The sequence below is a fragment of the Schistocerca americana genome, chromosome 9, assembly GCF_021461395.2.
Source record: "Schistocerca americana isolate TAMUIC-IGC-003095 chromosome 9, iqSchAmer2.1, whole genome shotgun sequence".
In the NCBI taxonomy this organism is placed as follows: Eukaryota; Metazoa; Arthropoda; class Insecta; order Orthoptera; family Acrididae; genus Schistocerca; species Schistocerca americana.
The window spans coordinates 59,904,451-60,036,180 of NC_060127.1; the positions used below are offsets into that span (position 1 = coordinate 59,904,451).

The 131,730-nt window shown below is 40.9% G+C and overlaps 1 protein-coding gene and 1 long non-coding RNA gene across 4 annotated transcripts; both read right to left on the reverse strand.

Annotated features, from left to right (window-relative positions):
* Positions 1–894: 894 nt before the first annotated feature.
* Positions 895–85,044, reverse strand: LOC124551135 (speckle-type POZ protein-like). 2 transcript variants are annotated; one of them, XM_047126097.1, is made up of 4 exons: positions 84,755–85,044; positions 43,102–43,410; positions 30,903–31,360; positions 895–3,306 (listed from the first exon to the last, which is right to left on the reverse strand). In XM_047126097.1, the coding sequence occupies exons 1-4, from the start codon at positions 84,788–84,790 to the stop codon at positions 3,036–3,038; spliced, it is 1,074 nt and encodes a 357-aa protein (XP_046982053.1). In that variant the 5' UTR covers positions 84,791–85,044; the 3' UTR covers positions 895–3,035. The 2 variants fall into 2 exon arrangements, with proteins under 2 accessions (XP_046982053.1, XP_046982054.1); XM_047126098.1 differs by lacking the exon at positions 84,755–85,044 and adding an exon at positions 84,462–84,606.
* Positions 77,720–79,754, reverse strand: LOC124551136. 2 transcript variants are annotated; one of them, XR_006967779.1, is made up of 3 exons: positions 79,527–79,754; positions 79,218–79,364; positions 77,720–79,084 (listed from the first exon to the last, which is right to left on the reverse strand). It is a non-coding gene; the product is annotated as an uncharacterized LOC124551136 (long non-coding RNA). The 2 variants fall into 2 exon arrangements; XR_006967780.1 differs by having other exon boundaries at positions 79,238–79,364; positions 79,527–79,752.
* Positions 85,045–131,730: the final 46,686 nt, after the last annotated feature.

Genomic DNA, 131,730 nt, shown 5'->3' on the forward strand with positions numbered 1-131,730 from the left:
TTCCAATCGGTCATTTTGTTTCATAACATGGGTAATTTGTGCAGTAACCAAATTCAGTTTTCATGGGAACTGTGTAGTTAAAATTTGCCTACGTGAATGCTATTGACTTTTAACTCAGTCATTTTGATGGGTAGCTTGCTCTCATTTTCCACTCATGTTAAGATGTTACGATTGTGCTCTACAGATTTCTTGAACAGAATTAATGTTCATAACAAACATTTGACCACAACTAATTTCAATTTGTAAAAATTATTACAATTTTCTCAATATGGTGAAAATATCTTCTACTGAACTCCTTTCTCACATGTAGCAAGTGTTCATAAGAGTATCTGTGTCCTATCCTTCTGATGACACAATCCTCTGCTGAGAGAATTATGTTGAGAGGGTATGCTAATAAACCGACACCTGTGAGGAACTGTGTTATTAAGATAATTGTTGCTTTATTCATTAATTGATAATTCATCATGTCAATGAATTTCCTTGTCACCAAGTATAGTTTGTTGGTCTTTTTGTGCACATGTATTCCATCAGTCCTTTCCACGCCCTATGATTGTTGAGAATAGCTGACATGGTTGAGAAATGTCTTTTTTATATTATTAATATTATTCATTCCCTGTTGTGTTGAAGTTGGTTAGTCAGATTTCACTGCACATTATGGATAAATTGTGGACCAAATGCCATTAAATTCTCTTACTGACTTCAGGCAACACTGCACTCGGACAGGCATTGCCTTCTCTTGATATAAAGTACAGCAGCTTCACAAAACCTAAGTTATATTACAAAAGATGTATACTGTATTTAAATACAAAAAAAGCTAAGAATTAAACATAATCAGATAATAGGTAGCATAAATATGTTATGTAACATAACTTTAATTGAAAGAACAATAGGCATCTTTTTACTACAAATAATAGATGATGAAATAAATACATGGAGCACAATTATCATAATAAGGAATAGACAGAGTGACATGTAGTACAGGATTTGAGAATATACTATGCACAGACCTATAGTGTGCAGAAGAAAATTTTTTTGGGTATATGTAGATTAGAATAAGAAAAAAAAGTTGTCTTCAGAAGTTGCACACAATGTATTATGCTGTGGCACTTATTCCACCACCCAATTTGATTGTACCAGAGTACAGTACTAATTTGCAAAATAATTTTTATTTTATGAAAACATTTAATTACATATAATGTTAAATCAACTTTTATGAATGTTCCTTTGGAGGAAGTCAAATACAATTATTTGTTTGATTAAGTATAAAAGAAACATTGAAGAAATTGGTTACAGATTTCAGTTATAATCAAAGATTACAAAGTGTATTATAGACAATGAACCAAACACTACATTTACCTTGAAAACCAAAAGGCAATGCATCTGCAGTCTACAGTACAGAATGAATGAAATTAAAACAGTAACTCTAAAAAGGAATTTAATGGCATCATGGTACAAAATGTACCTATTGCTGAGCGTTTACTCAATGATTGCAATCTGACTTCAGTCTGACTGCCAAGCCTGTCGATTGACAGGACGCAAAAATTTCAGTACATTTCCGATTCCATTATTTGATGCAGCAAAATTTGTCGTGCTTTTAAATATGAAATCACATGTATTGACACACGATCAGTCTTTACTGAGTTCTGAGCAACACGTTTCTCTCAAACAGCCATAAAAATGGCTGGAATTCTGAAAAATGGCACAGTTCATGCAGCTGTCAGTCAAAGTATTAAAATTTCAGTTGATTAAATGAACAAAAAATAAATTTGTCAGAAAATTCCCTTTATGTATATATCTCAGATAAATGTACCTCCAAACAGATTAAAAAAAAAAAAAAAAAATACCACATGTAAAAAAATTAACTAACTGTAATGTCACATTACATTTACACTGTGTTTCTTGGATTATGGAGGTAAAACAGAATAGAAAAATTTCAGAGCAGAATTATTGCACAGGGCAGTACCAATTTCCAGTTTATTAATTTATTCAAATTGTGAACTGGTTTCCTGTTCATGTAGTACTACTTTGGAGCCCTGCTTGTATTTAATGAAGCAGAAAAATTACAAGTAATAACATGGTCAACAGACATTAATATTTTCTCAGGGTCTTCACTGACAGAGTGAGAACAGCATACCAAAAATGTATTCATACATTTCTGGAAAAAAGAAATCAACAAAATTCTTTATTTTAGAAATAAGAAAAGAAATGGAAAAAATAATGAATTACAGCTGTCAGAAACACTTTTAAGTAACGAGGAATTACATTGATGGAAGAAAGTGGCAACTTGGATAGAAGGGACATAAATACTTGAAATATAGATACTGACACAGCAACACAAGCAAATAAAGTTGTTAAGTAATGTTGAGAAAATACGACAAATGTGAAAAGTGTGTAGATGATGATAAATTCAACATCTGAAATTGGATTATAACATTTTCATGAATTTGCAGATGTAATGGCCCAAGGTCATAAATACTCTATGAGGACTATTATCAATAACATGACATCAATCTTCAATGATATAGGTTACTAGCTACTCTTAAGTTCTATCACAGTTTTTCAGATCAGACAATGTGAGATTATAAGACATACAGGAAACCACCACAGAGTGCACAACAGACCTGTCTCCACACCTTAGCACAAATCCCCCGTCCCCCTCTCCTGGATTGTTTCACAGGGCAAAAACAATTTCCAAACATTTATTTATTTGTTCAAAATGGGTGCCAATTTCCTGTTCATGTAGCAGTATTTTGAAGCCCTGCTTCTGCTTAAGGAGAGCCAATTATTTGGCAAGAAATATTTTATTTCCTCACCAATTAGTGACTAGCTGCAGTAGAGCACCGTCACTGAAATCAAAGTTCAATTTGATTCTGCCCCCCATTGGTAACATCAGAAATGATCCAGCAGATAGTAGATGCTGCTCCGGGATCGGTGCAGGTTAGTGTCGCCCAGCCAGGAGAACTGAGTATTCGGAGAGCAGGATTTTATTTTCTTACCGGCCAGTGACTATCGACAGTGAAATGCAGCTGGTGAAATCAGAGTCTTATTCTGTACTCCCCCCTGGCAGCATCAGAGATGAACTGGCTGACAGTAGCCATGGCTTCAGGGTCGGTGCGGACGGCAACAGCCCAGCCAGGAGTGCCCATCACTTCGGCATACCTCTGCTCGATGAATGGCACTGTCATCTGCAGCAGCGTCAGGCAGGAGTGTTTCACGCCTAGCACTGCGGTCCGTGCAGCGTTGCCTACCGTCAGCCTCTGACACAGCTCCAGTTCACAGCGCCTCTTCAGGCCCATCAGATCATACCTGTAACCCAATGGGCAGTCCAAGTTTCTTGATATGTTCAAGCCATGCATCAACAAAAGAAATATAATAATCACTTCTAATTTATGTTGGTCTGTCACACTAATTGCACGTTATGTTGATAATTGTCCCATTAGGTGCATCTATGTGCAACTGAATGAAGCAAGTATTATGATACCATATGCACTTCACTTATATTGAAAGTAGTCTGAAATATACACACACAAATATTCAGATATAGGAGGCCACTAGTAATGCCTTTAAAAAAATTAAAGTGAAATGTGTGTGCCACGATAAAATTGGTTTTATTCAGTTGCACACACATGGACCTTATGTGACATTATCAGCATAATACTAATGACCACCTCGAAAAATTAATAGTTAAGTAATTAATTTTTTGATTATTTGTATGTTCCTGTCTGAAGCACAGGTAGATTGCACACACAGTAACTTGCCCTTTAACTGCATAGTTGGCACAGTTGAAAAGGGGTCACTACTGATAGTGGTGGGGGTTCAATTGTGAATGAAACCGTTCAGTAGAGGAGTGCAGTTCGATAGCTGTAGCCTACGCACAAATGTATTTTTTGCATGACTCTCAAGCTGCAGTCAGATTGTCACCAAATGACTATATTAACAGCATTACTACATTAACTGCACTACCCACACCTTTCACTAGCCAACATATTTTAATGTATAACAATTTTTTGAGGTTCTTTATTGAGATTGTTAATTCGCTTGTACTTTTAGCACCGGTTTTGTAATAACCTCTGTCAACTGGTGGTCAGGTTACATAACTGACAGTCATAATAGGCCTTTAACAAAATCCATGCACACTACATGTTAAGCGTTCGGTTATGATAATTTATATGTTTTCCCAATACACAAGAAATTTAAATCTTCATCACTTTCATGTGATTATTTCATGTTGCTAGTTTCACTATATTTTAATTGCTTTAGCAAGTAGTTGCAGAAAAATGTGTGTAATCTGGCTCTAATTTGTCTACAGTACGATGTATATTTGGGAATTATTTGTACTGTTACCTTTCCTAAGTTATGAAGTTTCCTCTGGATGTACGATGTATATTGCTACTTATCCACATCTTGCATTTTAGATTAATTGTCATCACCTACTTTGGATATATGGGTATTTTCAAAATCAGTTTTTATGTTATAAGGGGTCCCACTGCTGCTATAAGACATGTAATAAAATTATCTCCTTCTTATGAGTATCCAAAACAGTTAGCTTGACAGTTTCCATTTCTGTTGTATCAACTGTAAATGTATGAATGATGGATTCTGACCCAGTGCTTGTACAAAAGTGTATAATCAGAGTGTGATGTATTTTTAAGGGACAAAGCTTTTATACTTTAAAGAGAACACTGTTTCCTTATACCCAAGTTCTGTTTGTATCATATGAAGAAATTTTTTCTATAAATAATAGGTGTGATAGTGGAGGTTTCTACTAGGCTAGCGTATTTCGGCACTTGTGTCTCTAGCCAACATATCACTAATTCTTTGCAATTTGTAACAGTAGTTCTTACTCATGAGTGCCCAAATGATCTCTGCATGCACAATGCGCTTTTAAATCATTCTGCTTTTCATAATTACGATGATTTTTGTAATTAAGCCTCAGCTATAGTTATAATTTGTTAACATGTCCTAACAGGGTGAAGTAGATGTGTGTATCACGTTGTTAAATACGATAAAAAATTGTTAGTCTGCACCTAACCAAAAAAAAAAAAAAAAAAAAAAAAAAAAAAATGTGTTTCATGACATTTTGACCTGTTAAATTGTGACATTTATTGAACAATTACCACTATTTATGTATCTGACGTCTTGGTTTCAACGTAATATTTTACGTAAATTAAGAACTTTGTACCTCTGACTTCCCACGCCAGATGGTGGTTACTGCGCTATAAGAAATTCTGTTATATTTGATGTCAAGTTATTTGTATTTTTTTTTTTTTTACTAGTCCTGTAATCTGACACTTTATAATTTTACCTTTTGATTTTATTCTTACATGTTTTTTTAAGATGTTTTGAAAATAACAGACCAGTGTATGTTGGCAAGATGTGCATTTCCCCCTTCCTTTTTGCTATGCAGTTTTAACGTATAATTTTAAATTTGAAACATTCAATTAATGATTTGAAAGTGCGCATTTCGTATTTTGTGGTAATTTCTTGCCAAATAAAGTAATGTTAAGTCTTCACGTGACATGCCACACAGAAGGTGTTCCAACCCCCATCACACCGAGGTGTGCTGTATAGGTGAATGTAAACAGCAGCTTCAGTTATTGTTATTGTTTCATAGCTTCAGTTACTGCTAATAACTACACATGAGTGCCTACAAGCTTTAATTTGTATGCCTAAGGTATGTTCTTGCCAACAGTTGGTTTATACTCAAGTGTATTTGTGGTCTTTCTTCTTACTCACTTATCACTATGTGAAATTTTTAACTTCCAGCACTGAAGATGATCATTATGTGATCGAAAATCGATTTTACTGTTAATAAATCATCAAAATTACGCCCAACTCTGACCTTCCTTCTAATTGTACTTATCTACAGAAGACTAATAATTCTATAAACAAGGATGTTCAAAGCCAATGGCTTCCCATTACAGTACCAAATAAATAGTCACATTAACAAAGGATCAACAAAAGTGAACCAAGGTCAACCACCTGCAACCTGAAAGAAATCTCATAAAATGAAAAAGGCATAAAAAACTTGGCATAGGGGGCAACACACTAACTACGATATTGAAAATGTAAATACAGAACAGGGGTCACTTGGAAACAGCCTCTGACAATGTGTTTGGCAACATCCCCCCCCCCCCCCCCAAAATAAATGTTTCTTCTCCATTTTCTATATGATTCTGAAGTATTGACATGTTGGGAAGCACTTGTAGCTATGTTTCCCCTTCTTCATTCTCTTGAGTGGAATAGCTAGTGGTTCCTGCAATCCTCTCAGGCACATAACTGTTGTTGAGATTTTTTGCTTCCTCATCTACCTCTTCTGACAAAAACTGAATGGCACTGCATACAATCAAACACACCTGATTACGAAGAATTTTCCCTGCATTTATGATGCATGAAGACTGTGACACTATGCTATGTAGTGAAGATATAAAAAGAACACCTGAACCACTCAGGTTGACAGGTGACAATCATAATGAGGCAACTACGCCTTTGGAACAATGGGATGGAGTCTCCTAGTGTTGACAACAGCCTGCGCTGTTACCACCTCACTTGGCACAAGCTTCACACATCGATGTTCCAGCGCTGCAATACTGGGAAACACCACTGGGGAAATGGAGACAAAATGGTGTAAGCTATTCACGAAATGAAGTATCATGTGGTAATTCATCTCTGACATTTGAAGGGGTACAACACTGCAACAATGTATGATTAGCTGATGAAAGACTACAGCAATAGTCCACCATCATATGACATAGTGGTTAGGTGGTGCAGACATTTCCACTCCCAATAAGGAAGAACAAAGTGACAGGTAATCTCTCTGTGAAGAGCCAGGAATTGGAAGAGGAAGTCCTGCTGCTTGAAGAGGCAATAGTGGAAAACTGAAAATATGTCACAGATCAGATTTCTACATTTTGCACAACATTCTGAAGCTGACATAGGTCACTGCCTGCTGAGTAACGCAACTCCTCATGGCCATTCATAAAGCCTAGTAAACTGAAGTTGCAGCAAAAATGCTGCAGCAGTTGTGTCAGATCAAGCCAGATGTCTTTAGCCAGCCATCGACAAGAGGTAATTGTGTCACTACGACACCAGGACAAAAGAAAAATGCAATCACTGTTAAACACGTTGATTCAACACCACAGTAAAAGCCAGAGATCCAATAGTCATTACACAACGTGATGTCGAATACATTGTGGGACCGTCATTATGCTCTTAAGGCGCAAACTGTCACAGAAGCACACTGCTGAAACCTCCTGACATGGAGGAGGAGGGGCTGTGAAGATGAATTTTTGGGAGAAAATGTCCAAGGTGTTGTTTATACTCTTTGACAAAACCACGGTTCATTCTCCACAGGACAGAGTCAAACCAGTTGTTTCATTAGCCTCATCCTCATATTTTCCTGCCAAGAAAACCTGTGTCTTCTTCCCCTTTCTCCAGACGAAGAAATGATAGTGGGGTCAACATTTCGAAAAAGGCATAATATTTTTCAATAGGACATTTCCTGCACAAGCAAAATGCTAATTTCTACAACCAATGAGTCCAATAAGTCATCCATTGTTGAGAAAAATGTGTCGCAAGAATTAACACACAGAAAAACTATTACCATCATCAAGTTTCAGTGTCGGACGTTGAAATATCAAGGTGACAATCAAAATACTGAAAACATTATGACTTCCTTCACTTCATATATCAAACATGCACAGACATGTGCACGTGCAAGAGGAAACACGTGAGAATGTAGTGTACCCATGACATACCATAACACCATCACAGTTTCCTCAATAACTACCATCGAGTTCCCCAATAATAACACCATCACAGTTTCCTCAATAACTACCATCGAGTTCCCCAAATCATGACACCAGGAATAAGACTGCAGTGCTCCTCCAAAACATTCCAAGAATAGGTCCTCTCCCCAGGTCACAGTCATACACGATTATAGTTGTCCGTGTTAGTGCAGAAACACGATTAATTGCTGAATACACCACTTATCAGCAACCAATGCATCCTGGTCATGGCAATAACCCATAGCAGCCATTTGCCTTGTGGAGTTAACAGCCCCCCCCCCCCCCCCCCCATGAGCCATGGACCTTGCCATTGGTGGGGAGGCTTGCGTGCCTTAGTGATACAGATGGCCATACCGTAGGTGCAACCACGATGGAGGGGTATCTGTTGAGAGGCCAGACAAACACGTGGTTCCTAAGAGGGGCAGCAGCCTTTTCAGTAGTTATAGGGGCAACAGTCTGGATGATTGACTGATCTGGCCATTTAACACTAACCAAAACGGCCTTGCTGTGTTGGTACTGTGAACGGCTGAAAGCAAGGGGAAACTACAGCCGTAATTTTTCCCGAGGGCATGCAGCTTTACTGTATGGATAAATGATGATGGCGTCCTCTTTGGTAAAATATTCCGGAGGTAAAATAGTCCCCCATTCGGATCTCCGGGCGGGGACTACACAAGAGGACGTCGTTATCAGGAGAAAGAAAACTGGCGTTCTCCGGATCGGAGCATGGAATGTCAGATGCCTTAATCGGGCAGGTAGGTTAGAAAATTTAAAAAGGGAAACGGATAGGTTAAAGTTAGATATAGTGGGAATTAGTGAAGTTCGGTGGCAGGAGGAACAAGACTTATGGTCAGGTGAATACAGGGTCATAAATACAAAATCAGATAGAGGAAATGCAGGAGTAGGTTTAATAATGAATAAAAAAATAGGAGTGCGGGTAAGCTACTACAAACAGCATAGTGAACACATTATTGTGGCCAAGATAGACACGAAGCCCATGCCTACTACAGTAGTACAAGTTTATATGCCAACTAGCTCTGCAGAGGATGAAGAAATTGATGAAATGTATGATGAGATAAAAGAAATTATTCAGGTAGTGAAGGGAGACGAAAATTTAATAGTCATGGGTGACTGGAATTTGAGAGTAGGAAAAGGGAGAGAAGGAAACATAGTAGGTGAATATGGATTGGGGTTAAGAAATGAAAGAGGAAGCCGTCTGGTAGAATTTTGCACAGAGCATAACTTAATCATAGCTAACACTTGGTTCAAGAATCATAAAATAAGATTGTATACATGGAAGAATCCTGGAGATACTAGTAGGTATCAGATAGATTGTATAATGGTAAGACAGAGATTTAGGAACCTGGTTTTAAATTGTAAGACATTTCCAGGGGCAGATGTGGACCACAATCTATTGGTTATGAACTGTAGATTAAAACTGAAGAAACTGCAAAAAGGTGGGAATTTAAGGAGATGGGACCTGGATAAACCGACTAAACCAGCGGTTGTACAGAGTTTCAGGGAGACCATAAGGGAACAATTGACAGGCATGGGGGAAAGAAATACAGTAGAAGAGCAATGGGTAGCTCTGAGGGATGAAGTAGTGAAGGCAGCAGAGGATCTAGTAGGTAAAAAGACGAGGGCTAGTAGAAATCCTTGGGTAACGGAAGAAATATTGAATTTAATCGATGAAAGGAGAAAATATAAAAATGCTCTAAATGAAACAGGCAAAAAGGAATACAAACGTCTCAAAAATGACATCGACAGGAAGTGCAAAATGGCCAAGCAGGGATGGCTAGAGGACAAATGCAAGGGTGTAGAGGCTTATCTCACTAGGGGCAAGATAGATACTGCCTACAGGAAAATTAAAGAGACCTTTGGAGAAAAGAGAGCCACTTGTATGAATATCAAGAGCTCAGATGGAAACCCAGTTCTAAGCAAAGAAGAGAAAGCAGAAAGGTGGAAGGAGTATATGGAGGGTCTATACAAGGGCGATGTACTTGAGGACAATATTATGGAAATGGAAGAGGATGTAGATGAAGATGAAATGGGAGATAAGATATTGCGTGAAGAGTTTGACAGAGCACTGAAAGACCTGAGTCGAAACAAGGCCCCGGGAGTAGACAACATTCCATTAAAACTACTGACGGCCTTGGGAGAGCCAGTCCTGACAAAACTCTACCATCTGGTGAGCAAGATGTACGAGACAGGTGAAATACCCTCAGACTTCAAGAAGAATATAATAATTCCAATCCCAAAGAAAGCAGGTGTTGACAGATGTGAAAATTACTGAACTATCAGTTTAATAAGTCACAGCTGCAAAATACTAACGCGAATTCTTTACAGACGAATGGAAAAACTGGTAGTAGCCGACCTCGGGGGTGATCAGTTTGGATTCTGTAGAAATGTTGGAACACGTGAGGCAATACTGACCCTACGACTTATCTTAGAACATAGATTAAGGAAAGGCAAACCTACATTTCTAGCATTTGTAGACTTGGAGAAAGCTTTTGACAATGCTGACTGGAATACTCTCTTTCAAATTCTGAAGGTGGCAGGGGTAAAATACAGGGAGCGAAAGGCTATTAACAATTTGTACAGAAACCAGATGGCAGTTATACGAGTCGAGGGACATGAAAGGGAAGCAGTGGTTGGGAAGGGAGTGAGACAGGGTTGTAGCCTCGCCCCGACGTTATTCAATCTGTATGTTGAGCAAGCAGTAAAGGAAACAAAAGAAAAATTTGGTGCAGTTATTAAAATTCATGGACAAGAAATAAAAACTTTGAGGTTTGCCGATGACATTGTAATTCTGTCAGAGACAGCAAAGGACTTGGAAGAGCAGTTGAACGGAATGTACAGTGTCTTGAAAGGAGGGTATAAGATGAACATCAACAAAAGCAAAACGAGGATAATGGAATGTAGTCGAATTAAGTCTGATGCTGCTGAGGGAATTAGATTAGGAAATGAGACACTTAAAGTAGTAAAGGAGTTTTGCTATTTGGGGAGCAAAATAACTGATGATGGTCGAAATAGAGAGGATATAAAATGTAGACTGGCAATGGCAAGGAAAGCGTTTCTGAAGAAGATAAATTTGTGAACATCAAGTACAGATTTAAGTGTCAGGAAGTCATTTCTGAAAGTATTTGTATGGAGTGTAGCGATGTATGGAAGTGAAACATGGACAATAAATATTTTGGACAAGAAGAGAATAGAAGCTTTTGAAATGTGGTGCTACAGAAGAATGCTGAAGATTAGATGGGTAGATCACATAACTAATGAGGAGGTATTGAATAGAATTGGGGAGAAGAGGAGTTTGTGGCACAGCTTGGGAAGAAGAAGGGACCGGTTGGTAGGACATGTTCTGAGGCATCAGGGGATCACAAATTTAGCATTGGATGGCAGTGTGGGGGTAGAAATCGTAGAGGGAGACCAAGAGATGAATACACCAAGCAGATTCAGAAGGATGCAGGTTGCAGTAAGTACTGGAAGATGAAGAAGCTTGCACAGGATAGTGTAGCATGGGGAGCTGCATCAAAGCAGTCTCAGGACTGAAGACCACAACAACAACAACACATACATATGGCATTAACTTCCTAATCTGGCTGTGGCTAATCTATGATCAATTCTATGGGATGACATAGAATGCTTCAGGGACTGTGTATACAGGGTGTATCATAATTAAAGGCATAAACACACACAGTAGAAAGTAGACGATACTAGAAGCAAAAAAGTCTCAGTGAACACAGGGTCGAAAATGCATACTTTAAGAGCTACGAGAAATTTTTCATCTTCGATCCTGTGAAACACATCTCTTCTACTGCAGGCTCTTTGCTTTCCATATTTTGGGAAGTGATAATAAGGAGCAAGATGAGAAAAAAAGGTCCAGTAAACATGTACTCTTAAAATGCATCCCTTCAGAGCTATGAGCACTTTTTCCATCTTCAGTACTTTGGAACACAATTCTTCTAATGAAGTGTTCATAACTTTTAAGGTATGCAGTTTAGAGCACATGTTTAATGGACATTTTTTCTTGTTGTTTGGTGTCCATATTAACACTTCCCAAAATATGGAAAGCAAAGAGCTTGCAGTAGAAGAGATTTGCTTCACAGTATCAAAGATGCAAAATTGCTCATATCTCTTAAGGTATGCATTTTCGTCCCTATATTTACCAAGATTTTTTTGGTTCTGGTATCGCGTACTATCAACTGTGTGTGTTTAAGCCATTAATTATGATTCACCCTATATAATTATGGATTGCTACTTATTGTAAAGAAATCATATTATGTTGCAGATGGGCACAATTTAAAGAAAGTTAAATAAAGCTTTCAGCCACACCCTTCATCAGTAGAACATTGACTGTTGATTGGTTAATTGAGAGGGTTTATGGGACCAAACAGCGAGGTGATCAGTCCCATGATTCGGAAGTTACTCACAGAAGAAAGAGGGTCCAGACTGATCCAGTGAGGGGAGTCAAATCATAAAATAATGAAGTTAAAACACACACAGTGAAAGGCACAAAAGGTGAAACCAAATGTAAAAACTGGAAAAAAGGGCAGTCTTTCCATGGAGGAGTGGTCATAGTGTCCCAGACTGAGAAGACATGAAGAGAGATCAGAGAGATCCCAACCACAATCACCCTGCCCCTGCTCCAGGAGTAAAGCAAAATCTTACATCTGGAATAGAAAACCCTTTCACAGAGGAAACTCAGGACCAGTTCAACCTCCCACGAATCATCTGCTAGCATTAAATTTAAGAAATCTGGAAGACTGTACTTTGCATGAAGGGCCAATTGAAGAGGACATTCCACCAAGATGTGGGGTAGTGTCAGACTGACTCAACACCCACATTGTGGGGTGGTTCGTTACACAGGAGGAAACAGTAGGTGAGCCTGGTACAACCAATACATAGACGGCATAAAACAGTGGACTCCTTTATGAGGAGCAGAAGCAAGAGTTCCAAACTATAGTAGACTCCTCGACTGTGCGAAGTTTATTACTGTGAGCACCAGATGTCATTCCATTTTTGGGCAAATTGATGGTTAACGTAAATCCGCACTTGGAAACATGAAAGGGAATGTGGCTAAGTATCTGCTATCTGTTTCTCGAGCACTGGTTGGGCAGTTCATTCCCTGGGATGATATGACTTGGGACCCAGAGAAAGACAACTGAGCAGGTGGTATGGCCAAGGGCAGAGACAAGGTCACAGATAGCAGAGACCAAAAGGTGACAAGAGTAGCATCAGTCAATAGCCTGCAGGCTGCTCACCGAGTTGGAACAAATTAAAATGCTGTGGAGGGAGATCTGAGAAACAAAATGGAGGTCACTGTGAATGGGTAGAAGCTCTGCTGTGAGCACACTAAATGGTGTTCTAAGCCAGTAGGAGATGTGAAAGTGTATCCACCTTATCGACTGTCTTAGAACCATCAATGTAGAGGGCGGTGGCACCATGGAACTCTGCAGCGATGGCACGTACAAGACGCTGGAAAACCACAGGGGCAACAGAGACTTTAGGATCCTGAAATAGGTTGGTCCTAATCCATGGTCTAGGGGGGAAGGGGGGGGGGGAGGGGGAAGAGAAAATCCAAGGGGTGCCTTCCGGTGAAGGGATATGGAGATCCCGACGGAAGGAAGTGGTTTGCATGCCAAATGGCAGGCCCTCCTATGGTCAATTATCAAGAGGGAGATATCCCTTGTTTGCAAAGAGGACAGGGTACATGGGCAATTGCGTAAGAAACTGAAGATGGCCCTGTTGTATTTGTAGAGGGGAATCCCTGCTTCTGTGACGAGACTGTCAATGGGACTAGTGTGGAAGGCACCAATAGCCAGACGCACCCCACAATGGTGAACAGGGTCAAGTAGTTGCAGAGAGGAAGGAGCTGCTGCACCATAAACCTGACTACTGTAATCTAGTCTGTACATGACCACAGCACGGTAAAGATGGAGAAGAAAGGTCCCATCAGCAAAAGAAAAACACATGTCATTCTTACACACAAGTAAGCACACCTCATGCACACATAATCCCCACCTCCAGCTGCTTGACTGGAATGCAACTATCATGTGGGATGCAAGAAACAATTTGAAGATGGCAGGGAAGGGGTAGAAATAGTAGTGTATGGGTTGGGAGAAAGAGGAATGCTGTCTGGTGGAGTGCGCACAGCCTAGAATGCCAACATGCACAGTGTCAGGAGGTTGTGGAGCAGGGAGATGACAGGTAGGACAGAGGGGTTGGAAACAGTTGAATGGAGGGTGTAGGGACAGTATGTTACCGTAGCTTGAGGCTAGGATAATTAACAGGTGCAGAGAATGTGTTTTAAGGATAACTCCCATTTGCACAATCCAGAAAGCTGGTCATGGAGGGGAGGATCCAGATGGCCCGGGCAGTGAAGCAACCATTAAAATCAAGCATGTAATGTTCAGCTGCATGTTGTGTCACATGGTGATCTATTCTGTACTTGTCCACAGTTTGGTGGTGGCTGTTCATCATAGTGGACAGCCGGTTGGTAGTCATACCAATATAAGAACTTGAGCAATGATTACAGCAGAGCTGGTAAATGACGAATATGATCCTTGTGGCAAGGGGTTGGGAATGGGAGCGGTATAGTGGTGATCTAAGATGTTATGGAGGTTTGGGTGGGTGAGGAGATACATCCCACCCCTCCTATAAGTGGTTTCCATTGCCCACCCAACCTCCATACAATCTTAGTCCATTCCTATGCCACTCCTGATCCCAACCACTTGCCACAACAATCATATCCCTGTGGAAGATCCAGGAGCAAGAAGACCTGCCGAATCCACCCACCCAGCACTTCCTATTCCAGTGCTGTCACACCTTTATCCTAACCCACCAGGAGCCGGGTCACCTGTGAAAGCGGCCATGCCATTAACAGGGTGTATACGCAGACAAGGAAAAAAAAAATTCCCAGATTTCTTGGTTAAAAATACACTTTCTCCTGGATGAAAACACACTTTTTCTGTGTTATTAAGAGACAGTATATTTTCCGTTGGAACTGTAAAACTTATCAATCCTTTGAATGGTTATGTTTTTATACAAGGGCGTAGAATTTACCGACACTTTAGAAAACGAAACTCAGGAAAGAAAAATCCTTTTGGAAAGATTTTTGATGTACAGCAACATGTACTCTGCATATTTTCGTATTACAAAAGGATAAATTCGAATTCCACCAAACACCACATGTTACTTTCCGAACCATTGTAATCGAGATTTCGATGCGCTTTTGTAAGCCAGTCGTAGCTCATGTCATGTGATCCCGCCAGCTGATGACAGTGAATATTCAGACCACAGGACACATGAAGTAGTCAGCTAATAGCGACATCACTGTTAAGTAGCGCAGATACACAAAAAGGAAAAGTTAATGTTTTAAATTAATATACATAGTGTTATTACAAGAAAGCTAAGCTTTTACATATAATATTGGTCTCTAATGTGAATAAGCTGAAAGAGAAGCTAAACTTTTACATATAATGTTGATATATTGCGCGTGTTACACTTTAAGATATATCACACAAATGTGCCATTAAAGCTTTTAGCCTAGTCTGGTGACTTGTCCTCAAAGTTTTCCACAAATAAATTAACTACCGCAGAGGACAGAGAGCTCGTTGTAGCACTACATCAATTTGCTCGTAAGAACTACATGAATGTCTGATCTTCTGGGCTCGAAATACTTCTAAATGGCTCGTCAAACGCTCTGTGATTTAAGAAATTCATAGTACATTCTCGCACATAGTACAACTTGCGTGAAAGGAAATTTACTTTCAAGATTAACGCTTTCCAAACCACCATTCATAATATTTTCCCGCGACCTATTATAAACAGGTTCATTCAGTATTCGTCAGAGAGCGCCAGATAACAGGCATCACCGCGCTTTGGCAGCTGCAATGACAAAGGAAGCCCATATGTTCGTACGTGTAAAACATTAAAAGATCTTACATTATGTCATAAAAAAGACACCAGAGGATACTCCAAGAGCATCGTAATTTTGTGAACCATACTAAACTGGCACATTTGAAGCGCATATTTATAAAGAGCACATTCGTATGTCCAGATTCTCAATGAAGTGGGCTTCGACGTAAATATTCTTGGAGTACCAGTACTGTATTGACTCATTTTTGATTCTTTATTATGGCATAATACCATAAGTGCTAGAAGATGAAAATGTACACTTGAAATTAGCCAATAGTGTGGAACTAAACACTATGTTTCAAACACATGGGCTGCCTCAGTGTAAAAGATTAATAAATACCAAATTTCTTTAGCAAACCGACAAAAATAACTTCATTGTTCTACAAGGTAATTAATGCATGGCTGCCAGAAAAATGAAAATAAAACAAAATCTGAAACTAATAACGTATATTAGCCTTCCGTAATTATGTGAATGTATTTTAATTCACTTGATACCTCCCGGCCACAGAAATCCATTTTGTTTTCATTTAACATGAGAGCAGTAAACAAAGTGGAAACAGCAAAATCACTAAATGTTAACACGGGTCACGTGAGAACTACACTCTTCCCCACTATAACTCAGACTGTTCTGCGCGTCAGGCTCGGATCTACAATATTTCCGAACTGAGGAAATACTAAGATAGTGGGGCCCCTCCTCCCTCCCATCCCCCCCTCCCTCAAGCATTTGAGATATGACAAAAATTTTAAAAAAATCGAATTTTCAAAAATATGTTCATTTTGTAGCGCACATCTTTCTGCGGAGTCTCATACATAAAACATATATGTTCAAGGAAATGTAAGGCATGTTATTTGGTCTTAAGTGTGCCAGAGTGCAGTGCCATCCCACTTCACACAGCATTCTCCTATTGTACATCACTGTATTTCACTCGGTGGAATTGAAATGTGTATATTTTGTACTGGATGTCATCAAACTATATTCAGGCCAGTGGAAATTAAAATGTCCTGTGGTGCCTCTCCTGCTCCCAGTTGCCTGGTTTGGCATCCTGCCCCACTTTAAAAAAATCTCGCAATTAATACTGGATGGGATTATTTGTAATCGGGAGAGCAAGAACTCCTCAGAAAGTTTGCACTCTTTATTGCTTGTTAGATAATAACTTTCTGTTTTGGGTGACATAAAATTAAATATACGATACATAAAACCAGTAAAGACAAGATACAAGCAATACAGTACACATTTCTTCAATCCTTAGCTCCTAGCATTGTTTTCTCTCTAATCTTGTTACAGCTTTACATGGCGTGCTTTCCTGTCTGCAAAGGAGTCTACTACCTCATCAAATTTCGTCAAACGTTTTGCTACATGAAAAATCGAAATATTGTTGTCTAATACTGCGTAAGCTGTTAATACAAATACAAATAGTACCCAAGACTGGTGTGGTTTCTAAATCTGATTACGTCTATTTTGTCACTGTCTGCTACATAAAACAAAATAGGCCTTTCTAACACTGCATAAATTGTAACACACACCAAATAAACGAGACTGTTTTGGCAAAAATGGTCATTTTTATAACACGACAGAATATAATTCATGAAGACCAACATAAAATGCCTATTAGGACTAATACAAGAAAAAAGCTTTATGTTAGAAAATAGTTTCACATTTCATTCATCTGCTCCAGTTTCTCGAGCATGAGATCGAAAAATAGTAGTACGAGATTTTTATATAAATTTGGAATCCCTAATTTGTGTGATGTCCCCATTTCTTCTCCTTCCTCGTTCTAACAAATGATCTTGTCATGGCTAATTATGGAACTATTCCTGCCTTTGTCAAAACTTATTCGCCGATTAACTTCACAAATCCTGCCAAAACCACCGGTTCAGTTATCCCTGATTATTCTCCGGTTAGGCATAGTTATGTTTGTACAAACCATTTTCTGCGCTACTTCCAGAATAGAACTTAAGCGGCTGCTAGATGGGGACTGTACAACTTGTCCTTACTTGTGTAACAATCTCGCCAAAAATCTTCTGACAAAATTTCATTTTCCTGCATACACTGAGAAGCTAATACTTAATTTTTCTTGCCTGTTATTCCTGATAGTCGTTTATTTCCACTCTTGTAGTCTGAATCTATGGATTTTCCTAGTAATTATAACAACGCTGATTATGTGCAAATCCAAACAACAACATAATCAGACAGCGATTGGCATTCACTTGTTCGGCTTTACTCCGCTCAGCTTGTATAGCCTGGTCCCCCTTTTGCCTGCAGGAAAGTTAATTTCTAGATGTGACAAATATTCCCCCAACAGAGACATCAAGCACACTATGCACGCATTCAAAAATCAACTTATAACCTTTTTTTTTGTCCCTAGGCTTACACACTACTCAATCTAACTTACGCTAAGGACAACACATTACCCATACCTGAGGGAGGATTTGAACCTCCAACGAGGGAAGCCGCACGAACCATGACAAGTCGCCTCAGACCGCACGGCTACCCCGCGCAGCTTACAATTCATTCAGAAATCAACTTACAGAGTGCGTTCATAAAATCAAAAGGGATGCGCATCAAAATTGTATGAGTAATCGATAGACCAACTTGCGCTGGATACTAGGCACTTTGTGAAACAAGGTTTTTTCTCCTCAAGAATATGAATTGGGCGCCCCTACCCATGACTTCACACCCACGCACCCTCTACTATGTCATTACTGAGACATCAAATGTGGATCACTGATATTGACCATATGACATTACAATCAGTGCAGAGTTTTAATGGCCATTAAAATGAAATTGTCAATCAGTAAGTAGCCAGCATCTTAGATTGTGGCATCAAGCAGTCAATGAACAGCACGTGTTGTCATGATGACGTCATAGTAAAGGGAATGTGGCTCCTGGTATCATGGGTAGCGTATCAAGTGGCACACATGATGTAATGAATGTCAGTGTTATACTTGTTGGAACAACTGTTGATTTGCTGGCATTGACTAGTCTTTAACTTACTGACTAATCACATTTGCTTGCTGGAACAACTTTTGACTTTATTGAGCATGAGTCAACTTTTTTTAGTCTCTGACACATGGAATTTGTAACAATTCTGCTTAAATATATGGGGCAATTTATTATAATTTTGCTGTAACAGAAGCAATTTGTTATTTACAATTTTGATGTACAATAGCAATGTATGAGTAACTGAATCTAATTTTTCTATAACAAGATCAATTTTTTACATTTCTGATGTAAGTGTGGTAATGTGTAGGGCATTTTGTTACAATTTTACTGTAACATGATGATGTATGAGACAGTTATTGGCAATTTTGTTGTAACATGTCTATGCATGGAATACTTCCTTACAATTTTACTGTAATGAGGGTAATTTGATATAATTTTGCTCTAACTTGGTGATGTATGGTACAACTTTATAATTTTTCCTGTAACATGCCGATGCACGGGACAACTTGCCTCAATTTCTGCTATTACAGGGGCAAGTCGTTACACTGTTATGTAACACTGAAATTATTGCAATTGCAGTGACAGTAATCACAATGATTGGAATGATGGCAGTCACATTGTGAACTGACAATCAGTGCCCCAAAACAGTGTCCAGGTTAACTGTAGTCACAATGTCAACTACTCATCATTACCCCACAATAGTATCTGAGGTAACGGCAGCCATCATTTGTTAACTGGCCATCACTGCCCTACAACAGTATCCAAAGTTGTGGTAGTCAGCCAACAAACCGACCACAATTGCCCCAACAGTATCCACATTGTGTTCATGACATATGATGAAATGTGATAAAAATTTGTGTAACAATGTTTACGTATGGGGTAACCTGTTACAATTCTGTATCATATGGGACAACTACTTCGAATTTTGCTGTAACATGATGATTTATGGGGTAATTTGTTACAATTTTGCTACAACAGGGGTAATTTGTTACAATACTGTGACTACACTAGGGCCAACATGTCGAAGTCTCCACTGTGTGGTAGCATGCTTTAGGATTACCAGCTGAAGATAACGAACATTTTGTACTATAAGATAAAGTTAATACTAATGTTGAGTCCCTATAATATTTGTTCGATTTTGAAATTAGTTGAATGTGGATACTTGAAAGGATAAAAACCTACATCTCCTTACCTATGTGAATTTGTATTACAACTGCTGAAAATGCTATTTTACAGAGTTTAATGCAGTCTCCGTTATGTGAGGTTACATGCTAGCATTATCAGCAGAAGATCGCAAACATTTTGCACGATAGGATACAAGTCACTGTTGTGTTGTCTGTCCTTGATATCAGTGTTACTCCAACTAAGACCAGTTTTTAACAAATAAAACAGACAATTTCAACAAGAGAATAACATTGTTTGCTTTGGTATAAAGAACGAACTATTATTATACTTTAAGCTGTAAGTTAATCACATTAATGGCATGTGTGTTTTATAAAGTTATACAGCAAATTTTTACATATTTTGATAAATAATGCAGGCGATTTAGGTTACTTTAAAGACTAATACAACTACTGAAGCTAAGCTCATCAATAAGTGCTTCTTGAACCCTAAGTTAGATTAGTAATGCTATTAATGTGAGCCACGTGTAACTTTTATTTTTTTTAAATTTACAGTACAATTAAGTTACATTTGTAGTACCACCATGTGATTTGCACTCTAAATTTGATGTAGTCTGAGTAATAAATTTAAGATTTTGAACTTTGGTTTCTTTTTGGAAGGTTGTTTACTCATGTTTTGTTATGTTTACATCTTATATTTTGTACATTGTGAAGTTCTCATTGCATATTAAGAAAATATGTAGTTTAATTAATACAACACATACCCGTATTTACTCGAATCTAAGCTGCACTCGAATCTAAGCCACACTTGAAAATGAGACTCAAAATCAAGGAAAAAAAATTTTCCCCAATCAAAGGTGCACCTGAAATTTGAGACTCGAAATTCAAAGGGAGAGAAAAGTTTTAGGCCATACCTCCAAATCAAAACGAAGTTGGCCCATTGTAATATGAGACACAATTTAGGTTGAATGAATGACAATACAGTTACAGTAGTTTGGTTCAAGTCGTAAGCTTTACCAGGTAGCCATTGCTATGCATCAGGCGCTCTGTCCATATTTATACAGGTATCCTTCCTTTTTCACGTGCTTCGTCTGGTTTGAATTGATTGCTTAATTTTCTTTGATCTGCCGTTCTCTATGTTATAGGTGTTTACGTCACTCTAAGCTGAAAATGCATTATTGTACTGTGTCATGCATGTTATTGTACTGTGTCATGCATTGCATAAAAGAAGAAGAAGAAGAAGAAGAAGAAGAAGAAGAGGAAGAGGAGGAGGTGGAGGAGGAATCGCCTCATTAGCGAAACAATGGCAAGAGACTGCTATTTGTTGTCACTTACACTGTTGCTTTCTTTGATAACAATCAACAAGAACCAAATGATAGACTGTGTATGATAGAAGATGTTAAGCGTAAAATTTTTCTCCATTTGAAAATCTTTGCAGACGCTTCTTTAGTACATTACATTCTGCACAGAAATTAGAGTCATCGTACATTTAAAAATCTATTCAATTGCTGTGCTTCAGTTCTGACTGTATCACTATTAGGCATAAGAATAATACGAATATAAACATGACATGAAATGATACGTATATTCTTCTGTGTTTGCTGTTGTCTCACTCTAGTTTTGTAGTTTATTAGGCAGACAGGATTTAAATGAGATAGCAGCAAACATGAAAGAATACATGGCAAAATGCTTATATTCATATTATTCTTATGGTGAAGAGAATACTGCATTTGATTCACAATTCATAGAAGTTCCTATTAGCAACCATCTCTTCTCACAGGTAGGAAAAAATTCAGAACGTAGAGTTGGCCATATTTACAAACATCCCAAACAGTCTTGCCAGTCGGATTTTCGTAGTACATTGAAATGCTGCTACATTAGAAGATGGACAATACATAATTCGTACTTACTTCGTTGGATAATGTATGAAAAAGCAGTGGTCGAAACTCGGGGCAGAGAAAAAAGCTCGTCTTCCACCTTTTTTTTAAATTTATTGACTGACGCAGAGGTTTTGGCGCCAGTATTTAACATGCCTGTGTAGCGCTGCATCTATTCGACGGCAGAAGTTAGTTGTGGCGGCACCTACCATCATTTTTCAGAACTTCCGCTTACTTTGCACTCGATTCTAAGCCGCAGGCGGTTTTTTGGATTACAAAAAACTCGGAAAAAAAGTGCGGCTTACATTCGAGTAAATACGGTAAATGATCTCATCAAACTGCAACAACTTAGTAGCACTTATTGTCCAAAGTTTTTTGAAAATGTAATGCTGGGACACAACCATGGCACCACAGGGTATGATCAAACGTAACAGAAGTCTTTATTAGTTAGTCAATAACAATGATTGTATTTTTCTAGTCTAGTGTATTGTCTTCCTTGCCTCAAAAATGGTGCTTGGTGAGTTAAAGCATTACTACAAAGTAGTTGATAATAGCTTGATTTTCGTACCACAAGTAACATAGCCTCGAATCGAAATACCAATACCTATACATTTGTGAGTTTTCTGGGTGTAGCGACTGACCGCGCACAGAAAACTCCAACCAATTACGATCAGGCACTTTTATTAAGTCAGAGTAATTACATAAAACACAAGAAAAACACTACAGAAATTCACAACATGCACATTGCAACCAAAGTCCACCAGACCAAACCAAAGAACCATGAGACCCCAAAGACTGTTTAGTCTGCACTTCGTAGGTGGCAGTTACTTGAGGTTGAGGGTCCCCCCCCCCCCCTCCCCCACAGGACTGTGGAGCACTGGGGGAAGGACATGGGCGTCTTCCTGTGTATTGGTGTTGTGGGATGCACACTGTTTGGTAGAGGCGTGTGCGAAGAGTCCATGCTGTCTGTGCAGGGTGGACTAGCATTGGTATAGTCCACCATCCAGTGGGGGGGACGGATTGGTCGACCTGCACACGTGAAATGGACTGGCATGGAAAATGTCGGTGTCACAGTACAGGCGGAGAGGGGGATGCGAATCTTGAGCATCCCATCGGTGCTGAATGTTGCAGCTATGCCAGCCGTATCCACCCAGTTTGGGATGGGGACTGTGCGCAGGATAGTGATATGTGACATGGGGGTGGACCCGCATGAAGTGTCCCCTATATGGAGGACGAAGATGGATCCCTCGTGGAGCTGCAAGGAAAGCTCATAGCGTGGGCACTCAGAGGTGTTGATTGAGATGCAGATTTCGTCGACAGTGGACAGGGGGCACTAGCAGAGGTGGTGGAGAAAAATAATGTAGTTCAGGAGAAACACTGGAACACTATGTGGGGGCATTGGCTGCCGACACTTGTGATGGGCTAATGTCACGTGCAACATGTGACTGGGCCTGAGGTTGTGGATTGTCACGTGCAGTGCCTGAGTGAAACAAGGCTAGAGTATCGTCACACGCAACTGAGCTGCCCATGGGTGTAGGCTCGGAGCACATATAATCACTGTGGGGTACAGGGGAGTGGGCAGTCTGTATGAGCTCGGAGTCATCACCTGACAGAGGAACACTCGACTTGAGAGAGTGCGGTACAGATTCCTCCATCATCCAAGCTGGTTTCACAAGTTGAAGGGAAACTGTTTGCCGACAGCCACTACTTGATGCAGGCCAGAGTAAGGTGGCTGTAATACCGGTTTGACTGTGTCATCCCGTAACATAACGAACTAGCAAGAGTCCAGTGCCGAATGCAGAAAGACCTGAGGACGGGTGTGCAGTCATGGAGGAGACGTGTGGATTGCAGCTATGTGTGTCCGGACAAGCTCAACTAGGGTGGGGAGGTCGGACAGGTCGACAATTGCTTTGTCGTTGACAAACTCTGCAGGGAGAACTAAGGTCTCACCATACAGGACCCCCGCAAGTGAAGCCTGGAGGTCTGTCTTGTAAGCCGTGCATATTCCTAACATAACCCAGGGAAGGGCGTCGGACCACTCACCACTTTGGCACATGAGGGCCGCTTTCAGAGTCCTGTGCCACCGCTCGACCAGTCCGTTGCTCTGTGGGTGGTAAGCCGTAGTGCGGAATCTATCCACCCCACAGAGTACACGGAGTTTGTTAAACAGCACGGATTCAAGCTGCCTTCCCTGGTCTGTGGTGATGGATGTAGGGCAGCTGAATCGAGCTATCCGGGATGATACGAATGCGCGTCCTACCTGTAATGTCCTGCAGGGGTTTTCCTCCACCCAACGTGTAACGCGGCCAGTGACAGACAGGATATACCTGAAACCATCAAACAAGGGTAACGGTCCTATGAGGTCCAGATACACATGTCGGAAACTGCCTTTCGGGATGCTGAATCTACCTAGACGGGGTTGTGTGTGTCTGCCGACTTTGCTGCACTGGCACCGTACACAAGCAAGAGCCCAAGAATGACAATCCCTCTTCACACCCGGCCACATAAAGCATCCTGTAACAATGCGCATAGTAGCCTTAGCACCAGGATGTTCGAGGTTATGAGCTATAGCGAATACTTGGTGACGCAATGTGTGATAGGCCGGGCAGTGCCAAAGGACGTATCGCACCACAGTGGCCTGACCGAGCCCGGTAGGTTGTGGGAAACGATCTGGAGGGAAGTATCTGGGTCCTGTCGGAGGTTGTGCAATTCAGTATCATTGTCCTGTAAGTGGGCCATTCATCAAAATTAATGGGGGACGAAACTGCAGTGACACGTGATAGGTAGTCAACCACCACGTTTTCTGAACCTTGGATGTAATGGATGTCTGTCACGTATTCGCAAATTAAGCCCATCTGCCGAAACCTACATGGGGGACGGTCAACAGCAGGGTTACGGAGGGGGCGATGGTCTGTGAAAATTGTTATGTTTCTTCCTTCAATGTCTGCAGAAATATTTTACAGTTTCATAAACCGCAAGCAATTCTCTGTCAAATGCTGACCATTTATGTTGAGCCCTAGGCAGTTTTGTGTCACCAACGTGCTGTTCGAGGATTGCACCGATTGCAAAATCACTTGCATCTGCTGTAATAGAGATGCAGGCCACTGACAAATAGTGAGCGAGAGTGACACCAAGTGCTAACGCTTACTTAAGGTCTTCGAAAGCTCTCACCATGTTGACAGACTACTGTACTCTGTGATTGCCCGAGGTTTGTTTCCCAGCCAATGCGTCAGTCAAAGGGACTCGAATAGCTGCCACCATCGGCAGGTTACGTTGGTAGAAATTGATAGATCCTAAAAACCGGCAAAATTCACGAAACAACACTGGGAGAGGTAGGTAGTGAATGCAGTCAACCCACTCCTGATGGGTGCATATACTTTCAGAGGAGACTGTGTAGCCCAGAAAAGTGACACCAGTGCAGCGGAGTTGTAACTTGTAATTACTGATCTAGACTCCGTTACGTTTCAGTAAGTCCTGTATCGTGGCCAGGTGCAGTTAGTGTTCTCTGTCAGAGGAGGAAAAAAAGAGTATGTCGTCAATGTATGCATAACAATACGTGCAGTTAAATGAAGTGTGTCTATAAAACATTCCCAAGTTTGGGCCGTGTTTTTGAGACCATAAGGCATGTAACAAAATTCGTAGAGGCCAAAAGGTTTTTTGGGAACTAAATGTACGGGCAAAGACCAGTTACTGTCTGATGGACGAACCATATGTGGCGGCAGTTGGCATGCTATATGATGCACTGTTGCGACATTTGTGTGTCGTGCCATTTGTGATAGTGTTCAGCTGGGCTGGCAAATTCACTCGGGGGCATCGTGAATGGGAGTCGGTAGCACGCGAGAGTCACTAACCTGATGTGCTGGAGGAGCTGTCCACGTCGGTGGCGACAAAGTTCCATGAGGTGCGTCTCTGGTGTCTGGGGGCGGTGGCGTTGACAGGTGTCGCACGAGGCATCGTGCCTCGACTGCAGAGCACTCGGACTGAAGCTGGGCAATGAAAGTTGCGAGGCTGTCTGCCAGTGAAGAGCACTCTACGAGAGCAGTGTCAAAATCATTGGGGAGCTAAGGGGGAGGGGGGCCGAGGAGGCGACTGAACAAACAATGCGTGGACAAGGTATGGTGCGATGAAACAGCCGAATGGAGATCTGGAGACAGCCCGAAATGAAAAAGGAAGTCAGTGCCTAATACTGGATCTTCTACATCAGCCACGTAGAAGGACCAAGTGAACTGTTTGCCAGGTATGAGTTCAATAGGTAACTCAGCCAAACCATCAATACAAAGTGGCAATTTATTTGCTGCTTGAAGGAACAGTTTGGCTGGTGTCGTGTCCTTTACTGTAAATGTGGGAGGTACGACACTAACGTCTGCTCTGGCATAGATGAGAAAATACCAGCGCAAACCTAAAACCAAGGCATACAGACGTCCTCTTGAGGCGCAATGTCTGTGGCCGCTGTTGCATGCATCCACAAGTTGTGGCGCGTACTGCAGATCATGTGCAGCATTTGGGAAAGCGCAGGACAGGTGGCAGTTGCAAGTGGCATCCTTGTAAGTGGGGTGGAACCAGCATATGTGTGAGTCAACTGTACTCATCCCGCCAGCCAAAGCTTCAGGCAAGGGGAAGACACTAGCCCGGTTGGGATGTGAAGAGGCTGGTGCCGGCCTGCCGCAGTGCCCGATCTTCGCCACTAGATGGCTGTTGTTTTGTGTGCTGTCCGCAATATGCATGTGCCCAGCCTCTAACACCCAACAGTGGAAGTATACTCACAGGATTGCGAACCTCGGCAGTATTAGGCACTGTGCTGTGCGGAGAGGCGTGGCAGTGCCGAATAATGGTGTATGCCTGCTCTTACATACATAGTATATCTTCGAGTGTTGTTGTCGTATGTGGGAGAAAATGTAACTAGTTCTTGCGGCAGTTTCACCAAGCACAATGCCCAGAGCGCTAAGTTCGGCAAGATCTCGGTACTGACCTGTGCATGGAAGCGTCGCCACAGCTGTAAAGGGGTTCTGTCACCTAATGTCTTGTCATAAATAATGTTGTGAATCTTATCTGCCAGCAGACGAGAAAGACGTTCGATGAGTAGTGCACCAGCAGAGGCATATTTGTTGCTCTCGGGTGGATTCAGCAACAAGTCACTGATCAGATGAGGGTGGTCATGCAGGTGCTTCATTGAACACACAAAGCGAGTGCTGTCATCCGCAATACCGTGTATGTCCAACATGTTGCCCACCAAGGTAAACCACATCAGTGGGTTGTCCGGTTGTAATGGCAGCAGCTTCGGAAAATGACCGGGGACTAGTGCTTGCAGGGGTGTAGGAAAGGCACAAAGCATACTGGGATTCTGCACTGTGTTCTCTAGAAGGATCAGCGGCCGATGCACACGAAATCTCGAACAGAGCCACAAAATTGTGATTGAGCGCTGAGTGATAGGGCGGATAGGAGTGATAGGGCAGATGCGTCACCCAATGTGTGCGTATGACAGCAGGCCGTGTAGGCGTACACATGGCCAGGCTCGGTTGATGCACGTGTCCCTTTGATCATCACGGAGAGGGAGACATTAAATGGCGGACCATTCTGAGGAGTGGGTCGTCAGTGTTGTGCAGTAGAAATGCGGGTGAGGGGTTTCCGGGACCTTGTGCTGGAGGAGCATTCTGTCGAGCTTAGACTGCCGTAGAAGGTGTCTGCGCTGATGTGTATAGAGCCCGGTGTGGTGTGCCAGCAAAGGTTAGAGTCATCTGGCTGGTCGAAGCCAACATGGGAGATACAAACATTCCCGGTGTATTAGTAGCACAAGGAGTAAATCGTTGCGCTTCACAGTCGAATGTCCATTCTGCGGTTGCAGTGTCCTGCAGTGCTGGAAAAACTGGAGGTTGCGACATTGTCTGTTGGTGCGAAACCAGTGGTACACAACAAGCGAATCCAACATCTTTTCACAACTTGGGGTCACCAATGTGGGTTTTCTGGCTGTAGTGACTGACCGTGCACAGAAAACTCCAATTATGATCAGGCACTTTTATTAACTTCGAGTTATTACACAAAACACAAGAGAAACACTACAGAAATTCATAACATGCACATTGTAACCGAAGTCCACCAGACTGAACCAAAGAACCACGAGACCCCAAAGACTGTTCCCTCTGCACTTCGAAGGTGGCAGTTACTCGAGGTCAATGGTCGCCCCACATATTTAGAGACAATTTAGACATGAAAATAGCATTATGGAACTTATTTTGAGAGATCACAGTCACGTTTTAGTTGTTAGGTGAGACATGCTAATAACATTGCTACACTTGACATATAATTTTGTGTGTGTGTGTGTGTGTGTGTGTGTGTGTGTTTGGGGGGGGGGGGGGGGGGGGGCTGGCATGTGCTTATGTATATTTTGGATATGGGACTAGTAAATTTTAGGGTACATTGTGCCTTACACTAAATGCCGTTCAGTAATTGAAGTACAATGGTAGTCAAATGGTGCTTAACCAGTGAGTTTTATCACTAGTGCTGAGTTATGCCAGTACTGTTAATATCTTTAATTATGTTTGACAAATAACCAATTCTTTTGAATGTGGATCAAAATTCGATTTGTTTGCATACATTCGAACATTGTCATCGTGGACTGTGGTATCAAAGACATTTCATTGCATAACTGGGTTAGATTCACTATTTTGAATTGTTTAAATTTTTACAAAAACATCATTTTTTTTCACCACTGCCAACTTGCCTATTTTAAATTTGTCTCCATGGCTGTATAACATATTTAACTTAACTACCAGCACAGTCTTGCATTTTTAAATTTCCCGCCAACACCACCTTGCATTTCAGTGCCTGTAGCACAATTATGAATTTGGATTTTCGAATTTTCCTCCACAAACATCTGGGTTTTTTCAGCAACTGCTGTGCCAACTAGTAGTAGATGCTTGGACTGTGTTTCAAAGTTGTTGTAGCCATTCCCTGTGTTTCATTGAAATATTGCAGTAAAAATACAGGAAGGTTATGGTTCAGCGCTCCACCAAGGAGGAAATTATTATAAGGCACACATCCCAATAGGAGGAAGATGAAGAAGGAAACAGAATATGTCAACTTCAAAGGTATTGTTTAAGAAAACTACAAAAACATAGATTTGAGAGACCACACAAAAATGTGATGTCTGCCACTGCAGAATGTGAGTCCAGTTGAAAGTAGGCCAAGTTTATTGGATGCACATATTTTTATCACTCTCACTTTCATCAATTATTTAGAAATAAAGGTGACAACTCACCAGGGGACAAAAGGGCTGCATCATTGATAGGTACACAAATAAAAGGTACAGAGCCTAGCTAGTTTTCGGAATGAAATTTCTTATAGGAGAAACACATGTGGACATGCGCTCGCGCGCGCGTGCGCGCCCACACACACACACACACACACACACACACACACACACACACACACGTCTGCCTACACTGTGCTCAGTCGACTGCTCTTTCCTAGCATATGGCCCATGGTTGCTAGTATAACTTCAGCCTTCAGCAGATTGAATTCCTGTTGAAGCTAAGATACCTTGCCAGTATCAGTGTACCTGAGATAGAAAAGTCTTTGGGTCTGGACAAGGCATGCATTACTTTGCTCTGGTGAAGTTGGCCACGGAATATGAATATGACCTCAGCTTCCATTTACAGAGATTACAGGTAACAATTCTAGGGTGGTGAGAAGATTTATGCTTGATGAGTTAGGCTGTATGGGCTAGCTTTTGAGTTTTTTAAGGAAAGCCTTCATTGTTTTTACTCATTTTTCAAAAGGGCTTCTGCCTACTTCTTATTTAATAGATTTAATAATTTAATGCTGAGCTTTTTGGACAATATGACCTTACTATCAGCACAGATTTGTTACAAGCCTCTTTATGGCAAATACATGTGACTATGCACTGGAACTACATGTTTCATGGAGCCAGATTCTTCTTAATCCAACATACATACTGTGTGTTAATTGTGCCAAAATTAAATCCACAATTTGGTGGTATTATGTTCATGTAATTTCTATTAGTTGGTTTTCATATGTCTTACACTAGAACCTTAATGTGTATCCCAGATACATGTAAGTTTAGCTGGTCACTATCAGTGGACCACAGGCTACACGCATTCTCATAATCATGGGTAGCATGAGGCACTAATTTTCTGGCCATAGAGATTTAGGTTTTCTGTGATTTCTCTCAATTGCTTACTGTGAATAATAGCATATTTCTATTGAAATTGGATGGCCAATTTCCTTCTTTCCTCGATATGAGTGTGCTCCAGTTCTAAAGAACTTAACATCATTAGGGCACTGAACCATCCTGTTCCTTCCTTTCTATCACAGCTCGGTAAAACACAGGCTCGCCCACTTAAATGTTTCAGTGCTATTATCTCCAGAACGAAAAGAGACACTGAAAAATGATTTTCCGTGGTATGTATGTTAGACAAGGACTCATGAAAATAAATACTATGAGAGGTTCTGAAATGTAAGCAAATATTACTTTCAACAGAAACTTTTCTTTAATGGACAACACACATTATTTCTTTCCCAATGAATAACATGAAAAATCACAAAAAGAATGGTCTCAGTTGAATCACAATATGTCAATAACAGCCTGATAAATTGCAAAGCAAGGTGGATGCTCAAAATAAATGAAATGTATTGCTACTGCACACCTCGAGATGCAAGCGTGAACCACCTGTTGCTCATAATTGTGATGCGATTGACATATGCAATCTTACTTTCACTGTTATTATGAGGGCTAAGAGTAATAATGGGGTTTCCTGCCAAAAACATTGATCAGTGGGGATACAATTTCATTATGTGGGACAGCACAACTTCATTTTGCAATTTCTTGGGATGTAACTGATGTATTATGAGGAAACCAATGCCATTATTTCTGAGAATTTTCACATTATTGATTGCATAAGAAATAATATGGGGTGTCCTCAAATAAATAAAAAAAATAAAATAAAATAAAAAAAACAACCTAAGTCTGTGTTGGAACATCTGCTTACGTTTTAGAAAGTCTCATAGTACTTACTTTTATGAGTCCCTGTGTTACATTCATAACTGTGGAAGTCATTTTTCAGTATCTATTGTTGTCCAGAGATATTTGCACAGTAACATTTAAGTGGGTCACCCTGTATATGGCATAAATTCATTTACTCTATCTGATGTAATGTTCAGGAGTCACAGCAACAATAAAGTATCATAAAATTGAACGTGTGACACAACCTTCTGTATTTATGGTGTTCAGAGATCAAACCTGTTGGCGAGGGCAAGCAACTCCTCCGGCATCTCAGAGATTGACGGAGTCTGGTCAGTGTAGATGTAGCAAAGAAGCTCCTTGACCACACGTGGCTCCACTTCCCGCATGTGAAACATGTAGCCTGACTTAGTGGCAACCTCAGGTGACTGCAACATGGAGGCGAAGACTCTGCTGCGTGCGCGTAGGAGCGTCGAGTGTGCCATCAGCGACACTTTACTGGAACCGGCCAACAGCGTGACATCGGCATCTTCCTTCAGCTTTAGCAGTGTTGCCAAGTCATCCTTGAGAGTGTTGGTGGTCCCAGGAGCTGACTCCACAACACTGCACACCACTGACACCTCACTTTCCAGCAGCAGCTTGTCTGACTGTGCATCCTTAGGTAGGGTGAAGCCTTGCAGGATCTGCTTCCTCATCACCTCACCCACTTTGAACAGTTCAGACTCTATGGCGGGCAGCTGTTGACACAAAAATTACATTTATTAATTCTGAGTCCTGATGACAAGCAGTTCAGCTTCATCAAGGCTAAAGGCACCAGAAAGTGACTTTTGGTGCTGCATTTGGTAATGGAGGCCACACTTAGGATAAATCAAGATACCGTCATAGAAGTCATCTACACAGGAGTGTGTTGAGTTATAGTGTGTTGCAGGTAAATTGCTTGTCTTTGGTATATTATGAATCTTGTGATAAACATTACTTATGACTACTGCTCCATCCCTCTGATTCCTGTAAATAACAAATACGAACAAGATCACAGCAGTCATTTGAGCTGTGGAATGTGTGAATATGAGGCAAATAAAATAGACCAGACTTTTCACATTTTTATCACACAGAAAATAAGAACATTGCATTTACTACTGATTAAATATTTTCTGTATATGTTATTAAAACCTGCAATTCACTGCATCGTTGTATGAATTTTCCTTCAAATGGTGTGATGTAAATGGTGAAGTGGGTGCTTCACTGAGTAGGTGGGAAAGAAGACAAAGAAAACCAGGGGTTGGGAGCATACACCAGAGTCATCAGAGGTATCGGATATTTCCAACATTTGTGATGATGACCATGATAATTGTTACAACAATCAGTCTAGAGAATTCACACCTACACATAGTAAAGGGCATAATGCATTATGTTACCTTTGGAATTGTGCTGCAGTTACTGGAGAATACACCTCAAGGCTATATTTGTGATGGCCATTTATCCAAGAAATGAGCATTCTATAAATTACTGAAATGTGAAAATGAATATGATTACAGGTTCCACATTTCTGTTTAAATGCATTTCTGCAATCCAATTTTGCAATAAAAATTTGCAGACAATTCAAGTGGCTACTATTTTCAATTATGTATACATTAACCTTCCCTTCTCAAGTGCACCATTTCCCAGCGACTGCAAATAATTACCCCCATGAGGTGAGGAATCACATTTTTCAGTATACCGTGTATTGGAATGCTTGCTTATATAAACGATGTAGCTAGCAGATCTGTAGTGCACCGACATGGTACAGGGATCTAATCATGTCTACATTCTCCTTGGCATATTCTGCTAGATTGTTTATTTACAACATGCTCCATTACAAGGGTTTGTAATACTACATGTATGTCCTGTATGGAGTGTAATGTAACGTTTGTATTAGGTAAAAATAATGATGATGATGATGACGCATAGACCACCATCAATAGTGTCATGTGCTCTCACTTCATGAGATACTGTGGAGAGGTTTAGTATTTAAACCAGGACATTGGCACAAATCTGGGAATCTGAAACTTTACGCCATCAACTCTCCTCCCCTTGACAGCCAAATACTAACAGTGAATTTTTTTTCCACCACTAGGATTTGAACCGGCTTACCGCGGGGTTGAACACCATCGTACAAGTGTGTGTTAGTGAACTCAGCCACATAGGCAGGTTCCTTGCCATATAGCGGACCATCTCAGGAGCTATACTTTGAAACGTTTCAACACTTTTCAGCAATTCTTCATTTTTCCTGTACAAACATGGGGCCACATGGAATTCGATTGTTCCCTATGATGTGTTTTCTGGTATGTTAAGATCTGGGCTTTGTGCAGGTCTTTCAATGGAGCTGAGGATTTGCTGAACCACACCATATCCTGTGGCCTCAAAATGCCTGAACAGGTAAAATATGCTGGATCTCCATCCTTGCCTTTGAGCAGAGGTATTTATGACATCTGCAATATATCCAAACAAGAATTTCCATTCATGTACCCTACAAATAAACACAGTCTGCACAGTTATCGTGATGGCACCCCCCCCCCCCCCCCCCCACCCCCCGCCCACATAACAACATGTGCTGCATCCCTTTCCAACTCTTGCACACAATGGAGATATTCCTCAGACCAGAAACCACATTCCTCCTATGTGCTCTGCACAATACATCACACAACACAGGAAATCTCTTGGGTGAGAAGTGGCATCTGGCAACAGTGCCAACAAAACATGGCAGGCTGCAACCCAGTGCTCCATGTCATTATCCGGTAATTTATTCACAGACTTCATTCAGCCTTAATACTTTCATTTTCAATTCTTTTTTATGTGGTTCACAATTTCTCAAATTTCTCATCTCAGCACTTTAACTTATGCTGCTAATTTCAGATTTCCCAAACAGTACAGTCAATAGGAATAAAGGAACTTATTGGGACACCTTGTACAATATATACAAATACCAAAGGGGGGGGGTCAATGTGAAGGATAACTAACAGAGAAATGCTCCGATTGAAAAACATATCAGGCAGGGATGCAGTCCTCTCCTGCTAGTCAGCCTGAATGTAGATAAAAACCACAGAAATAAAAGAAACTTTGACATGTGGGATTATAATTCTGAATGGAACTACAGTAGATCAGTGATAAGTTTTGCTGATGATATTGCTGTCCCCAAAGAAAGTGAGGCAGGATTACAGGACCTGTTGAATGAACTCAACAAAATATAGACTGAAAATACACCAAAGACAGACAAAAGAAATGAAGATCAGTAAAAATGAGACTAGCAAAAAACTCATCAAAACTGGAGATTGTGCAGTAGACAAAAAGGAAGGAAATATTCTACCTCAGAAACACGAAGGAAATAAAAAGAAAAACAGAAAATAAATGCGGAGAGGTGTAATGTCCCATATTAAGACTGCCTATTTTGCAATGTTTATCACAGATAAAATGTTCACGTAAAAATCCAGAGGCACTATGTGTGTGTGAGAACTTAGACAGTCTGCATTGCTTTACTATTGTACTTGGTGGTGTGAAGAAGTTTTGCCTCTATTCTTCACCTTGACTTACAACTATGAGATGGTACTGATATTGTATTCTGCTTATGGCAATAAATGAGACACTTCTGAAATATACAGGATTGTATTCAAAATTAAATTGGACTCTTTTGTCATGACTATGCACCTGCAATGTTTAAGTAATATTTTCATTATTCATAGAGATTTCAGAAAATATAGAATACTATAGTGTGTGATACATTTAAGAGTCTATTTGACAAGCTTAGTAATTGAGAAGGTATACACTCACTTTTCTTATGGTGTAAATTTGAGTCCGCAACTTTGATAATTTGCACAGAAATTAAATTCATTTTTTACTTACAATTAAGTTAAATGGCTTCACGCCATATACCAACAGACAGAGTAAGCAAATATGTTACCATTTATTCTGCTTGCTGCATGCATTACACATTGTAATTGTCAATGTGTGACAGGACTAATTGTGAGCAATTAACAATTTTGTGACTGAAGTTTATACAATATTTTCTGCTTCATAAACATATACTTTCTAAACCTGATTGCAGAAAACAAATCACTGAAAGTAAAAAGTACAGCAAACAGAGAGGAGACATGAACAAGGGATAAAGTGTTTTAAGTGGCTGCTCTAACAAGGAAGAAAGTTTAGAGGTTTCTATTAAATTCAGGTCATGGTAAAAACAAGAGCATAAATGTTAAAAATGGGCCCTACCATAACAGGTAATGTGGTCAAACTCAATCCTGAAGTGGAAGGAACTACCACTTACAGGGATCAATCAACATATCCATTAGTAGTACTATTTAAAATATTAGAACTGATGTCTTCCATGATGCCTCTTTTACTGAATCATTGAGGTGAGTTTTCACTGAACAGAATATGATATGGCTAAAATCCAGGCATCTGTTGTGATTGCTGAACTTTCGACAAAGCGTGATGCTTGCTGAAAGAATTATCCAAAGATATATCAGATTTAAAATTGGCAAATACCTGTATGCCTAAGGCTGTGCAAAAGTTAAAGGATGAAGTAGCTGAGGCTACACAATTACAGTCCTAGCTGTCTGCAACTATTTAGCAGCTTCCCAATAACAAACTCCTTGTCAAGGACATGAAAGCCAAAGGGACTTCTACTGGGCACTGTGTCATTTTCTGCCTTGCAGCTTCATGCAGATACATTAAAAAACCCGCCTCGATTGCAAAAAAAGCACCTAGTGTTAACCTAGGTTTCGGCATAGATAACTACACCTTCTTCAGAACAATAAAACCCACAAGTGCCTAAGAAGACCTTTGTCAGTGATTAAAAGAACACCATAGCTATACATTTATAAATGAAAAAAAGGAAAACACAAACATATGTACAAAGTCAAAGCCACTACTTAACTTAATGCTGTAAGTAGTGGCTTTGACTTTGTACATATGTACTGTTTGCATTGAATGTCTGTATAAGGGGGATGAAATGCAAAGCGAAATTAAGGTTGAAGAGGAGCAATGTGTGCTGGAAGATGGAAAGGGATTTACCATCTTGGAAGCAGAAGTAGAAAAGGCGCTGAAGGAGATGAAGAATAGGAAGGCATGTGGAATAGATGATTTGCCAGCAGAACGTTGAAGAGTCTGGGAAACAAGGCAAGAATAGAAATAGTCTACCTCTGTAACGAGATATATGACAAAGGGGAATGGCCTGAGGACTTCGCTGCAACAGTTATGATACCAATAGAGAAAAAGAGAAATACTAAAAAATGTGAAGAGCACCGAACCATCAGTCTAATTTCTCATGCAGCTAAAGTCTTGCTGAGAGTGTTGAATAGAAGGTTATATGGCAAGCTGGATAGAGGGATTGCAGAGGGGCAGTTCGGATTTAGAAGAGGAAAAGGAACAAGAGATGCTATTGGACTGCTAAGAACTATAGGAGAAAGATATATGGAAAAGGGTAGAGAAATCTTTGCTGTTTTTATAGATTTAGAAAAGGCTTTTGACAGAGTTCAGTGGAACAAGCTGATGGATATCTTGAAGAGGAAAGGAGTAGATTGGAAAGAGAGATGACTGATACAGAATCTATATTTACACCAGAAAGTAAGGATAAGGATTGGAAATGAAATGTCAGAAGGAAGCAGCATTGGACGAGGTGTTAGACAAGGTTGTTGCCTTTCCCCACTGTTGTTTAACGTATACCTTGAAGAGATTATTGCGAAAAGCTTAGATGGTAAAAGAGGAATATGTATTGGTGGAAAGAGAATAGAATGTATAAGATTTGCTGATGACATGGTATTAGTGCCAGAAAGTGAGCGGACAGTGAATAACATGCTCAAAGATCTGAATGAAGCTTGTGTGGAATATGGGATGTAAACAAACACAGCAAAAACAAAGAGTATGGTCATCAGTACAAGACACAGACTGTCCAATATTAAAATAGGACAATCTACCATTAGCCAAGTAAGTGAATTTCAGTATCTCGGAAGCACAATAACTGGAGACTTGAGATGTCACCAGGAGGTGAAAACTCGAACTGCAGTAGTAGCAAATAAAGTAAGGGAATCTTCATATTTAGGCAGTAGACAATGTGCAGACTTAAACAGTATGTTGTTAAGTTATTCAAAGGTGTTGGAGGAGAGACAAAGTTTAATACAGGAACACTATTCCATGTGAGACCTTTTGCCACACATCCTACTCCATTCCTTGGGTCAAAAGGCCAGCTATCACAAGGGAGATCAGAAAGATGCTAAGATATATTTATTAATATATTCTGGGACAAATGAAATGAATGATTTTTACCTCATGAAAACCTAAAGAAATACTTCTAGTAATATAAATGGGTAATTTAGATGTTTTGTAGAACAAATATCTGCCAGAAAGTGTTTCACCAATTGGGTGTAAAAGATAAAGTACGTCTGTAATTGTCAAACAAGGAATATACAGATTATATTAACTGAGTTTTCCTATTGGTGAAGGAACACTAATTGATAAGTAATTAGTGCTATCAAGGAATTAGTCTTAGTCTGGGTACACCAATGGACTGTGTCTCATAACAAACATAAGCGGTAGGCAACTGAAGATAAAAAATTATACTTTGATATGGAGATGAGCAATTTTGAGTCATGCAGGGTGTGGTACAATAGGTCTAGAGTTCTGTGCAGAGTTGATCTGCTGTTTATTATTTCTCTGTTTCACTCAGTTTTGCTGCCACTTGCATGCCTCGCTGAACTTGATGCCAGTGAGTCCAGTACGAAAATGTATAAGTAGTGACACACAACACACACTGCACTGTCTCCATCTGTGCACAAAATCAGGAAACACCAGGGAAAAGGTGTACAAGGAACAGCGAGGAGCAGAGGTGATGACAGTGTTTTTCCGATTAACAATGATCAGTTCGTGTCGGGTACATTAACTTCATTTAATCACAGAATAGTCTGCAATCAAACGGGACTGGGACAGAAGACTTAGATGTTCAACTGTGAGGATGCAAGGTGAATCGAGCAGATTTATGTATGCACAATGACAATATCAACTTTAACATGTTAGCTTGTGACATCACTGGTAAGTGAACTAATCTTATAGAGCAAATAAAGAATGACTAAATGTAGCTGTGCGTACACGAGAAAAGTACAAGTGACATGTACCTTTTTGGTAGCATCCTTGCTTCAAGTGATGCCGTCAATCATGAACAAAAATTAACACGTGACAATGCAGAAACTATACGCATTCCTCCCATCACTGAAGCAACAATTAGGCTTGCCTGCCAGCATTGCTCATTACAGACAGTATGCAGCAGCCAACATAAAGAGTGTAACACCCTAAACACGTTGCAAGTAAATACCTACGAAGACATTAAGCAAGTGCTTGGAGATGTTACAGACAGTACTTTGGCACCATAGATACAAACTGTGTTACACGTTAGCAAATAATAAAAATCAGAAGACAGCCTGTGTGCACTGCTATTAGATAAAATTCAGGTGAACTGCTACTCCAAATTCCCATGAATTCAGTGATGTCCTGTCAGGACAAATAGGTATAATTTTTCAAGAGAGAGCATACCTCTGCCTCCCCTTCAACAATTAGTTATTATCTGGTTTTCTTTTCCGGGAAGCTAGACTATTGCTGTGTGTGTTTGAACGCTCTTGTTTCATATGTTGCTGCCATCTGATGGAGTGTGGCAAGTCTGCAAGCAGTGTCTTCTGCCTTCCTGAGGGCTGTAAGGTACATTAACTCACTATGCCCTTGCCTGGAACGATGAGCGAGTGCACCATTTGACAACTATAGATGTCATCCAAATGAGTAAATCTGAAGCCATAACATTTCATAAGCAGGAGAAATTTCTGTGAATTACATTTATAAAGATAACTTGTCACAAAATAAATGATAAAATGAAGAACTTCCATTAAAATTTTCCTTAAAAGAACTATCAACAAGAAAAATGTTTCTCCACTCAAAGTAAACCAAGAAATGAAATAAAAATTATTGCAATCCACGCATACAGTAAAACTGATATGAATGCTCTTCAAACATTTGAAAATTGGAATATCAAACAATGGAACATGCAGATAGGAATACCAACAATGTAGGCCGTAAAGAAGCCATATCAAGTTGCAGAAAGGCGAGCGTGCGCGCGCACACACTCACACACAAAAACACACACACACACACACACACACACTGCAACCACAACTCACGCACACATCACACACACATCTCGGCCCGAGATGCTGGTGTTTGTAGTCGCGTGTACGTGAGGTGTGCTTGCTTGTGAGTGTGAATGGTGTGTGTGTCATTTTCTGATGAAGACTGTGGCCAAAAGCTTTGTAAGTGTCTTTTGGTTGCACATGTCTGCAACTTGACATGTCTTCTTTATTGTAAGCAGCAATCTGTCTTTTCCCAGATTGTTAAAATTGTGAATAGTATGTCGAAGAACTATTGCACAGTGAAAAAAAAAGTTGATTTGCTAAAGAACATTTTCACATGTAAACTGTCAACTGACGTTTAAGAAAGCTAAGTAATGAAAACTATTGAACATAATTCAGTATGCAACTGAGGTCAGGTTTTTTAAATGGTTTTACCTTGTTTCCAGTGAAACTTAACCAAATAGCGAGGCAAGATTAATAAATATATTGAGGACAGATACAATAAATCCAACTTCACAAGCAGCAAAGTAACAGCAACAACCCCAATGTTACTTATTACTCAAAATGTAACCACATGGCAACAGAATAATATAATGATAATCTGCATGTTACTCTGTACAAAATTGAAGCTTTATTATCAGTGTCAAGGTAAAAAAAAAAATTTCATGGCAACACTCATTGTTTATGTAACATATGTAATACAATGTGGTGAAAGAAAAATCAATCTCCTGACCTTCCTATACCAAACAAAGATAAAATCCAACCCAATCTCAAAGAAAATCCAACTTAACCAGTAAAAGAAAACATATGATTGACTGTAATGGTTAGCAGAACCAGAATGGTGCCAAACTTGCTGCTCTGCTAATAAAGGTTGTCATCATTAGGAGCACTGTAATGTATCAATTTGGTAACATATTTTGTTATGCTTCTATCTCAGATGATGTGCACACAGAAGTCCCAAGGCTCATTTTGTACAGGGACTTTTGGAAGTCTGTGCTACTGTTCTATTCTACTCGCTGATGTGAAGAAATAATAAAAATGGTGAACCACCATTTCAGAATCCCATTTTGTCTATCCCTCGTCTTGACTGATTAACTATGAGAAGGTACTGCTGTTGTATACTCCTTAAACCAATAAATGAGATATTTAGTGAAATATATAGGTCTGTGTGTATAATTAAAATTGAGCCTATTGCCATTAATATTCACATGCAATATTTAAGCAATAATTTTCATTTTTCAGCATGATGCATTTGAGTCTCTCTCTGGCAGGTTCAGTAATTGAGACCGTATACACTGGCTTTTATTACAGCATGAATTCGAGCCTGCAATTTGTGATTATTTTATTCAATTTTTGCTCACAACTGAATTAAACTGTTTTACACAACAAACCACTGGCATGGATGGTGACATTCTTTGCAGAGCAATCAGAACTGTAGAAAGTTCTAAGGCCTACAGAGGATCAACATTTGGCATTGGGAGTGGAAACAAATAAATAGAACTATTGCACATAAACAGATGGAAACACCAGTAACTGTAATGATAAATGACTACCAAACATGCACTGGCAGCAGTTACAGGCTAGGCATATTCAGATACATCTGGTGTGAAGTTCGGATGTCAATGGCGGCAACATTGTAGCTTATGTTATCTTTCAGTTCCTGTATTGTGTGTGGATTTGTTTGACACGCCTTGCTCCTCAAGTGCCCCCACAGCAAAAAAATCATGTCAGATCCGGCAAACGTGTGGTGGCCATAAACGTTTTCTGACAATTTGTTCCTCAGTTGAAGGCATCATGGACTGTTGCTAGTGTTACCTCAGACATATGGCATGTTGCCCCATTTTGGTGGAAGAAGCAATATCGTCATTCATATTCAACAAGTTGAGCATAAAATGTACAAAAAATTTCCATACATGCAACCATGTTGGCAGTAGTGTCAAAAAACACTGGTCTAATGACGCGCGTCCGTATTTCACAGCACCAAATGCTGGTTTATTTGTCACAGAGTGGTTGCTGACACACAATGTTACGGTCTCCGTTGAACAGTACCTCATGTTCTTTGAATTCATGTGACCAGAAAGATCCATAATTGATGTTATTCAGAAGCCACATGCAGTAACCTACAAGTTTCCAACTGTCATCCTCTCGTCATTGTTGCACAACTGTCACACAATGTGGCTTCAGACTAAGATGTTTCAATATCTGCTAGCAACAACACCTACGTAAATGCATCTGTTGGGTCAATTTATGTGTAGACTTCTTTGGGCTCTGAATAATTCTTTGGCAAATGTCTGCAATAACTTCCAGTGTGCAAACTGAAGAAATTCTTTGTTACACTTTGCACAGGTCCATAGGTGCGCCAGTTTTTATATAGACTCTGCACTGCTCTCTTTGCTCGTAGTCCTCTATCCACATACTTGACCCTGAAAATTTCGCAAGTTTCCTTAATCGAACCTGTTTTCAAATACGCTTCCACAATTTCAGTTCTTTTTTCTAAAGAGAAAGTCATTTTGCAGACCGCAAAGAGAAATGTGAAATAAACTGAAACATGAGAGAAGAATGCTAACAACTGATTATTGTATAAAACTGTCTATTACTGCAGCTAGTTACTCTGTTTCAGAAGTCGAAATATTGCATTCATATTCAAAGAGGAGGTGGGCTGATTTTTAACTGCGCCATACTGTATTGCACTCGCATATCTCACAAAAACTCAATTAAGGTACAGTTAGAGATATGCGAGCTCTCACAGAAGCTGGCCAGCAATCTTTCTTCCCATGCACCATTCACAACTAGAACAGGAAAGAGGAGAGGAGAGAGTGTTAAGTCCTGTAATACTTCATGGACCAAAGCTCCGGACAAAAGGGCTAAAATTAATCTGTGCCTTGTTACTATGAGATTTTTCTCAAATCCGTAGAAGATGAACAAGAATGGTTCACAGGCATTTTTCTTTGTTCTGGATGGGGTGGCCCAATTAAAGACGGTATTAAGTTTCGAAGGATCTCACAAACATGAGTGGGGACATTAAAGGCTTTCCTGTTACAAAGAAGCAGAATTGCCATTAAGTTACAGCCTCCGTGGTCATTCACGAATGCAAGTTCATTCACAGAGGTTCCCATAGAAAATCCAGCAGTTATGTCGGCTGCTAGGAAACTTACAGTGGGCAGTGGCTAGCTCCACAACTGGAGTTATGGAGAGACCACCATGGAAATGCAGTGGAGTTTGCACACATTGCCGTGCCATTGCCCGGCCACCTACAAAGGAGAATTTGAGGATTTTTTTGAGGGGGAATTGTAAAGTTTGGTGCCCCATTATGAAGACTGGCAGGGTGAAGTAGCCGAGCATTGATCTATCACTGAAAGGCACTGCAAACAAAGCTCACGAGTTTCAATATGATACTATGGGAAATTCAGTGCTCTGAAAGACAAAGAGTGTGGGAGGGAGACCAAAACTGCTGTGGAGGAGCATTCAGGAGGGCATTCAATTACTGTAGGTCATACTATGACATTCAGATAACAGAACATGTTATGATGAGCTATTCTGGTACAGAGTCAGAATCTGGAACCGATTTTAGTTCTCATGTTGCTTTTAAATTATGACATTTCATGTCATTCCTGAATCTGTATCTTATGTCCATATCCCAGTTCTGATTTTGCATTATGGCGAAAGTCTGTCTCTCTGCAACCGATGTTTGTATTTGCCCTTGGGTATGATGTCATTTTGTGACATCCTCAGTTTCCACTCAACTTTATTTTTGCTGTCTGACCTCAGCCTCTATTATAACATGGTGACCTCCCTTACAATCTAGTTACAACAGACAAAAGATGCTCCATGGGCATTGGGTGACTGAACGGCCATTGCAGCAGGGACAACAGAGACTGCCAGTCACCGGCAACCTAGAGAATGATGAAGCAGGAACCAGTGGACACAGCACAGGTTAGTCTGCTCTGAGCAACACCTGTAAAGCCACTAGTATGTGGAGATAAAATCCATCAGCTATGAATCAGCAGCACCAACCCACCTCAGTATCAACACACTGTATCGTCACCACACCAGTCACTCTGATTCCCACAATCACATAAAATGTTTTATCCTCCTGTACATGCCCAATTACCAAGTCATGTACATGGCCAATAAATCTGGCACCGAAAGATTTGTATTACTGCCATGTGTAAACAAACAAATGTAGCTATTGTTACACTGTATCCATGTTTTTAATTTTTAATACAGTATCCTAATCAACAAATCATAATGTGGCTTGATGTCTTCCTTATGCTGATACACGAGTCATGAAAATTACTTACTGTCAACAAAAGAACTAGGTACAGATGTTGGCATACCTCTTTTATTTGACTGGCTTTGGATTTGGCCTTTGTCTTTATGCTGGCTCTCACAGGTGCTCCCTTCTCAGAAGAGACCAGTATGAAACCAAGATGGACGGATTCGTGGCTGTCTTTGGACAGGTGCATGCTCCACATACTCGCACTGGGGTGGACAAACGGCGGTGATGAGGCTTCAAAAGTGCCTTTCGGCCAATTCCTCAGCTGATGCACATTCCATGTAAACGTAGCCTTGGTTGTCACAAAGTTTGTTACGGCTACTTCACGTACACAGCCAGGACTCTGCTGTGCCCCAAATTCAAATGTCACCTGCAAAAGAAGAAGTGTACTTGTTACCATTTTGTAAGGCTATATACACAATTGGAAAGAAACCTTCAGCACAGTGCTATATCTACTATATAGAAACCATCAGATGATTACATTCCAAGAAGTGGAAACTGTGTGACATTTCACATGAAATGCGTGGTCTGGTGGCAGTGTGGTGGCAGCAGCACATGCAGGCCCGTCAAAATGGTTTGCACCTAGACGTCGGGTATGACGCACTTGAGAAACTCCTGACCACAAAGAAGGTGGATGGATCATGCTCCTACTGACTGTGCTGTTATCTTCAGGTCTTAAAACGTTTTGTTGTAAAACACGTTTAAGACCAGAAGACTACAGCATAGTCTGTTGAAACCGGCCATTTTAAGTAAAAAATATTTTATGTGATCTTGGCTGTTGAATGGTTTTCAACAATTCATTGAATGATGATGATATGCGCAAATCATTATAAACATATCAATCCAGTAAGTAAGTATTACAGCTACGATAAAGACTTCAGCTTAGGCAGTATCGTGGCATACAGACACCTATGTCAGTAATTAGATCATTCATCTAGAAATGTTAATTAGATGCAAACACAGTATAAAACTGATTTAATCAAAATACACTGCCTGACAAAACATTTGAAGCACACAGAATACATGGCCAGATGTCAATTTAACTTCATACACATACACAACGTCTGTTCAAAAAAATTCTGGAACTTTGTCCACAGAAATTTACTACACTTACCTTTTACTTATTCTGCATGGTCTCCTCTGAAATACTCTCCTCCACAATTGATACACCACTCCCAATGCATTTCCACTTCTGGAAGCAGTCTTGGTATGCGTCTTGCTGGATCGTGGGAAGTGCTATCTTTTATCCCACGCGTCCTTGCAAATATTTGTCCTTTCGACGGGGTTTTCAACTTTAGAAATAAAAAAACGTCTGTGGTGGCCAGGTTGGGTGAGTACGGAGGATAAGACAGCTCAGTGATTTAATTCTTTGTGCTACAGTCACGCACCACCAGGGATGAACATGCACACACGTTATTGTGAAGGAAGAGCCATGAATTGTCTCACCACATTTAAGGCCGTTTCCTTCTCAGATTTTCTCCCAGGTGCCACAACATGTCCCGATAGCACCATCGACGAATATGATGAATTGAGAAGACTGAACCTCTGTCTCAACATCATAACCACAGATCCACGTCTCATCACCAGTTATGACTCTCTTGAGGAACACCTCATTCTCAATTGCACCAATTTCATGACATGATCGAACTGAAATGTTGCATCCTTCTACCACCTCTCGGACACTCAGTCTTCAATTGGCACACACAATTTTGTTGACATTCCTACATGAGCCTCGTCTGTAGACATTAAAGGCCATCCTGAACAAGGATCATTTTTAACTTCCGTTCGGCCATTTTTAAAGTACATGTGAACCATTTGTAACACGAAGTATAGCTTACGCACTCATTACCATAGGCTTCCTTGTCATTTGGTGGGTCTCTGTAAAGGTTTTCTACAGTTTACCGCACAATTTAATGCAGACACTTTGCTCCGCAATCTCTGCCATCTCGAAATTCGCAATCTGTATGCCACGACGTTCTACTAAATACAGCACTGAACAATAACTAACAGACATACAAAAATGAAATTTCCGGCAGTTACACATTAAACATAGGTGTGTGCAGGGATACCAACTGCATTTCACTCCAAGAAACCACTACTGCAAAATTACACATGTTCCAGAATTTTTTGAACAGGCCTTGTACACCTTGGGTCGATATGAAAATGACTACTGTTGCAAATCTCTGTTAACAGGTAGAACAGCTACCAGAGTGCATTAGTGTTGTTCGTGTTTGGTATTGTTACCATGCTTGGTAGGGTTTGTGAAGGGCATGAGCGGGATCAGATGTTGAATGATCCCTGTGAAGGCCACACAGATGCTATGTACCCGACTCCATTGCGATAACTGGCTGAATCTTGCTATTTCCAGGATTGTGAAACATTCGGACACTCTGATGTCCGAGTGCACAGTCACTTGAGTGAAGACATACTCGGTGTCAAAGTTCCTGTCTAGTATGTCTGACGATCACAAGGAAGGAGCATGAAGTTGTGGATCTAGCACACTGTAATCCCTTCGGATCTGTACCTACTACCTGAGGACAAGTAATGGATTCCCTGCAACATTGTGTCATTCCACAGCACTGGTCAGGGACTGTAAGTAGATGGACTAAAGGATTACAATCCCAGGCAAGGGCTACCATTAACACAAAAACACAAATGGCTGCACTTAAAATGGTGACCAGAAATACCTCCTGGATCATCTCACGTTTCCTCCCGTGCAACAATACCGTGGTGGAATTTTTGAACAGAACAAATCTTATTCACCCATAGTATGTGTACCTGTGAACTGTCCGAGTCATGTTGCAGTACTTCCATGGCCAGCGAGATCCCCAACTCTGTCCCCAATAGCAGGCCTACATGTGTGGGAAAAGTTTGGATATCAATTCAGTCCGGTACCAATGTCCAGAATTTAGAAGACCAGTTACAAAGTTGTGGGTCAGCTTCCCTCAGGAGAGGATACAATGGCACGACATCCTAACAGCACAAGTGCATGCATCCACGGCAGAGGGAGTGCTTGTCACACTGATAATAGGGCTTGAATTTGTAATCACCAAAATAGAATTCCATGACCTCGCAACCAACGAATTTTCATCTTGTTTAGTCCTCTCCTTGTGACTGCTTCACTATTTTTGTCAGACAGTATATAAGAGAGCAACGCGATACGTGCCGCAATACATATAATATATATTTTTTGTTATTTATTAAGTAAATTTGTAACACATCCATCATTGTTAACTATGCAATTTTTTGTTGCAAAGTAGTTCACAGTTACTCCTATTTTGATTTAGCTGGTTTTACCAAGTGATAAGTTGTCACAAAGCTGTCTTTTTACTATGGTTGTGACTATTGTTTGACAGCAGGACTCCATCTTATCTTTTGCAATGACATTATAAAGCTATACGCTGTGCCCACTTTGTGTAAGGATTCCTCCGGGAGGCAGGAATCAACTAAGTGGAATGGCCTTCACTATCTGCCGACATGAGCTCAATCGAGCACTAGGACCAGTTGAAGTTTCAGGAAGCCACAACGGGTGGCCCCAAGAGGGTCACTGTCGAAAGGTCTGACAGCAACATCTCTATCATATAGTGGACAGCGTGCCAAAGAGGATCCAAATGTGTTATAAGCTACATGGTGAAGTGGCTTGATATTGACTGTTACCCAGTAGTAAGTTTTTTATTTTAAATATTTGAAAAATGTGTATTTTCGAATGGAGCACTTTTATACAAGATACTGTTTAGTTTTTATTTCATGTTGACGTTACTGGTTTGGTCCACAAACATTCACCTATAGTCAAGTAGTGGATACCCTTTTTGTAGTATCTGTTATGCAGAGGAGACAGTTGTCACTACAGTGTGGTCAGAGTCATTGGACTGGCTGTGATGGCATATAATGTGGATGAAGTAACAGAAATAGTGGGTCAATCATCATCTGTATGCTGGGTCAGATTCGATGTTGGAGCATGTAACTGTACTATGTAAGCTCACTCTTAGCCAACTATTGTGCTGCAGCACAACTATTATGAGTCTGGACATTAGCTGGGAATGGAACACTGTAGGTTTGGAGTGCACAGCACACAGTCTCATTGGATGAGGAGTCCAAGTGATTTTGAAGAGTCCTGTCACTGTACGTGATATGCAATTACAAGATTCAAGTTCTGCAAATTACTGTGCATGCATAGGGTGTTTAAAATTGTGTAGTCAGAACAATTAATCACTGCACTGTTATTGGAGGAATGAATACATTGTCTAATTTATATTCATTGACACTAGATGTCAGTTGTTTTCTTTTTGCTTGGTTACTGTAATGTGTTGTGAACTGACAACACCACAGCAGCAATCACTTTATGTTCTCAAGTTTGTGCAATGTGCAAATGGTATCAACAGTTTGTAGACACAGAATGTGTATGCAAAGGAAAGAGTTTTGGCCATCTTCATGTTTCCACTGAAAATGTCGCACGAATTCAACCTGCTTTCCAACATAGTCCTACAAAATCAACTTTTCTTGCCCTTCAGAAGTACAACTACCTATAACAATATTTTGGTGTGTTTCCAGAAATTGGTTGGTTATAAGACGTACAAGTTACAGCTGTTACAGGCTCTACATAATCACAACAAATGCAAACATGTGGCATTTTCTGACTCAATTCAGAATGCTATTTACAATGGTAACACTTTTGCACAACACATTGTGTGAAGTTCAAGAACCAAATCCATACTGCCATACTGTCATGGATAACAGCCACACTTACTAAAGTGTGGGAGGAATTCAAATATCATTGAGACATTGTTTGTGTCACTGGTGGAGGACATACTGAACATCAGCAATCTACACTTGATAAATTTGTAAATATGTGCCCAAGTGTCATAGTTTTATGTCTTTCAGTTTAATGAGTATAGGCACTCAAAATACGTTTATTCTTTCTGAAAAACCTTTCATCAAGTTTCAGGGGATTTAACTGCAATTTCTCATTTATTGCCCACACTTAACGGCCGTACAATGATTGTCAAGCAAATTTAAAAGTCTTGTAAGGTTCTACAATATTGAGTGAACCAGTGTCCTTTTCATATTTTAAACTGTCCATTTCCACTCAATTCGCAATAAGATTATTTTAGCATGACTCTACATGAAAACCCACAGCACATTGGATGTAACTAAAAAATAAGATACTTTGGTCGCAATCAGCGCACTTAATCTTTTATAATAATGATAACAGTGAAAAATGAAGCAGAATTTATTCAGATTCATTTGTCATTCGTTGAGGATTCTTTTTCTTTTTTCTCCATTGTTAGGTCTAGCAACACTGTTTTTCCAACGCTATTCCTAACAATACTAGAAATTTCATTTGTGTCCGTATGTTTTTCTCATATGGTACATTTTCATTGACACTTTCAGTTTTGTCACTGACACTCATTTTCTTTGCTTTTCACAGTTTTTTTTCCTCCATCTCTTCTTCATCACCTCACTATGATATACTGAGTATTTCTTATGCTGATGCATGTTTGATAGTATTAGTTACTGGTGTTTCATTATATCTAAGACTGTGTAAAAGAGTGATGAAGTAGTGCATCTAAACATTCACCCTCATACATAGAAAGAACATTCCTCTCTCCGCTGTGCCCGCACGGGCGGGTCATCAGCCATCCGTACAGCTGGCCGCGCAGAATGAAAGAGGGTCTCTTCTGGCTGCCAGGTGTCATGCTGTCATCAATTGCCAGCCTTCAACTGACCGCAAGACCGTATGTACGTATCATGATATGAATGAAGTTATGTAAAGTAACGAGACTGTGTTCGAATGTTGATCACCTGCTCGCCCTAAAAACCTAATACCCCACCGCCACGATCCTGAACCAGAAACCTTTATAAATATTTACTTTCCCCTCCCAAATTGAGTCCACCACAAATGAAAATCTGTGTCTGGAAATTGCAAAATAAAATGTAAATTATAGGTGCACTTATTTATTTAGGTTTATTTCGGATGTACATATAGATTAAGCACATACACACACATGATTACAAGTGTATGTACAGAGTAATCATCACATATAAGGACACACGTTGGGCTCAAAACTTTTTGTGAATGTGATCTGTGATAACCAACTCCACATATGGGTCTGAAAAAATTACTGACATTTTCAAAACTCAAAAGTGATTAACAAAACTGTTTAACAAATTGGATTTACCAACTGAATTCAGCATGCCAAGGAATGTTATGAAACAAATTTTCAGCAACCTGTGATTTTTTTATGACTGAGTTGGTGGGTAAGCCTGGTATGACCAATGCGCAGACTGCATAAAACAGTGGGAGCAGATGGAAGAGTGCCAAACTGCAGTAGACACCTTGATTGTGCAAAGTTTATTACTATGAGCACCAGATGTCATTCCATTTTTGGCCAAAGAGAGATTTGACGTAGATCCGCAGCTGGAATCACGAAAGGGAATGGGGGAGTTCGTATCTGCTTCTCTAGCCAAACAGTCAGCCAGTTCATTCCCTGGGATGCCCACATGACTTAGCAGGGGGCATGGCCAAGGGCAGAGAGAAAGTCGTGGATAGCAGAGACCAATGCGTGACAAGAGTAGCATCGATTGATAGCCTGTAAGCTGCTCATTGAGTCTGAACAAATTAAAACACTGTGGAGGGAGGCCTGAGAAACAAAACTGAGGGCTCTGCGAATGGTTAAAAGCTCTGGCTATAAATGATGTTCTAAGCCAGTAGGACATGTGAAAGCATATCACACATTACTGATTGTCTTAGAACCATCAATGTAGAAGATGGTGGCACCATGGAACTCTGCAACAATGGCATGTACAAGACACCGGAAAACCATAGGAGTGACAGAAATGTTAGGAGCCTGGAATAGGCCAGTCCTAATCCATGGTCTAGGCACCATCCAAGGGGAGGTATGGGAGGAAATACACAGAGTGCATTCCAGGGTGTAATGATGGAGATCCCGACAGCGGGAACAGGGAGGCATGCAAACTGGCAAACCCACTCGCGGGCAGTTGTCAGGAGGGAGACATCCGTCGTTGGCAAAGAGGGCTAAGTAGACGGGATGGTCAGGGAATTGGTGAAAGGAACTAGGAGTTGGCTCCGTCATATTTGTAGAGGGGGAATCCCCACTTCTGTGAGGAGACAGAACAGTACTAGAGAGAAGGACCCCAATAGCCAGATGCACCCCACAACAGTGAACAGGGTCAAGTAGTTGCAGAGTGGAAGGAGCCACTGAGCCATAAACCTGACTACCATAATCTAGTCTGGACAAGACCATAGCAAAGTAAAAATGGAGAAGAGTGGTACGGTCTGCACCCCAAGATGTGTGTGGAGAGCATTAAGCTTCAGCATGCATGTAGTCTTTAGGTGACGAATTGTGGCAGCCATGACAGCTTTTTTTCAAAAATAAGGCCCAAGAAATGGGACTGTGCTATAGCATTCAGGAGATGCAAAAATACATAACCCACGTTTTGGAGGGAGAAAACGAAGCCATGGGAGATAACCCATGCAGAGGTCTGTCAGATGGCATGTTGGAGGCAGTGCTCAGCAGATGTTCCGAGTGAGAGCTACACCAGATGCAAAAATCGTCGATGTACAATGCTGGGGTAACCACAGGCCCAACAGGTGTTACGAGCCCATTGATGGCAATGAGGAACAGTGTGACAGCACAGAACCCTGTGGGATACTGTTCTCCTGAAACCGAGGGCACTGAGTGAAGTCCCATCTTGAATCTGGAAGAGCTGGCGAGATAAAGTGTCGCGGATAAAAATCAGAAGGAGGCCACGGAAGCCGCAATCATGGAGTGTAACTACAATGTGATGCCACCAAGCCATGAGGTATACCTGCAACAAGGTGCTGGTAGTTAGTAAAGGTCTGTCTTATTCCTGATTCCAATGTGAGTAAATGGTCAGTTGGAGATCGTCCTGCCCAGAAGCCACACTGACACAGGGACAAAAGGCCGCGAGATTGAAGTACCCTACATAATCTGAAGCTAACCATTCTCTCTAACAGTTTAAGAAGTACATTTGTCGGGCTAATCGGGCAGTAGCTGCCAAGGTACATTGGGTTCTTCCCGGGCTTAAGGACAGGGATAACTATAATGTCTCGCCATTGTCACAGGAAAGCACACATGAGCCAAATGCAGTTGAAGACTCTAAGGAAATGTTGCCTTAGGGGAATGTCCAAGTTTTGGATCACCTAGTTGTGGATGGAATACGGGCCTGGGGCCACATGTCTTGAGGTAAGAGCCTGCAAGAATTCCCATTCAGTGAAGAATTCATTATAGAGCTCAGCATGATGCATGTTTAAACAGAGAGGAGTCTGTTTAACTCAGCATTGCTGCCAAAGAAAGGTAGCAAGATACGAAGAGGATGCCAGTGCCGTCACGAGATGTTCTGAGAGGACCAGTGGATCAGCACACAGAGCGCCTTGGAGGTTAAGACTGGACAGTTGACTGTCGCTGGCGACCCAGAAGGATACGGAGCTTGGACCAATCCCGCGATGAAGAGACATATGGCCCCAGGAAGGTAACACAGAACTCCCAGCATTCCTTTTTACTCTGCTTAATAAGGTAACGATTAGAATGGAGGTGCCTATAAGTAAGGAGGTCGGTCTGAAGGATGTTGTTGAAATCATTGCAGCACCGAGCAGCGGTTCTGGACAGCGACTGCTACATCCTTAGTCCACCACGGTACCAGTTGCTGATTAGGGGGACCTGTGGATAGGGGGACAGCAGTGATAGAAGCATGAAGAATAGTGACAGAGACGTCTTGCACGACCACATCAATGCATTTCAAGAGGGAGGTGTTTAAGTGCACAACAGGTGTATATAAAGCCCAACTGGCCCTGCAGAATGCCCAATGTGGGAGCCTGTCTGCCTGGTGGCAGCAGGGGAACAATAGAATCACCAGAACATGCTCACTGTCACAAGGTCATCATGGGATGATCAATGTAGGGAAGCCACGAGAGCAGAGGAGGAAATGATTAGATCGATAGCAGTAAAGGTGCCACGGGTGGCACTGATGTGAGTATGGAAATCATCACTGAGGAGACGCAAATAAACATCTGTAATATGTTGATTAATTTAGAATAACCCAACCAATCGAAGTGGCATGCCTCTGTAGGAGGTGGTGTGCATTGAAGACCCCAAGGAGGAGATACAGAGGCAGGAGTTGCTATATTAAGGTAGACAGTTCAACGTAAGGTTGTGGCCTACCTGGAGGGAGATAGACATTGCAAACAGTGATTGCTGGAGTCGTCTGCACTCTAACCACTATTGCTTCCAGGTTGGTACATAGGGTATCCAGTCGCCAATGACATCGGACTGAACCAAAGTGCAGACCCCACCAAATGCCACCCCAGGGCTGGCATAGTTCCGACAGAAAGCCCATAACCACGAAATGTTGGAGAGTGGTGAAAATGGAAGAGTGTTTCTTGAAGAGTAAGACAGAAAGCAGAATAAGAGGAGACAAGACGTTATATTTCCGGCAGGCGACAGTATTATCGGTCGCAATTCCACTGTGGCGAGAGCCCGGGTTAGACAAAGAAGCTGAGGAGCAGGTCATGTCACTCTGTCAGTGGCTGTCACCGACAAGGATGGGGTGACATCCATAAATAAGATGTCCGATTCAAGTTACAATGGGGGAAGACTGCTCCTCTGGGGGCACTGGGGGGGGGGGGGGCCTTGTCTTGTGACATATTTCTTCTTCTCCTCCTCCTCCTCTTTCAGAGGTGTGTCTTGTGGCCGACTTGTGGTAGGAGGCTTCCGGTCTGAGGGATGCTGGGGAGAGGTATCCCAGGGGGAAGTCTATGACTGGCAGGTGCCGAAGAAGGGGGCCACTTCTTCGGCCGGGGAGGGGGAGTGGCTCCTGGATGGGAGGTCATAGGAACTGCACGAGAGGGCGAGGGGAGAGGGGGATGTGGCTGGGGTAAGGAAGAGGCAGGAGGGGGGTAAAGATTTAACAGAAGCAAAAGTTGAAGATAGTGACACTGGATGGAGTTTCTCATATTTTTGGCGAGCCTCAGCGTAACACAGATGATGCAGGGACTTGTACTGTTGGATCTTCTTTTCTCTCTTGTAAGCTGGGCAATCTGATGAGCAAGGGAAGTGGCGGTCATGACAATTGACATACACAGGTGGTGGAACAAAGGGGCTTCTCCTCATGGAGTGGATGTCCGCACCATACAACAGCTCCGCTATACAGTAGGAAGACATATGCCCAAAACACAAGCTCCAAAAGCACCTCATGGTTGGTGGGACGTGTAGCTTCACATCACATCTGTAGCACATAATCTTTACCTTCTCTGGGAGAGTATCCCCCTCAAAACTAGAATGAAGGCGCTGGTGTAGGTGTGGTTGTCTTTGCGACCTTTCTGCACATGTCGAACAAAATGAACACCGTATCATTCCAGATTAGCCCGCAGTTCCTCCTCAGTTTGCAGGATGAGGTCCCTATGAAAATCTACTCTCTGGACCATATTCAGAGATTGGTGGGGAGTAACAGACACTGGGACATTGCTAAAATTATCACGAGCACAAAGAGCTGCAGATTGGGAAACAAAGCAGCTTTGATGAACAGGGAGCCCGACCCCATGTTACTGCACTTCACAAACTTGTCCTGTATATTCCCCACAAAAAAACAATGGTTTTGTGGCGGTGAATGTCCTCCCACCCCTCAATCTGTCCTAGGCAGTGGCGAAAGTTTTTCATTCCAAGACAGAGAGCCTGGCCCTCCTCCCGTGGTGTAGCCAGGAAATGGAAGGCTGCCGGGTCATACGAAGCAGTATTCAATGATCCTTCACCATTCGAAGAGATGGCCATATTTTTGCAGTTTGATATGCTTCATGCACCAAGCACCCGGCCTGATACCAACCTCTCTGATCAAGGGCTCTCCCCTTGGGCACCACCCAGCCACAGAAAGGGCCGCCTGGTGCAGTGGCAATTGCCGGGACTTCCAATGCTCCAAGAAGACAAGCAACCACTCCTTGGCCAGGCGGGGACATAACACCCCCATCATGCAGACTGGCTACACATGCTGGTGACCTAGCAGGGTGGAAGGGGGTTGCAGAAGGGAAGGGAGAGGGGAAGGAACACGGGAGAGGAATCCACACTGTAGGCACAAGGGAGGGAGTTCTTCCCCAAATGGCTAATACCAAATTTAGATGTGGAGGTCAAATATTAAGCAGGGACCTCAATGCCAGAAATGATGACAGAACAGGCAGAAGGAACAAAATTGCAAGCAATGAAGGGAACCAGGTGAATATAAATCAGAACACAGAGGGGAAGGAGGAGGCAATGGGGAAAGAGTGAGGACAGGGAGGGAGTGCAGGGTGATGGAAATGCAGCCAGGGAAAGAAGAATGGGCTGTAATAGCTCGGGGCCCCATGTGTGGCATGTGGGTACTCCTGAAAGAACTGAGCCCCCTGGGGGAAACCCATATTAGTTATTGGGTGCAGCAGTTGGTAGGAACCATCTGTTTATGGGATGCGCTTGCTTGTGTGAATGTGTGTGCATGCATTTTCTTTGTTGACTAAGGGTTAGGCCAAAAGCTATAATGTGTAACACTCCATCTGTTGTGCCTTTCTGCAACTTTTTACAGTGATTTGCAATCTCATGCTTTTCCTAATATTGTTAATATTCCTGGGGTTTCCATTGTTTGTTTTCATTATTTAATGTTAAGTGTGTGCAAATTACCACACTCTGGTTGCTTAAATTTATTATAGTGGAAATTCGGTGAAACAATTATTGTGATAATTAGTCATATTTTGTACTTTGTGTACATCCTCATATCTGAAAAATTTGCATGTAACTGTCTTCTGCAATTTGTTATGTACCAAATTCAGGCATCTAAAATAGAGTATTTTAATTCCCTGCATTACCAAGGAAATGTTTTGGTAATAGATGAGGATTAATTCCTTAAGCAAGCATGGTGGTACTTCTAGTGGTTACAGAAAATTAAGCAACAGAGTAACACATACCAGGAACTATTGCTTTTCATTTCTTGCCCCTACAATGATGGCTTACTTTGTCCATTGCACGAATTTTTAATAGATTTTAAGTGATGTAATCAAAATGTGGAATATATTCAGAAACATATATAGACACAGGAGCATGTTTGCTCTGACAGTATGTACTCTTAGGACATTAAGTCTATGGAAATTTATGTGCAAAACTTTATTGAAAGTATATGAATTCAAAATACAAAGTTATTCTTTCTATTTCAAATGTAAAGACATCTTTTTTAAATAAAAGTCTTTAAATACAGAGTGCAAAATATGTATTTCCAAAATATCTTTATTCAAATAAAACACCTCTAGTTAGTGAATATTTTACATGTCAATTGTTTCTCTGATTTTTAACACCAATAATAATTAAGTTATTTCATCTTTCATATTCCACTTATGTGGCCTCATTATTATTATTATTATTATTATTATTATTATAGTGAAGGAAGAGTAGTCACTTAACTGGTGCAGACCTAGGTAAACAAGTATTATCTTTAATTAAATAAAAGTTTTACAGTTGGAAACCTGTTCAAGGAATGAAAACTATTGTCCCTATCTTTTCAATACTACAGTGTTTTCAGATCTATTGCAGTGTTGGCAGTATCACTGGCAACAAAAGAATCAGAACCCTCAACAAACATAAGATTCACTTTTTTAATCAGAATGTTACAAGTTCTTCCCATATTTTTCCTGTTTCATCTTCCACACTTTTGATATAAATAGGTCTTTAATGTATTCTCTGCTAGCCTTCAGCTGATGCTAATATGCCATCCATTGCTTTTGGTCCCTCCAATTTATGGTGTCTCTCGTAACACTTATGAAGACTTTCTTTAATAACTTCTATCAGCACACCGCAGTACATAGGTTTACCCATTTGCAAGCTGCTTAGTATTCTTTGCATTCTCATTAGTTCTGGAACAAGACGCCCACAGTAGGTACCCTTCTAAATTTCTGATGCCATCAGCAATACAGTTTCAACTGTTTATGTATTCATTAGTATTTCAATTTCTTTAAAAGCTGCTAATCAGAGCTTCCTCAACCCTGCTGTGGTTGCATGGGATATTGTTTCATTGTAGGTCCCATGGCATCCCACAGATGCCATAAGCATTATTGCGCTAACAATGTACACTTAGTTCAATCTGTTCGAAGTTTATATTTGTGAAAGCACTAATCAAGTACTATAAAAGAGATGAGTACATAATGACCAATGGAAATAATTTATTTTTCTTACTAAAAAGTATAAATGTGCTTCACAAAACTGTTGACTGTTACATTACATAATTTTTAATGCCTTTAATCACAAAGGCGAAAAACTATCTCACACTTTTAAAAAATTTGCATTACAGTCCTTGTATGGAAACAGTGATAGTTAATTGCGTTGTTCAAATTATAACAGAAATATCACACTCAGCGAGCACTACCCTCAGCAGTTAGCACATACTTGCTGTGCATGTTGTAAACACAAAAATTTCTTACAGCTGTGGCATTTGTACTTGGTGTACCAGTTTTTTGAAAGACCACATTCACAGCACCTCTGTCCTTTTGAGCTTTGGTCCTCTTCTGTAGGCTAGACAGTGGCTGCATCTGGAAAAAGATTCTGTTTTGAATATCTTGCCTGAGATTTCTTGGCAACGACAAGAATGGGAACGCTGACACAAGTAACCGTCAGCTAGATAATGTGCCAGAAGTTTCAGAAACTCACTACGCCTGGTGCGAGCACTGCTGCTATTTTCATGGTATATTATTTGTGCATTTATATCTGCAATGTTGATCATGACATAAAGAAAAATCACCATTGGGCATCTGCTGGTTTTTCTTGATATACTGTAGGTGCTGCATAGCTGATCGACAGTATCAACTCCTGATTTGGTTGCATTATAAACTGTTATTTCTGGCTTTTGGCTTTTTCTTATCACCAGAAGTGGCATCAATTGCGTTATCGTGATGCATTGTGAATAGTACCAGAACTGTCCTGTTTTTCTTGGTGACATATGACATCAGAGTTGAGTTTTTCTGAAACCCAAACAGTGTTGTTCTTATTTCCCTGTTTCTTGTTAGCGTAAATTCTGTTGGAATCTCATGTTCATTCTTCCTCATAGTTCCAACCAGAGTAAGATTCTTCTGACGCAAGTAATCAGCTAATTCTAATTACGTGAACCAATTGTCTGCAGTTACATTATGTCCAATTCCTGAGATCTCATTAGTGAGACATTTCACATCTGTTGGTTTGTTGCTAACTGCAAATGGCTCTGTAGGCTGCTTATCAGCGTAAATTTCCAGGTTGGTTGTGCAATACATCCTAGCATCCACCAAAGCAAATAGTTTCAGCCCATACTTTTCCGGTTTGCTAGGGATATACTGTCTCATAAATAATACAGTACTCCCCAACAGAATAAGCATTTTTACAATGTTCCACAAAAAAAGAAAACACCTCACGTATGGGAGCTATATTATTCACCTTCTTCCTTTCCTCTTGGGTATCCTTGTTGTCGAACCTCAAGAAATACAACAGGAACCTACATCGTTTTTCAGCCATTATCAGACGACATAACTGAATTCCCATTTTATTGGCTGCCCATGTATCTCGGGTGCTAGTATGGTTGTCTTTTCTTGCAGCAGATCAATACAATATTCCTAACAGAGCTTTTACTTCAGAGATGTCTGACAGTTGTGCATCCCTTTCTCTGGAATAATTTTTCTGTACTACAAAAATCTTTTTATTTTTGTGATCAGCAATACTAGAAAGTAATTCACCATCGAAAAGTAGTTCCCAACATTCCATCGGTGTTCTGACATTCTTAGCAGCTCCTATCACTCCTGGTAAATGAATAACAATGTTTTGTCGTCTAGTACGAATGTTTTTGGGGACACACTTTTGACCATTTTGTGGATTTGTTTCTTCCTAGAAAACATTTGTCACCATGACCATTGCTGTCAGTCTCACTGGAGTCCCCATCTTGATCAGTGTTCAAATCTTCTTGTCTTGTTTCCACACTGTCTTCTTCCACATCTCTCTAAATATCAAACTCATCATCCAATTCATCATTTTCCTCAAACAACAGTCTGAGTACAATTTCCCTATCACGTTTATTTTCCAAGTAGCAGGTCTTCTGCAAACTCATGTCGGATCTGAAGGGGGGGGGGGGGGGTGGGGGGGGGGGGAATACCTGTTAGCAACAGCTGTTACTAAGAAGTATTAAAAACTGCTACCTTAAATAAAAGAATTTAATATATACCTTCCGCAATATCAAAGGTCGCGCGGCGTCTGGTCAACTCCAACGATGCAGCTCCCGGAAACAATCTCTTCCCTCCAACACTGCACGGCGGCTAAAGCAATATTGATGAGCTGAATACATCTGTATTTGGTTAACTGAAAGGTAGATGGCCCCATATGTCCACCAGTGTATCGGTTGAACAATAGTGAATGAAGTGAAGCTGGCATCTGTCAGACACCGCTCCACCACTCCAGGGTTAATGTTTCACTTAGAGTATACTTGACTGTGGGCAGATCCTTAATAGGATTATAGTATGAATACCATCGTGTTGGACACGGATAAGTAGGGGATTTTACAGTTGGTTCTTAATAGGTTTCGAAAGCTTTAGGAGACCTTTAACGCAGATTAAAAAGTGCTTGACATTTTTACATGGCTGCATCGTAAACTTTTATATCTATCTTGAAGCTATTAAATGCAAGGTGTGTTACATCGCTCCCTCCTTTATTCAATGCCTTTGGAGTTACCTGACAATTTCGGTACATTTTGCATTAAACAAACAATAGTGGTAAACATGTGTACAAGTCTTATTAACATTTCTAATAATTAGGGTCATTGTCATATTCAGTTTACAGGTATACCTTTGGCACTTACTGCGCCATCTGTATCCATCATGAAACTACTTTGTTTAAACAAATGGCTCATCAAATGAATAAAAGCTATGAAGTATGAAATAAATAAATTCAAGAGAAGAATTTGGCATTTTACAAACACAGAATACCTATATTTTACATATTTCAAATAAAATAGAAAATGATTTTTGAAAGAAAGTATTTCAAATGCAAAATAAAAGTAGGTACGCTGCATTTTGTATTTCAAGTACATGTATTTCACATCATCTTGTTTTTCAAAGGCTTATGTATTGTCGCGATAAGAGCATTTCGGATTAGACTTATTTTGTTTGCACAGTCAAGTGCTGTTTAACTACACTTTCGACAGAATCAAACAGCACTCTCTTCAGGACTAGCTCATTCTCTTGTATGCTGTACATTTTGCTTTAGCTGTTCTCCAAAACAAACTAAATTTAGGCATCTGGGTGGCAGCAAGTGATATATACAAATAATAATAATAATAATAATAATAATCATGTATAATTCAGGTTTTAGGTTATCTAATAGTTTAAACCCCCCATGAACCATGGACCTTGCCGTTGGTGGGGAGGCTTGCGTGCCTCAGCGATACAGATGGCCGTACCGTAGGTGCAACCACAACGAAGGGGTATCTGTTGAGAGGCCAGACAAACATGTGGTTCCTGAAGAGGGGCAGCAGCCTTTTCAGTAGTTGCAGGGGCAACAGTCTGGATGATTGACTGATCTGGCCTTGTAACATTAGCCAAAACGGTCTTGCTGTGCTGGTACTGCAAACGGCTGAAACCAAGGGGAAACAACAGCCGTAATTTTTCCCGAGGACATGCAGCTTTACTGTATGATTAAATGATGATGGCGTCCTCTTGGGTAAAATATTCCGGAGGTAAAATAGTCCCCCATTCGGATCTCCGGGTGGGGACTACTCAAGAGGACGTCGTTATCAGGAGAAAGTAAACTGGCGTTCTACGGATCGGAGCGTGGAATGTCAGATCCCTTAATTGGGCAGGTAGGTTAGAAAATTTAAAAAGGGAAATGGATAGGTTAAAGTTAGATATAGTGGGAATTAGTGAAGTTCGGTGGCAGGAGGAACAAAACTTTTGGTCAGGTGATTACAGGGTTATAAATACAAAATCAAATAGAGGTAATGCAGGAGTAGGTTTAATAATGAATAAAAAAATAGGAGTGCGGGTTAGCTACTACAAACAGCATAGTGAACGCATTATTGAGGACAAGATAGACACAAAGCCCATGCCTACTACAGTAGTACAAGTTTATATGCCAACTAGCTCTGCAGATGATGAAGAAATTGATGAAATGTATGACGAGATAAAAGAAATTATTCAGTTAGTGAAGGGAGACGAAAATTTAATAGTCATGGGTGACTGGAATTCGTCAGTAGGAAAACGGAGAGAAGGAAACATAGTAGGTGATTATGGATTGGGTGGAAGAAATGAAAGAGGAAGCCGCCTTGTAGAATTTTGCACAGAGCATAACTTAATCATAGCTAACACTTGGTTCAAGAATCATAAAAGAAGGTTGTATACCTGGAAGAATCCTGGAGATACTAAAAGGTATCACATAGATTATATAATGGTAAGACAGAGATTTAGGAACCAGGTTTTAAATTGTAAGACATTTCCAGGGGCAGATGTGGATTCTGACCACAATCTCTTGGTTATGAACTGCAGATTGAAACTGAAGAAACTGCAAAAAGGTGGGAATTTAGGGAGATGGGACCGGGATAAACTGAAAGAACGAGAGGTTGTAGAGAGTTTCAGGGAGAGCATAAGGGAACAATTGACAGGAATGGGGGAAAGAAATACAGTAGAAGAAGAATGGGTAGCTCTGAGGGATGAAGTAGTGAAAGCAGCAGACGATCAAGTAGGTAAAAAGACGAGGGCTAATAGAAATCCTTGGGTAACAGAAGAAATATTGAATTTAATTGATGAAAGGAGAAAATATAAAAATGCAGTAAATGAAGCAGGCAAAAAGGAATACAAACGTCTCAAAAATTACATCGACAGGAAGTGCAAAATGGCCAAGCAGGGATGGCTAGAGGGCAAATGTAAGGATGTAGAGGCTTGTCTCACTAGGGGTAAGATAGATACTGCCTACAGGAAAATTAAAGAGACCTTTGGAGAGAAGAGAACCACTTGTATGAATATCAAGAGCTCAGATGGCAACCCAGTTCTAAGCAAAGAAGGGAAGGCAGAAAGGTGGAAGGAGTATATAGAGGATTTATACAAGGGCGATGTACTTGAGGACAATATTATGGAAATGGAAGAGGATGTAGATGAAGATGAAATGGGAGATACGATACTGCGTGAAGAGTTTGACAGAGCACTGAAAGACCTGTGTCTAACCAAGGCCCCGGGAGTAGACAACATTCCATTAGAACTACTGACGGCCTTGGGAGAGCCAGTACTGACAAAACTCTACCATCTGGCGAGCAAGATGTATGAGACAGGTGAAATACCCTCAGACTTCAAGAAGAATATAATAATTCCAATCCCAAAGAAAACAGGTGTTGACAGATGTGAAAATTACTGAACTATCAGTTTAATAAGTCACAGCTGCAAAATACTAACGCGAATTCTTTACAGACGAATGGAAAAACTGGTAGAAGCCGACCTCGGGGAAGATCAGTTTGGATTCCGTAGAAATGTTGGAACACGTGAGGCAATACTAACCTTACGACTTATCTTAGAAGAAAGATTAAGAAAAGGCAAACCTACGTTTCTAGCATTTGTAGACTTAGAGAAAGCTTTTGACAATGTTGACTGGAATACTCTCTTTCACATTCTAAAGGTGGCAGGGGTAAAATACAGGGAGCGAAAGGCTATTTACAATTTGTACAGAAACCAGATGGCAGTTATAAGAGTCGAGGGACATGAAAGGGAAGCAGTGGTTGGGAAGGGAGTGAGACAGGGTTGTAGCCTCTCCCCGATGTTATTCAATCTGTATATTGAGCAAGCAGTAAAGGAAACAAAAGAACAATTCGGAGTAGGTATTAAAATTCATGGAGAAGAAGTAAAAACTTTGAGGTTCGCCGATGACATTGTAATTCTGTCAGAGACAGCAAAGGACTTGGAAGAGCAGTTGAACGGAATGGAGTGTCTTGAAAGGAGGATATAAGATGAACATCAACAAAAGCAAAACGAGGATAATGGAATGTAGTCAAATTAAATCGGGTGATGCTGAGGGAATTAGATTAGGAAATGAGACACTTAAAGTAGTAAAGGAGTTTTGCTATTTAGGGAGTAAAATAACTGATGATGGTCGTAGTAGAGAGGATATAAAATGTAGACTGGCAATGGCAAGGAAATCGTTTCTGAAGAAGAGAAATTTGTTAACATAGAGTATAGATTTAAGTGTCAGGAAGTCGTTTCTGAAAGTATTTGTATGGAGTGTAGCCATGTATGGAAGTGAAACATGGACGATAACTAGTATGGACAAGAAGAGAATAGAAGCTTTTGAAATGTGGTGCTACAGAAGAATGCTGAAGATAAGGTGGGTAGATCACGTAACTAATGAGGAGGTATTGAATAGGATTGGGGAGAAGAGAAGTTTGTGGCACAACTTGACTAGAAGAAGGGATCGGTTGGTAGGACATGTTTTGAGGCATCAAGGGATCACAAATTTAGCACTGGAGGGCAGCGTGGAGGGTAAAAAATTGTAGAGGGAGACCAAGAGATGAATACACTAAGCAGATTCAGAAGGATGTAGGTTGCAGTAGGTACTGGGAGATGAAGAAGCTTGCACAGGATACAGTAGCATGGAGAGCTGCATAAAACCAGTCTCAGGACTGAAGACCACAACAACAACAACAACAACAATAGTTTAAATGTAGAAAAGCAATTGCACCTTGGAGATCACCTTGCCACATGCACTTCTGCTTCATAGAAGTGAATTTCCACCATATCTTTGGTCACAGATGGTGACAACTGTGTTGGAAAGAAAGGCAGAAAGCCTTTGGTTTAAAAAAAAAAAAAAAAAAAAAAAAAAAAAACAACACAAGATTTATTCCAACCTTTTTTTCCCTAGCATCTCTCTCTCTCTCTCTCTCTCTCTCTCTCTCTCTCTCTCACACACACACACACACACACACACACACACACACACACACACACACACACACACTCTGCATACAATTGATGTTTAAAAAATATAAGTTCCCTGCCCTAATCCTATTGAGTATCTGTAAGAGTTAATGAAAGGGCACATACAACTGATCACTGTAGAAACAGTCCTATCATTAACCGATTGAACATCTGACACTGAACATCTGAGTCTTCTTTATTGTTACTACGAACAAAATTTTGACTTAACTGAATGAATAAACCAGTTGGGATCATTAGTATATGGGATGAGAGAGACACTTCATCAAATGTTAAATCTGTGAAGATAGTAGCTTCACACACATTATTTCGCAATTCGTAAACCGGTAGCATTACAAAGTTTCAGACAATTCATAATGCATGGTGCCAATGGCCTTGCTTCAGTGGTACCACTCGTACCCATGAGATACTAAAGTTAGGTGCTGTAGTGCTCTGCTACAATTTAGGTGTGTCACTGAGTGCTGTTGGCAAGTGGGGTGCATTCAGCCTTTTTGAGGCCAGATGTGGAACTACTTCATTGAGAAGTAACTCCTGAGCTTACAAAACTTGACAACGACCAGGGGAGCAGTGTACGACCATATGAACCACCACATCCACACCAAATAAAGCCTATTAGCTGAGGAAGATATGGCACTGTCAGTACCACTGGATCTTCTGAGGCCTGTTCAGATAGAGTTTTGAAATTGCAGGTTAATACTCTAACTGTAAGTCAATAAGCCGTAAATACCAATTTCCTACTATACAAAAGGAAGGGAAAAAAAGCAGCATATTTTTGTGTATACAATTTTTGCTTAAAGTCATATAAACAGAGAACCAGTATATATGGAAGAAACAGTTTGTCTAATGGTTTAAATGTCCTCCTGACATAGTTAAAACTGACTGAGGAAGAAAAATGAATGGCACATTTTCACAGCACAGTATTTTCTTTCTCTAAGTCAGTTTTAACAGAGCGCTTATGCCTTGTTATTTAATGAAAAACATACTATATAGCCTACATCCGACCAAATTTTTATTATAGTATCATGCACAAGTTTGAAATAAATCAGAAAAAAGCATTGAAATTTTTGGGAACAATGTCCCTAATTTATGTATTAGTATAGATAAAACAAAGTACCAGTAATAAAAAAAAGAAGAAATGTTTATTTATTTATTCATTAATTTTCTTCTATTGGCCAGTCTATATAGGCTCCCTAGAGCTAAACCTTTACATGCTGGTAACAACATTTCTTTTTGTTGGTGGACAGTTCCATCATGAATCCAATCCTAGTCTAGCCATATCAGCAGTTAATGTACTGCTATCAGAGTAAGTGTTGATGAAGACAGGAAAGAGTAAAAAATTTACTCTATGTCTGAAATAGTGAGAGCAGTTATAGGGCATGAAAAGGCATTTATTACTAAATATAATAAATAAAAGTAATTATTAAAATAAGAAATATATTTACATAGGCTCCCACCTTCAAACACCAACGACTACAACATGTCATTTTATCACATTTAACACCTCATTTGAACTTACTTCCAGTCTGAATCTATAGTTTAAGGCCCAAACAACACAAACCACCATTTGGGGCCCAAGCTGAGAGGGGCGACAGAGGCACTATAATAGTAAGGTTTCTATAGAGGTTGTACCACAATTAGTGGCAGCCACTTCTGGTGCCAAAATAGGAGGGGCACCAGGTACGACTAACTAAGGTTTGTCTACAGTATATATCACAATTGTAGCCAAAACTGACACACACGGGATGCCAAATGGTAAGTCATTTGTGTGCAAAAATATTCTCAACATGTGCCTGCCTGTCTGGCTTCATCAATGCTTCAAACATCTACATCTACATGATTACTCTGCAACTCACATTTAAGTGCTTGGCAGAGGGTTCATCGAACCACAATCATACTATCTCCCTACCATTCCACTCCCGAACAGCGGGTGGGGAAAACGAACACCTAAACCTTTCTGTTCGAGTTCTGATTTCTCCTATTTTATTTTGATGATCATTCCTACCTATGTAGGTTGGGCTCAACAAAATATTTTCGCGTTCGGAAGAGAAAGTTGGTGACTGAAATTTCGTAAACAGATCTCGCCGCGACAAAAAACGTCTTTGCTTTAATGACTTCCATCCCAACTCGCGTACCATATCTGCCACACTCTCTCCCCTATTACGCGATAATACAAAATGAGCTGCCCTTTTTTGCACCTTTCGATGTCCTCGGTCAATCCCACCTGGTAAGGATCCCACACCACGCAGCAATATTCTAACAGAGGACAAACGAGTGTAGTGTAAGCTGTCTCTTTAGTGGACTTGTTGCATCTTCTAAGTGTCCTGCCAATGAAACGCAACCTTTGGCTCGCCTTCCCCACAATATTATCTATGTGGCCTTTCCAACTGAAGTTGTTCGTAGTTTTTACACCCAGGTACTTAGTTGAATTGACAGCGTTGAGAATTGTACTATTTATCGAATAATCTAATTACAACAGATTTCTTTTGGAACTCATTTGGATCACCTCACACTTTTCGTTATTTAGTGTCAACTGCCACCTGCCACACCATACAGCAATCTTTTCTAAATCGCTTTGCAACTGATACTGGTCGTCGGATGACCTTACTAGACGGTAAATTACAGCATCATCTGTGAACAACGTAAGAGAACTGTTCAGATTGTCACCCAGGTCATTTATATAGATCAGGAACAGCAGAGGTTCCAGGACGCTTCCCTGGGGAACACCCGATATCATTTCAGTTTTACTTGATGATTTGCCGTCTATTACAACGAACTGCGACCTTCCTGACAGGAAATCACGAATCCAGTTGCACAACTGAGACAATACCCTACAGGCCCACTGCTTGATTAGAAGTCGCTTGTGAGGAACGGTGTCAAAAGCTTTCCGGAAATCCAGAAATACGGAATCAACCTGAGATCCCCTGTCGATAACGGCCATTACTTCATGTGAATAATGAGCTAGCTGCGTTGCACAAGAAAGATGTTTTCTGAAACGATGCTGATTACGTATCAATAGATTGTTCCCTTCGAGGTGATTCATAATGTTTGAATACAGTATATGCTCCAAAACCCTACTGCAAACCGACGTCAATGATATAGGTCTATAGTTCGATGGATTACTCCTACCACCCTTCTTAAACACTGGTGCGACCTGCGAAATTTTCCAATCTGTAGGTACAGATCTATCGGTGAGCGAGCGGTTGTATATGATTGCTAAGTAGGGAGCTATTGTGTCAGCGTAATCTGAAACCACACAGCACAAGAAATACAGAAAACTCCAAGCAACGTAAAAGGAAAAACACACTTCGCGCCAGAAGTACTCAAGTAGTAGTTGATAATGAAATAACATTTATCACTAAATATAGTAACTGAAACAGAATAATAAAAAACAAGAATAGTTATATTTATCCGTTTCCTTATATGGGCCAGTTTACACAGGCTCCGTAGAGCACACAAATGATTTTGCTGCATAAACAGCGCTGATGGAACCTGCTTCCAGTCTAACTTCGCAACAGTTATGGTACAGCCCCCACAATAAAAGGAGACACAGAGCGACAGAAGAAGGGGGAAAAAAAGGAAAAAATTAAATCCAAAACAGTCATGCAAGTGCTGAGAATCAAATTACATTTGTTGCTAATTATAGAAACAACAAAAAGAAAAAACATTATTTATTTACATTATGAAAACAAATTGCTACACACAGAGGGCCTTGGCAGGGCAACCAGAGACAGTGGCTGTGTGTGTAATTCGAAAGCAGGCCTTTTGACTCAAAGCTTACTTGTTAACAGTCTTTGTGATGTGTGTGTGTGATTTTCCACTGTTTTATTCACTTATTTTCCTAGATAGGCCATTGTATATAGACTCCATAAATCTACTGTTTTACACACTAATGACTATATTTATTTCATTATTTACTTATTTCATTAACAGTACAGAGTAACCCACCACCTTGAAATATAAGTTGGGTCAGATGCTTCTGAATCTAATAGCAAAGACTTCTCATTGTTACAGTCTTATTGGTATACAGTTGTTAATGCTTTTTTTAAAAAAAAAATAATAATAATAATATAAAGAACATTATATATAAAGATTTCTCTGAGGTTACAACGAATTGAATGCTTAACAATTGTTAAAATGGTTCCATATAAATTGTTAGTACCTATCAAATAACTTCCGGGAATTCAGCCAGGTAACACTTTCAGCGACCGCCGATATTTCGGCGGGAGAACACCCCGCCATTTTCAAGGCAAACTGCAACGGACAGGCGGCGTACATGCAAATTTAATACCTCGGTCCTCGGACCCAAGCAGGAAAGATAACACACACACACTGAACACTAGTGCCACCAAAGATGGCCAAAGTCAGAGCTATCGATAGTGAGACTATGAATTCACCGGTGAGGTAGCATTGAGTCTGTCCCTCTGTTTCTTGACAAGGGAGAGAGCCGGATTCCAAACAGAGTTTAAACAGAAACCTCCATCCCTGTTAACAAGGTTGCTCGCTAATTTAATCTCAACTGCCTCCCGAATCACACTGTCCCAATAGCTGGACGTGCATGCCAATATCTCGGTCTTATTATATAACATGGGGTGACCAGTATCCAAGCAATGTTCGGCAATAGCAGATCTATTAGGCTGCTGTAATCGTGTGTGCCGTTTATGCTCAGTACATCTGTCCTCCACGGTCCTGATAGTTTGACCAATATATGCCATGCCGCAGCTACAAGGGACACGATATACACCCGCCTTACGCAGTCCAAGATCATCCTTAACGGAACCCAAAAGTGCTCTAATTTTAGATGGAGGTCGGAAAACGCATTTCACATCGTATTTCCGTAAAATACGACCGATCTTATTGGACGTGTTTCCTACGTAAGGCAAGAAGGCAGTAGACTTAGGTGTTGACTCAGAATTATCATCAATCACTTGATGTACAGTTGGTCGATAGCGCAACGCACGTTCAATCTGTCTATCACTGTAACCATTTTGACGAAATGTAACTTCAAGATGGGACAGCTCAGCTGGCAAAGTCTCAGCGTCAGAAACGATATGTGCCCTGTGTACCAAGGTACGAAGTACCCCTTCACGCTGAGCCGAATGGTGACAACTATTAGCTTGTAAGTACAAGTCGGTGTGAGTACGTTTCCTGTAGACTGCATGTCCCAATGATCCATCATCCTTCCTCCTAACCAACACGTCGAGAAAGGGAAGGCAACCATCCTTTTCCACCTCCATCGTGAAACGAATGTTCGGGTGGATCGAGTTCAGATGTTCTAGAAAGACATTCAAATTCTCCCTACCGTGAGGCCAAACAACGAAGGTATCGTCAACGTATCTATAGAAACAGGCGGGTTTTAAAGGCGCCGACTCCAATGCACGTTCCTCGAAGTCTTCCATAAACAAATTTGCGATCACAGGAGACAACGGACTACCCATCGCAACTCCATCTGTCTGCTCGTAATACTGGTCATTAAATAAGAAATAAGTGGATGTCAACACATGCCTAAAGAGATTAGTTAAATCAGCACCAAACCTGGCTTCAATTAACCGCAAAGAATCAGACAGAGGAACACGAGTTTGGAATCCGGCTCTCTCCCTTGTCAAGAAACAGAGGGACAGACTCAATGCTACCTCACCGGCGAATTCATAGTCTCACTATCGATAGCTCTGACTTTGGCCATCTTTGGTGGCACTAGTGTTCAGTGTGTGTGTGTTATCTTTCCTGCTTGGGTCCGAGGACCGAGGTATTAAATTTGCATGTACGCCGCCTGTCCGTTGCAGTTTGCCTTGAAAATGGCGGGGTGTTCTCCCGCCGAAATATCGGCGGTCGCTGAAAGTGTTACCTGGCTGAATTCCCGGAAGTTATTTGAAAGTTGTATACGCCAGGAGAAACTCAGGTCTCACATTGTTAGTACCTAGTTTATGAGAATATAATTTATACAATGCAAATGTCAAAGAAAAATAAAAAAAAAAAGAAAATGTAACACAATGACCGTGGTTAAGAATAATTTGTAAGATATATTTGGATGAGTAATACAGTCTAAGTAGCATGTTGGTTAGTAATAGTCTATTTCTATCTATTTCAGATGAGAAGGTCTCTGAACAACCTCAAGCTATTCTCATCTGAAATGGTTTGCACTAATGTATGTTTGCACAGATTATGACTAAAGCAGCCACATGTCATTTTATCACAAAGAGCCCAATCCAATCCTGGTTTAAGTCTGCAGGGTCAGCTCAAGGCCCAATTAACTTCAGGTGCTGCTTGGTGCCCAAACTGAGGGAGGGGGGGGGGGGGGGGGGGCAGCACAGAGGTGCCACAACTTGGGACTTCTATACATGATGTATCACAATGTTACTTGCACCGCCAAGCTGTGAGCAGAACCAGGTGTGTGTGTGTGTGTGTGTGTGTGTGCAGTGCATATCTCGATTAGCAGAAAAAGGGACACAGGTGAAAATATATGGGGACAAAGAGGGGATGAGCACCACAAATAGGTAAGTCGCTCATGTGCAAAAATGTTGTTGAACCAACCATGCTAGTCTGGATTCATCATTGGTTAAAATACCAACATGAAAATAAGCGGAGACACCGTAGAAGAGTAAAGGAAAAAACCATATCTTATGTCCAAATAGTCAAGTGGTTGTCGAGAATGTAACTACATTAATTACTTAATATACTGAATAAAATGAAGTAATAGAAAGAGAAAACAAATAGTTACTCACATACTTCTTTTCCGTATAGGTCAGTTTATATAGGCTCCCTAGAGATAGTATACTTTTAGACACTAACAACTACAACATGTCATTTTGTCACAGAAACAGCCCTGTTTGAGCCTGGTTACAGCCTGACTTCACAAGCAGTTACCATTAGAATGGAAGGAGAGACAGAAGGTAAAAAACCTTTCTATTTGAAATAGTAAAGCAGTTGTTGAGAATGTAATGACATTTATTACCTAATTAACGAATAAAACAATGATAAAATATGACTGAGTTTTCTCATTTTGAGAGAACTGAAGGAGTGATCTGTTTTACTTGCTAAAAACAGATGACAGTCTGGATCACACAAAACCAGTTTCAACAGACTGCCATCTCTAGATCTTAAAAATTTTTTTGTTGTGAGCCAAATTCATTTTACACTGAATCGCACACCAAGCTGTCATGTGGATAACTGTCAGCACATTATAAAAGGTTTCACAACTGAAATATTTACAAAGTGCTAATTTTTATCCACATGACAAGTAGACACGAGGTTCAGTGCAAAATGAATACATTTCACAACAAAAAGACCTGAAGATGACAGAGAAGTCTCTCGAAACCAACTGACTCAAACAAAGAAATATTTGATGCGATCTATGCTACTGGATGTTTTTTTAGCAGATACAATGTGAAAAAAGTATTTATTTTCTTTTACAAGCCAGGTTATGGAGCCTCTCTGGAGCTATATCTATAAACACTAACGACTACCAAAACCCAAATCTGGAAGTAGTTTCGATTGGGCTCTATCAACAGTTGACACACACGCTTTAAATAGTGAGATACTTGTTGAGAATGAAATGTCATTTGTTTCTTAATATAATGAACAAGGCAAAATAATAAAAAGAGAAAATAAATACTTATTAATTTAGTTAGTCCCTAAAACTAAAACTACCCATTAATAACAACAAGTCACTTCGTGGCTTCAACAATGCCAGTCGACCCTGCTTTCAGTCTGGCTTCATCAATAGTTAAAGTACAACCATTAGAATGAAAGGAAACACCTACCAGTGGAAAAGATAGAAAACATATTTTATGTGCCTGATCAAATAATGGGAACTCCAAGTTGAAATATCAATGATACTGGTGAAAGTACAGTTTGCAATGTTTTCAGGCTTTGGAAGACTATGTTACTCATTTAACTTTTGGTCACAACTCTCTTCAGAAAAGGAGGATCTCTCTCTCTCTCTCTCGCGCACACACACACACACACACACACACACACACATCCTTGCACACATGACCAGTCTCTAGTAGTGCCAGCTTGAGCTGCCAGATTAGTGGTTGGGTGTAATGTGTGCTTGCTTGTATGAGTATACATCTGTCTGTGTGTGTGTGATCTTTTATTTCTTTTTCTTTTTGAAGAAGGCTTTGGCCGAAAGCTAAATGTGTAACAGTCTTTTCACTGTGCTGGTCTCCAACTCTGCAGTTAATAGCAATCTATCATTTTCCTAATATTATTGATATTTTATACTACCTGAAATGCCTAAGTATTTGAGAATATAATTACATCTGTTACCAAACATAATGAATAGATCAAAATTATGAAAGTACAAAATAATTTTGGCATTAGGGAAGTGATCGATTCCACCAGTGAGCTTTGACCCTTGACGTCATCAATAGGGCAGAAACGCCTATATCCAGAGTATACAAAATGGCAGCGATGTTGTCAACATGTACACATGCCAACAAATATAAACAAAATAAAAATGACATGAACTTCTCAATCCAACAATAAAATGAGAGTAATGGGACAAAAACAGGAAATACAGTTTTAGGATGAGGCCAAGCTAAATATATAACAATACAAAACACCGCACGATAAAAAAATAAAATAAAAAATCTTGACTCATGATATAATGCTACAGCCACAAAATCAACAGGAGTCTTACACATCACTCAACCTAGACAGCTTAAACAAAGCCCACAATAACTAAAACTAGCATATGCAATTCCAAAAAGTGGAATCTGACATTTCCTTTGACCTATGGAGGCCAAACGGGGCCTTCAATACCTACTGGTGAACAACAAATAAACAAACCATAGCCACAAAACCTCACACATCTACACAACTCACAGAACACCACCAAAACCAAAACCCAAACACCCTATATTCATTAGATCAATGACCACACACACACACACACACACACACACACACAAACTAATCTGATGTAACTAAAACATGAAACACACAAACAAAAGGGAAAAAAACATAACTCATTAAAAACAAAGCAAACAATTTGAAACCCACGTTACAACACCGACTACCCGGACTCAAACAAACCTACGTTACCATAGTGATAACCATGACTCAGATGAACCCAATACAACAGTTAAATGCAACACGTCAACATCAATCACCAGAGGTTGCCATCAAATACAAAATGACAAAAAGCACGAACCAACTCAAAAACACTGCACCCAACACCCACATTGCCCTGGGCTCACGCCAAAATGATATCGCATACCACAACACCATTACGTCATTGGTCAAAGCAAACAGATACAATCTGAGGCTTCCAACGATCCAAAATTTTTAGATGTGTTTCCTAGAGCTATGCCTGTACACAATAAAGACCATAACAACACACAGTCCCATTCAGAATGTACTTCTAGTACATGTACATCAACAGTTTAAGTATCACTGTTAAAACACGAGAAAACAAGGAACAGAAAATACAAAAACTGGATTTTGCACTGGAAATTGTGTGAGTAGTTATGGAGATGTAATGGGATTAATTACTGAATACAAGCAATAAAGCAAAACAACAAAAGAAGTGGAAAAAACGTTTATAAAGGTTTGCTAGAGAAATACCTTCACACAGCATGGCTTCATGTCAGAAAGGCAATACAGAAATTAAAAAATAAGTCAGCAGGCATACATGAGGTTCAAGTCTCCACTAGCAAGACATACTTAGACAGCATACAAACCCCATTAAATAACAAACCTAATGATTGAGTTCTTTACTTGAGGTATCTCTCGTGAGTACTTAAAGCATGAGTAATTGTGTCCTTACTAAAGGAGGGTACTGCAGAGAGTACTGAAAACTACAGCCTTGTTCAACTATCCTCTTTATTTCCAAAAATGACTGAATTACTTATGAAAGACGGACTACTATGTTACAAGAGTACGTATAACCTAACATAAAAGTAGAGTTTGGTTTTCGATGTGGGAGAAGGGCACAATTGGCCACTACAGCACTTACGACAGTGATATATGGAGCTGTTTAAGGCTTGTAACACTGCTGACCATAAAATTCTACTAAACAACAAAATTATTTAATTGGATAGATAAAAGGTCTACTCACCAAGCCAGTGCAGAACACACACGTAATAGAAGTTTATGATTAGGCAAGCTTTTAGAGCCAGTGGCTCCTTCTTCAGGCAGAAAGGTTGAAAGGTAAGGAAGAGGGGCGAAGGAAAAGGACTGGAGAGGTCAAGGGAAAGGGGTGGATTTTGGGAAAATCACCCGGAACTGTGGGTTAGGGGAGACTTACAGTACGGGATGAGACGGAAAGACTGATTGTTGGGGACTGCACCCTCCAATACAGCCTTGTCACCTGAGGCAAATATATTTGTTCAGATGCAGACACTTTACAGCAATACACCACCCTTCTCACCTCAGTCTTCACTGCACGTAATTACCCCACCAGCATAGTTAAAAAGCAGATTTCCTGGGCCATCACTTCAATCGTGGTACGACTGAGCCCTCCACAAAATAGCTTCAGAGCACACCATTGGTGACTCAGTATTCTCCTGGTCTGCAATGTGTTAATCAGCTCCTACGACAGCGCCACGACTTCCAAAAATCATACCCTGAAATGAGATCCATTCTGTCTAAAATTTTGCCCACCACACCTACAATAGCTCTCCGTTGCCCTCTCAATCTCTGAAATATCCTTATCTGACCCTATGCTCCTTCTGCACCCATCTCCCTGCCCTATGGCTCCTACCCCTGTGACAGTCCCCACTGCAAGACTTCACCTACATGCCCTCCTACCACCACCCATAATAGCCCTGTAACTGGCAAAACATATCCTATCAAAGGGAGAGCCACCTGCAAAATGACACGTCATATACTAGATACTATGTAAACATTTTTCAGCCTTCTACATCAGCATGACTACCACCAAATTATTGATTAGGGTGAATCAGCATAGGCAGAGGGTATATTCTGGCAACTCTCAATATCCTGTTGCAGAGCATGCACTACAACATGAAATACATGACCTCTGCACCTGTTTCACCACATGCACCATCTGGATCCTTTCCCCAACACCAGTTTCTCTGAACTCCGCAGCTGGGAACCAGCTCAACACATCCCTGGTGCTCGCTACCCACCTGGCCTTAATTTATGTTAATTTCTTCCGTCTCAGCTATTCTTCACTGTTGCTACTCTTTGGTTCACTCTGTTTTAGTTTTCTAAATCTTTCATCTTTCCCATCTATTTTTCATCACCCCTCCCACCTCTGTTACATACAATATACTTAGCTTCTCACTCTCATTAACTTGTGCATGATATTGTAGTAGTAGTAATGTCTGTCTTGGATATTACCCTGTCTTCTATCTTTAAGCTCTCAGGTTTTGAAGTCTCATCCGGTGCAGTCTCCAACAATAAGTCTTTCCTTCTCATCCCATACAGTAAGTCTCCCCTGCCCCGCAGTTCTGGATGACTTTCCCAAAATCTACCCCTTTTCCTAAACCTCTCGAGTCCTTTTCCTTCAGCCTTATTCCTTCCCCTTCAACCCTTTTGCCTGAAGGAGACGGCAACTGGCTCCAAATGCTTGCCAATCACAAGTCTTATGTGAGTGTTCTGTTAGATGGAAATAGTGTGCACATCTGCTGATGATAGATATTTAGTGAAACAATTGTCAGACAAAAATTAAACATATGTGTTCCTCAGGATCAATGACTTTCCACACAGCATGAGGTATGGAGAGAACATTCTCTTTACTGATGACAGCAACATTACAGTCATTGGTAAAGCACCAGAATTCTGATAGAAAAAGCACATAAAACCCTCAAGGATGTTTACAAATGGACAAGATGTAATTAATCAACACAAAACAAAGAAAACAAAAAGTATACATTTCAACAGGAAAGGGGTGAAACTGTCACATTAAGCATAGGTGATAAATCTGTAGATTGAGTAGCAAATGCAAAACTTTAGGGACGAATATCAACAGTTAATTAACAAGGAGTGAAGATACAACGCTAATGGCAAAAAGAATGTCATTGGCACTTTCTGCTCTTAGGTTTTAGCATCATTCTGTAGCAGCTACTGTCTTGTGGTGACATGCAATGCCTAGGTACACAAAATTCTTAACTATGGGACTCTTTTTTGGGGATTTAAGGAACAAAATGAACACTTTTTAAACTGCTGAAAGAGGTTGCAAGTATAACACCTTGAAGTAGTAGTCAGGCTCATTGTAAAAAGCTGTTTAAAAAACTGGACATCCTTATTACATCACGTGAGTGCATCTACCAATCTGTGGTAAATATCAGGAACACTGTACTGAATATTTCACTAGTAGTTCTGCACATAATAATGGAACATCAGAAAATAAAACTGGACAATCAACTACCCAAGAAAATTAAAGATATTACTAAAATGCATATATTTAAAAAGGCAACTGAGACATTCTTTGTGAGTAATGCACAGTACATAACTAAAGCCTACTTACAGGACTCACAGCAGTGGGTAATAATGACAGCAGTAACTACAGCACCCTGTCACTTTTCAGTACAGAACAGTTCACTACTTCACAAAAGAATCATGAGTCAAGATGTAAAGTGTATGACAATAATGTCGTAACATTCACAAGATTTCAACATGGGGGACAGTGACTAGTTTTTCAGGCGGACTGAGGAAAGGTTACTAAACGATGCATGAAGCATTTCCAAACAAATGGGAATTAGTGCAAGGGGCTTAGCAGCATTGCATGGTCCGGGATCATCAATGGGGATTCTTGGCATGTGCAGCAATGAAGAAAAAGGCTATATCATGCATTACAGGTCAGCTGAAACTAAGTATATGAATCTAAGAGGCCCGTACATTAGAGACCTACCGAACTAGCTGGTGCAACTGTTAAGACACCGACTTCAAATTCATAAAGATGGAGTTTGCTCTGTCGTGTCATACTGATTTCGGATTTCTGTGGTTTTATTAAGTTACTCCAAGCAAATGCTGAGTTAGTTCCTTGATCAAGGCTACAGCCAACCACCTGTCAGGTTCTCAGGTATACAAATGTATTCCAAGTGTGTGTATATTTTGAGCTATTTCTTTTGTATTGTAATGATAAACATCATTCTGAGATGATCCTTTGATCAATAAAAATAAATAACTTTGCACATTGGTGACTAGCACAACATGTGATTTCACCACAATGTTTCATTCTGAACCTAGTTCCAATTTAACTATACCTATGGTTCAAGTGACACTGTTAAAAGGAGACAGAGAGCAATAGAAAAGGTAAAAGTCTAGTTGATGTCCAAAATATGTGCATAATTCAGAATTTAATGATATTTATTACTAAACTTAAGTTAATGAACAAGACAAAAAAATACAAAATAGTGTAAATTTATGGAGACTCCCTTTAGGACATTACAGAAGCGACCGATTCCACCTGTCTGCTTTGACACGAAGTTATCAATACAGCAGAAATGATACAATATGGCGGTAATGATGTCACCTGTCAAAACACACACACACACACACACACACACACACACACACACAAGAAATTACTCATAGGTCTCTGGAATTCTGAATTTTTTAAATTAAAACGTATGCACATCACCGACAGAATTCTCACAGAAAACACCATTCACCTATTTTACATTGAAGATTGGCTACCTGATGTAAATATGAACCAAATTACATCTCTCATGAGACATCTGAACTTTATCATTTAATCATAAACAAAAAACAGAAAAAATTGGTCAGTATAAATCAGAATTTATAAACCAACAAGGGAGGTGTCACCAATTCTGATAAAGGAAATATTACACCAATCATCAAAGAAGTAGGTCAGCACAGTAATACATCCATTCTTCATTTGCTGCTTCAGGCACATGAACTAGAGCTACTGGGATGAAGCAAGGCATCATGCCTCTGAGGCCACATTTGTCATTTAGAGCTGATTAATATGAAAACAAATTCGCTTGCAGAGATTTCATAATTTCTTATGTAAACCTGGAGGTTTAGCTTACTTTCCAGATTTACAAAACTAAACAACAAGCAACTAAAATTCTGTAGTACCCTTCATTTTCAACACTTCTGCCCTGCATATAAAAGATCAAATTGTGGGTGAGGTTGGTAGTTAACTCCTTTACAATAACTGCAGGACATCTGACGAAGTTACTGCTTGTTCACAAATTAGAGAAGAGAAATTCAATAAACATACTATTGCTTTCTGGATATCAGCTATCCACTCACCTTGGTAAAAAAGTTTTAAGGCTTATGATGCATAATCAAGTAAACTGCTAAGACAATAAAAACCACTTACAGTAGTTGCTGACATGTACACTGGAATGAAGGTGAAACTAATTGAAGAAGCTTTCAAAATCAACAGCAGGACCATTAATTCTCTCAGTTTATCTTGTAGGAAATTTGCAAGTTATTTTAAAGCACACAGTATTGAACTTTCTTAGAGTAATAACCCATACCAGAGGTTACTCCAGTGTACTATATTTATAATGAATCTATTCATCACTAAAGGAGTACATAGGGTTTTAGATGTTCTACATTCTCTGTAAGGCACAGGAGCAGAAGTATTCAAGAAAGTCCAAATGATTGTATCTATTGCACAGCTGGAACTCCATCGCAATAAAAACAAAAATATAACCCCCCCCCCCCCCCCCCCCTCCACACACACACACCTACCTTTAAAATAAATCATTAGTAAATGGAAAGTCACAATCTGGGCTCATTATAAATACATATTAAAACACAAAAATAATACACAATTATATTTATTTACAATGCAGTGACCACATTTATGTGTTACACAGTTCTGTATTATGCGAGTAGAACAACTTAAATTTTCCAATTTTTCTGGAACTATAATTGAAATCTATTCTTTTATCATTATAAAGCCTGTCAAAATTATTAAGAAGAATCTTGTTTGTACACAGGGAAATACTCTCTAATTTGTTTAACAGGGTGTTATGCAACACACATTTGCATCTAGCATCAATGACCTTAGTGACCACTCTTCTGTAACTAATATCACGTGCAACTGAAAGCTGTTTCCCCACGTCATGAAATGCTACTTTTTCAAAAGTGAAGAAACTGTGTGCCATGCCAGAGCCACAGTAAATACCACTTCCTCAGAGGGCAAAATTAGTCTACCTCTGTTTAATTCACATTTTGATTTCTCTAAGACTTTTCTAAGCGTATAACCTCCCACGTGGGTCACTATAGGTATGGCATCATGACCAATTTCCTCTATTTTGAAACTCTCATTTAATATATCTGCAAACATATGTATATAAACACTCCGATCTTTGCTCTGCTGAATAGGAATTAAAGTTTTCAGCTGTACAGTGTCATTATGAGTAGCAAACAGTACATTATTATTAAATCAAAGCTATTATTATTAAATCAAAGCTTTCTTTCATTTTCTAATACCTGAATGTAACTTACATAATAATTGGCATCACTCTGTTGATGGTATGACCCAAATCAACTTTCAAAATTATCAGATTGAAATTTCCCTGGCAGAAATTAATCAAATCCATGTTTGTCAAATAAATATGAAACTACTTTCAAGAGAGGACTGTATGGGTAAAATCAAGGATTGAAATGTCTTTGGAGAAAGAGCAACATTTGATGGGACAGACTGACCACTTACTACTACTAATTTTTCTGGTGTCTAGAAGTGAACTTATGTCATTTACACTTTTTAGTGCTTCCTGCGCAAGAGTTCTTATTGGAATCTATACTATCTTGAATGGCTTTTCGCACGTTGTCTTCTACATCAGAAAAGTGTTTTGTTTTTCTGACTGTTTCAGAACAATAGGATGGCGTCTTTGGAAATTAAGTTGGCACGACATCTTCTGTTAGTTTAGGGATTATTCGTGATAACACTTTTAGTTCACCTTTGTCCATAAGTCTGTCTACTCGAATTATGTACGATTCGTCGAAATACACCTGGTTGTTTTAGTTTTGAAGAACCAGCTGGGATGTGACGAAGCCACAAATTACGGCGATTTTCATCGGATGGCAGTGAAAATATTGTTGGTTTCCCAGTTTCCAATTTGTAATTCAATCTGTATTCAAATACACTGCACTTGCGGGGCATTTCAATGTTTCACAAAATCTGTAAACAACATTAAAAAAAAGAATTTATGGTTTGGAAGTACCTGTCACAATTAATTTGTAACACTACAGTTTACTAATAACAACATGTACTGCAACTGGAGCACTCTACACTAAACTTTGATGTTACATACCTTCTTGATTATTTACATACCTTCTTGAGTATTTACTTATAAACACATCTGTATAAAATCACGAAAACCTGTTGAACCATGTGCACACTTCGACAGTCACTATATAAGTGGCTTGCACAATACAATGTACTTGTTTTACAACTCTCACTGAAAGAAATTTGGTGGTTAAGTAAAATCTACATGGTTGAGGTTATGCACACTTCTTATTATTATACTCTCATATACACTTATTTCATTACTAAAAAATTATATACACGTTGAATGATTTCAGTATACACATTAAAAAAGACGTGGTTGAAAATAACTTACACTACAGTACTTGGCTCACATGACACTCACAAACACACTCAACTGCTAACACGATACACACAAGCACACTGTGGCCTGAGATGCTGATGTCACGATAATGCTCCCGCACCCGTCTTTCTAGTGCTCCTTGATACACACGCCGACAAACACGAACAAAAATAAAAATGACAATATCGTCTCACGCCATAAATAAAATGCAACTGACGGGACAGCAGCAGAAAATAAGTAGCTTAGGGGGAGGAAATGCTAAAAAAAAAAAAAAAAATCACACCATCCTAAAACAGATGTTATCAAAAAATTTAAATTACGGCATTTTGCTATACAAAACAAACCTGGACGAATCGGACATTTCCCTTGGTTTGCTACGCTCCTCCAAGCAAATTCTGAGGTGGTTCCTTTATCAAGGGCACAACCAATCACCTGTCATGTTCTGAAGCATACTTATGTATTCCGCGTGTGCGTATATTTGAGCAACTGATTTTGTATTGCGATGACGATTCATATATCATACTGATATGTTCGTGTATAGGTAAACCACAACTATCGTTACCACATAACCAACACTCACAACTCCCAAATGTGGAAACAGAACTCCAAATACCCCATATTAACTAGATGAATTAAAACACAACTGACCTACCATTAATATAAAACAGGAAAAACATAGCAGTTACTATAGAATAAAATTAAAACAAACATTAAAGCAAAAACCAAATGAACCCAATACCACAAGTTAAATAAACTCAGCACGTCCACCTCCACCACCAGATACAACATATCTACATACACAACCAACTCAAAAACATTAGGTCATAGTGACATCACACATCACAACAGCATTACGTCACAGGTCAAAGCAGACAGGTGGAATCGGACGCTTCTGTTGACTCTCTTGGAGCCTTTAGACGTGTTTGGAGCTACAAAAACAGTTTGCAACATTTTTGTGTTGTACCCCAGTGAATGAAAGCAGCCGTACTTGACATTATGAAAGAGTACATTTTGCCAATCACAATAATTATTTCGCACTGTTTCCGGTCGCCCAAGTACCTCAAAGATGTTGCTTTTCAACATCTTACTGTTGACCATGAACTCACTTCTAAGGATGCTATAGCAGATGCTTATATCAATAACACAGACAGCATACAAGCTGCCGTCAAACGATCTCTGCATGGTATAAGGCAGTGCAAACATTTTACAGTTACCTGTTGGACTTTGTTTAAAGGAAACAAAACCAAAACTGAATGAAACAGGTTTACTTCACTCATTAAACAGATGCATAAACAGTGAAACTTTTGCTGTTCTGCCTCTGATAGACCAGTCCACAGTATCTTCTGCAACACAAAAATTGTCATCAGAAACGGAACAGGCTATACCAGCGATATCAGCAACAACAGTCTCTACTACACCTCCAGAAGCTTTAGAAACCACCCATCCCTTGAGCAAAAGAAGAGTGTCTCCGCCAGGCCATCTGAAGGACTTTTTATTCAAGACAGGCAGCAACCAAACAACGAGGCGACCAGTGTGAGGGATTCGAAAGACAACATATCATTAGCTATATTATATCAAAATGTCCGGTCTAATTAGTAAGATTGCTGAACTTGATGTGCTTTTGATGGATAAATTAAAGGATATTTTAGTTTTATGTATAAGTGAGCACTGGCTAAAAGAAAACCAAGCTTGTACAGCCAGAATAACAGGATTCAAAATGATCAGTAGCTCTTGTAGTGAGAATTTTAAAGGGGTAGGAACATGTATATATGTGAAGCAAGGAATTGAATGCAAAGAAATTAAACTCAGTAAGATAAGACACATTGGTAAAGAGTTTGAATACAGTATGTGCAAACTTATAGAACCCAAAATAATTATCGTGTGCATATACCATTCCCCATCAGGGAACTTTATGACATTTTTAGACAGTGTTTAAAGACTTTTTAATGAATTAAGACATTTTACAGAGAGCATTACTGTACTTGGTGAGTTCAATGTCAACTTTAAAATGAACTGTCAAAAAGTATCGGCCGGCCAGTGTGGCCGAGCGGTTCTAGGCGCTACAGTCTGGAACCGCGAGACCGCTACTGTTGCAGGTTCGAATCCTGCCTCGGGCATGGGTGTGTGTGATGTCCTTAGGTTAGTTAGGTTTAAGTAGTTCTACGTTCTAGGGTACTGATGACCTCAGCAGTTAAGTCCCATAGTGCTCAGAGCCATTTGAACAATTTTTTTGTCAAAAGTATCAAACCTAAATTTGTTATATTCACAAAATTTAGCACCATCTGTCCAGGAATGCACTAGATATGGAAAACACTCTGAAACAATAATAGATCAAATATATTTTGACTTGCAAAAGCTAGATCATATTATTGAAGTAACTGACACAGGGTTCTCGGACCACAAAGCTATAAAACTCTCTATAAATGTACTGGGCACAAATTCTAGAATACATGAGAAATATATCTACAGAAGATGTATCAATGAGGACTATATTAGGGTTTTTAATTGTTTATTAAAAAACTCAAACTGGGATTTAGACAAACTCTACACCGTGGATATGAAATTTCAGTCATTTTTAACTTGTTACAAACATAACTATGAAATTGTGTTCCCTCTTAACAAAATTAAAATAAAAAGCAAGCCTAATACTTGGGTAACACAGGGGAAATGGAAATCTGGAGAGCGACTTAAAAAGCTAAGTAAATCAGCCAGGCTAAATCCAGTTCTGAAACAGTATGTCACCTGCTACAGAAAAATTGTACAGGAAAATCATTAATGCAGCAAAAAAAAGTTACATAACGACTCATACATCAGTAGAAGCAAGGGTAACAAGAAAATGAAATCAGTTTGGAATGTGATAAATACAACTGTAGGCAGAAGTAAGTAAGGGAGAGTAGCTTTGTTATTAAAAGTGAGGACAAAACTATAAGTGATCCTTTATGTATTGCCAATATATTCCACCTTCTTTATGCAAGTATTGTACAAAGCCTCATAAAAACCCACAGACAAACAAAGATTAAACATAGCATCTCCACCAATCCTAAAACTATGTTTTTATACCCTGTAAGTGTACAAGAAGTACAGAATGCAATCAACAAACTAAAAAATAAATTGTCTTGTGGCACTGATGGCATTCCAGATAAAATACTTAAACACAGCATAAGTATTGCTCATCCCCTTGTAGACATAATGAACACCTCTTTCAGCACTGACACTTTCCCTAAAGAATTAAAGCTGTCAACAACAAAACCATAAAATAAAAATGGTGATCCTCATGATGTAAAAAACTTCATGACCCATATCCTTGATATCCTGCTTCTCAAAAGTTATTGAAAGAATAATGCACGAAAGACTCTCCGCTTTCCTGAACACAAGTAGAATATTAGTCAGTGAGCAAAATGGCTTCAGAAAAAACAGGTCAACTGAAACAGCTGTATATAATTTCCTAAAACTTCTCCGGATCTCTATAGATCATAACGAAGTAAACTGTGGGGTGTTTTTAGATTTATCAAAGGCATTTGATGTTATTGATCATGAATTATTGCTTGAGAAGCTATATTGCTATGGTGTACGTGGTGCTGTTCACAGCTGGTTTAAATCATACCTGTCAGACAGATACTAGATCGCAGAAATAGTTCACGAAGGAACCTCTTACTTTTCAGATTATAAGAAAGTTAGTAATGGAGTGCCACAAGGATCTGTGCTGGGACCCCTCTTGCTCTTGATCTTCATAAATGAACTACCAAACTGCTTAACACTAGCTAATGCTGTATTGTATGCGGACGATGCAAGTCTTTTTATTAAAGCTCAAAATGAGACTGACTTGCAACACAAAGTACAAATAACAAATGAAGCAGCAGGAAAATGGCTTAGAGATAACTGTTTATTTGTAAATGAGAAAAAAACAGTATGGATGAATTTCAGCCACGTATCGAATAAAGTAAAGCCCAATATAGTTTTGAAACTTGGTGAACAGAAGATTTTACAAACTTCAAATGCAAAATTTTTAGGTATCTGGTTAGACGAGCATCCAAAGTGGGATAAACATATTGAAATGCTCAATAAAAAGCTAATTAAATGCTGCAATATACTCAGAATGCTGAAAAACTGCTGCAGTGAAAAAACAATAATATGTGTTTATTATGCTCTTGTGCATAGTCTATTGCAGTATGGTGTCTTATTTTGGGGTAATTCAAGTCTGGCAAACCGGTCATTCATTATTCAAAAACGAGCATTACGAATAATGAAAGGGGCTGCACCAAGAGTGCTCTTCCCTTAAGCATCAAAAAGATAGAAGAGTTTTACATTTTTAAAAATGAGCTTAAAAAAATGTTATTAAGAGAATGTTTTTACAGAGTACATGGATTTTCAGAACATAGTGAGTGGTCAATGATAATGATAATTCTTATTTGAACAAATGTATGTACACACTATAATTAATTAATTATTGTTTGTTCTATTATTCTGTACTATAGAGGTCAATGATGATAAGTCATACCTGAAAAACAAATGTATGTTTGTTTTGTTATTCTCTACTATTTGCTGCACAATATATATATATTCTTATGGTTTCATTGTTTGCTTTTTGTTTATTCACAACTCATTCTCACCATGAGCAGCAATTACATTAAATGCCTTACGATATGAGTTGTTTCCGAATATTTCACCAGTTACGAAGTTGTGGTTATGTTGGGGCTAACAGCAGAGCTGACATTAATTACCTTCCTTGTCACGAACATTTGACTGGTTTTCCCCGAAATGTCACGAACTACACGATTGTTGCTAGGATAGGCCTAATAGCACAACTTAAATTGAGTGAAACAAATTGCAGTTAAATTAATATTGTTTGTCGGCTTGTTTGTGCCTCTTTCTTATTAAGGCGTAACGATTTCGGAGGTTATGGTATACTAAATTGAGAATCTCTTGCTTTGAAACACGTCGTCTCACCTGTGTCCAGCGTCCTTTGATCTGTCGTTAGGTGTGCAGAACCAACAAATGATACACCACCTTTCTTTCCTGTCATACCTCACGCTGACCACTGAAACTACTGAACGAAATACGGAAGTATGTCATTGGTCCTGATGCAGCCTCCCCCATTGTTTACACAGGAATATGAAAACGTCAGTATCGCAAAGGCAGGTGAAGCAGTTGTTTTTAGAAAGCTGACTCCAGTTGTCACGGCACGCCTTGAAGGGAGTTGCTGTACAGATTTAAATACGATGACTGTAAACACAACTTACCGGCTGCGCTTCTAGAGTTGATTCGGTGTTTCCCATACTGTACGCGACTGTTCTAGTTTGCTGCAAGTGCGAAAATGTCACGGCTATCCCTTTAGCAACCGTCGATGCAAAAGCAGATTAAAAATTATCGGTAGAATACTGTGTTACTAGGCAAGGCGAAGTAGTTATCCGACTAATATGTCTACCAATAGTTACGAACTAATATGGTAACCACACGAACAAACGTAACACCGCACTCAGACAGAACCGTAACTGTACGAATGCCAGTTCCTACGAGGCTTCACGGGACAGCCCCGTCACGCAGTGTTGCCAATGCCTACCACTTAAATTATCCACCCAGCATCGAAAACTTACCCGATTATACCACAAAATACCCTCCATTTCAAAAATAGTTGCAGAAATGCTTACATAAAGCAAAATGACCATAGAATACATGGAAAATTAACAACTGAACATTTTACGTACCTAAAACACCGCTTCTCATCATTCATCCCCTCGATTCGAAAGAAACACATCTTCCTTCGTCTTCTATCCCCTCTTTTACAGCCTTCAGTGCTGCTATTGTTCCAGTTCTCACTTTTACCTACGAGCCGTATACAAATTTTTAATGGTACTAGACACTCGTTCCACCGATGCATTGGAAAAGGGAAGACAGAGGAGAAGCAAAATTACTTTTTGCAAATTTGGGTAATTAGGAGTTTTTGCTGCACATTTCCTATAAAAACTTTCTTCCAATACACAGTAAAAAGTTTAGATACATCTAATCCAAGTTTATCATGATCCAGCGTAACATGATTTTTCAATTCCGAATCCAGCTGCCAACAGTTGATTAATCTTTGAAGCACAAGAGACCGTTTTACGACACAGGAAGCAAGGCTTTAACAGTGTAGGATTGGGCTACGTTACGTTACAATATGGAAGTTATTTGAAAAATGCGGTCTGAGAAGTTAAACTGTCTTTTGGTCTTTGATAAAAGCCGTACATAGAAATTCAAGCAACTTTCGTAAAAACAATTTCTCTTTAGTGTTGCCTTTGACTCTATCAAATATTTCCTGTGCAGCAATACCCAAGTATATCGGAATTTATCCAACGAAGTGCCTTGGATTTGTATGGTCTAACAGCAAAATTGGAGTCTTCTTAATAACATCAAATCAGAAAACAGATCTTTTAGCATTTTTTCTGCTTTTGATTTCTGTTTGTGAAGGAGAGGGACTTCAGTTTGAAAAAAAGTAACTACACGTAAAACATACGACATGAATTCCAGATAAACAAAAGAAATGCGTTATCCGTAGTTGAAAGCATATGTCCTGTAGTTGAAGATGGATCTTCCATGACAACATTTCTCAGTCAGGCATGAAGTGCACAGCACTGTTCCAGTAACCCAGCCACACGATTTGACAGACAACCAACAGTTGCACAAGGGCATAGAATATTGTGAAAACACATATTGATCACTGATAGTTGAAAAACTGCGCAACACACAATGCAGAGAGCTACTTAAGAAACAGGTTTGCTACTGTGTAGCTTTGTGGTCAGCTGATAAACGTTGCAATAAACTTTGCAGGGTTAGAAGCCATCTGGCTTCCTTCCATTAATAAGCTAACACTATCCGCTTCTTGTAATGATTGGACGTGATTCTGAGTATTGGATTTGATTAAATTGCAGAGGTTGTTTGTCTGAACTTACGTCATTTCAGCCATGGGAATTCATGGGAACCTTACAGTTCGTTTCTTCAAGAGTTCTGGAATGGCCAATTCACACGACATTGGGAGTAACGGGACAGCCCATTCGACTCTCAGACGGTTAAATCCCTAGCTTACATGGCCGGTAGAGGCACTCGAATGAGATTTATGGGGCTCTCAAGTCACTGAAACAGGGATGGGATTTTTAGTGTTGTGGCAGACTGCAGTCCAGTGTCTGGCTAGTGTGTTTGCCTCTTAAGGGCTGGCCAACCACCTGATAACTTCTGGAGAGAACTCACTGTTTTTGAAGAGGTCAGGCCTGCTACTGTGGGAATGGGATGTGGTGGAGCTTCTGTCGCATTTCCTTGGCGTCTTGTAAATACTGAGTTGTATAAACAATGCTCTGATTCACCTGGATCACATCTTGATGCCAGATGGGAAATTTCATAACAAACTTTCATTGAAAAATGTGTCCTGACTGACCCTCTACTTGATATATTCTGTGATGGAATATTATTTAACATTGCAGTTTCATGCAATTGGACAGAAGTAAATAAAATTTTGCCTGATTGACGTTTGCTACCATGGTGTCTCAAACGAAGGAGTCAGGTACAGGGATGCACAATCAGAATCACTCTTTGATCAATCATCTTAGGGAAGACATCATGTGCTCAATCGCTGAGAGGGTGGCCATTCTGGTGTTGTACACCAGGACAGTATTCCGATGACTTAGCACTATCTGCATATTCTTGGATGGTCTAGATCTCTTGCTGGCCCACGTTTTCATTTCTCTCAAGACAATAAGACACTGCTGGCCATATTGTGTAACACCTGTTCATTAACTGGAATTAACCATTTTATAAGGGTACACCAACACCATAGTGCCATTGATTCCAGATACAAAGATAGGCTCCTGTCATTTTAGTTTGGCCAATCATCCACCGAATAGTAAAATTCAGATTTGGGGGTTTTATTCACATCACTGAGGGAACGAGCAGCTTGAATACATCATCCTCCCTTGGACACTGTACTTGTGCTGACTAATTCTCATGTTAGATTCGTATTGTTAATCTGTTGTTTTTTTATATATGAAGATTAACTTTTGCAATAAATCACCATTTTATTTTGACTTGAATTTCATTTAGAGTAGGTAGTGTTCCCTTCTTCTCACGTCCATCATCACTTGTTTTTAAAATAGAGATATTAGCTGTTTTATAGCAATTCTCCACCTCATGATCTCGTGTTAGGGCCAAATTTCAGATAGCATGTTTCAGTGGTGTTAAGTGTATCAACATTGGTTCTTGAAGGATGTGTCAGAATATAGACGGCCTCTGACTCTAGTAATGATTTCTAAGTTCACACATGCAGGGTTTTGCAAACTACCCTCCCTGGGGTTAGCTGGTGAAATCATATATTGATCACTAATGCTTGTAAAACTGTTTCACAAGCAATGCAGACATCTAATTAACAATAAATAAGCCTACTGCTGTGTAGTTTACATATTCAGTTCCTTCCAGGCTGCTAAATGTTCTAAGTGTCTTACTTACACTAAGGAAAACTAATGAAAGCACATAAAAATTTATCAGATGCTTGCAACTACTGTGTGTTATTACATTGTGCAATGGCTGTTATATTATACATACAAAATTATGATGGTGCTTTTATGCAAAATATGAAAAATAGAACCTCTGAGTTAATATCTCATTAGGTCCGTGTTTCACAGTAAACTGAAACTGATAAAGTAGTATGTGGTTCTGAGAGCATGTAAAGCAACTCAGAAATCTCTTATACTTTATAACACAAATTAAAATTTTGCTTATCATTGGTCTGAGTGCTGCAAACAATGGAAATGGAAATGACATCCCATGCTTCTTAAGGGGATACGGAATCACCTATCCCCGCAATGTTAATATATGCCTACTATAGGGAACATTTTCTCACAAACTACTGGAGACAGAGAGGTAAAAATTTTACTGTATGTGCATTCATATGTTACAACAATACTGAAACAACAGTTTATTGTCAAAGTATTTTCTTACAGAGATATTGTACATTCATTTTTAAGTAAATTTTTTCCATCGCTTTTTACTAGACTATCACCCCTAAGTCTTTTGTAAATCAAGTAATTAAAAAATCGTTGTTTCAGTATGTAATAGGGACCTATGTCACTACGTCATAAAAATTTCAGACTTCTAGGTTGACCAGTACCTGAGATAATGTTCCTAGATGAAGTAAAAAGTAAACTTACGGGAAACGGAGAAAGAAGATTAAAACATTCCTGATCCGTAGCTAATACCCCCTTCACAGTCTTCATAATCATCTTCAAGTCTTCTTTTGGCACCCCTCTGCACCTGTCTTGCTTTTTTCACTAATGTCTTGATTATATTATCAGCATGCCTTAGTCTGTGCTGATCTAAAAAGAACATAGCACGTACCGTACGGGAACCAACACACATACCCAACTTTTGAAGGACCTGGCATTTAGTTATATTTCCAAGATTGAAGGTTGCCACAGCATCATACACACCAAAATGTAGTGTATTAATTCCGACAAACACTGTTTTTGGGAGACGATGCCATATCACACTATTCAAGCACTCGTTGGGGTTCTGCGTTTTTCCGTGAAGACATTTCATCAGAAGACTTCTGTCAGCCAGATCTCTGAAAATGGGCTTTATTTCTGCCATGATGGCTGATGGTAGACTGTGGTGGTGAATTATTTCTCTCCTGTTGTTAGTCCCCTATTGTATTTACACCAGCTGTTTTCACCTTTGGGGCACAAACCATGTTGTGGATGCTCATCCGTGGATGCGGTGTGGAAATATAAAGCCCATATAGCTCTCCTCATTTCTTCAAGATTGCCTGTATTTTGCCTGATTGCAAGGCCATAGCAGTTCTGAATGTGGTCTATTATGGAATCAGTCAATCTTCCTCTGCCATCCAAGGTTTTCCCATCATCTAGTTTTTTCCCTTTCATAACTGATTTTAACCTTCTCAGCCTGGCACCCATTCTCTTCTGCACATGTCCTATACATTCAAGTTTGCTTATATTTACACTGTTCCCATATGGTTTGCTTTCCAAAACTTCTTTGAATGCTTTAGAGTCACCATCTCCCAGATATTTGACATAGCGAACATTATACCACTGTGAAGAGCGATGAAAAATTTTCTTCACCCCAGCAACCTCCATGCCACCACTACTACCATAATAATTAGCAATACAGTCATCACTGTGTTCATTTTTCAGCCTGCCTGTGCACCTACAGTATTTAGACATTATTGCAACATCAATAACCTTGCCAGTATCAACACTAGTTGCTGTTACAACACCATTGTTGGAGGTGTGGCCCCTTTTCTGCCACGTGCCATCAAACGCCACTGTGAGGTCACGACTGCCGTCATTTTCTTCCACTGCTTCTTCCACAGCAACCTGCATTGACTTCTGTGCTACATCTTCAACTGCAGATCCTAGTACATAATTGTAAGCTTCAAACTTTGAAGGTGCACTTGGAAGATTTAGAACACCACATAGCATATCACCAGCTGCTTTGCCCTTACCAATTGCTCGCAATCCATAAACTAACCTAATATTTACACTATAAAGTTCAGTTTTCTTGTATCCATTATTTACAGTTGCTGAAACCGAACTTGGAAACTTACAGCTGTATTTACAAACACTGCATATTAAATTAAACTGGGCAGCCAGGCCAACATGGGATTCTACTTTCAGAGAAACGTTTCCATGACATTTTTTGCAGCACAAACTGTTTTCAAGAGCTTCACACAATATATTCGTATCAATGAGTTCAAAAACTTCATTCCCTCTATCAAGTAAATTATATTTCTCTTCCAAATCTCTTAGTTTTTTATGAGAAGCACTGTTTTCATTTGGTGTAAGTTCGTTCGGCAAATCAGTAATAAGTGGATTCACATTTTCCAACAGTGATGATGATGAACTGCTTTGCTTTGCTAATGAATCATTATTTCTTTTCTTTTGCCAGTTCACACGCTTTTTAAATACTTTTGCTTTAGCTCTAGGCATTTTCACTGCGAAAAATGAAGCACTAAATACGAAATAACTCAACAACAACTACTTTCTTATATCACACTGTTTACAAAACAGTCCCGCCACAAAGTCAAAGAGTAACTTGAGGAAACCAGAGAGAAACATTTTCGGGCAACTAGTGTATAAATAGTCGCTGGAAACCGGGATATTTGAATTCATGTCACTTTAAAGGTACTGCCAAAAAGTTCATGGTCAGCCACGAGAGACGTGTATAACTAAAGCGCAATACCCGATCTCACAAATATATAAAAATAAAATAGTTATAATTGTAGTAGAGCTATGTATGATACGTCATATTAAAGAGGAAACATGGCAGAATATAATACGCCAATAAAAAAAAATTCGATTTTTTAACCCAAAATCCGATTCCGTATCCCCTTAACAGAGCATAGGGGAATGATGCACAAGACCTGCACTGTAATACTAGGCAAGGTCCTAATGGAGGTGGTTTGCAAACAATAAGCAACTTTTACTTATAGTAATCCCTACCTAAGCAATGGAATATGTGAGATGTTATATAGCATAACTGTCTGGAAAAAATATGACACTGTTGTAGTGGCTGAAAGTTTCAGTTCATTTCTCTACCAAAAATGAGAAATGTCTGACAATGTATAAATAAGTTCATCTTACATTTCTCTTATTAATTAATCTGATTGCATGCATAGTACTTTTTTCACTTGAAATTGCAACCATACTGCAATCCAGTTTATTGCAAAATAAAATATCTACAAAAATCCACTCTATAAATGCTATAGGGGACAAGAAATTTATATGTGCTATTGAAAATTCATTGCAGGTGCGTAATTACAACACAAATGTGAAAATGTTTAAGAGGTTCATAGAATTCTCACAATTTTTGAAGTCATTTATTAAAAATACTAGAAATTCATTATGAAAATTTTTCAGGGTTGAGACCTGATACATAACTTCTCAACTCAGCTTCTTCACTCTGTAATCTAGTTACAATTTTGTATGCTTCAATCCTGGCCATTCTCAGTCTCTGAGGTGAGAGGGTTCCCAGATAAGCTGCCATGTTCACGAAGACTAATGAAGTAGGAACTGTGTTCCCTGATGTAAAAATTCCACAGCAAGCTCAGAAGAGCTTGTAAATGTTTCCATATTCTGTTTTCTGACTTAGTCAGTTGGGGAGTTTAAATTTTGAACTAAGAACTGGTCATAACAGGAGATGACATAGACAATTTTTCATCTTCTTCTTCTAGAGAGAATGGTTCATCATCTGTATTAGTTTGAAATAAATTTGAGATATTATCTCTCTCCCTGAAGTATGGCTCTAAAGAGCTCATGGTGTTCTCATACTTCCACTCTCTTTTATTGGTTGTTACCTGTCCAATTTTTGGTATTTTGATTAGTATTTTTCTACATTGGTCCCTTAGTGAAGCCCACCTCGGTTTGCATGCAGAACCTCAAATAAAAGCAAGGAATCGTAGTTTTATTTACAAATAAGTACACACCAAGGCTAAGGGATGGAAAAATTGTTTCTTGGAACCAATTACTATAATGAACTTATGATAATAATTGAACTGTGAGTAGCGTAGATTATCAGTTATGTTAGTATCAATGATAATTTGAATCAGTTGATATGGTTTGCTAATTGTACACTAAAGGAAAAAAAAGACAATTTTGTCTCACATACTTTTCAAAATTGCAATATACATAGGAAACTATAATACACTGGAATTTGTGCCATCCCCAGTGGAAATATTGTAAAAAACTCGAACATGATATTAAAAAAAAAAAAAAATTGGACGAGAGATTTTATCTCGATATTAAATATTGTATTGTTCGTGAATACTGACCGCACAGGCGGTAGACAATTTTTCTCAAGTATTATTATTGTTATTATTATTATATAAAATTCTGTTAGACTTTCGAGTGCAAAGAATAAAAAGGATGCATTCTGACAATAATGGACAATGTAAATGAAAAAGGACTCTTCAGTTGTCTTCTTTTATCTGTACACTCTCTCTCTTGTCTTCGGTGCGATAAGTTGGACATTTTGGCGAGTGCTGTTGAATGTAAGATCAGTTGTAATCTTAATTTGATAATATATTAGTTTCATGGTAATATTCATTTTTATTTGTAAGAGGTGATTCCTATCTCATGTCTGCTTCCTTCAAATACCTGTATTTCAAGTAATTTTCAGCACAACAATTGCAGCCGCCGCTGCAGCATAGACTCCATTACGTGACAATCTAAATTTATAAAATTAGCGGATGTGAAGAATTCGCCCACGTAAATTATAATAATCAGTTTTTCCACAGCCGACAAACGTGGCAGCAGAAGAGGTAGTTTTAAGATTTTCATTTTCAGTTCAACAGCCGAGATCCAGAGCCATGACTCGGACTACAATGCATTATAAAAAAGTGGTAAGACATATTCTCTTGCGCGTGTGTGGGTAAATGCAAATAATAATCAAAGGTCGCATGCTTGAGGAGAAACGTTTCGCCGAGACAAAAATATTAAAAAAAGTTTATTTAATTTTTCACCTTAAATGTAACGTGTTTCAATATCAGAGTGTCTTACAGTTATTAAAGTGATTAATATTTTTACTCAGGATTAACTTTTATGAAACAACCAATTTTCCAAAAAGGATTTTGATTTAAATTCAAAAATCAAAACCAAAAACCAAATTATCAATTATTTTGAGAAAAGCCCACCACATTATGACAACAAAATAAAAAGAAATATATTATTATATTTCCTCTCATTTAACGACGTTGTCTGTGTAACATGAGAAAATGAAAGCTACTTAAATCCACAGCAATTTTCTACATATGTACACCAAACAGTTAAGTATTTCTAAATATTTTTTGTAAGATTACATGTTTATAAATGGCATATCTTAACACCACTTCTTAAAAAATGGTTCAAATGGCTCTGAGCACTATGGGACTTAAATGCTGCGGTCATCAGTCCCCTAGAACTTAGAACTACTTGAACCTAATTAACCTCAGGACATCACACACATCCATGCCCGAGGCAGGATTCGAGCCTGCGACCGTAGCGGTCGCGCGGTTCCAGACTGTAGCGCCTAGAACCGCTCGGCCACTTCGGCCGGCACTTCTTAAAATTTTCAGGTACCTTGCAACAGGTGATTCTTCCTCAACTATTTCTATCAGTGCCTACCTTGGACACTCCACAGTGCACAGTGTCATCAAAGAAGTTTGCCAAGCAATAATTAATATTATGATGACTGAAGCAATGCCCATGTCAAGTGAGGAAGACAGGAAGTAAATTACAGAACAAATCTGGCAGATGTGCCTCTGATGGCAAACATGTACAAACTCTCCTTCGCAGGAGAGCTTCTGTAAATTTAGGAAGGTAGGAGACGAGATACTGGCAGAAGTGAAGCTGTGAGACTGGGCGTGAGTCGTACTTCGGTAGCTCAGATGGTAGAGCACTTGCCCACGAAAGGCAAAGGTCCCGAGTTCGAGTCTCGGTTGGGCACACAGTTTTAATCTGCCAGGAAGTTTCATATCAGCGCACACTCCGCTGCAGAGTGAAAATCGCATTCTGGAAGAAAAATAATGAATAAACTTACAAAACAACTTGGCTCTCGACACGAAAGCAGATAAGGGAGGAATAAAAAATAATAATACACTAAAATATGTACAAGACAACAACATACTAAACTGAACCAGGGACCCAACACAAAGATACCAGAAAAACACAGACACTTCATAAAAATAGTCTCACATGTCACAAAACAGAAAGTGAAATGGAAATTTATAAAAAAACAGTACAGCACTAAAGAGCTTACCAAAGATCTACATCAAGGATATAAATATATGTCCAGTTGGAAATTTCAGAGGTGTACCTATGTACATATCACATAGCTGACAAAATTTCCACATACCTACAGAAACATTGTAATGCATAAACAGCAGAAGTATACACAACTGTGAAGAACTGATAGAAGAGACTCATCAACATATCTACAGAAGCCATACTCACATCATTTGATGTCATACCCATATACACCTGCATCCCCACCATAGAAACCTTCAACGCCACCATAAATCAAAAACATAATGGAGCAAAGCTGTTTCTCATTTGACAACCAGTTCCACTCACATCAAGATGGGCTTTCCTCATGGTCACCAGTCATCAGACTCATAGCCAACAACTTTCTTAATCAAACTGAGAACACAATATTTCAATCCATAGTAAACCAATACAATATAAGGTAGTATATTGGCATCACTATGTAGATGACAGCATATGCCTTTTAGATGACATACTTAGTCGCATCCAACAGTTCCAGAATGACATAGACACAATCCAACTGTAAATAAAATGCACCATAAAAATAGCAAATGACAAAAAGTTAAATTTCCTTGACCTCACACTACACAGAGACAACAACCAACACCATGATCCATATTTATGAAACTCACCATCATCAGTAATCCATACACAAAACCTCAAACCACCCAATTATGCACAAAGAAACTAGTTTCCAATACATGCTGCACTGACTGAATAAAACTCCACATAGTGAAGACAGCTATTAAAATGAACTACAGATAATCAGACAAACAGCTGTGGACAACAGAAACAATATATATGTTATAGACGAACTGAATCATAAAATTAAAACAAAAATGAGGGGGACACCTGTACACAAAAGCAGACATATCATCACCAGCATAAAAAACACAGATACACACACCATAAACACGCACAACACAAGCATCCACACACACAAACTCAAATAAACTAGAAACATGTACAATAATCAACAAATGGTACACTCTCATCAACAATAACAAGGCAGTCTGCAGGATATACACATACTCAAAAAACAAGGACTAAAATAGGCTACAGAACAAATAACTGAATGCATTGTTACAGCCCCTCGAGCTTAGGTGTTGTAATATGTCACAACGACCAATAGGTATGGTTTGGGAGAGAGGGATGACTCATGTCGAAGTGTGCAAGGCAACATGGACAAGTGTGTCTCTGACTTGACCGGGTGGTTACCCAGAGAATGGGAGTTAGCAGCCCTCTCGCTCCTCGTGCCAGTGTAGCTCGAAGCTGCAAAACACCCCGTCTCAACAGTGATGCGTCCATGCAGCAGAGGTTGTAGGTAGCTTCATCAGACTGGTTGACTGTATATATCCATCATCCAATGGTCACCGTGGTTGGCATTGTGGCGAAATAAATAAAAAAACATTTCGTTTTTATTGTGTTTTTTAACTTTAGAATTTTTGAAAGGCTTTTTTTACGGATTGTATTGACCGGCTTGAATGCGGACAAATACAGTGATGCGTGAAATATGCCTGTAATATAATTTACCATTCCGATTAATTACATTTTGAATTCTACGTCATTGTTGATTTAATCAGAGTTCTCACCTTAGACGTAGAATTAGTCCTTCTGCCACAATATTAATTCATCAGTCGCCATCGAAGCTCTTCTCTTTGTTGACCGTGTGTATCTTCCTAAGTCGGCATCGGTTCACTTCACGAAGACGGTGGAAACCAAGGAATACAATGCTACGTTGCTTTAAATAATTTTCGTAACACTTCGATACTTCTCACTATTTTTTTTTCACAAGACAATAAAACTTGCTCAGCTCGTCGCACAAACCATAATTACTAACAATATGGCTGCCTTTCCGCAGACACCAAAAATTACGTCCATCCTCCACGAGGCAACAATCGAAAGTGTCCCTTAGCTCCTTCTTGGAGTATGAAACAAAAGAGAATCCAATGTGAACATTACAAAGATTATAACCTACATGCCTCTCAATTTAATCTTTGGCGCAGCCTTTAAGGTATTGTATGTCTCTGCGTCGGAATGTGTCATTACAACTGCCCCCCTACTGTATACTGTCAGTAGAAAATTTTATTTGGTTGACAGGATACAGTAGTCTACCTTGCAATTGATAGGTTTGGGGGTCTTTTATTTCCAAACTTCATTTCTATTGTCTCATTTTCATGGCACTGTGAATTCTTTGGTATTACTGAGTGTGTGTTAGTTTTTTGGTATACTTATGCTAATATTTACAAACCTTAATCCTAATATACAAAGTTTTGGTCAATACTGAGAAAACGACATCATGTGGTAAAGTTTGTACAATAAAATATACAATGAATACAACGTTATTTACAAATGTTTCCTTCCTCATCAGAGGTGAAAATTAAGTCCTTGTATTGCTTTCTGTATTTATTTGGGGCGACGATCTTTGTTCGCTAGACCCAGTGTTGAATATGGGCGGGTGATACTCGCGCCGGATTGTTTGGTCGTCCGTTAGCTGGCGACGTTGGTTGAATGCACGCGCCCGTGCACTGAAAATACACCGACGTGCGGGTACCGTCGAGACTTCCGAACCTCAGCATGCGTGTGCTTTTTGTAGTTCCTTCCAGTACTTAGACTGGATACGACGAGGTACACTGGAATATGTGCCCCGCAGAACACACCACACTATGTGCGAGGCGGAGGACGATCCCGTCGATGCAACTCCAGGTAAGAAGCGTACCATGTCAAACTTGTTTGGCATTGTCCTTTCCTATTGTGACGCCATGGGTCGTTTGACGATACAAGCTTCAATTTTCGATGTCACTTGTTTAGGCTCGCTGACACTTGCAACGTACCACTACCTTGCACAATTTTAATTTCTACACACACCACTTTAACCGCGAGTATTGCGATCGAAACTTCCTTTTCACTACACTTTTTTTTTCGCATTAACCCCTTTTCCTATTGTACTGAGATTCATTCCCCTCAATACTTCTGGTCAATGTACATAATTTGTAAGTCACGGGACTTGTCATGAAATACAAAATACATCGCATACAATAGAATAACATATAATACATACAATACATTGTTTACATTAACTACAGGAAAAAACTATCGACTAAAATTGAAAAACTTTTTGACCACTCATAGTGGCTTCTTCGTCTTGGATTTTACTGACACACACACTCGCCTTTTTCCATTAATCTGTTAGAAGGAACAAGTCCTTTGTTTTCCTTCTTGAACTCGAGTATAAGTTAAGGTTTACCTCCGTTACGTATTCTTCATACGCAACGACATGCATCAGCATGCAGAGAATACACCTGTAGCCGCTCCACTGAAGCTTGGGAAGGGAATTTTCTACCTTCTACTTAGGGTAGTGGCAACGACTATGTGTATGCTACGGTTTTTTGCGTATAAAATCTGAAAATGCACGAAATAATCATTTATATGCAGCATAACCCTAATATGTACAGTGTTTTGGGCGTAAGCACATTCTGGTGTGCTTGTAAATCATTAACCCTAATAAAACTTCCTACCTTAACATGGACATATAAACATAAAATTTTGAAGTTTTGGGTGTAACTACTATTACTATGTACAGAGTCTCATAATAGCGACACGCCCTTGTTTGCGTGTATCATCTTCAATTAAAGTGCGCTTATAGGCGTCTTGTGTTATCATGGGAGAAAAAATACAGACATTTTAATGCATCGGTTGTCATGAAAATCTATGTACACGAACAATCAGACTTTCATAGCTTCAGTGCAGCATGAAATTCTTTATGACGTTTTTGTTCATAATTCATTTTATAGACGATTCCTTTGCTTACAGGTCGTCGATCACACTACTTACCTGTTTCTCGTATAGCGGCGATATCATTTTCATTCTTTGTGACTGTAAATTGTTATATGTGTGAAAGATATAATTTTGACATGATTTTTCCTTTCATGTTTCAAGTGGGTAAAGTAATTCATACCTTCCTTTTGCATACAGGAGTGAAGCATCGCTAATGTTGCACTTTGTATCAGGTTTTTCGCATTTTCTCGTAAACTCGTAGAGTCTTACGGTTTTAATTAAGTTGTTTCTTGACGTTAGGTATACCTGTTTATACGAGGTTGTCTTACAGTTTAATTTTCCTTATACACTTCTACGTTGTTTAAGTTCCGTGCACGTACAGAGCTTCTTTCGCCTTTCACGCATTCATACATACATTTATACACAAAAAAAAATATCTACCACTATAATATACACTTTGCTGGTGGGGCCCTTTTTCGGTACCCTGCACCATTCCTTCAATATTCCAAAATAATTCAGGGTGTGCTGAGCATCGTCCCTTATACTAATAATACTTACAACTAAATATTTCTTCTTACATACATAACTGCCTTACAGTCCATTAATGCGCAACATTCCCTATTTTCCTCCTTTACACTTTAGCTTTCGTACATGTATCCTCGTGTATAGCTTATATATTCTACAAAGTTGTTTGCTGAGTGCTTCAGGTGTTTCCTAACGTTAATGTGTGTCCCTCTCTCTATAAACCCTAGGTATTTGTTTTGAGGGCGATTCAGTTCGTTACTCACGTTGCATAGATCTGTTTATTATTTTCCTATTTTAAACCTTGTGTCATTCTCTTCCTTAGTCACAAAAATTAACGCGTTTGCCTTGTTGTTCATTCTGAAAATCGCTCGCTACTGTGTAATGTAAATGCATGCGTTACCTCTTTTCTTTCCTCTTTGCTGCTTTTTCCCTATATGTAATTGTGTGTTGTTCTCGTGTACATAGCCTTTCTTCCGGTTATATATCTGCATTATTTATTTATTTTTTTATTTTCTTTCTCCTTCCGTACAAGCTAAGATTTTTACTCAGTATAATATAATATTACAATACCGTCCATGACCAGTATGTACTTGCATGTTCACTTTTATTACGTAGTACCAGCTTATAATTAAATTTTCTAAACTACTATTTACAAGACTTGTGTACCATTTTATTTCTTGTTTTTGAATGGCTTTCATCTCTGTGTCTCATAGTTATCATGGTCTCAAAACTTTTAAACGTTCCGCGCAAGCGCGCTTATGTACCACGACTGGACTGTAGGCGCGGGAAAACTCTGCATTGTTGGTGAACACTATTCGTGATAGCCACCATCGTGTAATAGTGTCACGTGACGCCTGGACTCGACCGCGCATGCGCCTTCTTGCTTTGTATACACTCAGCTGAGCGGACAGGGAAGGGGGAAGATTTCTCCCCGGCTCGCTGCCTACAGCGCGGCCAATGACCTCGTCTTGACATGCAGCTATCGCGTGCTCATGAGCTGAGCGTTGGATTGCAACTTCGACGCGTGGTTTCTTGCTCGTCTCAAGCGAACAAACTCTGACCTTCGCGCTAATTTGTCTTCGTTCCTCTCTCATAAATAACTGAGTTAGACTACAAAAGTACCGTATGGTTTATTTTATAGTGTTAAAGACTCACAGTAACACATGTTTCATTAGGTGTGGTTAACTATGCGTTGTTCAGCTGGCACATGCCCCCAGTTGATCACTAGTTTCGATGTTTAACTGAAATTTCAGTTATGTTTTCTAGTTTAATGCATGTTTTTCACTAACTGACTGTCTTTTTCAAAGTACTTCTTAAACTATGAACACCGGAGTTAAAGGTTTTTTTTCCGTAAGTTTCTTAGGTTAATCACAGCAATTTTACTATGTGATCCAAGGTTGTATAATTTCAATTTTGCTAAAATAATATATAACCTTTAATGAAAAAATTCCTTCATATCCTTGTGGGGGTATAGCCCTTTCATCTTGCCCGTTCGTGTGTTACCTAACAGGTAACATCCTGGGTGGGGTTTGTCTATTATAATGAAAGGACCATCATACAACAACTGCCACTTTTTGTTTAATGCCTTAATTTTAGAGGATTTTGGGTGGGTACGTAATAGTACTTCCTGTCCAATGTTAGATTCTGTAACCTTTCTTATCTTTTTGTTGAATTGTTTTTTCCTTATTTCTGCTTGTTCTTCCATCTGTAGTAATGCTTGACGTACCTTTTCGTCTAGTGTTATTTCCTTTGTGTCTAATTTAGGTAAAGGTTTAGCCCATTCGTCAAGTTCTGTGCCTTGAAACATTAACTCTGTAGGTGTAAAGCCTGTTGAAGTATGAATTAAATTATTTACAATATGCTGAAAGGGGGCTATGTATTCCACCCACTTTGTCTGTTTATTTGGTATATAAGTTCTCATAAAGCGATTAAATTCTTTAAAATTTCTCTCAACCGGGCTCGATTCTGGGTGAAATTTGGATACCAATATATGTTTTATGTTTTGAGATTCGAGAAATGTTTTCCCTTTATTACTAGTGAAGTTTGTTGCATTATCAGTTAATATAATTTTCGGTTTTCCCACTAGTGGTATGTAGTCTTCTATCGTGCGTTTGATTATTGATCCCGACAGTACTGCTTTTATAGCATACATTTTTAAGTACTTTGTGAAGACATCATAAAATGAGATCACATATCTAACTCCTCCCCTAGCTCGTGGATATGGTCCTGCTGCGTCCACGGAAACTAGTTCTCTTGGTCTAGTTGGAATGATAGGGTGTAATACGTCCAAACAAGATCTATTAAGATGTTTAACCTTCTGACATACTGTACACTTTTTTATTATTTGTTCAATCCTGCGTCTGAGGTTCGGGAAGTAACAATACGTTGATATTTTCGCTGTACATTTTGATACCCCATAGTGTCCCCATACTCTATGTGTGTGTCTTATCAAATTGTCTATGTATTCTTCCGGGATGCAGACACACCAGGTGTTGGATTGTGGATTGCGCCTGTAGAAAAGAACATCGTTTGACATTGTGTAATATTGTTTCAATGTACTATTGTCATCTGCCTGCAGTTTTGGCACAACTTGTCTCCATCTATTGTCTTCCTTTTGTAGTTTGCTCATGTCTTTACACATCTTTCTGTAATATGGTTGAAATGTGCCATCATGCATCAGAAAAACTCTAAAATCGGAAGTCTGTTCGATCAATTCATTGAACTCGCTCAAACCTTGTGGCAAGCGCGATAATGCGTCGGCAATTACATTCTGTTCACCTTTGATATAAACTATCTCGAAATCAAATTCCTGGAGGAATAAACACCAACGTGCAATCCATTTGTGCAACAATTTGCATGTGAGTAAAAACGATAGTGCTTGATGGTCACAAAACACTCGTGTATGCCTTCCCCAGAGATAGTACTGGAACTTGCGGAAAGCCCACACTACAGCTAACGCTTCAAGTTCAGTTGCCGAATAGGCTCTTTCACATTCCGTTAACGTCCTACTGGCAAAACTAATTATGTTTACTTTCTGTTTTCCATTATCATCTACTAATTGGAACAGACAAGAGCCTAATCCCTGACATGAGGCGTCCGTGCTCAAACAAAAGTTGTAGTTCATGTTAGGATGCTTCAGAATGGGTGCGTTTATGAGTGCCTGTTTGATTTTTACGAAGTCTTCCCCACATTTTTCTGTCCACAACCATGTGTGGTTTTTCCTTAAAAGGTTGAGTAGGGAATCACTATTCAGTAACTGTTTGGGCACGAATTTTCGAAAAAATGACGTGAGCCCCAGAAAAGCTTTCAATTGTTCACGTGTTTGTGGTGAGGGGAAATATTTTATGGCATCAAGCTTTTTTGGATCTGGTAAAATTCCGCCTGGTGAAATAATGTGGCCTAAAATTTTTATTCGATCCCTTCCGAATTCGGACTTCTTAAAATTTGCTGTGACGTCATATTCTCGGAACTTTAGGAACACTTTGTGAACCAATTCTACATGCTCTTGCCAGGTCTCCGTGGCTATCAAGAGATCGTCTACATACAACGTCACTTTGCTAATCAGTTCTGGATCCAATACTCTGTCTAAAGCCTCTATAAACACCCCAGCACTCACGTTGAGTCCAAATGGCAGTACTTGGAATTGATAGCTTCTGCCAGCATGAATGAACGCAGTATATTTCCTGCTATCACTATGTAGGGCTATTTGCCAATACGAAGCCTTCATGTCAACGGATGTTAAATACTTCACTCCATGAAATTTAAGCAATTGCTCATCTAAGTTCTCCCGCCTAGTACGTATTGGTACGATGATCTTATTAATTTCCCGCGCATCGAGTACTAATCTGACTGACCCGTCAGGTTTGCCGACAGCTAGGATGGGACTGCAGTACGGTGAATGCGAAGGTTCTATCACCTTCCACAGAACCGTTCTATCTATTTCTTTGCGAACCGCTTCCTTCTTTGCCCATGGTATCGCATATGATTTAAAGCAGTACGTTTTATGTGGGTAGACTTCCATTTTGTATTCATACTTTTTGATTATTGTCGGCTGTCTTCTAAAAATGTCTCGGTATTCATAAATAAGATCTGCTAGTTCATTTTGTTGAGTTTCTGAAACACAAGTGGATTTTCCTACCTTCTCGTGGGCGGCCTGTTCGTTAATTATTTCCGTGTCTAATTGTTCGAGGAAAGGAATATCTATCAATAAAACTTGTAGGTAAACTAATTTTACTTCAGCTTGTTTCTGTAATTGGCCATTACGATCTATTGTTGACTTTACAAGATTGACCTTCACACTACGACTGCCCACTCGGAAATAGCAAAGTCCACTGCCTATGTCGGTGTTTACTTAATGCTGCCGGAAAACTTCCATACCTAAAATACAATTGACGATTAATTTCTCAACGATTAAGAATGTACAGTTTATCGTGACATCGCTAATGGTAACAGGTATTTGCGTCTGCCACTTAATACTTTTTGACTTGTTACCTATAGCTGTCAAGATTTTACAATTTTCCGTTGGCAAAACTGGTACTTTTAATACTTTCGAAACTTCTTTAAATAAACTGTTAGAAATAATATTCGTAGATGCGCCTGTATCTAAAATTACGTTAGTAATTATAGTTCCTATCTTTGCTGTTATTACAGCCTGCACGAGGTCACTTACCTTGTCCGGTGCTTTCATCTCTTCTTCACATAGATCATCTTCTACGATCGCATCCTGATCATATCTTAAAAATAATTGTCTAAGATGTAATGTGTGCTTGTTTGTGCCCCCTGTTGTCAAATCGGTCGGACGGTGGGGGCTCATTACGACCAATTGTTGTTTACCGGGGGAGACAACGGCGTTGCTTCAGTACTGTCCGTTACCTCTACAAAGTGTACTGAGTGGTTATTCTGTCGCCAATTAGTTTCCGGACCGCTGCGTGCAACATTTTCTTGCGACCGGCCGTCGCTATTCCTCCTTGGTCTGTCATTCCTATTACTGTAACTATTGTAATTTTCATTTGTGTGCCGCCTTTCATCACGCGGGCCTGACCAATCATTCACGTGATTTCTATCATTTCTATACCGGCGTGGACCGTAATCTGTACTATACCTTCGGTCTTCACGTCTCTGTGGCGCCGAATTCCTCCGATTTCCGTAATTCCAGGTTCCATTAGTTGGCCTTGTCGCATACGGATGCCAACTGTGTGGGTTTTGTCCACTGCCATTAAAATGATATCCGTTACCGTTGTTTTGATTGGTTCCGGAATATTCATTCCGATTACTTGTGCTCGGCTCTTCTTCGTATATTAGATCAATTGAGTCAAGCACGGAAAGAAAGTATTCAAGGTCGTTCTCCGGTATGGTTACCAATTTTAAGTTCGCGGGTAGTCTGTTTTTCAGAATTTTGAGAACATCTACGTGCGGTATTGGATTGTTCCAATAGCGCGTCTTATTCAAGTACTTTTCGAAATACTTTCTTAACCCGCCGTTTTTGAGGTTGAACCGTTGTGGGTTGAATACCTCACGTCGCAGTCTTTCTTGGACCCCAGCAGACCAATATTTCTCCAAGAAAGCCCGTTCAAATTGTTCGTAGGTGACGCACTGTTCAGCCATGTCTGTGGCCCACAAAAGTGCGTCGCCTTGTGTGAAGCCTACTACATATCTAATCTTCTGTGCCTCAGTCCAGTTTCTTGGTAAGACATTTTTAAATGCTCTTACAAATACGACCGGATGAGTTTTTCTGGATTCTGTGGAGAAAACTGGAAACTGTCTATGTTTCAACAGGCTCTCATCGACTAGAATCGTCGAGATGCAAGGCGACACGCCTACTGCCTGTTGCAGCACCGCGTTTGGCGAATAGCCATTGTTTGCCTGTGCCGGTGCGTGCACATACGCCGGACTGGGCGCGTGATGTTCTGCGTTATTGACATCGTAATGTGGCACGGGCGAATAAGTGTCGCGCTGCCTGTTGCTTGACGTAGGCAAGTCATTTGAAACATTCAGTCTACCAGCAATTTCCTTGCGTATTCTGTCCTCGGCTACTTTGATTTCATTACCTAATTTTTCAAAAAGTTTTGTTTCCCGGTCAGTTATTGATTCATTTACATTACCGTTTTCTAAAGTTTCATTTATTTTGATAATGTCCGCGTTGATACGTCGAGTCTCCTGTTTCAGAAAACCGACTTCTTCGTCAACTTTATTAACTTGGTCAGGTATTTCTTCACATGCGGACTGTACTCTTGTTAAATTTAATTGAATAGCCTGTACGTTTTCATGTATTTCTTTTTGTACGGTTTGTGTTTGATTGTGTGTTTCTACTATTTCTGACAGTTCCTGTTCCTGTTTGTTTGTAAGATCTGACAATTTCTTTTCTAAGTCATTTGCCAATACATTGTATACACTATTGACGGTTTTAATGACTTTGTCTTCGATCTTTTGATCGATTTCATTGGTGAGTTTATTTAAGCGTTGATCGAAATGTCTGTGTATGTTTTCAAATTGCGTGTTTACACTTGAAAACTGCTGTTGGAACCCAATTTCCATGTTTGACAATTTTGTGTTTGTCATGTTGTGGCTGACTTCTAGATTCGCCAGTTTTGTGTTCGTTGTGTTGTGGCTGATTTCTAGATTCGCCAGTTTTTCGCTCACGTTTGACATCAGACTATATAATGCCTCAAGCGTAACTGACGAAGCTTGTGTGTTTGTATTTATGCCATTATTTGTTGCCATTGTTTCTCTGCCACGGTCTGATTGAATCGAAACCGGGCTAGGTTCACTGATTTCACGCGAAATATTTTCACCTGATCTGGTAATCGATGCTTCATCGACTGTGCACAAGGTTTCATTTGCAAGTGGTTCGTTATTGTTAATCCCTGTGGAGTGCAATTGAATTGTATTTACTTCTACATTATTTTGTGCTGAAAAACTAATTGCGTCATCATTTACGTCACTATTGTCAGAATCGGTGACGTGTCCATGAACATTTGTCAAATTGAAGTTCTCCGATTCCATTGTGAAGATATTATTTTTATCTGCACTTTACTGTTAATCTAAATCTTTAAATTCTCTCGCAGTTGAATTAATAAAAATATCTCGCGATTGTTATTTTTTGCGCGTCGGAAATTTACAAGATGGCGCACTACGTCTTCTAATTCTGCGATTGTTGAACATAAAAAAGTAATTATCAAAGTGTAATTGTGTGTTGCCACAAACACAACCAGGATTTTAATATGGAAAGGAGAAGGTTCTGCTTTAAGTGGAGGTGCAGCCGCTGCATGCGTTTGCGCTTTCCTATCTTAATTCCGGCTCAGCTGCGTCACTCACGATTACGTTAGTTTTGTAAATCCTTGCCCTTGTTCCTTCTGGTTATTGTGCCATCCATTTATACAGTTAATATTGTTTCACCTTATTCATCATTTTCCATGTGCATCATGTAACAGAGAAACAGTAATTAGTACAAGTACATTTGTAGCACAACAATGAATTACTTACTCTTTGTTCCACCAGCACTGTCCCTGTCAGCGGTCGCCAGTGTGGCGAAATAAATAAAAAAACATTTCGTTTTTATTGTGTTTTTTAACTTTAGAATTTTTGAAAGGCTTTTTTTACGGATTGTATTGACCGGCTTGAATGCGGACAAACACAGTGCTGCGTGAAATATGCCTGTAATATAATTTACCATTCCGATTAATTACATTTTGAATTCTACGTCATTGTTGATTTAATCAGACTTCTCACCTTAGACGCAGAATTAGTCCTTCTGCCACAATATTAATTCATCAGTCGCCATCGAAGCTCTTCTCTTTGTTGACCGTGTGTATCTTCCTAAGTCGGCATCGGTTCACTTCACGAAGACGGTGGAAACCAAGGAATACAATGCTACGTTGCTTTCAATAATTTTCGTAACACTTCGATACTTCTCACTATTTTTTTTTTCACAAGACAATAAAACTTGCTCAGCTCGTCGCACAAACCATAATTACTAACAATATGGCTGCCTTTCCGCAGACACCAAAAATTACGTCCATCCTCCACGAGGCAACAATCGAAAGTGTCCCTTAGCTCCTTCTTGGAGTATGAAACAAAAGAGAATCCAATGTGAACATTACAAAGATTATAACCTACATGCCTCTCAATTTAATCTTTGGCGCAGCCTTTAACGTATTGTATGTCTCTGCGTCGGAATGTGTCATTACAGCATGAAACTTAAACAATCGTCGTTCCGTTCGGTTCTAGACGCGAACAGAATGGCGACATGACCACCTGTTTCGAGCCTTCTGGCTCGCTTATTTATATGTCTTTTCGCTACATCTCTGACATTGTTCCACCAGTGGGCGCAAGTGGAGTGCCCTTTGATAATTACAACGTCAGATTTCCTCAGCCCATTATGGCCCCTACATAGAGGCCGGTAGGAGCTGTTGAAACTGCAACATTTGGGTTCTTCACAGAATGACGATGCCCTGTCCTGCCCTGATCGTTTGACATTTGTATACAGTGCCCGCTGAGCCACGCCCTCTAACCTGTGGGAGATGTTGTAAACCTGCCTCACAGAATGTTTGGAAAATATCAACATTGCCCACACCTGCCATCCATTGTGCCAATCGGTCCCTTCCAACCATAGCTGCTCGAAATTTACAATAATTCCCCAAATCTCCGCCTTTACTTATATGTGGCACAGCATACCTCCTCCCTACTGAGAAGATTCGTCCTGAATCTTTAACATCAGGATCCCACTCGACTATATTAAGTTTAATAATCTACACATTGAGGACAACCCCCCAAATTCGTCATACAGGATTTCCACTCACATTTTTCTACTACTATGTATCCTTTATTATGCCATTATACGCTAGTTAAAACCTTAAAACTAACTGCTCCTGCAACCAATCCCAGTCAACCATTCTACTGGTAACTGTACCTATTTCCTAGAGGTGTTTTATTAAATGGCCTGAGGACATCCAACACCAACATAGAAGATTGACTGGACGCCTCTGGTAACCTTTCCAATGCACTTTCTGATGCGTCTTATGGGCCCTCTGCACGTGTGACATACAGTCCTTAACATACTGCTCCACGTCACTCTTCCTGTTTCTCCATCAAAACTGCTCTGGTACACGACTGTCTGTTGCACATCACCTGCCATGACCTGACAACATATGTGTGGTGTCACCGCCAGACACCACACTTGCTAGATGGTAGCTTAAATCGGCCGCGGTCCATTTAGTACATGTCGGACCCGCGTGTCGCCACTGTGTGATCGCAGACCGAGCGCGACCACAAGGCAGGTCTCGAGATACGGAATAGCACTCGTCCCAGTTGTACGGACGACATTGCTAGCGACTACACTGACGAAGCATCGCTCATTAGCCGAGCAGATAGTTTGAATAGCCTTCAGCTAAGTCCATGGCTACGACCTAGCAAGGCGCCATTAGCCTTACATAGTTTGATCGTTATCGTATGAAATGTCTCATCAAGAACGTTGTAAACCAATGACGGATTAAAAGTTAAGTATAATAGCAGCTACGTACTTTTCTTGCTACCATTCATTACGTATCCTGTTTCAGACCTCTATCTAGCCTACGTGAGATTACGCGTGCCTTTCGGCTACTTCAGTGTGGCGTAGCTGTCTTGTTACGCCACAACAGTTGGCGACGAGGATGGGATTCGAACCCACGCGTGCAAAGCACATTGGATTAGCAATATTTACAAACTGTTTGTGCGTCGGTCCCTACTGCTGCGAACTATCTGGACGATATTGTGATCTCCGGAAAGACAGCCGACGAGCATTTAGCACACCTACGAACATTATTTCAGGTATTGCGACAAAATGGTCTTCGCTTGCGGAAGGACAAATGTGTGTTTTTTGCTCGTGACTTACCATACCTGGGACATGTCATCAATGCCCAAGGCATACATCCGAGTCCAGAGCACCTCCGTGCCATACAAGATTTGCCTTCGCCACAGAATGTGAAGCAGCTACAGAGTGTGTTGGGTAAAATTAACTATTATCATCGCTTTCTGCGCAATGCCTCTTCCATTTCAGCTCCGCTTCATAGCTTACGCCGTAAGGGTGTTCCGTTCGTCTGGACGACGGAATGCGAACGCGCCTTTCGCCAGTTGAAATCGGCGTTGCTTTCAAATACTTGCCTTACGCCATTCGATCCCCAGAAACCCCTTTTGTTAATGGTAGATGCATCGGATTTCGGGATCGGTGCTGTGCTTGCGCACAAAGTTGGCTCGCATGATCGCCCTATTGCCTTTGCGTCAAAATTGCTCTCGTCTGCGCAAAGAAATTACTCGCAGATAGAGAAAGAAGCTTTGGCTCTCGTGTTTGGTGTTACTAAGTTCCATGATTTCTTGTAGGTCGTCACTTTACCATCATCACAGACCACAAACCTTTGACATCGCTTTTTCATCCGAACAAGCCTGTACCTCCGCGTACAGCGCAGAAATTCATTCGCTGGTCTATTTGCCTCCCGCAGTACCGCTACGATATCTTGTATCGATCCACTGCTAAGCACGGAAACGCCGATGCGTTGTCCCGTTTGCCTGTTGCTGAGGATAAGCATTCGATTCTTCCGAGCTTGCTTGCATGTTCATTGATGCGGAAACCGATGAAGTAGTCGAATCGTTTCCGATTGATTTTCGTCGTGTAGCTACAGCCACAGCTGCTGACCCTGTCCTTGCTACCGTTTTGCGTTTTGTTGCTGCGCATTGGCCTTTGTCAAAGTCGCGGATCGAGGATCCGTTGGTTCGCAGATTTTTTGCTCACAAGGAGAGACTTTTTGTTCGACGTGGTGTTTTGTTGTTGCGTTCTGATACTGATCAGTCCAGAGTTGTGGTCCCACGTTCGTTACAGTCCTCTGTTTTACGGCTTCTTCACCAAGGACATTGGGGTATAGTGCCAACGAAACGACTTGCTCGTCAGCACTGTACTTGGTTCGGAATCGATGCTGCGATTACGAATATGTGTTCTTCTTGCATGGCGTGTCCCGAACAACAATCAGCACCGCCGCGGAAAGTCTTTGCATGGCCAAAAGCCACTTCCCCTTGGCAACGCTTGCACATCGATTTTGCTGGTCCATTCTGGAATGCTCGATGGTTGGTTTTGGTAGATGCCTTCAGTAATTTTCCTTTTGTTGTCCGGATGTCTTCCACGACGACCTCTGCCACCATCCAAACGTTGTCTGCTATCTTCTGCACTGAAGGTCTTCCGCAGACTATTGTTTCCGACAATGGCCCACAATTCATGTCTGCAGAATTTCAGTCATTCTGCCAGGCCAAAGGTATTCAACATCTGACATCCGCGCCGTTTTCGCCTCAGTCAAATGGTGTCGCTGAACGATTGGTCCGGACTTTCAAGTCACAGATGTTGAAGTTGAAAGAGTCGCATTCTCGGGAGGACGCATTGTTGCTCTTTTTGTCATCGTATCGCTCTCAGCCCCGAGATGGTCGCTCGCCGGCTGAGTTGCTCCACGGTCGTCCTCATCGAACCTTGATGTCTTTGCTGCACCCGCCGCATCAGGTTCCTATGCAGCGGCAGACTTCTGTTTTTGCTCCAGGCGACGTTGTATTCTATCGCAACTATCGCGGTTCACGGCGTTGGCTCGCAGGGCGCATTCTTCGCTGCCTCGGCCGCGCTATGTAATTGGTTTTGGGGGCCTCTGGTGAGGTGCGTCGGCATCTCAATGAGCTGCGCCTCTGTCGTCGCACGGGTTCTGCCGCTCCCCGTCTGCTTTCAGCGACGGTGCCGTCCGGTCAGCGCCCTGGGGACCCATCTACTGGCTCGCCTCATCCCCAGGTGTTACCGACGATGCCCTCCATTTTGCGCCATGGCGACGCGTCGCTGCCGCCTCCGCCGCCGCCGCCTGTCCTCCAGCCGGCGCCGCCCGCAGTGGACGCTTCGCTGCAGCCGCCAAGCGCCTCCCTGGGTCACGCGCCGCCGATCGCTTCCCGTGACCAGCTGTCCTCCGCCATGGAACTGTTGCCTGCTCCGGACCACATGACGTCATCGCGCGTCGGGTACCCCGACGCAATGGAGGTCGACCCTTCGGCCCCTCCTATCTCTTTACGCGCGCATACACCGCATGTTGACGTGCACCCTGGACTAGGTTTTCAGGCGTTTCCTAGCTCCCCTCGGACCGAATGGCCGGGTGCGGGTGGCACAGCCTCGCCTGTTGTTAGGCTCCCCACCTCATCGCATACGTCAACATGGGGTCCTCCCCACGGCGGGCGGAAGCCTTATAACACGACCGTTCGCCGATTTGCGGGGGAGGAATGTGGTGTCACCGCCAGACACCACACTTGCTAGGTGGTAGCTTAAATCGGCCGCGGTCCATTTAGTACATGTCGGACCCGCGTGTCGCCACTGTGTGATCGCAGACCGAGCGCCAGCACAAGGCAGGTCTCGAGATACGGAATAGCACTCGTCCCAGTTGTACGGACGACATTGCTAGCGACTACACTGACGAAGCATCGCTCATTAGCCGAGCAGATAGTTTGAATAGCCTTCAGCTAAGTCCATGGCTACGACCTAGCAAGGCGCCATTAGCCTTACATAGTTTGATCGTTATCGTATGAAATGTCTCATCAAGAACGTTGTAAACCAATGGCGGATTAAAAGTTAAGTATAATAGCAGCTACGTACTTTTCTTGCTACCATTCATTACGTATCCTGTTTCAGACCTCTATCTAGCCTACGTGAGATTACGCGTGCCTTTCGGCTACTTCAGTGTGGCGTAGCTGTCTTGTTACGCCACAACAATATGGTGGTGAGCTTGCTGCAAAGCTTACTTACAAAAACCCTCTGGAACCACCACACATGGTCCACACCTCGTCGTTCTACACAACAAATCCTCATGCTTAACGAAATGCGTCTGTGACTTAAATGCCTGGCACATCTTATCCCTTGCCTGTGCCTGCTGCCACTCTTCAACGCTCTTCCCTAGCGTAATTGACATTGCTGCCAATGGCTTAACGGATCCGCATTTGTGTGTGATCTCTCTGGGATATGGATTACCTCATACTCTAATTCACTATACTTAAATGTCCACCGAGTTCATCTACTAGATGGATCATACAAACTAAGCAACTATTTCAATGAGGGATGACCCGTCACGGACTTAAACTTCATACTGTACAGATAACACGAAAAATATGTAATACAATATACGACCACCAACATCTCTTTCTCAGTTGCTGAGTAATTACGCTCCACCTTGTTTAACTGCCTTGATGCGTAAGCTACAGCATGTTCCTGACCATCTACCATCTGACCCAAAACACAACGGACTGCCTCATTTGAAGCATCACACGAAAGGATAAACTCTTTCTCAAAATCCTGGGAAAACCAATGTTGGATATAAAGCTAATATTTCTTTCAACTTTTCGAATGCTTCCTGACTTTCTCGTGACAAAGTCTTTCACAAACCGTCTATAATAATTGCAAAGGGCAGTGAACGTCTGTACCAGATTAGTTGTTTGTGGTATCGGATAATTTTGAACTGCATCAGTAAGATGAGGATTGGTATGTACATTAAGCTCATTAATCACTTGCCTCATATAGTTTAGTTGGGTTTGTACAAAATGACACTTGTCCATACTTAACGTCACTCTTGTCGATTGTAGTCTACTAAAGACATCCTCCAAACTCTCACATGTTCTGGTAAACCCATTGAACAGACAGCTATGTCATGGAGATAGACTTGACAAGTTTTTGGCTTTAATCCTCTCAATACGCTATCCAACAATCGCCGAAAAGTTACTGGTGCGTTCTTTAGTCCAAATGACATGTGTTTATAGTGATAATGTCCTGCTGGGACGGTAAACGCTGTTTTTGGCCTATTTCAGGCGCAACCTCCAATCGCTGGTATCCTCTCCTGAGGTAAAAGAAAGGTTGTAAAGAAACGACACTGGCCCAGATTATCCAGAGTCTCGGTGATATTTGGAGTTGAATAACCATTCGAAATGGTTCACGCATTTAGATATCTGCAGTCACGGCAACCTTTGTATTTCCTTGTCCCATCCACCAACTTTCTTGACAGAATGACAATATTTGCGCTCTAGGGACTATCATTCTGTTCTATGTATCCATCCCACAGTTGTTGTTGAACAAATTCTTCTATCAATGATTGCATCTGCTTTGCTGTTTGGTATGGCTTCTTATAAATTGGTGTGCTACCCCTGTTGGTATGATGTTGCATCAGTGGGTTGCTGACAACCTTCCGATGACATAAAATAAATCACTGAACCTCAACAACAAGTTCTCCATGGCCACTCGATCACTGCCCTTCAAATGACCTACTTTCCATATCGACAGTTTGCTTGTGGCTTTCCTCTAGGCTCAATCTATCGAAGTCGTCATTTTCCAAGACTTTCAGAGTGGCTATTATTGCACACTTAGACAGAGTCACCTCTCCTCCACCAAAATTATGCACACTAGCTGGAATCACCTGTTTCCCTTTAATGTCACTCACATGAGCTAAACTCCTGCAGATAAAACAATGTGAACTATCGAACTCTTCATTGCTTAAGAGCGGTTCAACCATCTGTGCTTCCCTCAGCAAACTGGTATCCACTTGAACCCACACTATCTTTCCCGTACCTGCTATTACATTATCCTGCTGATAACGTACACAGTTTAGTTGCTCTCACCTCTATGATAGGAGAACCTTGCGCCATTTTCTCAGTTGCAACTGTTTCCCTCAGTCGAAACAAAGTGCCTCTGACTTCCACTGTGCACTGAAAAAGATCAATCAAAGCGTGATGTTTGTCGAGAAAGTCTAGCCTGAGAATTGCTGATTAACCTTAGTCTAAGCATGGCAACACATCTATGCATTCGCGGAACTTAGTTTTCCCGCCTGAAAACTCCAGTACTGGCACACCCAGTCATTCCACCCTAATATCGCCAACTCCGTGTAACCTAAATCGTGATGGCCCCACAAGGTCCAGACTGATATCGGGCACATTCACACCCCTAAGCCCACCAAGCTAATTTCGTCTGTGCAGTAATTTGTGCCATGTTATGTTCTATTAAGTATAACGCAAATTATTTTCCAACCAGATTTATAGCTATATGCTGTAAGGGGTATGCGCTGCCTGCGATATGTAAGCTATAAGAGAATCTGAGACCAAAGAGCAGTGTTGACTGCAGTACGAACTGTGTAGCAGTAGCAGTAAGTTGTTGCTAGCGAGCAGTCTGGAGTGTGAAGTTGGCTGGGCCGGTCGCGGTGCAGCGATGCCGGAGCCTGAGTATTACTGTATAAGGTAAAAAACAGCCTCGCGCATATCTAGTAATGTTATGTGAACTCCCATGTAAATCTTTTAAAAATGTCCTAATAATAATCTTTGTCATATAAAGTAATTTCTAACAAGCATTCATTTCAATTTAAAGAATTTAATAATTTCTCCAATCCATGATCATTCCGATTGTTGCAAAAGAAAAATCAGTTGCTTCCTTTCATAAATAACAAATGTATAGGCCAGCATTGCACAGAGCTGTGCCGGAAAAAGCTATTGTAAGAGCAGATAGTTGGCGACTTTATCGAGGTGAGAATTTTTGCTTTTTATTCAGAATGATCTTACAGAGCCATGACGCAGCACTGCTGTCGTCCAAATTTTACCAGGTTACTGAATTTATTTTTTATTACGAGGTTTAGGAATTTTTCTGTTTCGAGATTACATTAAATGTGAAACAAATTTTGTGTGGAGGTTAAATGTGAATGAATTTCTGTGGGGAGGCTACACTTGGCGACATCCTGCCAGCTTACATATCGCAGGCAGCGCATACCTCTTACAATGCATGAATCCTACTACAGCGTCTGTACTGATCATGGCTCAAACTGACACCTTACAGAAGTGTCAGAACTTATTCAATAGTAGCAGGTTGACCTATGAGATCGAATGTCTCCAATTTTAGAATCGCAATTACTATGTGAGTTGCATGGTGTTGTGTTCAGACGGTTGAAGCAATACAGTTTGTGGTTAATTGCTGCTTCCCTTGCTGGTGCTTTCCACCCTTACCACCACTTCACTCCAATGCCCAGTGACCCACTATGCCACACCCATACCACTCTGGTTGCTTATACACTGCTTCCTTTTATACCCCTCACTACACAGCGGTAGTAGTGTGTAAGCTTAGGGACCAATGACCTAAGCAGTTTGGTCCCATAAGATCTTACCATAAATTTACAATTGACTTCACAAGTGAACATGCGATGGTCCACTCTCTGCTTTGTGCCCATATCCACCGCCTCTGTAAGTATTGTGATCGTGAGTTCTCCGGGCTCTCCTGCGTGACATTTCAGAGTGTGCCGGCCGGAGTGGCCGAGCGGTTCTATGCGCTACAGTCTGCACCCGCGCGACCGCTACGGACGCAGGTTCGAATCCTGCCGCGGGCATGGAGTGTGTGATGTCCTTAGATTAGTTAGGTTTAAGTAGTTCTAAGTTCTAGGAGACTGATGATCTCAGAAGTTAAGTCCCATAGTGCTCAGCGCCGAGCCATTTCAGAGTGTATACCAGGAAGAAGAAGAAGAAAAAAAAAGCATCTGCATTTTGGGTCTGTACATATGTCTTTGCGGTTAGCTTACGGATTCTATACAAGAACGCTTCCACAGACTCGCTGTGCTGCATCGACAACGTACTTAATTTCTCCCGAAAAATTCGCGCACTGTTCAGCTTTCGGTACTGCTGTCACACTCCCGTGGTCCATTCCTGGAACCCGTGTGCTTTACTCAATGTTTCGTGGTACACAACATACGCTTTGGCGTTCCCTGCCAAACGCATATTAGCAACATACAGGTTACTTCATCTGACCACATATGTCCTTCCGCAGCATCCACAATATCCTTAATGAAAACTGCCATGTCTTACGTTGCCTTGCTTGAGAAGGGATTAATAAGGCAACCACTGTCCAGTCATACAGAACACAAGGCACTCTCAATCCAGACTTACTTTCCCGAGACTCTGATTGCAATTGATCATGACTGTCCTTACGAGTCTCTAACTGCCAAATAAGTTCGATATTTCTCTCCTTCATGCTATCAAACTACTCTGTTAACGCTTGCACTTGTGGGTTAACCACGCAGGGTAACCGCGCTGTCTGTGGCGTCTTGTCACAGTCTGCGTGGCTCCCCCCTTCGGAGGTTCGAGTCCTCCCTCGGGCATGGGTGTGTGTTTTGTCCACAGCGTAAAAAATGGTTCAAATGGCTCTGAGCACTATGGGACTTAACTTCTGAGGTCATCAGTCCCCTAGAACTTAGAACTACTTAAACCTAACTAACCTAAGGACATCACACACATCCATGCCCGAGGCAGGATTCGAACCTGCGACCGTAGCGACAGCGTAAGTTAGTTTAAGTTAGATTAAGTAGTGTTTAAGCTCAGGGACCGATGACCTAAGCAGTTTGGTCTCATTAGGCCTTACCACAAACTTACAAAAAAAAAATAATCTTGTGAGTTAAAGCAGCAACTGAATCTGCGGTAGTAGCACGTGTGTCCACCATTTTGTGTACTCTACTTCCACCTTAATGCAATCGATTTTTTTTAAAAACAAAACAAAGCACAAACTCCCATTCAACTCTCCACAGAAAATGTAAACAGAAATTATTTCTCCAGCGAATCATCGCCCATCTCAGTACAACTATTAGATAGATGACCGGTACAGCTACATACAGAACAAGCAGCTGCTACAGCTCTGGAACACGGCACCTAGTGCCCAGACAAATTGCAAAATAGACACCATAGACTGGCAGGAAATTATCACGTCCACCATTACGTTTAAGCAAAGACGAGTCCACAGGTTCCTGTGGCTTCACAAAAGTATCTCTAAACATCTTGCACCTTAGCTCACACAATTAACTCTGACTACAGCTGGGTTTACACTAGCAAGTCGCTTGCAGAAGTTATTGCTGCAAGTTATTGCTAGCCGCTTGCAGCTGTGTTTACACAGCAGCGCAAGAAATAAGCAACATTCTTCCGCAAGTTCTTTGGCAAGAAACTTGCGTCAACAACTTGCTGATTCTGTTTACATATGCTTTCAGTACCACTACGAGTGTCAGCCGAAGTGTAAGGGTGGGTGAGATATGCTGCAGCTCTTGTAATTGTAATGCAAAACGTGAAAAAGAAAAGTATTTGGGCTAGATAGACTAGATAATGAGAAGATCGCAAAATGGTGCCTGTAATAACCTTTTGCAAGAACTTAGTATCGAGAGCATGGATACTTTTTAAAACTTTTGCAGTATGCCCTCAAATGATCTGGAGTATTTGTTGATGTTAATAGCGCCCGACATATCAAAACGGGACACAAACTTCGGTACTGCTATTTCAGGAAAGGAACATTTGCTAGTCACTCTATGATTTATAGCTCCCGGTGAGCTACGAATAAAATAGGCATTTCATTTATTTATGTGAAACATACAACCAAAAAAAGTTTGAATTTTGAAATCTTTCCTTTGTAGGAGACTCATACAAGTCCCTAATGTACTTGTTTCATATTCCCGTCAGCACGATTTCTCTGATCGTACCCGATGTATGTAGAGCCATTTTTAACGTCTTGAAAAGGGAAAATTATTTGAAGGTATGTGAAAACACAACAATGAAATTAAATTTTTATTGAAATAAACTGCATTTTACAGAATTATATGCTTATAAAAATGTTTTTTTTTTCTAATGCTCATAAAATGGAAAGTGACAAGCTAAGTAAGTAGAGCATGTAGTAATTAAGCATCGTCTTTTTCTAGACTCCTAAAACAACAAGCGAGTGGATGCAGGTGGCAAAGGGGTTGTGTCTTCAAGTTATGCTACTTTCTATGTACTCCTTTTATAGATGTGTCGAATAACGACGAGATTTCATTTAATGCGCTCATCTTCTTCACTCTATCCTTAAAGTCTCGGTTATGCACGTTCCGTATTCCGGGGTAGCTCTCCACGGCTTCAATAAAATGTTCTGTATCCTCATTCATCCATTCCCGTTTCTCCTCCACTTCTGAAATTTGTTTGCATGTAATACGTAAGATGGTTGGATAAAATTAAGTCACCACATTAAATAAAATGTTAAATATGAGTGTTATGCAGACGACATACTTACTATAACTTGCGCTTCCTATTTGCAGGAAATAGAAATAAATACTAAAAGGTGCAAGTTACTTGCAGATACTCCTTACGTGGTGTTCACACTGGAAGCGGAAAACGAGCAGCAAGTCACTTCCACAATAAATTGCTACGGTCACAAGTCGACTTGGCGATATGTTTACACTCGCAAATCGACCGGCAAGTTCCTCCGCGCAAGTAAATTGCTGCAATAACTTGCTAGTGTAAACCGAGCATAAGAGAGGAAACATCAAAAATAATATAAATAAAACTTAGACTCAGCGGTTCTAGGCGCTACAGTCTGGAACCGAGAGACCGCTCCAGTCGCAGGTTCGAATCCTGCCTCGGGCATGGATGTGTGTGATGTCCTTACGTCAGTTAGGTTTAATTAGTTCTAAGTTCTAGGGGACTGATGACCTCAGAAGTTGAGTCCCATAGTGCTCAGAGCCATTTGAACTCAGCTCAGCTGAGCTGGTACCTAAATCAAGTGTCACTGCTTCAGTAGCCACTCACCAAAACCAGGACGTGGACAACAAATTGTTACAGCCCGCAGAGCTCAGGGATTGTAAAATTTCAGGACGACTGAAAGGTATGGTCTGGGAGAGAGAAATGACTCTCGCCGAAGTGTGCGGAGGAAGACAGATAAGTTTGTCATTGACTTTATTACATCGAAGGTGCACAGCGGGCTTTCTGCTGAACTCAGCGATGGCACCGCACAGCATGTGTGGGTCAGTGCGAATGCTGAAATCTGCAGCGTCGGCGTCCGGTTGCCCAGCCTTGCACGTGTAGCAATTCTACACATGTCATGGCTAAACTTCTGCAGCGTGCATTAACTGTGCCCGTGGCCTAGAACACGGCTGACTGCTTCCTCAAGTGCGTCACTGGATCCTATGTAGAGCACCGAAAAGAAGCAGCTGGCTGCCGTTGTTGTAGTGACCCTTAGCAGCTCCCACCGTCTGCCCGGGGGCAGCTCGTTCAGTGTCTACAGATAGCTGTGCACCCAGAAGGCCGCTATTTCGTACCCCAGCCACCACCTGTGGATGGCAGCTTGCAGTCCGCTGGACGATGTCACCCAGAGAATGGAGGCTAGCAGCCCTCTCGCTCCTTGTGCCGGTGTAGCTCCAAGGTGCGATGCGGCCCTCCACAATGATGACGCGTCCGTGCATTAGAGGTTGGAGGTAGCTTCAGCGGGTAGGCTGGACACCGACATCCGTGCTGGCTGGCATGCAACTAAAACAGTCGTCATTCCCTCTGGTTCTAGACACAGACGGGATGGCGTGTGACATAACAGGCGAGTTGTGGCGCCCTGGAAGTATTACACTACTGGCCATTAAAATTGCTACACCACGCAGATGACGTGCTACAGACGCGAAATATAACCGACAGGAAGAAGATGCTGTGATATGCGAATGATTAGCTTTTGAGAGCATTCACACAAGGTTGGCCCCGGTGGTGACAAATACAACGTGCTAAGATGAGGAAAGTTTCCAACCGATTTCTCATACACAAACACCAGTTGACCGGTGTTGCCTGGTGAAACGTTGTTGTGATGCCTCGTGTAAGGAGGAGAAATGCGTACCATCACGTTTCCGACTTTGATTGTAGCTCATCGCGATTGCGGTTTATCGTATCGCGACATTGCTGCTCGCATTGGTCTAGATCCAATGACTGTTAGCAGAATGTCGAATCGGTGGGTTCAGGAGGGTAAAACGGAACGCCGTGCTGGATCCCAACGGCCTTGTATCACTAGTAGTCGAGATGACAGACATCTTATCCGCATGGCTGTAACGGATCGAGCAGCCACGTCTCGATCCCTGAGTCAACAGATGGGGACGTTTGCAAGACAACAACCATCTGCACGAACTGTTCGACGACGTTTGCAGCAGTATGCACTATCAGCTCGGAGACCACGGCTGCGGTTACCCTTGACGCTGCATCACAGACAGGAGCATGGTGTACTCAACGACGAACCTGGCTGCACGAATGGCAAAACATCATTTTTTCGGATCAATCCAGGTTCTGCTTACAGCATCGTGATGGTCGCATCCGTGTTTGGTGACATCGCAGTGAACGCACATTGGAAGCATGTATTCGTCATCGCCATACTGGCGTATCACCAGGCGTGATGGTATGGGGTGCCATTGGTTACACGTCTCGGTCACCTCTTGTTCGCATTGACGGCACTTTGAACAGTGGACGTTACATTTCACATGTGTCACGACCCGTGGCTCTACCCTTCATTCGATCCCTGCGAAACCCTACATTTCAGCAGGATAATGCACGACCGCATGTTGCAGGTCCTGTACGGGCCTTTCTGGATACAGAAAGTGTTCGACTGCTGCCCTGTCCAGCACATTCTCCAGATCTCTCACCAATTGAAAACGTCTGGTCGATGGTGGCCGAGCATCTGGCTCGTCACAATACGCCAGTCACTACTCTTGATGTACTGTGGTATCGTGTTGAAGCTGCATGGGCAGCTGTACCTGTACACGCCATCCAAGCTCTGACTCAATGCCCAAGCGTATCGCCGTTATTACAGCCAGAAGTGGTTGTTCTGGGTACTGATTTCTCAGGATCTATGCGCCCAAATTGCGTGAAAATGTAATCACATGTCAGTTCTAGAATAATATATTTGTCGAATGAATACCCGTTTATCATCTGCATTTCTTCTTGGTGTAGCAATTTTAATGGCCAGTAGTGTAAACGTTCGGAATTGGGGCGGCCGCACAGGACGCTCGTCAGAGCGTTTTTACCATCGGGAGCGTTTGTAGCGCAATAAGTTGCAGCAACAACAGGAAGAAGACACCACAACTGTCTTTTTTTAGGTTTCCTAAGGATCCTGAGAGGTATATACCATCACGTTTTAGGAGCAGAAAATGGCTAGTTAATAGCAGACGAGAAGACCTTATGAAGAAAGATCCAGTTTACCTGTACAATAATATTAGGTTTTGTCCGATACATTTCGAACAAAACCAGTTCATGAACGCAGACAATAACAAACTCGTGTGGAATGCAGCACCCACACTGTTGGACGTTCCAAATAAGCCACCTCAACTGACGATGAAGAGGAAACTGCCACAAAGATTCGAAGTCAATCTAAAGCTGTAAAACAGTCCTATGGCACAGAAGCAGCCAGTTCAACTCTCCATGTATCAGTGCCAGATTCGTGTGAACATTAACACAGACCTGCTTTGGCGATGAAGTGGTTAGATTAAGTGCAGCTCTTCGTGTCTTACAAAAGCGTGTGAAGTGTCAGAATGTACAGATCGAGCGAAACTATTACGGGAGAACGAAAGTGCCTACAGACAGATAGTTTGAAAATTATTCAAATATTTGGTTTTTCGTGAAATATAATGTAATCAGCTCATTATATTGTTTTCAGCATATTTCTCCCACTATTTGGCAGTTGCTTGTCCCACTTAGAGTAATATAGAGGTGAAGGTCGTACTTGTGGTAACAGGCGGCCATGACACACACAGTAGGCCTACAGAACGATAAACGAGCTGTCGATCGCTTTTGCATGTAGAGGTACATGTCTGTCCTTCTCACATGTGAATCTGTGTGTTTATATTGTTTTGATATCAACGTGGTAAGCTGCAATTCTGTTCAATGTCACAAGTGTTTCTTCACGAATGTGTTGTAGCTTGGCACTCTATTCATGGTTTTTGTCCATACTTTTGTCCATACTTTTAGAAACATATATGCCTTCTGATACTACACAAACTCTTGGAGGCAAGAAAATAACTCGAATAATTCGGAAATTACGTAGGAAATGGAAGCAAACAAACATTATGCTTACAACGCGTATGACGTTCACCTTACCTGCCACTGGGAGCGCTAGTGTCGCTCCATCTGTCAAACAGCAACAACTTTTACAGCAGAGAGTGTCGCGACTGTTATGTTAGACTGTGGTGAAACCTTAATGGCAGACATTTCACAGTTCGTATACAAATTGTAATAGCCAGATGCATCATGAAACCTCAAAAAGAAACATGAACATTACTATTATTCGCACGACGATTCTGATGGTGTAATCAGATTTTCAATATCTTTATTAGTTTAAAGTTTAGTATCTGACGGTAAACTATACAAGTAACACCCAGCAACGAATTTCCAAAATCTAAACGGTTCTTCCGATTTCGTCGATCTACGTGTCTTTAGAAAGCTATTAGTGTAAAACTGAATTGGAATGAATTACATACATGTAACTTCAATAGTACATGAGTTATTAGAGGTCAAAGTGGCCGATTACTATCGATCGCGTCAGGCCATAAGCACTCCACAGTTACACGATAAAACGGTAGCAGCATGCTTGTAAATATATTTATTTATCTATTTCTTTGTTTATATACGATATCTAACATTCATGAGTAAATTTCTTAAATATTGAATAAATATGTACTGTGTTGTAGAAAGCACAGAGAGAATAGGCTCCTGGCCTACCTTTTGCTTCTTTTCTTTAGATATATGTTTATTTCATTGTTTATGTACTTGATAATGCATATTAGAGCTTGTTTATGGTCTAGCCGTAGGAATATTTATTTAATTTCAAGTATTTAAATGTAAATCCAGTATTTCGAATGTTTCTTTATGTGATTGTTCAGCTCCTCCCAGCGTATTTCTTGCTCGAACAGTCCACGAGTATACTGCCGGTCCGTAGTGTCCAACGGGCACAATATTTCGGCGATCAGGCATGTCGCTGTCGTCAGGTGCGCTAACGAACTGAACCCCTAAGGTTTTTCTTTTTTTTTTTTTTTTAAGCAATTTTCATTCCCTTCTCAGATGGAGAAGGGCGGGCTGTTCTAGAGCGTGCATATTGCTCTTTTCAGCCATTGGGTAAAGTTTTTTCTGTTTTGACACTGTTTATTTTTCTTGCTTGGGGTTTCTCCCAATTGGGAATTTATTTGCAGGAGTTTGTTGGGGACAGTTCCGGTATTTACCTTAGCGGCCAAGGAAAACCTGCAAAACCCGGCCAGAACTGCTTGTCTTGTATTGTCTTCTGTTTATTTGCCGTCCTGCCAGGTTTGGCGCTGGCGGTCACGGCAGGCAAGAGCGGCTTCGCGTCTTCTGTTACGCTCCTCCTCTTGCCTCCTCTCTTTCTCTTCTCCTCTCGGGCTTCCGCCTTTCTTCCTGCTTTGCAGGAAGCTCATTTGGTATTCATCGCGGTCGGCCACGCCCGGGTTGGTGACGTCCAGGATTTCGCTGTTTACAAGGCTGTCCCTGTAATTAACGAACTCCTTGGTCTGGACGCTTGTGTCCTTACGTGTTGGCGGTGCTCTTTTATCTTCTGACGAGGCCTGCGTGGCTCGGCCGATGGTCATCCTCTTCGGCCAGGCCGTTTGTGTGGCCTGGTCACGACTGGGGTGTATTGCTTCTGCTGCCGGCCCGTCGTCCTCGTGCTGCTCGTACGTCTGCACCGCCTGCGTTTCCAGAGTAAGGCAGGCGGCCTCCATCTCCGCGGAATCTTGTTTCCGCCTCCTGGAGGGCCGAGTCGATGTCGGGACCAGCTGTCGCCGCCGTCTTCCCACACGCTGCGTCGCGCCGTCGCCCTCCCCCACTGCCTTTGCCACTGGCGGTGGGGGCAGGCGGCCGCACGTGAGCGGTAGCCGCCGTCGCCTCTCCTCCGGGTGCCGCCGTTGTTCCCGCGGCGTTGCCTCCTCCTCTCGCTGTCGCCTCTGCCCTCCCGATGTTCGCTGCGGCTGCGGGACGTTGCCGTCTCCTTCTTCTGCGGCGTCTCCTCTTTCCCTGGAGCGCCGCGCGCAGCAGTCTGCTGGCTGGAAATTCCTGGTTTCCTGCTGTAATCGAACCATTAGCCTGTTGGCTTCGCCTTCGAGCTTGGCTTGTACTGGAAAGTTTTGTGATACATATCTGATAAGGCTGTCATGTCTATTAACTGCGGTAATGGATTTTTTTTTTTTTTGGGGGGGGGGGGGGGGGGGAGAGGTATAGTTGGAGACGAGGTAGAATGATGATGATGTGCATGAGTTGGTGTTTGATGGGGTGTGGAGATGCTTGAGATGGTTATGGAGATAGAGAGACAGAGACAAATACAGATGTGTTATTGGTGGTACATTTACAAATATATTACCCATGTGAGCTAGTACCCCCAAAAGTGCTACATCTAGTCATAGGTGTTACATTTATTTGCTGTGTCCATTATCTATGTTATAGTGATTAAGTAGGTAGAGAGACAAATACTTGGATGCTCTGGGTTATTATGGCACAGTTTCGTCAATATTTCTTATAGTGCTAGTTCCCCCAAAAGTGCTAAGCCAATTCTTAGTGTAACATTTCTTCGCCATATCTAATAGTTGACTTACTATTATTATTATTATTTTATATTTTTTTCTTGTTTTTTTCTTCTTTTTTGTGCTAATATTATTTTTTTGTTCTTTTATTAATTTTTTTAAAATTTTTTTTTGGTCTAATTCTTAACTGTACAGTACAGTACTGCGTTGGTTATTTCCCTCGATACAATTTGTATTTTACTCTGGGGGATACTTAGCTAAACATTATATTATGTGGTGTTCTATGGTGCTTACTTATTTAGTAATTATTTATATTTTCAGCGTGATACAGTTATGATCTCTGTGGAGAGACCATGTAATTGAAGGTTCGTTTGATAATTACAGACTGATTTTTGGGATAGTTGACAAGTTTCCGGAGGATGCCAAGTTCACCCAACCTGGATATGATGTGACGTCATTATGACGTATATACGCTTTAGTCGATTCACACACCTATCGACTTTTACGAACGTTCGAGATTCTGAACTGTCGTCAGCTAGTGGTTTGTTTTGACACGTGCGATTCTGAAAACAGCTCAGTGTGGCAGCGTATATGTATTTCGCCAAAATATTAATAGAAATACTCCTGACCGTGGCCTTGAAAACACCACGGACAACACGTTTCGTAAAAAAGTGAAGTCTTCTTATGTCCCGACCAGATTAGATTGTGTGATTGTTGTATTGAATGCTTACGCCGAAAATAATATTTATTTATTATCAACATTTTAGTATGGTTTCATACAATTGGTCTTGTCAGTACATATTAGATTGTAGCAGCTTTTTTTCTTAATTTATATAGCTGAAAGAGAACTCGTGCAAGTTTGTTAGCTAAGTAATTTATATGTCCGTCCCAAGACAGTCTTTTATCAACCATAATTCTAAGTAATTTTACACTCGGACCGCAGAGACAGGTACCTTAGTGTCCAGTAATGACTGGTGTGTAGAATGATTTAATTTCGAACTTAAAAAAAAAAATATGAGGCATATATGTTGAAGAAAAATCGTCGACCGGAGATGAAATACGAGGGGAAAAGGATTTCTCAATGTAATCTTAACCAAAGGTTAGTGTCTTGACGCATCTGTAGATTTTGGCTGCTGATTGCTTCTTCTCACCGGGTACGAATAACCGACGCACTTCAGCTGGGTCAGAAGCACATCAATTTCTGCTTGAGATTCACAATAACCACGCAATTGCTCGTTGTCATCGATGCTGAACTCTTTCAGCCTTTCTCTCATTAGTCTCTCGAATGCTGAACACATAATTAGAGACGAGCAAACGAAAAACAACGCACAGGACACAAACACAGTACAATACACGATTTAAACGCAAGGAACGCAAAACACATTTAAACGAATGACGCAGAGCACAGCGCTACCCTGTCACAACCTCTCGAAAGTTCACAAAACTCGAATAGTCGATATACGGTTTCTATCGTTTTCGATATAACGCGAATTCCTTACAGACGAATGGAAAAACTAGTAGAAGCCGACCTCGGGGAAGATCAGTTTGGATTCCGTAGAAATGTTGGAACACGTGAGGCAATACTGACCCTACGACTTATCTTAGAAGCTAGATTAAGGAAGGGCAAACCTACGTTTCTAGCATTTGTAGACTTAGAGAAAGCTTTTGACAATGTTGACTGGAATACTTTCTTTCAAATTCTAGAGGTGGCAGGGGTAAAATACAGGGAGAGAAAGGCTATTTACAATTTGTACAGAAACCAGATGGCAGTTATAAGAGTCGAGGGACATGAAAGGGAAGCAGTGGTTGGGAAGGGAGTGAGACAGGGTTGTAGCCTCTCCCCAATGTTATTAAATCTGTATATCGAGCAAGCAGTGAAGGAAACAAAAGAAAAATTCGGAGCAGGTATTAAAATCCATGGAGAAGAAATAAAAATTTTGAGGTTCGCCGATGACATTGCAATTCTGTCAGAGACAGCAAAGGACTTGGAAGAGTAGTTGAACGGAATGGATAGTGTCTTGAAAGGAGGATATAAGATGAACATCAACAAAAGCAAAACCAGGATAATGGAATGTAGTCGAATTAGGTCAGGTGATGCTGAGGGAATTAGATTAGGAAATGAGACACTTAAAGTAGTAAAGGAGTTTTGCTATTTGGGGAGCAAAATAACTGATGACGGTCGAAGTAGAGAGGATATAAAATGTAGACTGGCAATGGCAAGGAAAGCGTTTCTGAAGAAGAGAAATTTGTTAACATCGAGTATAGATTTAAGTGTCAGGAAGTCATTTCTGAAAGTATTTGTATGGAGTGTAGCCATGTATGGAAGTGAAACATGGACGATAAATAGTTTGGACAAGAAGAGAATAGAATCTTTCGAAATGTGGTGCTACAGAAGAATGCTGAAGATTAGATGAGTAGATCACATAACTAATGAGGAAGTATTGAATAGGATTGGGGAGAAGTTTGTGGCACAAATTGACCAGAAGAAGGGATCGGTTGGTAGGACATATTCTGAGGCATCAAGGGATCACCAATTTAGTATTGGAGGGCGGCGTGGAGGATAAAAATCGTAGAGGGAGACCAAGAGATGAATACACTAAGCAGATTCAGAAGCACGTAGGTTGCAGTAGGTACTGGGAGATGAAGAAGCTTGCACAGGATAGAGTAGCATGCAGAGCTGCATCAAACCAGTCTCAAGACTGAAGACCACAACAACAACATCGTTTTCGATGTAGCGTGTATACGTCATAATGACGTCACATCGTATTCAAGTCCGGTGAACGTAGCATCCTCCGCCGTTTCCGGTGCTGTGACGGGATTTCGGCCTTTGAAGACCTGGCATCCGCGCCAGTTGGCGACGTGGTCGCCGCGGCTGCGGGCGCACGTCGGCTGCTCTTCTTCGGTGCTGGACCAGGTGCGGCTGTCATGTTGACGTTCGCATTTGACGCACCTGGCGGCGTTGCGGCAGTGCTTTGCCACATGCCCTTCCTCCTGGCACTTGAAGCACTGGGGCTTCGTGTCCAGGTGTGGGGGGTGGGTGGGAAGGGGGGGGGGGGAGAGTTTCCGGCTCCACACGAAAGCCTAAAAGCTTTCGGACGCCGAATATGTCCCCGCCGTTGTCTGCCGCTGTGGCGACGATGAACAGCGGCGGTTTCTTCTCAGACCTTCTTTGACTGCTTGCTCCGTAAGAAGCCAAGGCAGTCCCCTCAGGAGCGCCTTGGTGACTTGTTTGCGACGAAGGGCCCTGTAGTTGCTCCAGTTTGCGGCCTGGAGCTTTATGGTGGCGTCGGAGTCGACTGACTCAACGACGATTTCCTTGGCGCAGCTCTGCACCATCTCATCAAAGATTTCCACCCACTCGACCCCCCTGCAGCTCCTAAGGGCGGGCGGCCGTCCTAAATCCCCTTTCCCCGCGAGGCGTTCTCACCGCGGACTGCGCCAGCGGCCGCGCGTCAGCGGTCGCTGAGAGGCTGGCGTCGGCGACTGTGGCGGCGTCGGTGTAACTGCCTCGTCCGCCCTGGTCGCTCGTTCGTTTTCGTTGCTGAGCTTCTTTTTAATTAGTGCTGGTTCCCATGCCTTGCTGAGGTTATAGCCACAATCTTTGTTGATGAGTCCGTCTCTGGTACGAATTTCGATAGCCTCTCTAACGACGCTGTCCCAGTATTTAGATGTCTGTGCCAAGACCCTGTTGGTGGTACATTTCGTGATTTTAGGACAAACAGTGCTCTGGGACTGCCGACTAGTTGGGGTACATAAGTCGAGTGTGCCTCTGATGTTCTCGGCAACGATCTTCAATGGTCCGTCTGTCTGTCCAATGTAAGTCCTCCCACACTCACAGGGAATCTTGTATATTCCGGCCTTCTGCAAACCGAGATCGTCTTTGGCACTTCCCAATAATTTGGGTGAGCAAAACACAGTTCCTACTCGGTGTTACCTCAATATTCGTCCTATTTTCCCCGATAGTGAGCCAGTATACGGTATACAGGGTGAGTCACCTAACGTTGCCGCTGGATATATTTCGTAAACCACATCAAATACTGACGAACCGATTCCACAGACCGAACGTGAGGAGAGGGGCTAGTGTAATTGTTTAATACAAACCATACAAAAATGCACGGAAGTATGTTTTTTAACACAAACCTACGTTTTTTTTAAATGGAACCACGTTAGTTTTGTTAGCACATCTGAACATATAAACAAATACGTAATCAGTGCCGTTTGTTGCATTGTAAAATGTTAATTACATCCGGAGATATTGTAACCTAGAGTTGACGCTTGAAACCTCCGACGTTCAGTTGCGTGTTGTAACGAACACGGGCCACGGTCGGCGAGCAGCATCTGCAGGGACATGTTTACGATGACGCCCGTGTTTACGAGTGTGGCTGTAGTGCACTGTTGTGGTTTGGTCTAGCTGTCGCAGTGTCCGCATGTAGCGCTTGCTGCTATTGTTATTCTGCATTCGTCTCCGCACGCAGACCAACTGTTACACCGTTTTACCAGACGTCTGTGATAGTGTAGTGTTGTAGGAACTGTGACCATGGTTTATTCGAACTCTGAAAAGGCGGAGATGATACTCATCGATGCGAGTGTCGACGAAATGCAGCTGAAGCCTGCAGGGTGTATGCGGAACGGTACCCGGACAGAGAGCATCCAACGTGCCGCACATTGCAAAACACCTACCGCCAACTGTATGCAACAGGTATGGTCGCAGCACGCAAACGGGTCCGTAACAGGTCCGTCACAGGAGAAGCGGGTGCAGTTGGTGTGTTAGCTGCTGTTGCCATGAACCCACACATGAGTACACGGGACACTGCGAGAGCCGGTGGACTGAGTCAAAGTAGTGTCATGCGCATACTGCATCGTCACCGCTTTCACCCGTTTCATGTGTCGCTACATCAGCAATTACATGGTGATGACTTTAATCATCGAGTGCAATTCTGTCAATGGGCATTAACAGAGAATGCGTTGCGGTTCTACCTGTTTACCGATGAAGCGGGTTTCATAAACCACGGGGCAGTGAATCTACGGAACATGCATTGCTGGTCCGTGGACAATCCTCGCTGGCTCAGACAGGTAGAGCGACAGCGACCGGCCGGCCAGAGTGGCCGAACGGTTCTAGGCGCTCCAGTCTGGAACCGCGCGACCGCTACGGTCGCAGGTTCGAATCCTGCCTCGGGCATGGATGTGTGTGATGTCCTTAGGTTAGTTAGGTTTAAGTAGTTCTAAGTTCTAGGGGACTGATGACCTTAGAAGTTAAGTCCCATAGTGCTCAGAGCCATTTGAACCCTTTCTGACAGCGACCATGGACTGTAAATGTATGGTGCGGAATCATTGGCGACCACCTCATTGGTCCTCACTTCATTGCAGGGGCCCAAATAGCTGCAACACACATCGCGTTTCTACAGAATGATCTGCCAACGTTGCTCGAAAATGTCCCACTGGAAACGCGTCGACGTATGTGGTATCAGCATGATGGTGCACCTGCACATTCCGCAATTAACACTAGGCTGACCCTTGACAGGATATTCGACGAGCGTTTCATAGGACATGGAGGACGCATAAATTGGCCAGCCCGTTCTCCTGATCTTACACCTCTGGACTTCTTTCTGTGGGGTACGTTAAAGGAGAATGTGTACCGTGATGTGCCTACAATCCCAGAGGATATGAAACAACGTATTGCGGCAGCCTGCGGCGACATTACACCAGATGTACTGCGACATGTACGACATTCATTACGCCAGAGATTGCAATTGTGTGCAGCAAATGATGGCCACCACATTGAACATCTATTGGCCTGACATGTCGGGACACACTCTATTCCACTCCGTAATTGAATACGGAAACCACGTGTGTACGTGTACCTCATCCCTCGTGGTAATGTACATGTGCGTCAGTGAAAAAGACCAGTAAAAAGGTGTTAGCATGTGGACGTAATATGCTGTTCCAGTCTCTTCTGTACCTAAGGTCCATCATCGTTCCCTTTGGATCCCTACGTAATTCGGTGCTCTCCGATACACACGATCGAACAGCGGAGGAGTGGTACTCAAGCGTCAACTTTAGGTTACAATATCTCCGGATGTAATTAACGCTTTACAATGCAACAAACGGCACTGATTAGGTATTTGTTTATATGTTCAGATGTGCTAACAAAACTAATGGGGTTCCATTTACAAAAACGTAGGTTTGTGTTAAAAAACATACTTCCGTGCATTTTTTTATGGTTTGTATTAACCAGTTACACTAGCCCCTCTCCTCACGTTCGGTCTGTGGAATCGATTCGTCAGTATTTGATGTGGTTTACGAAATATATCCAGCGGTAACGTTAGGTGACTCACCCTGTATATGCGGTGGGTATCTATTCCTCCGTGACTTCGTCCATCTCCACATGCCGTACTGTAGTGGTCTCTTTGATAAACCATCGCTGGAGACCCCACACAAGACGGTCATCAATCTCACGGACATTGAGCTGACTGGTGATGCAGTCTCTGCTCTGGAGAAGGGACTTAATTGCGCGCCCCCACCTAGGTTCACGCCGGTAGCGGACATAGTCAGTGCAGTTGAACAGGTTGCTGCGCGACTACCACCTGAAGCAGCTGAAGAAGTGCGCTGCGAAACCTGCCGTGCTCTGACGAGAACTAAACCGATCGTGTCGAATATTACCAGCAGGGAGAGGGCAGCCATTCGAGACCTGAGGCAGAGCCCTGGGATTGTTGTCTTACCAGCTGACAAACGCAATGCTACAGTTGTCTTTCCCACAAGGACTACATTGAGAAGATGCAGAGCCTGCTAAGTGACGAATCTTACAGGAAGATCAACGTTGACCCCACAAAGAAGGTGGAGATCAAGACTAGGGCTCTTCTCAAGGACGCGGATATACCAGAGGGTGTCGCCAAGAAATTGACACCTCAAGGACCTGTACCGCCGAGACTTTATGGACTCCCTAAAGTCCAAAAAGAAGGGGTGCCGTTTCGCCCAATTGTCAGCAACATTAGGGCACCTACATCTTTGCTGACCAAATACCTGGAAGAACCACTAAGCCCTTACGTGGGTAAATGCCATCATTACGTTCGGAATTCTATGGATTTCGTAAAACGTCTCGAGAACTTCAAGCTGAAAGACTCCGATATCCCGGTGAGTTTTGACGTTGTCTAGTTATTCACCAGGGTGCCTCTTCGAGAGTCAGTTAAGCTCATTGCACTGACGAGAATACGACCGACCTTTTCAGGCATGTTCTGACCTCCATGTATTTTATGTTTAGTGGAGAATACTATGAGCAAACAGAAGGAGTCGCAATGGGGAGCCCACTTTCGCCTGTGGTCGCGAATTTCTATATGGAGTATTTCGAGGAGGAAGCTTTGGCGTCATCCAAATAGAAACCTATTTGTTTTCTACGTTATGTTGATGACACGTTCGTGATATGGCCCCATGGAAGGGACAAGCTCATAGACTTCCTTACACACCTGAACTCCATACATCCGAAAATCAAATTCACTATAGAGACCGAAGCAGAAGCAAGTTTACCATTCCTGGACGTCATGGCCAAAAGAAGAGCGGATGGCGCCCTGGGCCATGGGGTATACAGGAAGAAAACGCACACCGACCTGTATTTGCATGCAAATAGCTACCACCACCCTTCGCAGAGGAATGAGGTACTAAAAACACTGGTGCACAGGGCGCGCTCCATCTCGGACGCAGAGAGTCTGCCCCATGAGCTGGAACAGCTCAAAGCTGTTTTTCGGAAAAACGGCTACTCGGAACGACAGAACAGACGCGCTCTCCGCCCCACCTCTACAGTACAGCGTGTGGAGATGGACG

Bases quoted from the DNA above. Each gene is read 5' to 3' on its own strand.
- LOC124551135 (XM_047126097.1), bottom strand. From the start codon at position 84,790: ATGGGAAACACCGAATCAACTCTAGAAGCGCAGCCG. The intron at 43,411-84,754 runs GTAAGTTGTGTT...CTTCTTTTGCAG, and splicing joins CAACTCTAGAAGCGCAGCCG to GTGACATTTGAATTTGGGGC. The intron at 3,307-30,902 runs GTTTGATCTCTG...ATTGGGTTACAG, and splicing joins TTGCTTGCCCTCGCCAACAG to GTATGATCTGATGGGCCTGA.